Source organism: Podarcis melisellensis (genome assembly GCF_964234715.1).
Source record: "Podarcis melisellensis genome assembly, chromosome: 1".
Taxonomy (NCBI): domain Eukaryota; kingdom Metazoa; phylum Chordata; class Lepidosauria; order Squamata; family Lacertidae; genus Podarcis; species Podarcis melisellensis.
This window is the reverse complement of record NC_138528.1, coordinates 108,489,295-108,611,324: the sequence shown is the minus strand read 5'-3', so window position 1 is coordinate 108,611,324 and position 122,030 is coordinate 108,489,295. Positions and strand designations below refer to the sequence as shown.

The 122,030-nt window shown below is 42.5% G+C and overlaps 1 protein-coding gene across 1 annotated transcript; it reads right to left on the bottom strand.

The window, feature by feature from the left end:
- Nucleotides 1–13,998: 13,998 nt before the first annotated feature.
- On the bottom strand, nt 13,999–91,253 carry XIRP2 (xin actin binding repeat containing 2). The gene is made up of 9 exons (XM_081923127.1): nt 91,122–91,253; nt 67,643–67,794; nt 55,338–55,463; nt 34,292–34,405; nt 32,462–32,534; nt 30,637–30,761; nt 19,816–29,263; nt 16,123–16,256; nt 13,999–14,137 (listed from the first exon to the last, which is right to left on the bottom strand). The coding sequence occupies exons 2-8, from the start codon at nt 67,697–67,699 to the stop codon at nt 16,162–16,164; spliced, it is 10,038 nt and encodes a 3,345-aa protein (XP_081779253.1). The 5' UTR covers nt 67,700–67,794; nt 91,122–91,253; the 3' UTR covers nt 13,999–14,137; nt 16,123–16,161.
- Between the last annotated feature and the right edge of the window lie 30,777 nt (nt 91,254–122,030).

The following is a 122,030-nucleotide window of genomic DNA, read 5'->3' as shown; positions in this document are numbered from 1 at the left end:
ATGGGTATTGGAGTCCCAAATACCTGAAGGGCACCAGGTTGCAGAAGGCTGCTTTAGATGAAATGAAGTAGTGATGGATTTTCTCTCTTTTGGGTGTAGGAAGAGTTTTGTCACCCAACTTCACAAAATTTCTAGGATTCAACAGCTAGGATTTATGCAAAGGGCATAAAATCATAGAATCACAGAACTGCAGGATTGGAAGGGTCCCGAAGGACTGCCTTGCAGTGAAGATGAGAAAGTTGCTATTTCCTACTAAGGACTTTCACACGCACACTTTCCTCTCAATCCTCCTTCCTCTCCCCTCCCCACCTTCTTGGCTAGTCTCTAGGGATCTTATCCGCCAAGGTCATCTAGCATTCATGGATCCAAGAAAAGCAAAATTCCTAGCTAGGAGAACTTTACTGTCGCCACTAAAATTTCCTGGGTCATTTTATGATGCTAATATACGTATGTGTGCTGTGGGCCATAAAGCTGGCTATGTTTCACAGAAAACACAAATACTACCAAGACAGTACAAGAGCCATCCACTGCCTTTTCGTGGCCACACATCCCAATGAAAATAAGGACACCTCAGGCAGACATTTACAGTTATGATCTATGTTCCATTTTTTATAGTTGTCAGGATGTACCTCGTTGATCATGCAAACAGCACCAATTCAGGTTGTTCCAAGCTGGCCCGGGTGCTAAGCCAACTATGTTAATGAAGCTGCAAAGGGCCTTCTCTCTCTCCCCTCCAGACATTTACAAGCCCCATAAAGCCTAGCACTAGAAATGCAAAAGTCTCTTAAGGACACATCAACTCACATCCTTTGATTAGTGCAGAAGAAAACATGTCCACTCTTGGGGCCCTGTGATACACAAGTGGGTGCTCTGCCCCCTGCTAATAGTGTGGCTAGTTTTAGAAGCAGGCATTCTAACTGTTCCTTTAACAGCCGTCTGATTTGCAGCAATTAGCAGGTGACCTGGTTTAGCTTCATAGCCTGAAAAGTCCAAGCTGCTGCTATCAAGCTGCTGTTAAAACAACAGGGATCAAGACAGGCCGTTTCTTTTTCCTTGGCTGGCTGGCAACCTTAAGTGCCGATACGGATAGAGAGATCTAGACTGTGCTGTCCCAACAGCTATGGATTGTGGAATTGTTTATATTTTAGGGACATAGGGAGAAACATAGAAAACAATCTTATATTGAGTCAGATGATTGGCACACCCTTCAGCCTTTCTCCTATGAAAATAGTAACGCTAAAGGGACCCCCCTGACCGTTAGGTCCAGTAGCAGGCGACTCTGGGGTTGCAGCGCTCGTCTAGCATTATTGGCCGAGGGAGCCGGCGTACAACTTCTGGGTCATGTGGCCAGCATGACTAAACCGCTTCTGGCGAACCAGAGCAGCGCACAGAAATGCTGTTTATCTTCCCACCAGAGCGGTACCTATTTATTTACTTGCACTGTGTGCTTTCAAACTGCTAGGTTGGCAGGAGCAGGGACCGAGCAATGGGAGCTCACCCCACCATGGGGATTTGAACCGCCGACCTTCTGATTGGCAAACCCTAGGCTCTGTGGTTTAACCCACAGCGCCACCTGCGTCCCTATGAAAATAGAGACGTCCTATTCTGTAACAACATCTCTACTATTTATAGCCCACCCATCTGACTGGGTTGTCCCAGCCTCTCTGGGCAGCTTTCAACATATATAATAACAACATGAAACATTATATATTTAAAAACTTCCCTATACAGTGGTACCTCGGGTTACAAACACTTCGGGTTACAGACTCTGCTAACCCGGAAGCAGTACCTCAGGTTAAGAACTTTACCTCAGGATGAGAACAGAAATTGTGTGGCAGCGGCACGAGGCCCCATCAGCTAAAGTTTTACCTCAGGTAATAAACGGTTTCAGGTTAAGAACGGGCCTCTAAACAAATTAAGTTCATAACCAGAGGTACCACTGTACAGGGCTGCCTTCAGACAGCTTGGGGGTTGAATAGTTCCATACCCTCCAACATTTCTCCAATGAAAATAGGGATGTCCTAAGGAAAAGCAAGACATTCCAGGATTGAATCAGAAACTGCGATGGCTTCTGTAAACCTGTGACTGTCCCTGGAAAATAAGGACACTTGAAGGGTCTGCATTGGTCCATCTAGCTAAGCGCTGGGGAATCCTTGGCCCTTCAGATGTTGCCGAACCACAGCTCCCATCAGCCCCAGCAAGCAAGGGCAATGGCCAGGGATGGTGGGAGTTGTCGTTCAGCAACATTTGGAGGGCCACAGATTCCCCACCCATGATATGGCTCACTATTAGCCACACTGGCCTGATTCACACTGCGCAGTCAGCCAAACTAAGGTTGGCATGAGCTTAACCACAGTTTGGACAACACAGTAAACCGAACTTTGGCTTATCTCAGTATGGTGCAGCAACAAAAAGCACTGGGAAGGAGCAAAGTGACTGCAAGCTCCTCTCCAGAAGTTCACGCCCTTGCACAGTCTTCACTTAGCACATAGCGCAAGTGACTGGTAGTGACTTTTCAGGTTACCAGGCAGCAGTCTCACCCAGCAGGAGTCTCCCCCAGCCCAATCCAGAGATGCCAAGGGTTGCACTTCGGTCCTCTGCCGGTGGAACACATGCTCTGCCATTGAGCTGTGGCCTTTCTATGCAGAAGAGGAGAGGCAGTCCTGTGCCAGATGGCACCCTACATTGCAGGGCGATGAGTGCTGTGCTAGGGCTGCAAAGTGATTAAATAATGTTTGATTCTTGCCTCTTAAAGCAGTTCCTCAACTGTTGAGAAGAAAATGGTTCAGTAAATGTCCTGAACCCTTGGCCTACCTGGTGGCAAGTGCCCAGTTCAGGGTCCAAAGGCCAAAGATTCTACCTCATCCAAGCTGGGGTCCATCAACACCGGCACTTGAGCAGACACAGCACCTCAGCTCTGCTGCTGTTTTATAGTTTGCATGCTGATTGCAGCACCTGGGCTTGGCAAGGCAAGTGACCCTCACCTGTTCCAAGTCTACTCCAGCTGAGGAATCACACACTAGTGAGCCCCACCTGGCTTGCTAGTGAGCTGGGCTGTGGGCCCTTGCCTGCCTCTGCCTCCTAGAGCAGCCCTCTCACTGCTCCCTATGCCTCAGAGCCCTCTGTGTTCGTGGAGGCTGGGATCCATGTGGCTCTGGTGATGGGTCTTGCTGCTCTGGTTCCTGTGCACTGACCCCCATCCCCTTGTCATCCTCTGACACTCCATGAGTACTTTCTACACCAACCTCTCCTTGCCCCTCCTCAGCTTGCCCCGGTGTGTCCCAGTCCCAGCTACACCCCTCACTGGGATCCTCTTCCTCTTCTCCATTGTCCTGCCAGTCCATGACACTAAACTAAAGGCTTTCATTGTAAGAATGAGAGTCTGTTAGAAATAAAAACGCCTAAAACACCAATAAGCATGTAAGAACTTACATGCCACATATTGCACAAGTGATTTTAGTCATCATCCTTCATGCTAGAATTGAATCCTTAACTATAATTATTTGAACTATAATAATCTCAAAAATAAACAAAGTTGCGACACAATGTAACTGAAGATGGTGTACCAGTGAGTGACATTTCATTGCTAACATATTTTATTTTTTAAAAATCTTGTAAGTGTGTGTGTGTGTGTGTGTGTGTGTGTGTCCCAAGAAGGTATGCTTCATATTTTCACCAACTAAAAGTAGCCCCAACTAAGGAATCAGCTGGACCAGATGCAAGTCTGCATCCTCAGTTTGTACTCACAGTTGTGAGAAGAAGAAAAAGGTCACCTGTCATTTTTCCCGTGTTGAATCTGTATTTGTTGAAGTGCCTCCATGTGGTTCTATGGCCCATCCCATGGTCACTTCCCCTCTGTCATAAATGATGACACAAACTGACACTTAAGAGGAATTTGCATGATTCTTTTCAGATGACAACTAATGAATTGTCAAACCAACACAAGGTTGGGAGAAGGGCATAGTAGGTGGTGTGATATCCCCCCCTTTCTCCTCCCTCTCTCCCCCCCTCTCCTTCCCCACAAATCCCACCTGCAAATCACCTGGGCTCCCAGTTCTCTTGCTATAGTGACAAGATGGCACTAATGACAAAACACGAGTGTTGCCTTTTATACAATGATGTGTTGTGGACCACATCCAAGCCAACATATTTAGCAAACAACAATGACAACTCCAGGGAAGAGGCGTTTTACCCTTGGAATGACCACCAGTGAAAAGTAGCCCCTTTCTGTTTTGTGGGCTGTTTTGCTTCTTTATTGCAGTCTCTAGCGTCTGCAGCAAAGAGTCATTCTGAGTTAAATATGGATCTGACAAAACTGAAAATGAAACTGTCCCAGGATGGCATTTTTACAAAAGAGTTTTAGATTTTTATCTCTCTTCCACCAGATTAACTTTTCTACTTAAGAGAGGCACTGTCTTATGAGTCAGAGCAAATGTTGAAAGGTTTAATGTAGCTTTTAGTCACAGTTCCGTAGCGAGGCCACAAAATGGCCTTTCCCCTCCTGCTCAGTCTCAGCAGAGCTGACTGGATTTTTGGCAGCCCCTGATTTCAGAGGTAGCAATTCTATAGGTTTATGTATATAAAAGAACCAGGTTTGAGCTGAAAGTCCAGTTTCAAAAACCCTCATGGCAGCCTCCACACCCCTCCCCTCTTTTGGCAGATAGTCTGAAGAAAATGTGCAAGTAGAGTCACCAGTGATATTTCACATAAAGCAAAATTCAAAGTGAATTTTGTGGCAGGGCCTGAGGTGCAGCCAAGGAATTTCAAATTCAATAAAGCTAGTGAACCTTCCCAAGGGGCTCCTGTGCCTTCCTAGGTTGACAAAGGAATTCAATTTTTAAAAAGCTTTTTAAGAACATTAGAAGAACTCTCTCTCTGTTGGATCAGACCAAAGGTCACTGTAGGTTGAGGCCACCATCTTTATTTCCACCAGATGCTTGCAGAAAACCCATGTGTAGTCTGAAGGCAACATTTCGGTTTATACCCCATCTCTGCCCATGCCGATTGTATTCAGTGATCAATAGGCTCTGGATATAGACATTTCTTATAGCCACCCATCACAGACAGGCCCATGAATCTGTGACACACCATTGATCCTCCTTTCTCTTTTAAAGGCATTTGGCAGAGCAACCCAAACCCGCTTTGCGCCAGGCTGAGGGAGGGGTTGGATTCACAGAAGTGCCCCTCTGTCCAACTCCACCAGCCTCCATTGGCCTCCCACCCACTGCTACCTGTGGATTGACTCTGGTATCGCTCTACTGAGGTGCAGCTCCACCTGCTGCCCACCAAACAAGTGGATGGAAGCAGGGCTGGCTTGAGGTACTTTGGCACCGGAGGCAAAGCACAAATGGTGCCCTTCCACCACAACCAGGGAAGATGGGCTGAGTAAAGATCAGCACCTGAAACAAGGTGGGAATAAAGATCTCTATCAGGAACCAGGGAGGTAATCAAATTAACCATACCCAGTTTTGGGGATCAAAGACCACTGCAGGGGAGAAAGGGGCTGGCTTTGAATCAGAGCCCAGGATACCCCAGAAAGTGGTCCCAGCCATTTCCTCCCTAGAGATGGAACAAGACCAGCAGTATTCTCTTTTGATTGAAAGGTTGCTGTAGAGGCAGGGGAGGGCGGATGAAGAGGTGGTAGGGTTGGCCTCCAAGGACAGCACAGCTGATGCCTTCCTTGGAGGCAGGACCTACTGCCCCTTTGGATCTTCTTGCTTCTTTGGATCCTACTGCCTGAGACCTTTGCTTCACCTTGCCTCGTGATTGGAAGTGCATTGGATCCCTACCAGCGGAAACCCCCCAGATAGGTCCCCTTGGATCCTTGGCAAGGCCCTATTGCTGTGCAGCAATCTGCTTGCCCCTCCCACCTTATTATTATTATTTATTAAATTTTGCATACTGCCCTATAGCCATAGATCTCAAGGTGCAGATGAACTGTGAAGGTGGCGGTGGTTCCATCCCTCTGGAAAATTCCACCAGGGTGGAGTAGGTTTGGGATTGCAGCCTAAGCCATTGACCATCACCACATTTCAATTATTATGCTCCATCAGTCAAGGCTGGTTCCTGTCAGGTAAGCTCAATTACATGATACTGGGAGACGAGAGAGAAGTCAAGCCAGGCTTGCCATTGCTGGTAGCAGCTCATTTCCCACCACAACTCTGTGCAATCCATTCTCTGCAGCTTGTGCAAGAGGACAGGAAGGTGGAATCCAAGCCACACAGGAAGAATGTTCATTGTCTACCTCCTACCTTTCACCTTTGCTGCAGAGCAGAAAGAGAACGAGGAGAGGTCAGAGCAGCCCTAAATTGGCCAGGTCTGCTCCCCCATGATTGGCCACCATGGCCCAGGTGACCTTGCCCCTTCTTCCTTAGGAAATTCCTGTCAGCCTCTTTCAGGAAAGTGGGTAATGGTGCAAACTCACCTCTGCTAAAAGATGCTTCCACGTTGCTAATTTGCCTGTTTGTCCTGACAGCTCCAGGGCTCCCACAGCGCAGTTCTTCCAAAGCTTCTTAGATTTGATTTCAGCATACTATTGATATTACAAAGAGCACAATCACATCCAACCCCAACACCATTTCCCCCTAAGTTTTGCAGTGGAGAGTTGCTACAGTCATTTTCTATTAGCCTGATGAGAAATACTTTCAAGAATACCACTTCCCTGATCTCTTTGACTTTAACTTTTTTATTATTATGCTAACAGCTGCGCTGCACGGACTGGTTTGGCTTTACTTTCGCATTCTCTTTCTTTCACTCAGCCTTCTTCACTGAAATTGATGGGGATTTGGGCAAGTGATCCATGTGTCTCATTTCTGGTATGGATGAGCTGCCTCATTTTTATCTCCTTCAGGGAAGATTTAGAGTACTGCTTAAAGTTTTAGACTATTGTGCAATGAATATATATATATATATATATATGCAGGTTTTGGTGTCCTCGGGTGTCTTCCCGTGTAAAAGTTGGGGTGTCTAGGCGACGTTTCGACGAGGTCTCACTCGTCATCTTCAGGCTGGTGCTTTCGGCTTCTTGTTACTGGAACAGAGCAGGATCTCAGTGTTTGAGTTCCTATAAATACTGTTGAGGGGGTGTGGTGTATAGCCTCCAATGTTCTGGGCAGAGAGGAAGTTCCCAGGCTAGTGTGCCTTTTCTTCTTTTGTTCCTTAATTACTTGAGGGATATCTTGAGTGATTTCTTGAGTGATATCCTGAGTACCACTTAGGTGGGTCATTGGGTGTGGATTAGTTGCTAAAGTCTTTGTGTCTTGACCTCTTGAACTTTGTGAAGAGTTTTTCTGAGAAGATGGCTGTACTGCACTTAGTTGTGCTCTGGCTTGGCTTCGTGTATAGGGGCGAGCTGTGGTTTTGTGGCCTGTGTCAGCCAGATCTGTGTAGGGATTGCAGGGGGGTGCAGCATCCGGAGGTGCCACCATGGTTTGGCTACTGGATGGTGTCTGTAATTTATCTGTGGAGAGGGTCTGGGTTTGGGTCTGGTGTGGTTGATTGGTGATGGCGTTCTGTGTGCCTCTGGATCTGGTGTCAGTTTTTGTGGGGAGGGCTAATTTCCAGATGTCTGGCAAGCGGGATGTGTCGTCACGCTTGTTCATGTTGTGAGGGTGTTTCTCTATCTCGATGGCTTCCATGATTATTCTCTTGTGGTGATGTTCCATGTTAAAGAGCAATTTGGAATCTGCAAAATTAATTTCGTGTCCTGTTTCTTTCATGTGTTGGAAAAGAGAGGAAGTTTTTTCTTCTTTTTTGACGGCATTCTTGTGTTCTGCGATACGTGCATTTATTCGTCTGTTTGTTTGTCCAATGTACGTGGCTGGGCAGACTTTGCAGGGTATTTCATAGACCCCTTGGTTTTCCAACTGGATTTTATCCTTGGGGTTTCTGAGGATATTGGCTATTTTTTGGTTGGTGCAAAAGGCTGTTTTGATATTGTGTTTATGGAGGATTTTGCTAATTTTATCTGTAGTGCCCTTGATATAAGGAAGGAGGGCCATGCCATTGTTTTCTTCTGTGTCTTGGTTTTTGGGGGGTGTTTCTTTTTGGATTAGCTTCGTAACCCTGTTTTGCTGGTATCCATTGGCAATTAACACATTTGAGAGATTCTGTAACTCAGTTGTCAAGTGGTCTTTGTCAGCCAGGCGTTTAGTTCTGGAGATGAGAGTCTTGGCTACGGAGTTTATTTGTGCAGGGTGGTGGTGTGATTGTGCATGTAAGTAGCGGTTGGTGTGTGTTTTTTTCCCGGTAGATAGTGTGTCCTAGGGAGCCATCAGGTTTTTTGTAGATTAGGACGTCAAGGAAGGGAAGTTGGTTGTTGGCATGGCCCTCCTTCCTTATATCAAGGGCACTACAGATAAAATTAGCAAAATCCTCCATAAACACAATATCAAAACAGCCTTTTGCACCAACCAAAAAAATAGCCAATATCCTCAGAAACCCCAAGGATAAAATCCAGTTGGAAAACCAAGGGGTCTATGAAATACCCTGCAAAGTCTGCCCAGCCACGTACATTGGACAAACAAACAGACGAATAAATGCACGTATCGCAGAACACAAGAATGCCGTCAAAAAAGAAGAAAAAACTTCCTCTCTTTTCCAACACATGAAAGAAACAGGACACGAAATTAATTTTGCAGATTCCAAATTGCTCTTTAACATGGAACATCACCACAGGAGAATAATCATGGAAGCCATCGAGATAGAGAAACACCCTCACAACATGAACAAGCGTGACGACACATCCCGCTTGCCAGACATCTGGAAATTAGCCCTCCCCACAAAAACTGACACCAGATCCAGAGGCACACAGAACGCCATCACCAATCAACCACACCAGACCCAAACCCAGACCCTCTCCACAGATAAATTACAGACACCATCCAGTAGCCAAACCATGGTGGCACCTCCGGATGCTGCACCCCCCTGCAATCCCTACACAGATCTGGCTGACACAGGCCACAAAACCACAGCTCGCCCCTATACACGAAGCCAAGCCAGAGCACAACTAAGTGCAGTACAGCCATCTTCTCAGAAAAACTCTTCACAAAGTTCAAGAGGTCAAGACACAAAGACTTTAGCAACTAATCCACACCCAATGACCCACCTAAGTGGTACTCAGGATATCACTCAAGAAATCACTCAAGATATCCCTCAAGTAATTAAGGAACAAAAGAAGAAAAGGCACACTAGCCTGGGAACTTCCTCTCTGCCCAGAACATTGGAGGCTATACACCACACCCCCTCAACAGTATTTATAGGAACTCAAACACTGAGATCCTGCTCTGTTCCAGTAACAAGAAGCCGAAAGCACCAGCCTGAAGATGACGAGTGAGACCTCGTCGAAACGTCGCCTAGACACCCCAACTTTTACACGGGAAGACACCCGAGGACACCAAAACCTGCATTCCTGTACCCGTGAAAATCTACGAAAGCAAATATATATATATATATATATATATATATATATATATATATATATATATATAGAAAATCTTTTCAGGGAGCACTTTGGGCTGGTAATCATTTGTGCAATGGAATTTATGCTTGCAAAGTCACACTCCCTGCCAATCACTTAGATGCAGGTCATAATACCACATTTGTTTCATCGGAGGCAAGGGTGAAGGATGCAACCTTTTTCTCGGAAACAAATAAAAATGATCAGCATCCAAAAGGCCATGTGAGATGGTTATGATGATGGCAAATCTCTGAGTAAATGTTCGATGAGTTGTATAATAGGAACAGTTCAAGGCAAAGTGCTCTCAAGTGGAGGGAATGTGCATCTTAAAAAAGAAACAACTACCGGTACCCACAATTTTTTATATAGTACAGCCCTGTAACATTAATTTCTTCGGTGGAGTGAGGCTGGGCTTCTTGCTCACAGTGTGAGAAGTGGGTTTCTCCACACGAAGTGCATCTCAGTCTGTTCTCCCAAGTCCCACCCTCCCTTTTTTGAAGCATCACTTAAGCTGAGTGCTTTACACAGAGCAGAATTGATAGCTCGCTGTTTTTTGCCACACCCAGCCTTGGCCAGCACTCCAGGAGCTACATGGCAGTGGGGGCCACACCACATTCTGTCACACACGTACAAAATACATACACAGATCCTGAGCTCTCCTCCTCCTCAGCTGATCTATGCAGATCAGCAGAGAAGGGTGGAAATTGCCCCCTCCCTGCTCATCAAATAATCAATCCCGGAAACTACAACTAATCCAGAATGCGGCAGCTAGAATGGTGATTGGGAGTGGCCACTGAGACCACCTAACACCAATTCTGAAAGACCTACATTGGCTCCCAGTATATTTCTGAGCACAATTCAAAGTGTTGGTGCTGACCTTTAAAGCCCTAAATGGCCTCGGCCCAATAAACATGAAGGAGCATCTCCACCACCATCGTTCAGCCCAGACACTGAGGTCCAGCTCTGAGGGCTTTCTGGAGGTTCCCTCACTGCGAGAAGTGAGGTTACAGAGAACCAGGCAGAGGGCCTTCTCGGTAGTGGCACCCGCCCTGTGGAATGCCCTCCCACCAGATGTCAAAGAGAAAAACAACTACCAGACTTTTAGAAGACATCTGAAGGCAGCCCTGTTTAGGGAAGTTTTAAATGTTTGCTGTTTCAATGTGTTTTTAATATTCTTTGGGGAGCCACCCACTCTGGAATGGGCAGGGTATAAATAAATTTATTATTATTATTATTACTACTACTACTACTACTACTACTACAATCTGATGACCAGGGAAGGGGCAACTTGCATTCCCATCTGGATGCTGGGCTGCATGGTGGGGTTGAAATCCCAACTCCCCAAACTGCATTAACAGGACAATTGACAAATTCATGGTCTACCACTGGCTCTTGTTGTGATGCTCATGCCGTCACTGAAAAAGTGTTTATGTGCATAGGAATGCTTTTGCTCATGTGTCCCACTTGTGGGCTTCTCACAGGCATCTGGTTGGCCACCTCAAATTAGATGGTCCTTTGGCCTCACCCAGCAGCATCTTTCTTCTGTTCTCATCATGTATATTACTTTAGTTTTATGAGCCAGTGTTCCCAGAGAGGAATAATTATGAACGTTAGGCTTCAGTTTGGTTTTCAGTGCTGCTGACTTTATTTAATTTATTTTTTATGTTCACCACAAAGTAATTCTCTTATGCTAAAACCATTATAGTAATTTGCTATTACCAAACTTTTTCAAAAGTGTTGGGCTTAAAAATAAACTCAAAAGCTGCATTTTGTAAAGTGCTTTTTTATTATTAGGCATTGTCAACTGCTCAGTGAAGTGCTTTCATGCAAGCTCGACTACTGTTAACCTAGAAAAATCACTGCTATTCAGTACATAAAAGTCAGTCATCAAAAGTGCTACATGTTTCTAAAACTGAATCAGAGCCTGGTTTCGTTTCCAGTCACGTTGGAATATTTCAGTGAATTAACATTGGCTCACCAGCTCACTATTTCTGTAGAAGTTCTCTGAATGCACATCAGCCCAACTCAAGCAAGCTGAAGTCCTATGGGAGAAACTTAGCTTACTGTTTTCTCATTGAGCTAAATGGGACTTTTAGTGTGCAAATCTATGCAGGTAAGCCATATTGAACTTAGTAGTACTTACTTTTAAGAAAATATGCAAGGGATCTTGCTGCATACTGCTTAACTTTGGTTGGATCATGCACCTTATTTTTGGTTTTCAGGCAACATAATGTATACTCTGGATTCAAAAATGTGAAGGCACATCATACCTCAACGACAAAAATGATATGTATAATGTGCAAATGCTGGATAAATGGATTATGGTGCATTATGATGATCTATTTCAACCAAGGACTCTGATTCAATATTTCTTTCCTTAAAAAATATGAAAAAGAAACAATGCTACTCCTATAGTTAAGAAAGCAAATGTACATACCATATCATGAAACAACAGCTCATTTACTTACAGTAATAACAGTAGGTGAAAAAATATCTTTAGAAACCTTTGTCTTCCTCTTAGAGCACACCAGGTGCATCATCTCCAAGTTTATTACAACAGATAAAGCATATATTTGAAAAAGTGCAGTAGAAGAGAATAATATTGTAGCCTGTTTTTCCAGGGATGGAGTCACACATGCACGCTCATCTCTTGAATGCAACACTAACACAATGATCTACAGCATGTGTGAAGGGACCCAGCATAAGAGCTAAAACCACAGTGAGAATTTTCATACACACAATGTCACCTCAAACTAGATACATTTCAGTTCACACCTTTAGCCAGAGCTATCAAGCATTGGGTAAACAGGAGATGCGCTTGCATGTATGAAGTAGCCCTTAATAAACATTTTTTAAAAATACAGATTATCTTTGACTGAACAGACATGACAGATATTTCTCAGCTATACATGAATTCCAGTACACCTCCAGCAAATTAAGTCTAAATCATTGGTGAAATAGAGTACAAATAAATGTTTTCTGGTGCGACCTCGTGGTTTAAGTGTTTACAAAAAGTTATGGCAGGTAGCCGGATGTGAAAGATATATTTCATAAATAATGGATATATAAACGTTTAACCACAGTTAACAAATTATGCTCGGTCAATTGGACTGCGTTTACTCATTATCATCATACTGTGCATTTCCTTTAAATTGATCTCCATCAGCTGGCTTCCTCATCTTGACATAATCTTCTTGAGAAGACAGAACAGCTCTACAGCTTGAGTCCAGTGCATCTACGCTTGTATCTTTCTGCATAATTTCCTTTGCTTGACAGATATTAATACGACCATTCATATCGTCTTTTGAATGCGGTCTGGAAACATCTTTGGTTGCGCCAAAAGAGCCCAACAGACCAATGCTGTCATTGCGGGGTAAAAAAAAAGTGTCTGCGTTACTGGATGAAATAGTATTTAACTTTTTAGCATGTCTGACTGCTTCCCTGGTGCCTAGTAACTCACTATCCAAAGGATATGCTGCATTAGCGACCTCCTTTAAAATGACGGCGCTGCTAGCGCGTGGTTTTTGACAACTGGCAATTTTATTATTATGTCGAATAAGACTATCTGAGGTAGTGGTAACTTTCCTTTTGATGCTTTCTTCAACGAGATTTAAAGCCTCAGCGGAGTAGCCCATGTCAGGGTCAGTTCTACTGAGCTGTTCTGAATTTCCTGTGTCTCTCTCTGGCCTTTCAAATGCATACTCATAGGGAGCGCTCTTTGTGTGGCTCAATTCTCCTAACAGAGAGTGCATATCACCAAGAGATACTTCCTGTCTCCCAATGTTCAGATGCGGAAAAGCGGATATACAACTGTTGTTGTTGTTGTTGTTGTTGTTGTTATTGCTGCTGTTGTAAGTGATATCCTTATTATTCGGCAATAGGATGTCCTCATCTGTGTTAGTAACTGGTATAACTTCCGCAACATCAGCCTTGCTATTTCTTCCATCCATCTCCTTTTCAGTACCCTTCATAGCCATGTTACCACATTCTTTCACATTCTTTCCACTTTCCTTCTCCTTTTCTGATTCTTCAGCTTCACTTGTTTTCCCTTGCCTAGTTTCATTTCCCCCCTTTTTGCCTACTTCGCATGTCCTTGTCATACTGGTATTTGTGGCTTCCACTCCCTGAGATGCAGGAGGAGGAAAGGGCTGGCTATTTGATTGGGAGTCAACAGTTTCACATCTCTTTTTCTCCTTGGTTTCCCAAATATAGTCATCGCCATTTGCCAGTTGATGCTGGTTTCGGTCACCCACACATGGATTTAGACAGGTCCTTACGACCTCTTGTTCAGAAATTTCTGGCGGCCATTTTGGTTTACTCACTTTAACCTCCTCCTCAATAGAAAATGATTTTTTGGGTGTTTCCATAGAAGGAGGCCATGTGACGTTTAATTTTCCCCACTCTGTGTTTTGTTTTAAATTCTCACCCAAAGTTTCACGATGCCCTCGCCGCCTTCCAGGATTTGAAATTTGATCCGTTGGTTTATCTGTCTTTGAGATGGATGGATGAACTTCTTGAGCACGAACACAGCCAGTGGGACCTTTTTGATCTTTGGGAATCCATAATTCTTTATGTTGCTTGTGTCCAAAACCTTCATCATAATTTCCTTTGGATTTGAAAAGTTGCTTAAAATGGGGTTTACAGTATATTTTTCCATGGAGAGAAGCGTAATTTCCCAAGCTGCCAAATCAAAGAGAAAGTGTTTTATGGCATCTATCTATCACAAATGCTCCAAGAATATCCAATTTCAGTTGACATTTTAAGTACCTATAAATAACAGTTTCTATAAATATGGCCCTAACTCATATCATTTTAGAAAAGAAATAATAAATGCATTTTATTTAATGTATTCTCAGAGATTATAGATTCGATGTATTCTAACAGATTATGTCTACTAGCAAGTGATATAACATTCACTTTCAATCTTGGTTTTATAACTTTGTTTTAAATGTGGAAATTGGTTTTTCAGGGCCATCTGCTATCTTCCTGTGCAAGAAGTGGCACAAACCATAGCAGTGTGCAGCACTAGATAGAAATTGTTCTTTGTGAGGCAGTGTGGAATAAGAGTAGGTTGAAGGTGCCTATTCTTTTGACAGATCAGTCTTCAACTCACTATTGGGTTGTGGCCTGATCCAAAGGAGGTTGCAACAGGAGCACCACCACCATGCAAATATATGGCCACAAGAAGAAGAAATGAGTCCTCACATGCATGCCTGGATAGCTCAGTGGGTAAGAGGGTGGTGCTGACAATGCCAAGGTTGCAAGTTTGATCCCTGCATGGGGCAGCTACGTATTCCTACATTGCAGGGGGTTGGACTAGATGATCCTCAGGGTCCAACACCACAATTCTATGGTTCTTTGTTTGGGTTAAAAGTAGGTCATGGGTCTCCAAAGGCTGAAGACACCCACTTTAGAAAAACATATTAGAAGAGACAGAGAAGATAAATCTGTGGGTTGGGCTAGTCTGGTGTGAGAGAGTGAGAGAATTTGTTAAGAGGAGTCAGTCAAACAGTTGAGATAATCCCTCAGAAGGTATTAGGAAGGTACAGGCTGGTAAAGAAACTAAAGTTGAGATACTGACAGGAATATTATCTGAGAAACCATAAAATTGTTAATGTTTGTAAAATAAACTTGTTTTTTTGGTTCACTTTCAACAACTGTCTGGAGTCAGTGTTTTACCCGAGAGTAACAGGCTGGTGGCAGCGGGGAAGCGAGCACAGTGGGGGCACAGGGATCAATAGAATGTTAAACGTCCGGGGACCCTGTGTGATCGCCACACCAAGGAACATCAGACCTTGCATCTGATAGCCACACATCTCCCTGCGTGGTATGTGAGCCGGACATTTCACACGTGACCTCCGAAGTGTGGAAAGAGGAACCACAACCCATTTGTACTTTCTCTTTGAACACTTTTCAGATATACCAAGGTGTGTTTCAGATTCATTACACAAGTATTGATTAACTGCAGCGTACTGAAATACAGCACAGCAATGCAAGTGTGGTGAGGCTGTCCAGTCACATCACTACTATTCTTGGGAGCCAAATGGGAATGGGCAACGTGGCAAGGAGAGCAGTGCAGTACACCTCTTCTCTTTTGGTTGCTCTATACTTTGCTGCTTTTTCTTGGAATCATTTTACATTTTTTTTTTAATAATCATACATAAACTGATATATTTCTTTTCTTTGTTTTTTAATTGCATGATTGTATTACTGTAAGCTGTCCTGAGGCCTTTTGTTGAAGGGCAAGTAATGAATTTTTCAACTGAATAAATATTATGAGTTCCTTGGGAAACACAGCATATTTAGTGTCCATGTGCAATATTATTTTGCAAACATAGCAAATGGAAAATAATTTCCAGGGAACAGATCCACCCAATCATTCTTGTCGCTCTGATTCTACCTACAAGACTTACATCACACTTTGCATCCAGCTCTGACAAGTTCTAAAATATGGAGAACCAATATCCCCCCCGCCCTTAGATGGAAATGTCCAAAGAGAAAGAGCTTAAGTGACCTGCCAAACGACCATTTTGGTGCTAGAGTTCGGCAGGAATTCCCGGTCTGTTGACTTTTGACCCACTCTCTTGGATATCACTCATATGAGAACAGATGCCGGCTATGACAGTATTTGTATGTCAACGTGTTAATTGTTCACTTCATCTTACCTTAATTTACTGCCACAATGGTGACACCGGAAACATGATTTATGAAAGGTCTGCTTGTCGGCAACTAGGCATTCCATTGGATAGACTCTCTTTTGACAAAGTAGGCACGTTTCCTTTCCCTGAAGTTGCAGTTTCTAGAAATAAATAAGACAGGGTCTCAGAGCTATTATTCATTTTTTCCCCGTTCAAGCTCTGCACCAAATGTTTTGCCACCACTAAGAAAGCTGAAATGCTTGACTCACATTGAATTAACACCTAAGATTCCAGTTTAAAGGGCCAAATAAAATCCATGTTGCATCGTAACCTATACATCCTTGGGAGACTAGGCTCACCTGTTTACTTGGAAGGCACAGATTGCAGTTTAATATTCCAAGAGGAAGAGTGACTCATGCTTCCTACTTTTACATTTTCACTGTCATGTGCCAAGCAGGAGCTTGCATAGCGAAGCTGCATATTTCTGCAGCCGGAGCTCGCCCACACCTTCCCACTAGGGAGGCGATGCATATGTTCCCCCTTAGCACATATTTCAGTGGAAATGCCTGTTTTTCCTCTTTCACTGCATTGGGGATTTTCTGCAGGCAGCAGATCATACATTTTTAAAGGGTTGGCTCAACAGCGTTGATCAATAGTCCAAGACATTTTGTGTTATTTACTTTGTTGAATCAGATCTGTTCTCCTTGGACAACGTGGATTATTACAGTGATGTTTATCCCTGTGTGTGTGTTTGTGTGGGGGGCTTGATGCTGTTTAGCAATGAAGTTGCTGCCAAGGTTTGCATTGCTGTGCTCTCTGCGAGGGACTGTGTTCCATCCAGGAATGGATGAAACCAGCTGATCAACTCCACAGTCCCACCACCTGCATACTGAAACTATAAACCAGGGCTGACTCACCTGTGCTCCCTGCCCCAGATGTTATTGGATTACAACTTCCATAAGCCCCAGCTAAATTTGGCCAATGTTCAGGAATGATGGGAGTTGTAGTCCAACAACATCTGGGGGAAGGGGCACAGCTTAGACATCCTTGCTAAAAAGAAGACACCAGAATAGATGACAGCAATCTGGATTTCCCCCCCTTTTTTTTTTGAATTACATTTGGCCAGAAGAAGAGAGAATGGGTCTTGGAAAGAAATTTTGTTCTTGAAATACCCTATTTAGGTTGAGCTAATCTTTTGAATTATGGTACTGGAGGAGACTCTTGAGAGTCCCATGGACTGCAAGAAGAGAACAAACCTATCCATTCTTAAGGAAATCAGCCCTGAGTGCTCACTGGAAGGACACATCGTGAAGCTGAGGCTCCAATACTTTGGCCACCTCATGGGAAGAGAAGACTCCCTGGAAAAGACCATGATGTTGGGAAAGATGGAGGGCACAAGGAGAAGGGAACAACAGAGGACGAGATGGTTGGACAGTGTTCTCGAAGCTACCAGCATGAGTTTGACCAAACTGCGGGAGGCAGTGGAAGACAGGAGTGCCTGGCGTGTTCTGGTCCATGGGGTCACTAAGAGTCGGACATGACTAAACGACTAAACAACAACAATCTTTTACATGTGCTCCTCTATGCTTAAATGTATTGACACTGTGGGGGGTTTTTTTGCATTTAGACCATTCATACAGTTCTTGGGTTGCTGATTTAACTATTTTTAGCATTATTTAATTGGGAGAGAGAGAGAGAGAGAGAGAGAGAGAGAGAGAGAGAGAGAGAGAGAAATGCCCCCAACTCTGCCAGAAAAGGTTTAGGTAAGGCAATGGTCCCATGACTCTGATTTTCCCTGGGACCAGATTATTCTGATTCGGATTGCTCTGTTATTATATTTTTGACATTGATGTATTTACTGACATGTTGTACATATTATTGCTATGAAGCACTTTGAGCTCAACTTTGCTGTTGGAAAAGTGGCATGCAAGTAAATCAGATGAAATCCCTCACAGATGAAGCCCATCACCACTTTTATTATAGCAATTAAAATGGATTAATATGGTATCAATATCATCACCCTTTGTTTTTAGGCTCTTAGCTGTGATATAACGACCTGAAATGTTTTTATTGCTGTTATTATGACTCTGATTATATTGCTTATATTTTACAAGGTTTTTAATTGTTTTAAATCTTGTACACTACTGTGGGAAAATATTTTGAATGAAGGATAATAATTACTTTAAATAAATAAATATCCAAGGAGGCCAAATAGTTGTTGGGGAGGGGAGAGAAAGGGGCAGAAAAGTCCCTTTCTATGAGCTTCTTTTTGTTTCCTATTCATGGGTTCCAAGCCCATATGTTTCACGTTTATATTGGAACAGAGTGTTTGGAAATCCCAAAATCCTATGGATGTAATCACCCTCAACAGTTCTGGTAGTGCAAGCATTTCTGGCTATGCAATTAAACTTCCTCTCCCTCTTTTCTTCCTTTCCAACCCCATGAACCACTTAGAGCTGTTCCAGATGGTTGTGGAGAAACCCACGGCATATTTCGGGGATGTGCAGGCAGAGAAGAGGGAGAGGAGGTTCTGTGGTGCAGCCAAAAGTGTTTCCACAAGTGGAACTATTTACCTGGATAACATCTAGTGATTATATCCATAACTTAATCGCTCCTTTTCACAATGGTTTTTTACTGCTCTTAGTGTCTTCAGTCTCTCCTTCACTATAACATGTATTTGCAATAGTATGAACGAAGTGTTTTCACCAAATCAGTGGAATATTATTGTGCTTCCTTTCCCTGCTCCATCAATTTGTGCCCATCCCTTGGCACAAACATCACTGACAATGTCTTCCTATGGGAGAATCATTTTTGACAATAATACCACACTCCACAGAGTAGAACTGCAAATAAATGCAACATTTTATGATGTCTTCTTTCTCTCTGTCTGGCATTCTGAGGTTTCAGCCCTAAACACACTTCTATAATTGGATCATTACCACGGAGCACATTGTAAGGGTTGGGCTATAAATCTCTTTAAAGGCCTGCACATATAAAACAAAATGAAGTTGCATTAAGGCAGGGGTAGCTAACCTGCCACTTTCCGAATGTTGATGGACTACAATATCCATCATCCCTGACCGTTGGTCATGCTGGCTAGGGATGATGGGAGTTGTAGTCCAACAACATCAGGTGGCTGGAGATAAGACACCCCTGCATTATGGGCATACTATTCTAGGAAAAAGTCAAGCACTAGCCACTTTTTTTTAATAAAAAAGAATGATGGCTGCAAAAGATCACATTAATTTTATACGTCATGTAGATCCAAAGACCTTCATTCAATTAAGTGCAAAAAAACAAAACAACCCACACATGTTAGCATACTTTTAAAACTGAAGGAATCAACAAAAGTATCTTAAAACAAATGTCATAGTATGTTAATTATTTTGTTCTAATTTTAGTGCTCAGGAGAATGTCATTCCCAGAAATCAAATTTAACATTTGCCTTTTTCAACCTAAATCTAGGTTAGTCCCACACTTGGCACATATATCAAAGCACATGCCTTTGTAAAGGAAAGGGTAGGAAGAAGAAAGATTTCTGAGACACAGAGAGAGTTGGGGTAAGTGGGAGGGGAAAACACCAGCAAAGAATTGTTAGTTGGAGTTATGTAACTTCACTCTTCCAATAGACACATTAATTGCACTCCATGTTTCATTGCCATGGCGCCATACTCTTCCCAAGCTGTTAATACCTGCTTCACACGCTGCATGCTTATTTACCACTGATAAACTCTGCCTCCTCGTGGAAGCTACTTCTCACTTCTGCTTCAGCAGCATCAGACACCGTGTAGCCGAGGCTTTTGAAGACTCTCTCGCTTTCTTGCCAAGTCTTCTGAAAATTCCTTAGCAGCTCTTCTGGTGAATCAGCAGCAGAAATATCCAAGATATGCCCTGAGATGACGTCTTCATAGGTTGGCGGTGCACGCTTGAAGCCAAATCCTGACTGCATCCCATCTGCACTTCGTGATGTGGAGGTGGCAGTTCTCGATTCCATGACGGTGTTCTCAAACGTATCCATGCCGGAGGAGCATTCAGTGTGGAACTTTGCGTCAAAGCACACCCTGGGTTCCAAGGGATGCTCTTTAATGGCACATTGCTTTTGCTTGCAAAGTGCATTTTCCTTGGGTTCTCTTTGCCACTTGCCTGGGTACTTTTGGAAGCTATCTAATCTCTTCTCACTCTCTTGGGAAGTTTGGCTCAATTCCTCCTTCCTAACCCTGTGCCTTTCTTCTTTTATTTTACCACTGATTACACCATTCTCAACATACTTTTTCTTTGTTTTCACCTCAGCCACTGGCATATCATGAAGTGTTCCTAACACTACATGTATTTTATCCTCACTCTCCTTGCCCAATCTTTCAGATGCAGACGGTTCCTTCCTTATGGGAATAATCAATTCAGGGACTTCGGCCTTCTGCGCAAGACCTTGGGGACCAGTCTTGGAAACCTCAATATTTTGAGTCCTGCAGACAGAGTCCATATTTTGTCCACGTGGCTCTAAGCCTTCTGGAATGTTTCCTCCCTTTTTGGAGATGTGAGTCTTGTTTGTTTTGGATTCTTCATGAGCTTTTTTCACTGTACCAGCAGTTATTTGGGATTCATTTACGGACGACATTTTTGAAGTTAAAACATCAGATTGCCGTGCCTCAATCTTGATTTGTCGGCGGAGTGTTGCCGGAGATTTCACTATCTCTGACCTCTTTTCCACAATAGGAACTGGGGTTACTGATCGGTTTTGCGTTGCTCCTTGAGCGAGTTTTACTGTGGTGTCTTTAAGCTTGGCCAGCTGCTCAGAACGGCTTCTTGGAGGAGAGGGGGAGAGGCAGGCAGCTGGCCGCTGCACCTTAGACGTTGGTGTAGTAGACCTGGGAGGTGGTGATGGTGGAACCGGGGTACTTTCCCTTTGAACAGGAGACAAGACCTCCCTGAGAGGAGATTCAATGCATCTAGATTCAATTGTAATGTAAGTAGGTGAAGGTGCTCTCATTCTTAGGGTTGAGGGTGAAGAAGTTCTGGTTTCCGAAAACCTGTGTTCACTAACTTGCTGTTTCACCTCCCGATGTGCCCTTGTGTCTTTGATCATCTCTTTAGTCTCCTGTGATTCTTTCCTGCTTGAACCAATGCTTACTTTAGCTATCTTTTGCAATGATCCCCCAACTTTAGGAAACTCTTTTCTCAGTTTTTGGGGTTTTGTGGAATTCATGGCTGTCTGGATGGCCTCCTCAAAGGATTCAAGCATTTTGTTGGCTTGATCTTTAATCAGCGATAACTCTTCTTTCATCTTCTCAACATCATTCCCTTGTGTGAAGTAAGCTAGGTTTTGCTTCCTGTCTTGTTCTACCAACCACTCTGGAATGACATTTAAGAATGCCTGTAATGTTTTGAGCCCATTTTTATTCGGCTCAGTTTCAAACTCCTTCACTCTGGACAACACCTGCTGTACCTCCTCACGTTTCCTCAAAAACTCTAATATATCGACTGGGCTCTTCTCGTTACTCTGCAGTGATCCTCCTGGTGAAATGGATGATAATGTCTTTTTCTGTGCCAGTTCTTGTTTCACCTCTGTTGCCTTTAAAAGGCCTTTTTTCTGCTGTGTGGACTTTCCCTGGGCATATTCCTTTCCTTGTAGGCTGCTAGTTTTCTGGGACAGTTTTTTATTTTGGGCATTTGTTTCTGAAACAAATGTTTTCTCTTTCTGTGAGATAGATGTCTGTGACTCCTGATGCATATCAATTATCTTTTGCTTGACCATTTTCTCTGATTTATTGCTAACCTCGTCTTGTTTTCTTTGGATTATTACTTTCTCTTCCTTGGGGCAAGCGATGACTTGCTTCTGCTTTCTTTCCACAGCCAAGGAGACTCTTTCTTGCTTCATTTCTTCTGTCCCTGTTTCTTTCCTTTGAACTAATATTTGCTTCACTTCACTTGAATCTTTCTCTCTTCCGTCCTGCTTGCCTTCTGTATATTTCAGGAGTCCTTTCCCCACGTGCATCTTCTCATCAACATTCACCTGGTTATTTGTCTTTGTGGTGCTTTGATTTTTTCTGATAGAATTGCTTACATTGTCTTTCTGTTTCTCTTGAACTTCTTGCTTCACAGCATTCTGGAAGCTAGTTCCCTCTTGCTTTTTATGCATCTCAGACTCCTTGTGGGTTTCATATGAACTTTGTTCTAAGGTGGGAAGCTTGACGGTTCTTACATTGAAAGTAGGGGAGACCAGTTTGCTTTTGGGCATGTGCAAATGCTCCACAGTTTTCTGTTGCTCTCCTGCATGCATAGGATGTTCTTCATGGGTCTGTACCTTCTGAGAAGACACACAGTGCTTTGTTAGGTTTTCTGACTCACGCGTTGATGTTTTTTGAGTGTGTTCCTCTGCTGAGATCCTAACAATGGTTTGAGACTGTTCTGCAGCCAATACCGTTGACATAGACTGCAGTTTATTGCTTTGTGACACCACAACTTGCGCCTTTCCCTGACATTCAGGCTGAGTGGGCCGATCTGGAGCTGAGGGCAAAAGGCCTGGCAGAGGGGTTTGATCCTGTTTGTCTGGTTTTAGTACTGGCAGACAATGTTCTGGCTCTGTCTGAACTGAACTTCCCGAAGCTTCACTGTTTCTTCTCATAACCACTTTGCAAACATCTTGGGTTTGCTTCTGCTCCATCTGTTCCCTTTGCTGCCTGTATTTTTCTTCTGCGATCATTAAAGGGGTTTTGAATTTTCGCACATAAGGCTTAGGACTTGCTTGTGTCACATCTGCTGGCAGGGAAGGAGATTTGACAAGCGGGAATGGACTTGTTTTCTTTAATGGCGAGGACTCCAGCTTGATCACTTCCATAACTGATGCCGGCCTTCTAACCTCTTCAGCTCTTTCTTCTCTCTTTTCACAGCTAACAACATTCCTCGTTGTTGTGCTCTCCATGTTTTCTTCCATTATTTTTGTGGTACTGTTTTCTAGGTGCCTCTGGACAATGCTTGGGTGAACTTTGTGAGATGTTTTCGGCTGGGGTGCTTCTGACTCTTTCGTAAGTTCTGTTGGAGGATGTTTCTTGGTGTGTGGGGCCTTGCCAGGCTTAACACTGGCATGAAGCTGAGTCGACTGCTGCAAAGTGTTGTCTAGATGTTTGAGGAAATGTTCTTTCCTTTGCTTTGCCTGATGAACAGCAAAGGGCTGAGGAACAGGAGATGAAGCCAAAGCTACCAATTCATGCTCATCTTCGATAGGGGGCGGAGGTGGAGGAGGAAAATGTTCATATTCAGCTTTAGCCTGTCCTATGGGGGGCGGAGGGGAAGGAAAGCTTTGTCTGTCAGAAGCCATCAGGAAATGAGTCAGAGGAGGAGGAGGAGGCAGAGGAAGATCTGCTTCAGATGAAGTCACTGATATTGGGGGCGAAGGGGGAGGAGGAGGCGGAGGCGGAGAATCAATTTCTGTCCTGTCTGTGCCTTTGGGGTTTTTGTTTGGATTCAGTGGATTTTTCACCACACCTCTGAAGTCCGATGCCACAGCTTCAACTTTAGCTTTTCCTTGAAACTTCACTGTGGATTTTTCATTTTGCTGGATAATGTCTTGTTTCCTCTCGGCTTCTTTAAATTGGCTGTGCATTTCCTGGGTGACTCTGACTTTTTTATTGGTTTTAATATTCTGCTCTGATGCCATGGAAACCTCCGCTTGGGTCGCCTTAACATTCTTTTTCTTCTCTTGGCAAACTGCCTTTGAATACTGAGATTGTTTTCTATCTTGCTGCGCCCCTTGCGCTTCAACATGACCAGTTGCTTTGGAAATCACGCCAGTTGACATGTTGACCAGCTGCTCCGCACCCCTGCGATGAGAGCTGTGCTCACGGGCCGACAATTTTGATTTTTCTTTCCTCTCCTCCTGAACGCTCATGTCAAAATATTCTTCATCTTTACATTCCTGGAACACATTCTGCTTCTTTCCAGTCATTACTTGCTTTGCAGACGGTACAATGCCGGGTGAACTGCCTTTCCTCAGCGTCCCACCTCCCTCTGACTTCTCTGTTCTTTCGCTTTTCTGAATAGTGCTAGGAAGAGCAGGTTGATCAATCACATATTGATCTGTATGACTTTTTGCTTCCCTTTTCACAATGTTCTGGACTCTGACCTTATTCGTGGACTTATCCACTTTCTCGGTGACCTTGTGCTGGGAATTAGATAAGCACTTCACATTTTTCTTATCTGACTCATGTGCCTTGCTGCTCCATTTCTGAACAGAATGGATTGCGCTGGTGCCTCCAGTGAGAACGCTTGTCTCCCCAGACTTCATTCCTTCATGAAGTTCCCGGTGACATTCTTCAATATTATTTTGTGAACTTTCAGTTACATTAACTTGCTTCTTGACTAATTGCTGAGGTGGCTCATGCAGTTGCTCGGTGAGCCTCTTCATCTCTCGGCCGGTGCCTGTTTGCTGCAGCTTTGTTTTAGTTTCTGCAGAAGTTTCAAGAAAGCTCGCTACCTCCACCTGAACATCCCTCCTGACCATTTCCTCTTTGCTGACGCTCTTGAAAGACTGTTGTGCTGCTTTTAAAGACCTCAGTGTGGATTCAAGGTCACCTCGAACAACCTCTTCTCTCAATACCTGGCTTTTTGTGTTTCTTGCTTTCTCCAGAGATTCAATCGCTTGCTTAATATCTCCAGGGATGACATCAGGCTTTTCTGTTTCCTTCAGCTGAGAAGCTGATTCTTTAAGGGACTTCAGAATTGCAAGGATGTCAGCTTTTATAATTTCTTCCTTCTCTGTAACAGTTGTCTGATTTATGGCCTGGCTGAGGGAATTTAAAGCTGCCTTCAAATCACCCCTTATGATTTCTTCTTTGCATACATGATAAGATGTATTTTGTGGCTCTGTTGTAAAGATTTTAACTGCATTGCACACATCTCCAGGGATTATGTCAGTTTCCTCAACTGTCCGCTGAATTTGAGACTTCTTTTTCTTAAGCAACAGTTTTGTAGCTTCAACATCACCACCGATGATTTCCTCCTCCTCCTCTTCTTGATTATGTCTTGCAAATGTTTCGTTTTCCCCTGTCTGGAGTAGTCTCAAATAATCTAGTGCCCCAGCTTCTATGCATGTTGTAAAAAACTGAACATTTCCCCTTTCTGAATCATCTATTTTAGGTCTTTCTGATATTTCATAATTCATTGCAGAAGAGAGAAGGCTATGAATTGTACGCTTCACATCGCCACATATCACTTCTTCTTGCTCGATTTTATCACTATCCTTTTTGTGAAAGAGAGAATAGACTGTCATGTTAATATCACCTCTCTCATTTTCCTGAATTAAAATTCCACGTTTTACAGAGCTGTCCTTACTAAACAGGTTTTTTATGGCTTGCTGTATATCACCTCTCACTACCTCTTCCTTTTCAATGTGAACATCTGTTGATCTATTCAGCAATTGCTCTTTTGCTAAATTCACATTTCCCTTTTCATCTTCATTGACTTTAGTTTCCCTTTCAATGGGGCCTGGTTTGGACAGCAGGTTCAACATGATGTTGGCTAAATCTCCTCTGATTATCTCTTCTTTTTGTATTTCAGGAGCCTCCTGATTCATAAGTTTATATTTTGTCATTCGGACATCGCCAATTTCATCTGCTTCCAAGATGATCCCATGGGATTCTACGACTTTGTGAGAATAAAGTTCCTTTAAAGTTTCTTTCACGCTTTTCCCTATGATTTCTTCCTTTTCAACTCTGCTTTCATTGAATTCATGGAAAGGAGTTGTTTCAAACAGCCACGTCGTAGTCTTTACATCTGCCTGTGGAATTTCTTCTTTATCTATTTTTGTATCGTTTTCGTCAGTTTCCTTAATGGAGTCCAGAGGCTGGTTTTCAAAAAGCCACACTGCATGCTGAACATCACCTTCTTGCACATCCTCCTTTGTTACTGTCTTGACATCTTTATACTCTGACCCCTCTCCTCTAATCTCATCCATGGTGTGTGTTTCAAATAACCAAGTAGACGTTTTGACATTGCCTTGCTGTATTTCGCTGACACTCACTGTTCTTACATACATGCCTCCTTGGCTTTCTTCAGACTCAAATAATTTCTTGTTGGCCTTCACGTTGCCACCCTGCACAGTGTCGACTGTGGGTACAATGAATTTTTCCTCATCTGAAATGGTGTCCAGCGGCTGTGTTTCAAATCGGTATCTGACCGAACTAACATCTCCTTTCTGAATATCTTCCTGGGTGACAGATTTTATAACATACACATTATCTGATTTGTTTATCGATCCTAAAGGCTTTGTTTCAAACAACCACCGCGTCCCACGTACATCCCCATGAATTACTTCTTCCTTCTTCACGGTAGTCACCTCATGATAATACCCTTCTTTGTCTTGAATTGCGTAAAGTGGCTGGGTCTCAAAGAGCATTCTGTAGCTTTTCACATCCCCTTTGGCTATTTCTTCTTCACTTATGGTTTTCTTGGTGCGGACATCTACAGAAGATTCATCTTTAATCTGGTCCAAAGAAAACGTCTCAAAGATGAAACATCCTTTCCTCACATTTCCACCTTGTATGTCTGTAACAGTTTTAACTGAGGTCCTGTCTCCCTGGTGGTCTGTTATTTCGTCAATTGACTGGTTCTCAAAAAGCCAACAGCAACGCAAAACATCCCCTTTCTGTATATCTTCACTTTGGATGGTTTTAATTTTGTTCACAACTTCCTCTGAGCTGACATTTATTGAGTCTAACGATTGATTCTCAAATTTATACCGCATGGTGGAGACATCTCCAGGCTGGATGTCAATTTCCACCACCCGCTTAAGTTCTTTCTCTTCTTCTCCTTGGATATTTTCTAGGTTTTCAGTCTCAAAAAGGAAACAAGCTGTGCGGACATCACTTCCCTGAATGTCCTCCTGCTCCACAGTGTGAAGTTTTATGGCTGTTTCTGCTTCTTCCCTTATTGCATCGAGAGGCTGAGTTTCAAAGAGCCAGGTACAGGTCTTGACATCTCCTCTGCGGATTTCTTCACTGTCTGTCGTGACCTTCTCTTTGTCATATAGAGATTCCATTGGCTGGGTTTCAAATAACCACCTGCATGTTTTAACATTCCCCTTCACAATTTCAGTTGTCTCAGTCTGTTCTGTGCTTTCTTCATCTTCCACGTTGCTAAAGTATTTAATGGAGTCAAGGGGCTGAGTTTCAAACAGCCACTTGGCTGTTTTCACATCACCTGACTGTACTTCTTGTGAGGAGATCCCTTTGATGATCTCAATTTTTTCAATACTCTCATCAAACTGGTCAATGGGCCTTGTCTCAAAGAGCCACCTGCAGTTCCTGACATCCCCTCTCACGACCTCCTCTTGTCGAATTGTTTTAACTTCATGATATTTGCCATGCCTATCTTGGATGGCATATAATGGAGTTGTTTCAAAAAGACCTTTGTTTAATTTTACAGCACCTCTTGTTACACCTTCCACATGGATTTTACATGAGTCGTCGTGTTTTCTGAAACGGCACATCTCAAATGCACGTTTGCAGCTGCTCACATCCCCCTTGTCAATTTCTTCCAGTCTCACAGTTCTTATGACTTCTTTCTTTTCCTCTCTAATCTGTTCAAGGGGCTTAGTCTCAAAAATCCATTTCTGATGCCTCACATCCCCTTTTTCTTCCTCAGTGGCAGCCATTTTCTGAAGCTTTCCAACATCTGGGCTGTCTTTCAGCATATCCATTGGCAGTGTTTCAAACAAGTGTTTTGTGGTATTTACGTCACCTCCGATTATTTCTTCTGTGGGTAGAGGATTTTCATCTTCACTTTCCTTTAGAGTGTCAAGAGGCTGAGTCTCAAAAAGCCAGCATTTTCTGCAGACATCAGTGCCTAGGATGACTTCTTTTTCCACCACAGTTTCTTCAGTCTCCTCCTTAATGGCATCTAAAGGCTGGGTTTCAAAGAGCCATTTTGCCCTGCCTACTTCACCTTTGACACCCTCCTCCATGGAGATTCCACGGACAACTTTGATTTCCAAGGAATCTTTGTTGATCATGTCCAAAGGCTGCGTTTCAAACATCCAGCGCACTGTCCTGACATCTCCTCTCTCAAGGTCTTCTCTGTGGACAGTTTTTATCTCTAGCATTTGGCCCAAATTGTTTCTAATAACATACATCGGTAGAGTTTCAAAATGCCTTATACTTCTCTTCACACCGCCTTTAATCTCCTGTAATTCAGATCGGAGCTGCAGCAGCTTAGCTTCATCCACTGAATAAAGTTGTCCAATGCTATCCAGATGTTGTGTTTCAAACATATACCTCACCGTTTTCACATCTCCGCCAGTGATCTCCTCATCAGAGGTTTCATTGGATTCCTGGTCTTTCTCATGGTGAATTTTATTCATTGAGTCCAGTGGCTGAGTTTCAAACATCCACGCGGCCGTGCGGACATCGCCTCGAGCCAATTCAGGAATTCTGTCTGCGCTTTCAGTGTTGTCTGAAGAATGTCCACCCAGTGCATCAATGGGTTGGTTTTCAAACATCCAGGTGGTATACTTAACATCCCCACCTGCAATGATTTCTTGACTGGCAATGCTTTTAACATTGTCCGGGTCAGGAGATTCATCTTTGATGGAATCCAGAGGCTGATTCTCAAAGATCCACCTCATAGATTGGACCTCTCCCTTGAGGATTTCATCCCACTCCAGATATTCCCTTTCTGGGCTCATGCACTTCTGAGGGCTGCTCTCTGTGTTTTCAAAGACATACCTCGCCTGGCGTACATCTCTTGCAGCTGAGCTGCTTATTTCAGTGTCACTAGACACGATATCAGAAATATCATTGTAGTAATCTTTTTCCAAATTCTTTCTCAATTCTGGGTGGATGTGTTTGTACAAACGCTTTAATTCATAAAGGTTTCTTTGCTTGGAATACAGATCTTTGGGAAGGGGCTGCTTCGATGGAGAGGGAGAGGATTCAGGGGACTGGGAAAGCTCTGTCATTTCAGGTGGAGCCTGTAGTAAGTCTGGAGAAGGTGGAGGAGGAAACTCCTCTGTACTTGCATACTTGGAAGAGCAGCTATAAGCTGCAGCTGAGGCAGCAGATGTGGACTCGGTTTCCCTCGCCATATATATTCCTTGCTGTCTATTTGCAGAAGCCACTTCAGCAGAAGAGGAAAAGGCTGCAGAAGGCCAGGCCATTTCTTGATACTCATTTTCAATCTTTAGGGGACAAAATTAGTTGTTTCTTTTAAAAAACCGTTTCCTTGAATTCATTCTATATAGTTCACTCAGCCCTACCAAGTGCTAAGCAGCAGGAGCTCAAATTTCTAATCTACCTGAGAACAAAACTAATGTCCAACAGTATGATTCAACATATTGGAGAAGGGCCATTGCTCAGTAGTAGAGCATCTGCTTTTCAGGCAGAAAGGTCCAAATTTCAATTCCTGGCGTCTGTAGGCAGGGCTGTGAGAGTCCCCAGCCTGTTATGCTTGAGAGCTGCTACCAGTTGGTGTAGACAATAATAGGCTAGATGTGCCTACCTGGTAGAAGGCAGCCTCCTACATTCTATGAATGAGAACTGGTGCAATTTATCCATAGCCTCCGTTAGTTCAACAAGGTAGTTTGTTCCGATATTATTTATCTGCACTATAGTATATACACATTCTGAGATAATCTTGATCTTGCCTGCTTTTATCTCATATTAACAGATGCAGCAGTCATAGGCCTATGCCTTCCTGTAAGAATTGTAAATAGACAGAACACAGAGCAAGGAGCCAGATAGTTTATAATCGTAAAATATCATTTATCTACACTATAGTGTGTGTGCCTTCTTCTAAGAATTGGAAATGGAATACAGAACATGCAGCCAGAGAAAAAGAATTTAACAGCACACAAAGGGTATTTTGAAAAGGAAAGCTGTACCTTATAGGTGGGTGTTGATCAAAAAATATGCTTAAGGATGTTAGAGAATTCCAGATTATTTCTGTAAAATTTAGACTAAACACTTGCAAGATCTTCCTGGATATCTCCCAAACAGACCAAAATATAATTTAATATACAAACAGCACTGTCCTGTGAGTCACTGTACATCGGTTCATGGGATCACTCTTAAGGAGCCCAATGTTGTTATGACGCTCTAACAGGTACATGGGAAGATAAGGGGGGAGGGTCACAACCCCAGCTCTGCTAATGGCTGCCATGCTCACAGCATCCTAACATCTTTTTCAGTCCAAGAAAAGCCAGTGTAATCAAATCCCACTACTTCATTGCAGCAAGGACTTGGCAGGAAGAACAGTGAGCACACTCTGTCTTGCTAGCAAGTGATCAGAAGACACTCTAGCAGGACTCACTGTTTGCCCTGCCACAGTTTTAATTTGCCCCCAAACAATTGGAGCATAACCCCCCCCTTGCCACACACATCCCTTGTTTACGGACTTAAGATTTGCACTGGAAATATCACTTAAACGAATGCAACATGGCTATTCTGAATTTAAAGGCACTGCAACTCAGAAAATAATGTTAACTATATGCAAAAATTGATAACAATTCAGGATTGTTCGGATGGAGATAATCCCATTTTTGGCACCACCGACCTTGATCTGCTTTGCAGGCGTTCCACTCTCTCGGCCAGAATGGAACTGGGCTGTTTTTTCAAAGTGCTGCTTTAAGGATTGTGTAGAAATCTTTGGGATCTCCTCATCTGTAGCTGCATTGACCACTGTGATACAGAAAGAAAATGAAAAGAAAAATGAAAACTTGAATCTATATTGGCTGTATGAAAATTCATCAGCATTTTTCTGTGTGTTTCTCTCCACAGGCACATTTTTGTATGTGATCCCCCCTCCAAAATATTGCATTTTTATATCATATATTCACAAATGTATGCATTTTTATGAACAACTCCCCGTAACGTATGCATTTCATCCCCCCCCCCAAGTGCAAATTTCAAAGGACGGTTTGCATTTTGGTTTGCATATTATTCGGGATGTGTGAGTTACACCCTTGTGCAAATTAATTGAAACAAACAATGAATTAAGTAGTTTATTGTACAAAACTCACATACAAAACTAGCGGATATGACCTCTGCTATTTTTAAGCAGCATTTGAACATGGTTTGGCATGGAGTCTACTAGTTTCTAACAGTCACTGTTGATTTTCGGATCCCTGTACCACACCTGAATCATCGCCTGAATTAGCTTCTCTATAGTTGTACAGTCTACAGAATGGAGGCAACTTTTGCATATAGCCCACAAATTCCCAATGGGATTTACGTCTGAGGAATTCCCTGGCCAATCAAGTACCTGTATTTGCTGCTCTGTCATGAATTTCTTCACCACTTTCGATGTGTGACAGGGGCTAGGTCCTGCTGCAATATCCCAGTACCACCAGGATACCTCTTTTTCAGCTCTGGAATAACTCTCTTTCATAGAATCTCAATATATTGTGGTGAGCACATCATTTCTATTATTGGCTTCCGGCTTCCGGCACCATAATGATCAACTGACTTTTCGTGTTTGTTTTGAGTACAGGATTACAAGTAAGATAGAAAACATGCTTTGTTTCAATTTATTTGCACAAGGGTGTAGATAGTGTTGCAAACTGGAGCAAATATCTCCTCCATCCCTACTTCAGGAATCCCCAAAGGCTTGAGCATTCCCAGTGGCGTGATTGGTTGGAAGATGCTACCAAAAACCACCAGGTTGGATTTGATGGGCCTCTGGGTCAAAGTCTAGCCTGGAGACTCTATGGTTCTTATTCTGCAATATTTCTCTTGCATTGATAGCAGAGAACCTTTCATAGATAGAAAGACCTAGCCATGAGCTGGAAGCACAATGAACCAGAGTTTATTTGCTGAGTGACATAGCAGCACCTCTTTCACATGTCAGACCAGAGCTGATTGAACACTGCAATAACAGGGACTGCGAGCCTTTATTAATTTCTGCCTAGGTGATCAGTCCAAGGGTAATTATATCCTTTGATATTCATGACATTTAAATATCTGCTAGGGGAATTGTTACAATAATAATAGAGAAAGAAAAATTGTTTGCCTAAGCCCAGGGCACTTGTGAAAAACACTCAAGCATATATTAGGTAATTTTAAGCACACCGCCATTCATATCAGTGGGATGTATGAATGTGCTTAAGAGGAGATGCAAAGGCTTCTGGGCTGGAGTGAGTGTAAATAACCTTAATTATATTCTAATCTTTATGGCCACAATCCATCCAAAGTTAAGTCCCACTGATTTTGATGAATGATATTTAAGTAGGTGCTTAGTTCTCCAGTCAAAATTAATGGCACTCCCAGGACTTAATTGTGGATGGATTTTGTCTTTCATCCATATGCATACAACAGAATTTGCTGTGTGAAAGGGTAGCTATCACTTCTTGCCTCCCAGTATATTCTCGGATTTCTCTTACCTGTTTCCTCAATGCTTTGAGTGACGTTAGAAGCTCTCTTAGCCTCAGACAAAGCTTGTTCACGATGAGAAACCTGCAAACACAAATACACACCACAAAATAATTAAATAAACCAAATCTCAATGTGAAAATCAGTATTTTAATTTGATCTATTGTATGATTTATGCAACTCTAGGCGGAGGAGGAACAAGTGATTCAAGGAGGGAACGGTGTGAGTCCTTCCTCCACCAGAACTGATGCTCTGTAGTTATCTGTGAGACAGAAAATCAGCAGTTAAAATTTCACCTCTGCCAAAAATTCACAAGGTAGGCAAGTTGCCATCTCTTCGTTTCTTGCAATGCATTTATTTATGTATTTTATTGATGTATATACCACTATTTATAAATATGTAAGAGCAATACTTGACAGTGCTTGAATTGGGGGGTCAGAGAGGGTCCAGCCCCCCTTATTTTAGGGGTCAGTCCTCCTACACGGCTGCATCATTTGGCTAAGCTTAGTATGTTAGGGGATGAGAGATTTCTTTAAGATCCCTCCTGCCACCTCCCCATCCCCATAATTTAAGCCCAGTATTTGGAAATGTCATCATCATCATCATCATCTTAAAGCATTCTGTGATAATACTGGGACAATAATTTAGCCTACTTTACAGGGCAGTTTTAAGGATAGCTGAGACAAAGTATGTGAAGCGCTTTGAGGACTGAATAACTTCTATTTGAATGCAGAGAACATCAAATGCACAACATCAGTGACTGAATTTGGATACATGCAGGTACAGTGCACACCACCTCTCCCCCCATCTTGCCACTGTTTGCCCACCCCCCCTTGCTTCCCTCACACTTTTGTTGCCACTGCCTCCATTGCTGCAAATGCTTCCCAGACTTGGGGAACAAGGCACAAGGCTCTGTTAGGATCCTGACTACCTGCTGCCTCATTCCCTAAGCCCAGGAAACACTTGCCCAGCTTTGGGAAGGATGCAGCAGTGTGCCGGGATCCTGACGGAGCCTGACAGACCCTCACACCCTCATCCTGCAAGCTGGACAAGCACGTCCTGGGCTCAGGGAACGAGGCCCTGCCAGCATCCTGGAGCCTGAAATGAGAGGGCTCTTGGACCCTGTCAGAGCCTTCCTGCCTCCATCCCAAAGCAGAGCAAGTGCTTCCTGCACTTAGGGAATGAGGCAAGAGTCTCTTCCAGGATCCTGGAGCCCTGCTGCCTCCTTCCCTGAGCATGTGCAGAGTGCCTCCCCACCTTTGCCCACTTGGTTGTCCCTCCTCCACCCATTTCTAGGCGGCGAGTACCAGCACCTTATTTTCTAGAGAGTGAAAAGCACTGGGTACAGCAATACAAACTTACACGTCGGTACAGACATCTGGACCAGCAGTTCTTTAATTTCTAAAGTGTCTATCTGGTAGGTATAGCATATTGCATACAATGTTCACTTGTTCCAGTTTAGCATGGGGCAACCCAAAGAGGAGAGACCAAAGAAGAAAGTGGAAATGGGTTTGAGGTGGAACGGGTGTGGTTAACAGGAAGGTGTCAAAGAAGGAAAGCTGCGGTGAAAGGAGGAAAGGATCCACTGCTCTTCTGTCGCCCAAGGGCCCACACAAACCTGAAGCCTGCCCTGCCAAGTGGCAACATTTTTGCACAAATACTTTTATCAGTGGTACTTCAATTATTTCCTGAGATGGGTAATGGGGACGGGTAATGAGTACAGGTGCAAATCGTCCCATATAAAACTCCTCCTTGCCACCAAAGCAAGGACGGGTGCCATAAGCACCAGAGGGCAAAAGTGGCACAGGCAAAATGGTATCTCATTGCATTGATACAGTTACCTTTTCTGATTGAAAGGATTCCCGCTGAGTTGCCTTTGACGCCACCTCGTTCACTCTGGTTTCTGTGCTGCTGCTGCTGCTTGACATTGTGGCTTGGCTTCGACTCGTCACCTTCTGAAGATGAACAGAAAATATTTCTACGTTGGCAAGTTTATGGTACACTTAAATAAACACTTTCTTATTTTCTTTTCTTTTCCTTTTATTTCTTGTACATGGGCCTTTCCTCATACAGAGCCCACAGGAACTAACACCAGCATTAAAAACACACACAAGTAAAGCCACAATTGGCAATGCAACAGCATGTGGCAATCAGCGAAACAGGTTGACCAAGAGGACCACTCCCGCGATGCTCTGAAGACCTGCAAAAATAAATGGTTCTTAAGCTGGCGCATGAATCAATACATAATGCGGGTGAGAACCAGATCTGTACTGGGAGGGAGTTCCATAAATAGAACTGCCTCCATAATCATAAATGATTCTACGGTATATAAGAGGAAGGAGCCAGTTATTTAGTAATAGGGCATAACTCATAATATAATTGGCAAGGATAAGATAAGGAAAAAAATACTGGGATGGCTTTTGCCGTAACACACATTGTGGTTTCATTACTATAGTGCATCCAGGAGATTTCCTTTGCTAGGCTCTGTGGCATAAGATATGTATTAAAAGTAGTAGTACAGGACACAGTGACCTGGGTTTTAATGGAAGCTCTGTTGATTTAATCGTCAAATTCCTATTTACAAGCAAGTACGTGACTGGAATATATAGGAGAAAGTTCCCCAACTTGAAGATGATGTGAAGGTCTTGTTCGGAGGATGTAAATATGTGGAGCAAGAAGTCCCAGCAGTTGGAACAGAGGAATATTTCTAGTGTTGCTAGAAATTGTTGCAGCTTAAATCCCTGATTACAAACCACAGCAACTCTTAATCTTTGCCTTCAATACAAGCTGTGCATTATGGCTCCTCAGCTCCTGAGATTTCAACCCTATTCGAGCTAAACAAGGACTCCCCCCTCCACCTTTCTACCACAGTGGGGCAAGCTGCCACAAAGAAGAAGGTTGTCCTCCATCTTCTGTCCTGCGCCTCAGGGAAGAACACCTCTGTCATCTCCTACTTGCTCCCTGGTATTTGGGATGCTGTTACTACAGTGCTCCAGACATTGGGGGACGGAGAGTGGAAAGAGACACCTCTTTCTTCCACCACCAGTGCCAAAGAAGAGGAAGGTGAGAAAGAGCACTGTGGTGTTTGTATGAATTTCTTTGGGTTGCTAGCCTCAGCCTGAGTCAAGCCTGGAGAGTTCACTCCTCACTGCTTGTTTCTCCAAGGGGCAAATGAGGGAGGAGCTAATTCACATGCCGGAAACTGTAAAGTAATGAGGTCTCCAGCAAACAGCATAATGGTGGGAAGCAGCATCTGCAGTGTGCGGCAATTATTATGACAATGTAGCTAGTTTTTTCAGCATGATGGCCATATACAAGCCCAAGTTAAATTCCCATGGATCTCAAGGGGAGCATTAGTAGAAGTCAATAGGAATTAATAAGGGCTCAAATTTGGCTGGGCCATGCACAAGAGGGCTTCCATTGCATTCCCTAAACAATGGCTTAATTGGCCATTCCTGGGGTTACTCAGCTGGTATTTCAAGAGACTCTTAATCTCAGGGGTGTGAGTTTGAATCCCATATTGAGGAAAAGATTCCTGCATTGCAGGGGGTTGGACTAAATGGCCTTCATGCTCCCTTCCAACTCTACAAGTCGATGATTCTATGATCCTCCTTGGATCCATGTTATCATGGATGTTCATGCCAAATTTGAAAATTAGATGCCTGGCTCTACAGATCTGTAGGACCTGGAGCACATGGAAATAGTCAGAGACACACAAATGGTTCTGGGTGTGACGGACTGTTCAGCTCATGTTCCCAAAGCCCTTGGGCAGAGACAATGGGCGTGGGGGTGATTTTCAAAGGAAATAATCTATTTCCTTGTTAGATAATTCATAAGGTAAAGGTAAAGGGACCCCTGAACATTAGGTCCAGTCGTGACTGACTCTGGGGTTGTGGCGCTCATCTCGCTTTATTGGCCAAGGGAGCCGGCGTACTGCTTCCGGGTCGTGGCCAGCATAACTAAGCCGCTTCTGGTGAACCAGAGCAGTGCACAGAAATGCCGTTTACCTTCCTGCTGGAGCGGTACCTATTTATCTACTTGCACTTTGACATGCTTTCCAACTGCTAGGTTGGCAGGAGCAGGGACCGAGCAACGGGAGCTCACCCTGTCATGGTGATTCGAACCGCCGACCTGATCAGCAAGCCCTAAGCTCTGTGGTTTAACCCACAGCGCCACCTGCATTCATAAATATTTCCTGATGTCCAAAGGGACAGAGAGCATGTGAATTGCAGAATGTAAAGGTTTGAACTTTCCAGCTGTTGCTTGTAACAGCTATTATGTTAAGCGGAGGCAACCATGAGGCTGGCCACAGGCAGAACATATGGTTCAAAGTAGGTGGGAAGGAATGGTAGGGAAAATGGGCAAGATTATTTAGATGGGCCATTCCCCCCCCCCATAAATGTAATTGTGGAAATGCTGTTGTAAAGTGATTTTCACATAAAAATAGTGTGCGGTTGAAAGCAAATGCGGGTCAGGTAGAGGAATCAATGCATGTCCCACAGGTAAGAATAAATGTTAAGAAGTGTTCAGGATTGATTTTTTTTTTTTTTTACATACAGAATTCTCTGGAATAGATCACAACCTGAAAGGAAGCAGAAGTCAAGGAGTCTAGATGCCATCATCCACTGGCATCTCTCTCATTTTGAGATGAACCTTAAAACTACATTATATTAAGCATTTTCCTAATTATGGTTCCATTAGGTATATAACTGACAGTTCAAAGACAACTAACAATGGTTAGTAAGTGTATGAGGGCTTGCTTTGTATTTATAGTTGAATCTTTCCTACAGCGCCAATGGGATTGTTATGTAGCTAAGTGGCTTGAGAGCTACAGGCATTCCATTTACAATTTGCCTCATCTTTCTTCCTTGCCGAGACTGAGTGATGGGCACAGCACACAATTGGCAGGGAACACAACTGGTTCTTTTCTACACGGTTCACCTACAGCTGTTGTTATCACAGTCTGTGTGCTTTTTATGTCCAGTGCCAAAAATAAAGGCTCCTCTCTTAAGTTATAACTCCAAGTAACTTCATAGGGTAAAAGAAATGGGATGAGTTGCCAGTCTGGACCAGGCACTCTTGAAGGAGATGAGGTTTCTGGATCCATGAAATCCGGGTCCATGCCTGGTTTTGGTACTTGGTCATCCTGCAGGATAACCTCTGTGGGGATCAAGGATAGAGCATGAGACTCTTAATTCATGGTAGTGGGTATTTGGGTGAAATATTTCTGCATTGCAGGGGCCGTTGTGGTTCCTTCTAACTTTACAATTTTCTGATTCAATTATTCTAAGACGGGGGAGTGTCACCCTGTTGATTCCCCTTGTCCTCACAGCAATGCCTGTTACTTTGAACCATGGTATTAATTTGGAAAGGCTGTCCAAGTTGGGTGAGGGTGGTGGTTCCACTCATCTAAAATGTAGTACTGGGGGGAATTTTCTGCTTCAGGGTTCTATCTTATCCACTTTTCTGTTCACCGTCTACAAAAGACCACTGAATGTTCTTTTAATATATTACTAATTGAATACTTTACAGATTAGAAATTGAACCTGTTCACACACACACACACACGAGAGAGAGAGAAATTCTTCTTCATCCGGATATAAGAAGGTCCAATTTCAGGTCTGCCAACCACGTCCCTGTCTATTAAATGAAAGTTATGTGTACAACATTTTAGAGTCTTCTCATGACACAGATGCCGATAAGCAAACTCTGCATTAAAGATACTAATTTTTTGTAAGACAACACCACAGGACATGTTGGACTACACAGCATGGGAAAATAACAGGTTCTCACACATTCTCACCCATTTGACAATGAACTATATTAGTAATCAGCATTGTTTAGTTTGTGTATCCATCACTTGCAGTGACACCCTATTCATGTCTACCCCAGGGAAAATGGGTGCGTGACTGCAAGCCTCACCTACTATGCTCATCCTTTTATCTACCAGTCTTGGTCTGCTTTTGTGCAGCCCTGGCTAAAAGCTGTCAATCCCCTTCAAGCAAATCCCAAAATAGAGTGGATGAGCCCTACACGTTAGTGACCAATATTATTTGTAATCACATTCTTCGGAGAGATGTGCAGCCAGAGGTCTCTAAAGGGAATGATGATCATATTCTTCAGCAGTGACTCAGGTGCACTACCCTGGTTTTACTAGCAGTAATCCATTTTCCTGAGCTTTCTGTGCTTTTTATGATGAGCCAAACTTCATATCAGTTGATGCTCTTTGTTATGGCACAATGTCCTCTGGTCTATAAGAATTCAGCTTTATCCCTTTCCATAGAGAAGGCTGCCTGCTCTTTGTCTGAGAGTGTTTGTATCTGACAGCCAGGTTTATGCCGTATTGACGGATTGGCCTCCTTATCCTTCAAAATCAATTTAGTAGCTGCGACTGAGATGATTTTTGGCCCCTTCAAGAACAGAAGAGGTTCTTTCCAATTTCACACAGTGCAGTGGTGAACTTCTGTAGCTAAATTGCATGCTACACCCCGCCACACGCACACAAAGATACCAGGCTCTGAAACAAAGATCCTGGTGTTTAGTAGTGGTCTGCATGCCTAGACGCATTGTGAAGATAGTGAGAGAACAGTCCCCAATCTTCTTCAAATGATATGATCAGCACTGTCAAAATGGACAGCATCGGCCATGCAAAATGGGCAGCATCAGCCATCCACTATAACATGGATCCCAATGCACGCTGCAGGAACCCTATATCAATCCTTGGTACCAGATGTAAGGAAGTTTGTTTTAAAAACAAACAAGTTTAAGTTCAAGATGTCTGCAAAGGAGCTAATTCTGGCTCACAGCTGTCCCTTTGCAAAACAAAGCTGCTGTGCCAAAGTATAAAACATACTTAAGAAGTCTAAGAAAACATCTAAACACACACACATATGTGTGTGAATTTTGTTTCATTTATTTCCCCCAACAATTAGGATCTTTAAACTAAAAGGCCCAAAGTGTCAATGAACTTGAAGATGAACAAGAAATCATTCAAAGTTCTGCTCCAAAAATGAACTTAATTCATGTTCAGCTCACTTGGCAATTATGGGAACTATTTTCAGATACAGTTCAGAAATTTTTGAACTAATTCAGTGAATTTCATTGAACCAAACTAGGTCATCCCAAGGCCTGATAAGAATTTGGCAAAAGGAACTGCAGGCATGACCCTCATTTGCACATGTGGATCCTTATCCCTTAGGGCTTCAGCCCTGCACAAACAAACTAGGAGTATGCTCCATTTAATACATTGGGACTTACATTTGAGCAAACATATGCACAGGACTGAGGTTCCCCGATGCTGGGTGGTGGCATTCCATGCCAAGGAGTTTAATATTTGATGCTACAATTCTATGCAATTCTCTTTGCAATATTAAGTTGTGCATGTATTAAGTATACAGTGGTACCTCGGGTTACAGATGCTTCAGGATACAGACGCTTCAGGTTACAGACTCTGCTAACCCATAAATAGTACCTCAAGTCAAAAACTTTGCTTCAGGATGAGAACAGAAATCGTGTGGCAGTAGCGGGAGGCCCCATTAGCTAAAGTGGTGCTTCAGGTTAAGAACACTTTCATGTTAAGAACGGACCTCCAGAACGAATTAAGTTCTTAACCTGAGATACCACTGTATTTGTTTCTAAAGAGCAAGAGACATATACCAGGCAGATGATTTTTGGAGAGCAGATTACGCTTGCTTTGGTTTTCAGAACACTGGCTGCTGGTCCTATCAATGGCTGTTGCTTAAATGTCATTCAAAACTATTTCATTGTGTTCAGTAGCATTGTGTGAAGGAGACAGGAGGGGGCTTCCTAGCAGTATTTACAACCAGAGTTTGAAAGCACTTCACCACATGCTGCTTTTTTCTTTTTTTAAACTTTTACTTTTACTTAGAATTGAACACCACCCTGGTGGGAAAGTCAAATGAAAGAGCTCCATCTATGTGGCTCCTGCTAATGCATGGCTTTTTAGATCTATTTGAGTGTGCTGGTTGTGTGGGGAAGCTACACAAAAGCAGGGTGGAATTACTAAGCACTGTGTTGTGATGCCCATTATTCTCTATGAAATTTGAAATGTGTAGACTGCTCTATGCTCCCTATATGAGTTAGAACCTAAGTTTTGCAGAACAAAACTGTCCTTGCTGTAACTCCGCCCCCCCCCCCGGTCCTTTACCTAACTTATTATCTGACTTTGAACTTTGGGTTCCATTGTTTCCCTGTTCTTGTGGTACTTTTCAATATCCACCCCAATAACTCTGATGAATCAGATGCTCGATGTCATCTTGCGCTTTCTGGTTTGTATCCCCATCCCTCAATTTTTCTACCTCTTTGGCTCACTCACTGATCATGTTTTGGATTTGATAACAGTTTTTTTTATATTTCCATTTTCTGATGGTCACCTTCTTTTTTCTCATTCTTCTTTGTGCAAACATCTTACTAGATCAACAAATTACCTTCAGAATCTGGATTTTGATGCCTTCACCCCTGTTAGGTCCTTCGGTCGATATCTCCTGTTTATTTATTCCCTGCATCTTCTTCCAGTTGTCCTCTTTCCCTATGTAACTGCTCTTCTATATTGTTCCTGTCATCCTTCTCCTACTTTGCCTTTAGTTCCTCATTGTAGTAACTTCAGTAATGAACTTGGGTTGCTTTATAAGTTATGGGGCAAGACAAAACACATTTCTTATCCCTGGCATAAATTAATGTACATCTCTTTTCTTCTTCCACCTGCTCAACCTTAGTATTTGCCAAAACAAATTGCTTCTTTTCCTTCTTCTCCTTGCTTTTTAATTGCTAATTTTGTGCTCTACCTTTTTACATCCCCTCCCCACGTCTCACATCTCGGATTTTTGCTTAGTTCCCCTGCCCACCATAATAAATCAGCAGCTCCTGACTTTTCTATTTCTCAAAACAAAAAAAATCCTTCCAGTAGCACCTTAAAGACCAACTAAGTTAGTTCTTGGTATGAGCTTTCGTGTGCATGCACACTTCTTCAGATACGAAGTATGCACACGAAAGCTCATACCAAGAACTAACTTAGTTGGTCTCTAAGGTGCTACTGGAAGGATTTTTTTTTGTTTTGACTATGGCAGACCAACACGGCTACCTATCTGTAACTTTTCTATTTCTGTAACTTACATCTCCTGGTCCTTTATAGAACTCTTATTTCTAAACCTTCTCAACCAAATGGGTCATAGCTCATTGGCAGTGGACCTGCAGTGCATGGAGAAGGTCCCACATTCAATCCTGGGCATCTCCAGGGCTGGAAAAGACGCCTAGTCAGTATAGACAATACTGAGCTGGACAGATCATCTAAAGAAATAGCAGTGGAAGAAGGAAAGCAATGAGCAGAAGAAATAAAGGAAGATGCTTTGCTACAAGGCAAATTCCTATGCCTCCCCCCTATGCCTCATAATTTTCTTTCTCTACTATTTCTTCTGGTTTCGTCCTCACCCAAACCTACATCCAGTCCTTTTTCATCCCATTTCTTCTTCTTCTCATTAAACATATTGCTTTAGTTAATTTTGCTTTCTTTCTCTAACTAATCCCTCCTTGATTTCTGGTTAGTTTTCTTTGACCTTTAATTCTAATTTTAACACAGAAGTGTCAACAATGGTTGATTCTTCTTCACTTGCTATTGGCTAGTTTTTCATCTTGCTTTTCGGTGGCATCCAGTGTTAGTCAAACTTAGAGCAGACCCATTAAATCAGTGGTTGTCTGCTGAATTCTGCCTACTCTGAGAATCACTAACATTGGATATCTCCCTTTGTTTCTTAATTACTTGAACAAATCTTATTTGAATTTTATCAAATACTCTTTTTGAGTCTTATCAATCAGATCTTCATGCTAACAGAACAGAAACAATGTTCTTTTCCTTAGCTAATTTATCTGAATGCCCCTTATATGCTGATCTCTTCCTGATCTCTCCTCTGCATTAAATATTATTAGCAATTCTCTTCTTCCTTCTGTTTTCAATATTGTTAATCATACTCTTCTTTCTTCCTTGCATGAGTTTAGTTTCATGGTTCTCCTCATATTTTTTTTTAACAATGCTTGTGTTTCTATTATTTGAAATCCCTAAAGGTTCTGATTCAGGCCGTTTGATTCTTGTTGTTTACCTTCATTAGAGTTTTAGATTCTCTCATTTGGTCTTTTCATATTGATCAGCATGTTCAGGATGATATCTAGCTACTCTTTTCTATTTCTGATCTGTCTTCTTCTTTTGCCAATCTTTCGTCATGTCTTCTTGCTGCTTCCACATGGCAGCCTGCTCATTCTTTGAAGTTAAATCTTCAAACAGAAAATAGAATATCTTATTTTTCCTGTCTCTTCTCTTCCCGTTCTTTTTGCTTCTTTGATTTATGGCTGATGTTATCAGTTGTCCTTCTCTTCCAACCAGAGATCTCAGAACCTTTTCCTTCTTTTTTCTTCACAGACTTTATTTTCAGCTAAGCTCTGTCATTTTCGGTTGTCAAAGCCAGCTAAAATTCATTCATTTCTTTTTGTTTATTCTGTCCATCCTTTGAATCATTCTCTTATTTTCTGACACTTGGATTATTGCAGTGCTCTTTTGGTTGGTCTTCTGAATTACCCTCTTGTTGCTTTCATTTTGTCACCTGCCTTATTTTTCCTCACACAAATATGATCATGTTTCTCTGCCTTTGATTCCTCTTCAGTGGTTACCTTTTCCTTTTCACATTCAATTTATGATTCTGCAACTTGCCACAAAATGTATTCAATCTCGGACTTCCTGTTATGCAATGAACCCAGCAAGTCGCCCTCTCGGGTGCTCTGATGCCTGGGAGGGGTCCCCATGGAGATTAATGGGTAAGGGGCATGTCTCCCTTATCCTTTTGAGGGTAGCAAAAGGGCACAACCTGTTGTCGTCCATTAATGCATTTTTGGTAACAACTGGACTGACTGTCTGTAAAGCACTTGGAAGAGAATAAACTGTTGAGTTGGATGTAATGGAACTGAGGATTGGCAGGATGGACTGCAGGAAGATTAATTAGTTTAGGGAGGAGGATGGAGAGGAGATATGGATTTTGTTGAGATTACATCAGCCCACCCTCTTGAAGCTTGAAGTTGGAAAGAAGAACAGTGAAAGGGACGGGATGGACCACAGTGTATACCAACTTGACGGCTTCTGAGACTTTCAGACAGAAAAGAAGAGATGTGGATTGTGTTTATTTATTAATGAGCTGGTTGTATGTAAAACTGAGGATTAAATTTGGCAAAATCTGAAGGGTGGGTGATGCTAGGAGATTGGCAGTATTAAAGGGGGGGGTGTTTATTACATATTTTTACAAAAGAATTATAGGGGTTTCGTTTTCACCCTCTGCACGCCGCACCAGTGAGGCTGAGTTGTTGATTACTGGGGCCAGACGTCAGACAGCAATGTTCAAGACTATGTTAGGGAGGAATGTGTGTATGTTGACTGGGAGGAAACAAGATCTGTTTTTCTCAGGTAAAATGTTACTCAAGAGGTGTCAGGAGGAAATGTTTGAAAGTTTGCCCTTTAGTTGGACTTTGCTTTCAGTTCTGCTAGAAGCAAGTACTAACCATTATTCAGCCACTCGTTTTATGTGAAGAACTGCACATAGCTCAAAAGCTTGCACAACTAATATATAATACCTTTGTAATACAATGGTATCAGTGCTCAAATTACAGACAGCAGAAGAGAATCAGAGTTGAATAAAGAGGAGTCAGCCACACCTGGGGCTGCTGTACCACTCACTGGGGAATTGGACCAGGTTCACTGTGTGCTCCTACAGAAGCTTGGGCTGATGATTTGGAAGCCATGGAAACTGAGGCTGGTGGTCTGGAGTCTGCAGAGCTTAGGTCCTTTAGGGATGCTATTAGCCCCAAGACAGATAGAGGAATCAGACCTGCCCAGCAATGCAAGGAAAACATCAGAAGGAAGGTCACAGAAAGAGTAAGTACTTGTCTTCAGGACAGAGTGCTGGCCAGAACCACAGGTGTCAGGCCAAGGTGGTGGAGCCTGGGGAAGACTGAATGAAGACTGAACGAAGAGATGTATTAGGTCTCAGTTCATCTCCAGACTTCCTCAGAGCAAGTTGCTCACTTGGTGCTGCAACCACAGAACTGCCTTGCTGCCTTGGCCTCATGGGTACCCAATTAGTATGGTCAGAACCACCTTCCACTTGGACACTCAGGGTGGGGTGAGTTAAAGCCAAGTCAGTGTCTTGGATCCAAAATGTTCCTCCTAGTAGAATATCCACAGCAAATAATTTGAATGAACGCTTACAGAGGAAATCATTCAAGGAGGATCCTGTCAGTGCTCAGAAAAGAGCAAGCCTTCTTCCTTCGGCCTCCCAGATCTTACAATGTCATGGAACTGATATGTTTTCCTGATTCATTGCTAGCTTTCAAAAATGAAGATTTAACTTGTTTTCAACTGTTTATTGCCAAATGTTCCTTCTAGAACAAAGATCTTTTATAGTAAGACTGTACTGTACACACACACAAAACAAACATAGCTGTCTGAAAGGAGAGGCAAACAGCTATTGACCTGAAAGCTGCACTATGAAAGAAAATTCACGGTAAAATCAGGTAATTTCTGCCCATTTGACTCTAATGCACAACAATAACATTAGCAGATTTTTTTTCTAAGGAACATGGGCTCAACAATCATTATTATTTCTAACTGAGGTGATGCATGCTTCAAGTCCAATGTTTAAAATGCATCTTGATCAAGCTTCTGTTGCTCTCTTTGGTACACCGCATTGAATATTGACCCAAGATACCAAAGTTAAATAAGGACAGGATGCCAGCCTGGATTTCCTTGTTACCATTAGCTACGTGAATCCTGGCTTGCAATAGGGCAACACAGCAGACCTGATCTTTATATTTGCTCGGGTGGCTTAAAACAGCTTTCAAACTGGGAATGCATCACATTGATTAAAAGGAATTGAATAATTTCCTGTGACAGGCTATGGATTCCCTTAAGAGTTGTCAGAAATCTGTGGACAGAAAACCCATGCAGTTTCAGAAGGGGAAGTGAATGCATAACTTGATTAGATGAGATTTTTTGCTGGAGGCTACTCTCCCTGCCTGTCTCCCATATACCTCAAGGGATATGACTACCATATGCATTTCGATCTACACTTATTTTTAGCATTAGGTTTACTTTAAGTAAGTGAAATGCACTAAGCATAGGTAAGTACCAGTTGAGATTGCGCCCATGAGAGTGTAGTACATTACTGACAAATCATGTTAAATCAAATGGCGAACACCTTTTTTTAATTTCTTTTTTTACTAGGGGTGTGTATTATTTATGATCCTACAGAAGAGAAAGCTCCATTGGATATAAATACAGCACCATCAATGAAAGCAGCAGAAGAAATAGAGTTGAGCTCCTAAAGGATTAGGTAAAGGTAAAGGGACCCCTGACCATTAGGTCCAGTCGTAACCGACTCTGGGGTTGCGGCACTCATCTTGCTTTATTGGCCAAGGGAGCCTGCGTACAGCTTCCGGGTCATGTGGCCAGCATGACTAAGCCGCTTTTGGAGAACCAGAGCACAGAAACGCCATTTACCTTCCCTCCGGAGTGGTACCTATTTATCTACTTGCACTTTGACGTGCTTTCGAACTGCTAGGTTGGCAGGAGCAGGGACTGAGCAATGGGAGCTCACCCCGTTGCGATTATTCGAACTGCCAACCTTCTGATCGGCAAGCCCTAGGCTCTGTGGTTTAACCCACAGCACCACCCACGTCCCATCCACAGGCCAGGAAACTCTGAGTAAATATGCAGAGGACCAAGCTCTTGTTTTTATCCAGACAGTCCCACTTTCTGCTCTGCCCTATTCTATTAAGACCAAAAAGATAATCTCTGTTCTCTCTGTGAGTGTCTTTTGTGCCCGGAATTCCTTTTCAGCCCCAAAGACTATGGTGGTTGTTTGTTTGTTTGTTTTTAGCCTTGCAGTACATATTACTGCTAATAGGATTTATTTGTGTAAAGCCTGCATACATAGAAGACAAAAAGATGCCTAGAAGTCTGTGCTTGTTTTGGTTTTTGGTTTTTTTTACAAACCTGTAGTAGGTAAGCTGATTTCTTCTTCATGATGCATTTGAAAATCAAATTAAGAGTGGCGTAATTCATGGGACATTATTAATTGGGCAAAAGCTTCTTTTCAGTCTCAAGAAGTTGAAAGTTTAGTATTATACTAAACTTCTACCTCAGGGATCTCCAACTGGTCAACCGCGATTGATAGGTCGCCGGGTGATAGTGGTAGATCGTGGTTGATCGAGGGTTCACTTTCCTCTGTGGGGCAAAAAGGGCATCCACCCCCGCCCCCTTGCTCGTCCCTTCATTCGTGCAAGATTGCAAAAAAGGAAGATGGAGTTATTGCTGCCGTGTTTACTACTCGATAAGCATTTCATGGCGTGTCCCCCCCAAAAAAGGAGCAGAAGTAAGGCATCCCCCCAAAAAAGCTCAGCATCTTTGGCCTGCCTCCTAGCTCAACAACTTTGGGTTCCCTCCCAAATGGGTAGATCACTGCTAGATTTTTTTATCCGGGAGTAGATCGCAGTCTCTTGGGAGTTGGACGTCCCTGTTCTACTGCATGCACATCATATCTCCTGCTGTATACCAGTCCCCCCAAAAAAAAACCTTGGGTCCTTGGCCGAAGTATTGGGAAATTTTAGAACAGGAAGGAGATAAGTTGAAATTACAGAGTTTTGAAAAGCTAAAGAGCAAGGTGTGTGATTGGCTCCATTATTATCAAATAATGGAGGTTTACAATTTGGATAAAAAAATTGGTTTTCAGATGGAAAAATCAAAACTGGAAACACAGTTATTAGATTCCAAAAGTAAAAACTCGTCAAAAATGTATAACTTGCTGCTGAAATGGAATACTCAAGATGAGATGGTGAAATCAGCTATGATTAAGTGGGCTCAGGATGTTGGACATAATATTATGGCGGCTGACTGGGAACAGTTATGGACTACTGGTATTAAATTTATGGCATGCAATGCTTTAAGAGAGAACATTATGAAAATGGTTTATAGATGGTACATGACACCAGTCAAGCTAGCAAAAATTTACCACTTGTCTGATAATAAATGTTGGAAATGTAAAGAGGCTGAAGGAACATTCTTTCACCTTTGGTGGACATGCCCAAAGATCAAGGCCTTTTGGGAAATGATCTATAATGAAATTAAAAGGGTATTTAAGTATACCTTTCTGAAAAAACCAGAGGCCTTTCTCTTGGGCATGGTCGGCCAATTGGTGCCAAAGAAGTATAGAACTTTTTTCATGTATGCTACGACAGCAGCAAGAATACTTATTGCAACACATTGGAAGACACCAGATTTACCCACCCGGGAAGATTGGCAGATGAAGATGATTGACTACATGGAAATGGCAGAAATGACCAGCAGAATTCGAGACCAGGGAGAAGAGAAGGTGGAAGAAGATTGGAAGAAATTCAAAGACTATTTACAGAAATATGGCAAAATTAAAGAAGTTTAGAAAGAGACTGGTATTAAACAATTTGACTTTTGCATAAGCTGTGTTTAGACTATGTGTAATATATTATTATGAAAAAGCAGGTAACGTTAAATCAGAAGGATTTGCTGAAACAACAAATTAAAATAGAATGCAAAAAGGGAGGCGAGAGGAAGTCAAAGGAACAAGTTAATGAAAGGACATTTTGGAAAGTACAATTTTATGTGCTGTTTTCTCCCCCCCTTTTTTCTTATACGTTTGATTGTGCATCTTTTTTACTTGTCTTGTAATTTTTCTTTTTTGTATTTGTGTAGTGTGTAGTGGTTTTTGGTTGTTATTGTTATTGTTGAGCTTAATGTTAAAATTTCAATAAATATAATTAAAAAAACAACAACAAAAAACCTTGGGTCCCCCCAGCTGTTTTTGAACTACAATACCCATCATCCCTGACCCTGCTAGCTAGTAATGATGGGAGTTGTAGTCCAAAAACAGCCAGAGACCCAAGTCTAAGAAACACTGCTGTAACTACTACACAAAGAAGATGGTCTTTTCACTTTATTGTGAGGAACCTGCCAGGTTCTCTCCCACTTCCCATCTCCACTCAAATCTAGTCCTTGGGTGAAGTATTTGGCCCAGTCATTTTCATACATTTTGAGGAGAATGTCCTCTGATGATTGGATTAATCTTTGGGGAATGGACAAATTGTTAAGAATTTTCATCGTTGACTTCAAATTCAAGGTGCTCTCAGTTTGTTCATTTCTTTTTTAAAACAACAGAAATGGCTTTCCACAGTGTGGCTGCTCAGGCTCCATTCTCAGAACAGACTGCTCTTTGGGAATAATGCTACATCATGACATGTACAATATAGATATTTCTCATACACATCACTTGACTGGAGAAGTTATCTTCGGAGAAGTGCAAATTTTGAGTTGGCTGTGTTTTGATTTGCATATTGTTAAGTGTGAATTAAGCAAGTTTGCCTTTAAATGAAAACTGGATCAAATCCCCCCCCCCCATTCCCAGTTAAAAAGTAACATGGAAAGTAATTATTAACTACATGGAAGGGAACAGCTACTTCTGACCAGCCTGGAGAGATCAGGGAACTGCTAACATGGCATAAAGCACCTGAAGATAAAGCCCAGTATCAATAAAAACACTTTTAACACACTCTAAAAGGCTTTATTTACGCTTGTTTTGGTTGACCTCTATAACTCACTCCTGGTTTTCTGCTGAGCCATGTTAAACTTGCACCAATGAAATGTACGGTGCCACAGAGAGCTGTCAGAGCTGTCATTGTATCACCATAGCTGGCAGGATTTCTGGCTGTAGATATGAGATGGTCTGAGGAAATTGCATATGCAAACCTATTAAATATAGGCCTTTTGTGTTTCACACCTTTAATTATTTTGGCTTTTTTCTCCCTCAAGTTTCACCTAAATTTGCTTTCCTGTAATGGAGGGTTAGCTAACATGGTGCCCTCCATCTGTTGTTGTACTCCTGCTCCCTGTAGTACCAGCCAGCTTGGTTAATAGTCAGGAATGATGGTAGTTGAAGTCCAGCAATATCTGGGGAGCACCACATCGCCCACTTAAAACACAGAATTTCTATGTGGTGCACGTAAAATATTTAAACAAAATAACCCTCTAGAATAAGGACACTTAAAATCTATCCTAGAAACAGAAAACTACCTTTAATGCCTGCCAAAATAGGAAAGTCTTTTTCAAGCACCTGAAGTTTACCAGAGAGGGTGCCTACCTAATCTCAACTGGAAGGGGGTTCTATAGGATTTTGCCCCAAATACTGAATGCACAGCTTCTGGTAGTTACAAGCCATGTATCTGAACCATGGGGGAGAGGGGGGGGCTAACTGAGATTCCTTTCAAAGATCACAGTGGTTGGGCAGAGATATAAGGCATCAGGAGGTGCTGAAGGTATCTTGCACCCAAGGGCCTTGTACATTAAGACAAGAACCCTGAACCTGGTGCAGTATAATATGGTATAATAAGTACCAGTGTTATGTGCTGACATGTTCCCATCAACAATCTAGTCGCAGCACTGGGCACCAGACAAAGCAGAAGGGTAGCCCCATATGGAGCACATTGCGATGATCAAGCGTTGAGAGTGAATGCTCATTAAATAGCCAACTTTGCCTAATACTCCTGCAAGCAAATCATGATGAAGGGTCATCTGGAAGCTGCACTAATGACATATCCAGGTTGTCACATTATCAAGACATGTGTTTCCCTGCACCTGTACTGCAACAATGGCTGCCTGCTGGTGGAGAGAGAGAAAATGCAGAATGTGTTGATGTCATAACATGGACTCTTCCAGAAGAGCTTGCAACACCAGCCCTGCCTCATACACAACCTGTATTCCCATATTGTCAATGGCTAATTTTAAAATTAGACAGCATCTTAAAAACCAGAGACATCGCCTTGCCAACAAAGGTCCGTATAGTTAAAGCTATGGTTTTCCCAGTAGTGATGTATGGAAGTGAGAGCGGGACCATAAAGAAGGCTGATCGCCGAAGAATTGATGCTTTTGAATTATGGTGCTGGAGGAGACTCTTGAGAGTCCCATGGACTGCAAGAAGATCAAACCTATCTATTCTGAAGGAAATCAGCCCTGAGTACTCACTGGAAGGACAGATTGTGAAGCTGAGGCTCCAATACTTTGGCCACCTCATGAGAAGAGAAGACTCCCTGGAAAAGACCCTGATGTTGGGAAAGATGGAGGGCACAAGGAGAAGGGGACGACAGAGGACGAGATGGCTGGACAGTGTTCTCGAAACTACCAGCATGGGTTTGATCAAGCTGCTGGAGGCAGTGGAAGACAGGAGTGCCTGGCGTGCTCTGGTCCATGGGGTCACGCAGAGTCAGACACGACTAAACGACTAAACAACAACAAATTTAAAATCCACAGGGTGATACCCAGTTGTCAGTGCATGAGTGGAATGGACTTCCCCTTCCCCTCCTCCCCTCTGGAGCTCTAACCAAGGAACACCCCAAGAGGAAGAGGAAGTCCTGTTGTACAAGCAGTACCCCCCCTCATACAACATTGGGTTTCACCCACAGTTTAAAAGCAAAGCAGCCTAGATGCAAAATGGATTTGTTTACAGTACAACCACATACACAGAGAGAAACTCTCTCACATACATTTATTACATTATGGTATACTCAGTCCCTGGTCTATACACGCCAGCTCCTAGGGACTGAGGCTGTTTTGGCCCCCCTGATTTTTTTAAGAGGGCCAGACTCCCTCAATGTTCAGAGGGCATTTGGCTCTATCCCATGGCTCCTTGTGACAACATTAGGATGTCGCATCAGGCCCCTCAATCAACTTGAGAAGCTGGTGCCTCTGCCCAGTCCTAGTCAAGATTTCAGGCTACTCTGAGTAATTTCAGGCTGCTTCATCCTAATGGACTTCTCTGGGAAGAAGAACCAAGAACCTTAACCTTTATTTGAAACCATGCACACAAACCCAGGCATGGACAAACACGATATGACATTTCTCTAGGGATGAAACATTTCCTACTACAGATGGTGTGAAAGGATTTAATCGCAATTCTCCATGTGAAAACCCATGATTTCATTGACATGTACCTCCAGCATTAGACTCAAAACATTTTCTGGTGGTGCTTTTAATTCTTTATGTATTCACAACTGGAGAAAAATCCTGCCTTCGGATACAGAGTTCTCATTTTATGTAAATCAAATCTGCTCACGTTGATACCCAAAGGCAGCTAGCTGTCTCACTGTGGACTGTAAAAGCTGGATGACATAATTGACAGTGACCTTGTGTATGAATGACCTTGATTTAAAGCACCTCGAGACCATGGAATTTTATTTATTGGTTCAGCAGAGTTTTAGACTAACATCATTTCGTTGTTTCATAGATGAGCGCTGAGCATTAGAGTAAATGTGGCTGTTTATCAAGCCGTTACTATTTCTCAAAATGAACAGCACATAGATAGTGCAATGAGTTTCATTATACCATCCCTTACATATTCCAAAAATCATTAACTTGGCTACAACAGTTTTTTTCCATGATATATGATAATGAAGTAATAAAATACATAAACCTCTTATCTAAACCAACATTTGGAAGCTGCGTTTATATGGCTTTGTGTAGCATCTGGGTTCCTCTGTGCCATTTTTGATCTATTTAGAGACGCTGATTAAATTTAACACAAAGAAAACAGCAAACTCTTTCCCAAAGAGAACAGCTTAGCACAGCTCCAAGAAAAATATATGCAAAACACTCACAGATAGTTTATAATGAATTATAACCCCAAAGACGTGGTTTACATTTTCATATATTTGGGGGCCATAGAGAAGAGGTGTGTTTGGATCACTGTTCTACAATATGAGTTTTGACTGGCACTTCATTCATTTGTTTGTTTTACCTTCAGATACAGTAACCGCCACAGGGACGTGGGTGGCGCTGTGGTCTAAACCACTGAGCCTCTTGGGCTTGCCGATTCAGAAGGTCAGCAGTTCGAGTCCCTGCGATGGGGTGAGCTCACATTGGCTGTCCTAGCAGTTCAAAAGCATACCAGTGCAAGTAGATAAATCAGTCCCGCTGTGGCAGGAAGGTAAATGGCATTTCCATGCACTCTGGCTTCTGTTGTGCCAGAAGTGGTTTAGTCATGCTAGTCACATGACTTGGAAAGCTGTCTGTGGACAAACACCGACTCACTTGGCCTGAAAGTTAGATGAGCGCCACAACCTTATACAGTGGTACCTCGGGTTAAGTACTTAATTCATTCTGGAGGTCCGTACTTAACCTGAAACTGTTCTTAACCTGAAGCACCACTTTAGCTAATGGGGCCTCCCGCTGCTGCCACTGCGCCACTGGAGAACGATTTCTGTTCTCATCCTGAAGCAAAGTTTTTAACCTGAAGCACTATTTCTGGGTTAGCGTAGTATGTAACCTGAAGCGTATGTAACCCGAGGTACCACTATAGTCACCTTTGACTGGACTTAACCATCCAGGGGGCCTTTACCTTTACCTTACAGTAACCTTGTAAAACAGAACATTGAAAATTACCAATATTCATGCGCATCCCTGAAAATGGCCAAACAGGGAAGCAGTTCATATTACTTTTTTTGTTTAAAGCCAAGTGAACATTCCCATGGCGCATCCTCTTTCAGATGGCAATGCAGGGCCGGCGCTATCATTAGGCAGAGTGAAGGGGCTGCCTCAGGCAGTTGATTTTGAGTGTCATTAGAGAGCAACAAACTGTTAATTGTTTAATGTATGTTTATTGCATTTTTGCTCCCAGAGAAAGGGACTTGTGGGATTTTCTTTGAAAACAACTAGGCCAGCTTGGGTTCCTTATGTGCATAGGGATAGGTTTGGGGAAGCATCATTTGCTGTTCTGTTGTTCAGTCAACAAAATGCCAAGGGCCAACCCTCTTGCAAGTTGGAGAATTTCACAGTCATCAAACTTTAATGCAAGCTCTGTAATGTTTGCTTATTCGCCAACGATACGAGTATGCAGAGTTTTATGCAAGTACTAGCAATATTTAAGGATACGTTGTAAATCAATCAATCAATCAATCAATCAGTCAGTCAGTCAGTCAGTCACAAACTTCATGACAATGCTGTCAAACCCAGACCATTATAATAATGGTACTCTGTTCACTGACATTGTTTTGGAGTTACCATCCAATCTGATATGCTGAAATGTATATTCCCTTGAAGTGATGATGGTAGCCATTAACAATAATTGTTATATTTCTTATCCTGTCTCTATGCCTATATAACTCTCTGTTATATTAGTTTTTGTTGTGAAGTGTCCTGAGACCTACAGGTATAGGACGGCATACAAAATAAATAAGTAATAAAATAAAATAAAATAAAATATTTCGTGCTTTTATCTTGTATTTTTATGCTGAGAGCTGCTCTGAGATCTACAAATGAAGGGTGGAATACAAATTTATTAAATACTAAATAATAGTAGGAGGGACACATTACTCTGTCCCAGCTCCTGCCCACCTAGCAGTTCGAAAGCGCGTCAAAGTGCAAGTGGATAAATAGGTACCGCTCTGGCAGGAAGATAAATGATGTTTCCGTGTGCTGCTCTGGTTCGCCAGAAGCAGCTTAGTCATGCTGGCCACATGACCCGGAAGCTGTCAGCGGACAAACACCGGCTCCCTCAGTTAGTAAAGAGAGATGAGCGTGCAACCCCAGAGTTGTCCACAACTGGACCAAACGGTCAGGGGTGCCTTTACCTTTAAATAATAGCAGTAGTGGTAGGCAATAAATATGTAGGCAGATTATTTTTAAAAGTAAGAACGATTATCTCAGCTTCCCTCAGAGGTACCTGAGGAAATCCTATCAACGGATGGCTCAGTAATCTGCACAAACAATGTTGGGTAGAAATCTGTATCCTGAGGCAAAAAGTATCATCAACAAGCAGAAAAATTACGTATACAATCCTGGCTGGTGGATCCTGCATTATCAATTTTGGTTTGAGTCACACTTCACAGTCCCACCAAGTAACTGTAAGGTCAAGAGACACGATTACAGTGCTTGATGGCTTAAAATAAAGCCATCCAGACATGTAGCACTTTTCAATATCAATCCTCACCCCCAAGAAAAAAGCCCAGTTAGGACCAACAACACAATGGAGGATTGAGGATTGAGTAAACGTTTAAAACAGAAAACAGTGAAGCAAATTACAGTGTTCAGCTGCATGCACAAGTCTCATTAAATTAAAAAAAAGAAAGAAAGAAGAAAGGGACATGTCAAAATTAATGTGATGCTGCTACAAGACAGATGAATTACAATGTGCCTGGTGGGGGTGGGGTGGGTATATGATGGGATATTTGATGATGGGCAATAAATAACCGTAGCCGTACTGTCAATAACAATATCCGTTACACAAGCAACGCCAGCAACACTGTCAGGAAGATCGAAAGCACTTACGTTGTTTTTCGTAAACCACCAGATTTGGCCGAGATCATATAAGTTTAACAAAATATGAACTGCAACAGACCAAGTTTGGGTTATGGCAACATGATGAAAAGATGCAGTGAGCCCTGTTCTTAGTGATGACAGTCTTTAGGTGGAATCTATACACATATAAAAAAAGTTCTAAGAATGCTTTTTCCAAAAAGCGTTTTTTAAAAATACATTGAATTTTCCATAAGCTCGCCATCGCCATCTAGTGTCACATTGTGTATTGCACTTAAAACACACTTAAAACGTTTTATTTGCAGCTGTATAGCTGAGCCCTGTGAACATGAATGGGCTATCACACATTTAAAACAAAGACAAAAAACCGCCCATAAAAGTCATCTGTAAGCATACACCCTGATTTATATGAAGGTGGCTTACAAGGTCAATACTTATTACTATTGATTAAAACTAGGACTACCCTCCACACAACCACCATTACTAATTCTACTACTTCTTACCTGTACAGATTTCTGCTGGTATTGGTACTGAGCACTCTGCAATGTGGCAGTTTCTGCTTTTTCAAATTGGTTCTTCACGCTTGCCAAGCCTCCAGGTATCCTACAAGCCTCTGTTTCTTCGAGAGCCTGGTGGAACAAACAAGGGTGGTATAGTGCTTAGAGCGTTGGATTAGGATGCATGAGAGGAGGAGTTCATATCCTCACCCAGCCATGAAGCTTGCCGGGTGCATTGAACCAGTCGCTGTCTCTCAACCATCATCTTACTTAACCATAGTTGCTCTTCTGCCTGTTCTTCCAAATGACGCTTCTGCATTTTGTAGGATTGTGTGGGTTTTTTTAATTAAAAAGTCAGTTTTTTAAAAAAAGGAGTTTTAAAATATTAGAAGTGCACAAAGTGTAAGATGCGAATTATTATGCAATGGTGATGTTGTTGGTTTTTTTAATGCAGAAAATGTCTTTTGACACTTGTTCCTTGTATCCCGAACAGCAGCTCATTCACATACATTTCTTAATAAGCCATGCCAAAGTTAGAAAGCAAACCTATTAGGAGGCTGTCATCAAAATCCTTAAAATATGAATGGGCTGTACATTATGAAGATTCCTACTTAGAGAAGCTTGCTGCAGTATTATTACTGTACCTCATTGATTTAAAAGATTAAAGCCATACTAACAATAAGCAGATTTCAGAATCCCCTAATCCAGAGCTTCTTCAATGCCATTAACTACTTTACACTGTCAGGTGTTCAGAGACAACGAAGAGATTCTGCCGTTACACAGCTACAAATTAATCTCTTTTCAAAACCAACATGCAAAGTCTCAGAGGCCCCTTCCATAATGCAGATGGATTAGCACAATAATGCACGCTGCACTCTGTGTTTGGAAAGAACTGCGTTTCAGACACTGACCCAGAGAGAGCCACAAAGTAAGTTAGAAAAGCCGAGGCTCAATGACAACTTGGAAACTGGGATTCCAGCGAGACTTTTAAAACACTGGCGGATCCACAATGCATCTGGAAGCCACTGGCTCCTGACAACCACAATGATGACTAATCACCACCACTTAGGATCTGCCCATTACCTATCTATCTTCCTTTGTTTTCCTCTGTGCTAATAGGATCCTTGTGTTTTGAATACCATGTAAGAGGAGGAAGCAGGAAGCAGGAAGGGAGTGTGAACCAGCAGGTAATTTTAGGACGGGGTGGGAAGGGGTGGGAAACTGTGAACCCCAACTCCCACCAACCACAGTCACCATGGCCAATGGTCAGGAAAAAACAAGAGCTGTGGTTCAAAACCATTTAGGGAGCCACAGCTTCCCCATCTCTGCTTTAGGGTAATAACCCTGATCCCAAGCTCTGCCTGGAGATTGGGTCATGCACGTGCATGTTTGGCCTGGGGCAAGCAATATACATCATGCACAAATGCACATGACACACTGACAATGACTGCTCTTACTAAAGAAAAGCAGCCTGTTTGAATCTAGAACAGTGTTTCCCAAACTTGTGCAGCCAGCTATTTTTGGGGACTACAGTTCCCATCATCCCTGACCACTGGTCCTGCTAGCTAGGGGCGATGGGATTTGTAGTCCAACAATAGCTGGAAACACTGATCTAGAAGCCTCAGGTGACCAGGAGGTGCCTCATCTTTTCTCCATTTTTCTACTGGCCATTTCCCCTTTCTTCCAAACTATCCTCAAGATCCACATGTGTATACCAGATGTGAAGGGGGAAGGCAGATCTTGAGTAAGAAGATGGCCCATTGGAAATGGTAAAGGACCCTCCCCCTACTCACGGCTTCTCTGATAAAATTTGCTGCAGCTGCATTGCGTGCATTTCTGTATAACATGTTGTTTGCCCCTAAGTATAGAGATCCCATTTGTTTCTTATACATCACAGTGTTGTTCTCTAATATCCAAGTGTGAGTGGGTGAAGCATATATTTCATTCTTTGGGTGCCAGCTTGACAAATCTGCACATTTGCTTCCAGCATTCTTATATATTAAAGCTGTGAAAAACAGATGAGCACACACTTTGCAAATCTCCATTGCGCACTTTGTTTTCCAGGAATGCAAGGGGATATATTGCCAGAGTGCGTTGTGCAAGTTTGTGGGATTAAAAAAAAAAAACACAACAACACCCAAACAAACATGTTTTGAACAGGTATGAATTCACTCAGAGACTTCATAACTCCAAGGCTAAGAAACTGCTTCCCAAAATAGCTTCAAAAACATATTGATTTTTAAAAAACAAAAAAACACATGCTACTTTGCCACTAACCTAGAAGAAGAAGAAGAAGAAGAAGAAGAAGAAGAAGAAGAAGAAGAAGAAGAAGAGAAGAAGAAGAAGTAGTAGTAGAAGTGGTGGCGGTGGCAATGGGATACTTTTTAAATAGTATATTTGCCCACTGATATCAGGACCATCTCTACCATTAGGTAGAGTGAAGAAGCTGCCTTAGGAAGCAGAAACTTGGGTGGGGGCAGGCAGCAGCAGTGAAGTGTTGGAAGAAACAGTTGAATATGCGACACAACGTGCCTTGAACCTTCAAGCCAGCCTGCCCTCCTCTGGTGTGGTGAAGGGAAAATTAAACTACCAGTCCAGTTGGTTTCAGTACGTGGAATGGAGAGGGGCACCATCTTGATCTTCACCTTTATTCACAACGATTTACATGTCACAAGGAGTTGAAATCCTAGGTAATGTTGTTACAAAAAAGAATCTCAGTCATCTCCCCCACAACAAGAAGGGGAAGTTGCTCCCTCCCATCTGGATCTCACCTTTTGCAGATTATTATGGAAGCACAAAAAGACATGCTTTTCTCTGTATCAGGGCTGGAAACGGCATGGGAAGAATAATGAAGCCACCGAAGGGCCAAGAACATCACATTCAAGGGAAGCGAGTGGCAAGGAGACCATGGCAAAGAGATATGAAGAAGGGTATAATGTCAAAAATTAAAGAACTGAAAATAAAAATCCTAGCAAGGCGTCCTTCCCCTCCAAAACAAATCAAGCAAAAATTCTGTGTCATGTTCTATCTAAGCTAGTGGTACAAGTAACTTTCGTTATTGTGGTTTGCAGGGCATTAGGGCCACCCAAAGACAGATGGGAAGCAGCAACAGCGTGGCAGGGGGATTGGACACCACTGCTTTGTGATAAATTACCTTGCTGATCGGACCTCATTAGAATATAGCACTCTGCCTGTTTAACTGAACACTTTGTTGCAAACTAGGAGATGGTGGAAGCAGTCACCTTGGGAAAGGCTACCTCTAGCAAAAAGAGTCACGTCTTGTCTATTGAAAGAGAAGTGAACTCTAATAAACCAGGTATGGTGTTTTTAAAATGTCTTTTTAAACCACCAAAAGTCTATAAAAACACTCTCCTGATAAGGAACTGGCAACTTCCTCCACCAGTTGGGTGGGAAACCGTTCTCAGTTTAGTGCGCAGAGCTTTCCATTAAGATTTTCCACATTAACAAGTGGCATGGAAGTTCTTGTCCTGCACAGTTTGCATGATTTTGTTAAAAATCAAACCCTGTTTGTGACCTTGTGTGTCAACCCCAGACACACACTTGGGGGCTGTGCTGCTCCTTCTTCCACACACACCTCTGTTGCCTTGCACAAAATTCACATGAACCTTATTTTCCCAACAAAGACGGCTCCCTCTTGGTTCCTGCCGTATGGGAAGCATTTTGGACTATATCAAGGGGAAGTTGAGGTGTCACACCTTACATTTAGATTTGGGGTCCTCTGTTTTGAAATGGCAATTTCACACCAGGGCACTAAATAGCCAAAGCTGCCAGGATCTGACATATTTCTTAACAATAACAACAACCCCCAAACACTATAGCAACTAGCAAGTCAGTGGGGAATGTAATTTTCTTGAAATGTCCAAGTCATTTTGGGTAGCTAGTACATATATCTGAGGAGCAACTAGGCATGTCCTAACAAAACAGCACCGGTTTCCAAAGGATGCAAAAGACATGAAGTTACGTTTGAAGATCTATGTTTTGGCAGAGCAAATGTGAACAGTCAGTTATATTAGCAAGCGGCCATTTCATGCATGCCTAGCGCAAGCCAGTGAATTTTCAATGATTTGTGGTGGGCAATTTTAGTCTGACACTCTTTAAGCTCTCCAATGAATGTTACTTATATAAAAGGCCACTAGCAAATATCTACTGTCTGTTCAGACATCATGTTTGGGAGAAAGTAGCTCTAATTTCAGTGTTAGGTTTAGCTATGTATTGAGTCCTTAAATGGCACAAAACATTCAGTAGTCAGTAAATTTACAATGCAAAGGTGTGTAGAGTTCTTAATACAGTTCTTGGATTTGGAGAGAGATTACAGGTTTCTCTATTTTAATTATGGAAGCAGTGTATCTCTTTCTCTCTCCAGCACAAAAACAAACAAGCAAAATCTCCTTGCAACACACATTTTCTCTGACCAAAAGTGAAATGCCAATCAACCAAGCACCTCTAATGCAACAGTTGTCATATGATAGGTAGAAAAGGTAATAATAATAATAATGTTCAATGGCCCTTTGTTGGATGATTGTTTGAGGTGTTAGAAGGCAATGAGAAGCAATTGTAGGATGGTTGATTACAGTAATTTCACTATTTCTGAACAAATGAAAAACACAAGTAACATTTGAATACTGCATTGTGTGAAGGCACTCAGTGTGTGTGTGTGTGTGTGTGTGTGTGTGTGTGTGTATGAATATGAAAGAGAGAATACGTTTTGAATAATTAAATGTATGAGGCCTGTTCTTCAGATAGGAAGGAGAGTAGCTCAGTGGTAGAGCATTTGCACTGCATGCAGAAATTTCCAGGTTCAATCCTTAACATCTCTACAGGTAGGTAAGGCTGGAAATGCTCACTGCTCTGAAATCCCAGAAAGCTGCTGCCGGTCAGTGTGGACAATACTGAGCTAGATGGAACAAAGGTTTATCTCAGCATAAGGCCACTTCCTGTATTCCTCTGTGAGAGGCAGGAATTGGCAACCCCTCCCAGTGGCAAGTCCTGTTCCTGTGGCTCCTGTGTACTGGACTGTGTGCATGCTTAGGGCAGAGTAGAGGCATCACTACAGAGTTTGCAAATGGCCCATAGTACTCTGCACAACGCACAAAAGTACACTTCATTCACCGGCCTCCTCAGCTACATATTGCAGTGCAATGCAAAAGGAGCAAGCCATTTCCAGCTGTGCAGGTCTAAAGAACTGCAAGGAATTTGCTACTGCTGCTTCATCATGCCCAATGGACACCTGTTGGTCATACATTACTATCAAGGATGGGGAGCATGTGGCCCATGGGATGTTGTTCAATTCCAATTCCTAGGCACCAGTTCCTAGGGGCCTGCTCCCTCCCCCCACCCACCATTTGTTCACAATGATCAGGGAGTGGAGAAGACCAAGTGCCGAGCCAAGCGTGGCGTGGCTTCAGTGGCTGGCTCTTCCTCCTCCTGCCGCAGAGGGGAAAGAGGGAGGAAGCAGTCCCTGGTTGGTGGCAGTGACAGGAGGAGGAAGAGGCGGTCAAACCGTGGAGCCCAGCAAGGTGTGGCATAACTTCAGCGGCTCATGGTTCCTTCTCCTGCTGCTGCTGCTGCATAACAGAAAGACGGGGGAAGCAGCCCCTGGCTGGTGGTGGCAACAGCAGGAGGAGAAGGCCAAACACAAGACAGGAGGAGCTGATGGCCATTGAAGCCACACTGCCACTGTGTTTGGCTCTGCCCCTTAGCTCCTCCTGGCATCCTGATGTCACGTATGTGTCATCAGCCCCCCCCCCCCAATCTTCTGTGCAGGTTGGTGCTTCTGACAGCCAGCATGGCCCATGCTCAGGGATGATAGGACTTGGAATCCACCAAAATCTGGAGGTCCACATGTTCCCCTGCTGTAGAGTCTGGGGACCAATAATAATAATAATTTATTATTTATACCCCGCCCATCTGGCTGGGTTTCCCCAGCCACTTTGGACAGCTTCCAACAAAACACTAAAATACAATAACCTATTAAACATTAAAAGCTTCTCTAAACAGGGCTGCCTTCAGATGTCTTCTAAAAGTTTAGTAGTTATTTTTCTCTTTGACATCTGGTGGGAGGGCGTTCCACAGGGTGAGCACCACTACCGAGAAGGCCCTCTGCCTGGTTTCCTGTAACTTGGCTTTTCACAGTGAGGGAAGCTCCAGAAGGCCCTCGGTGCTGGACCTCAGTGTCCGGGCTGAACGATGGGGGTGGAGACGCTCCTTCAGGTATACTGGACCGAAGCCGTTTAGGGCTTTAAAGATTAGCACCAACACTATGAATTGTGCTCCCACCGACTAAACAGCAAGAAGTAGATTAGGCAATACCTTTAAAGTCTCCACATTACCTGGGTACTTCCTTTGAGGCACTTAGTGATGCAAAGCTCTAAGTATTATGCGTGGAACTTTTATTTTGATACTTGTATTCTGGCACTATTAAATGGGGCTGTCAAAAGAAGATTTGTAGTTCCTTAATTGCTTGACTTTTAAACAACCAACCGATTTTCATATTAAATTTGCATATTACCCAAACTGCCGTATGGGCGTGTTTTTAATATATCAAAGAAGACAGATTTTGTTTGCGAAAATTTAAGTGATCACTCACTGTTAGCAAGGAACGGGACCTTTAATATTTTATTGCTCATTCCTCCTTACCCAGAAACACACCGAAAGCAAAATAGCCTCAAAAATAAGTATTGTGCCATGAACTTACAGCCTCATGAATTAAAATTTGCCCCATCTCTGTTTCAAGTTACCCTCTATGTATAAAGCAACTATAACAGTGCATTCCAGCGCATGCCTACTCAATATTAAGTCCTTCTGAGTTCAATGGGACTTGTTCCCTGCTAAGTGTGTGTAGCAGGGATGGAGAGCTTCTCACCAGGCCTCCTCATTTGGCCCAGAAACCATGCCCATCTGCCCCAAATCTGATGTCATATGTGACATCAGGTGTGGAACAGGAACAGATGCAGCTGAATTGGCAACTGTTGGGGCCAAGATATGTAGAAAGCAGGAATGATGTCTCTGTGCATCGGAAGTTCAATCCTGCATGGTTCAGGTGCGTGAGAGAGTTCCCTTGAATTTTTCCTTTCGCTGTTTCTTTAGTGGCAGCATTGAGACCCTCCAACTCATCCCTCCCTTATTTGCTCTAGGAAGGGAGAAGTTGGAAAGCCTCTCTGGGTGGAGAGGTGGTGGGCAACAGGGCTGCCAGCTGTAGCTGCCAGTTTCAGGTTGTTGCCCCCTCCCCACAAAGCATGGGGTCTAAGAGAGGTGACCTTTCCCCACCACAACAGGGGTGTCCCTAACTGTGAGCATAGCTGCATCTTGTGCATTGACAAGTTTTCACATTCAAGTCAGCTGGAATGGATATACCCAAAATGGCCTCAGCCCTGTATACCAGAAGAAACGTCTCCACCCCCATCCTTCTGCCCGGACACTGAGATCCAGCACTGAGGGCCTTCTGGTGGCCCCCTCAATGTGAGAAGTGAAGCCACAGGGAACCAGGCAGAGGACCTGCTCGGTAGTGGCACCCACCCTGTGGAACGCCCTCCCATCAGATGTCAAGGAGATGAGTAACTATATCACCTTTAGAAGGCATCTGAAGGCAGTTCCGTATAGGGAAGCTTTCTATGTGCAATTATTTATTATGTTTTTATGTGTGTTGGAAGCCACCCAGAGAGGCTGAAGCAACCCAGTCAGATGGGTAGGGTATGAATAATAAAATTATTATTAGTAGTAGTAGTGGTATTATGCAACATGGAGGATATGGACAAAACAAGGGCATCTGTAACACTCTGGTAATGGTGTATTACCCTATGTAAAGCAGCCAATTTTATAGAAGCATGGATATGACTGCAGGCATCAAGCCTTCTGCTGGTTCCATATTTCCTGGGATTAGAGAATCCATCTTCATTACAATTCACTAATTATTTCAATGATCTTTTAACATTCCTGTTGCTTTTCTTACAACAGGAAGCAGCTGTGGCTGCACTGCAGTCATTTCAAGCAACAACTACTACTACAACAATACTAAGCTGCCGCCACCATGGGAATCTGCAGATATTCCTACTCCTTTAACTGGTTTATCAAGTGACAAGAGTGTAAACAGATCTCATTTCTCTGTTGACTAAGCCAATTCGAACAGATTTTATGCCTTCAGCAGCAGGAAGAAGAGAAATTGGCCAGCAGTATGATGTACACAGTACAAATTTTTATCTGTCATACCTTATATTTAACCCTAGGTAATTTTAAAGATGCTACATAGCAGTCGTAAAGTACCATTAATGCTGGAATGTAGCTAAATAAATTCTAATCAGAGTAAACCCACTGAAACCAATGACCAAAATCAGTCCCATCCATTGACTCCAATTAGTTTGCTCTAAATATGAGCAGTACCATACAATTCATTGGGTGGTAAGCAATGCTAGTCCTACTCAGAGTAGACCCACTGAATTTAATACACATTACTAACTTAGGTTCATTAATTTCAGTGGGTCTGCTCTGAGCAGGACTTGGTTGAATGCAACCCATTGGGCCAAATTCAACTAACTGGTCCCATTACGGCCAGCCCATACAAGGACTTCCGCCCTCTTCCCTCCCCACTGAATTGGCTCGTGTGTGTGTGTGTGTGTGTGTGTAAGTAAGTAGAACTGCTTACATATGGAAGAGAGGAGAGATTGTTCCACTGAGCAAGCAGGAATGCATGTGCTGACAACATCTGTGGCAGTGTGACATTGAATCCATATTGTACAGGGTGAGTCTTTTAAAAGAGCCCACGTGGAACAGGTGTACTCTGTATCCATGGGGCCTCTTTTAAAGGACTCACCCTGTATATTAGCTTAGGTTATGTATGCATGTATTATATTCTGCATTTATATTCCACTTTTTTCTCAAAGGAGTTCAAGCTGGCATGCATGGTTCTTCTCCTCATTTCATCTCCACAACAACCCTGTGAGGTAGGTTAGGCTGAAAGGCAGTGACTGGCCCAAGGTCACCCAGTGAGCTTCATGGCTGAGTGGGGATTGGAGGCATGGTCTCTAAGCACTACACCACACTGGCTCTGGGTTATGCTTTTCCCATTTTTCTAGGTTTATGTTACCATAGCTTTTGTACTTATTTTGCATTCAGATATAGAATCACAGAATTGTAGAATTAGAAGGGATCACAAGGGTAAGGTAAAGGTAAAGGTACCCCTGCCCGTACGGGCCAGTCGTGACCGACTCTGGGGTTGCGTGCTCATCTCGCTTAAGAGGTCGGGAGCCAGCGCTGTCTGCAGACACTTCCGGGTCACGTGGCCAGCGTGAAGAAGCTGCTCTGGCGAGCCAGCACCAGCGCAGCACACGGAAACGCCGTTTACCTTCCCGCTAGAAAGCGGTACCTATTTATCTACTTGCACTTAGGGGTGCTTTTGAACTGCTAGGTTGGCAGGAGCTGGACCGAAAGACGGAAGCTCACCCTGCCGCAGGGATACGAACCGCCGACCATATGATCGGCAAGTCCTAGGTTTTACCCACAGTGCCACCCGCGTCCCTCATCACAAGGGTAATCTAGTCCAAATGCCTGCAATGCAGGAATCTTTCGCCCAATGTGGGGCTCACACCCACAGCCCTGAGATTAAGAGTCTTATGCTCTACCATATAGATACAGACACGGCTTTTTTCCAGTTGGAACTCACCATAACTTAGTTCTAGCACCTCTCAGATGGGCGCCGTTGTTATTATAAGAGAACAAAGGAGGCATTCATGCTGAGTTCGGACACCTCTTCTTCTAGAAAAATAGCACTGGATACATATATACATACACTTACCAACCTACTTCTATACAAAGCAATTGTTTTTCATGTTAACTGTCACCCATCCTAAGTCTTAATGTTATAGTGAGAGAAGTGGTGTGTGGGTATATACGATAAGTGTGGCTGCAAATTTCTGGATCCCACAGAAAAGGGGCTGCAATATGCCCCCTCCGTCCAAACTGTTACTGGAGGCTGAAGCCTCTAGGGTTAGGGTTGGGAGGCAATTTTCAGCTCCATCTGAAAGACGTCTACAAGTGCAGAGCTTCATTTATCTTCACACTAGTGAATAGCAGACATTCACTTACATGGGGAGAGTAAAGGGCTTTTTAATGTTCCATTCGGCGTTACATAAAAAAAGTTGGACTCCTTTCTGAAGGTTAAAAATCCATCATATACACTGCTATGGATTTACTTCACAGACACTTTTAAAAGATGTCTTTAATTTGGGATGGTTCCCTTTGCATCATGAAACGAGATTATTCTGATATGATATCTGATTGACTTTTGTTTCCTTGACTTTAGGATTTGCCAAACATCGCAAAAGCAAACAGGAGCCCAGGCTCATTTTATTATGCCTTGGACGTGAATTCTCATATGCAGCTAAGCAAAGATTAATCCGTGAGCAGAAGCTTCCATTGGGAGAGCTGACGTCAGCACTTCTGAGCAGAAAGCAGGCACCCAAGTGGGAGCACAGCAGCGCTCCCTCTGACCCACGTTATTATCTTTGCAGTGAGCAATTTATTTTCCTGAGCTCTCCAGGAATTAGTTACACCTTCAGAACAAACCCCAAGAGTTTAGCTTCTAATCATTTTTGTTATCCCTCAGTAGGGCCCACAATCAGACACTTTCCTTGGACTTCCAGTTGAGGACAGGGTTAGTTCTTACCACCTTTCAAATATGACTACCAGGTCCCCAACTCCAAAAGAAGTGCATCCACTATACAGTGGTACCTCGGGTTACATACGCTTCAGGTTACAGACTCCACTAACCCAAAAATAGTACCTTGGGTTAAGAACTTTGCTTCAGGATGAGAACAGAAATCACGTGGTGGCAGCAGCTGGAGACCCCATTAGCTAAAGTGGTGCTTCAGGTTAAGAACAGTTTCAGGTTAAGAACGGGCCTCTGGAACGTGTGAAGTACTTAACCCGAGGTACCACTGTACATTATTTGGAAGAACTGTGGAGCTAAGTAATGGGCCTCTTAATCCCAGGATATTTTGTCAGTACTGTTGTACCTTGGAAGTCGAGCGCCTTGCTAGTCAAACGTTTTGGCTCCCAAATGTCACAAACATTATGGTTTGACTGTTCCAGTTTGTGAACTATTTTTGGAAGCCGGACATCCGACGGGGCTTCCGCAGTTTCCAATTGGCTGCAGGAAGCCGTGCTTTGGTTTCTGAACATTTTGGAAGTCGAATACGACTGTATAACAAGCACAGTCTGTAATGGCATGTGTGCTAGGGAGGAGCTACAGAGCCAACTCCCCAACACCAACATCGCTGATGTTTACCAGGATAGAAGTGGGTCAGGGCAAGGCGATGGTGATGTGAGGTTGGGACCATACGAGTACATTGGCAGGACCACCACTGCTCACCACCAGCCTGTCCCAGCCCAACCCCATCAAGGTAAGCAGCAGCTAATTATAGAACTCTTTTGGATTTTTGTGTGTATGTGTGGGGAAAGGAAAATGAATTAATTTGAGACATTTGGGTCTGAAGATTGGGGAAATATTGCTGAAGAGAAAGTAGAACAAGTTGGATGTCATCCTAGAGTGAGTTTTTTGAATAATTTCTTTTATGTAACTGACAGGTAGAAAACCAGAAGTCCTTTTCATTTCTTCTTCTTCTTCTTCTTCTTCTTCTTCTTCTTCTTCTTCTTCTTCTTCTTCTTCTTCTCTTTCTTCTTCTTTCCTTTTCTTCTTTTATCATTTTTTCTTTCTTTTTGTTTTGTTTTCCTTTGATGTCCTCTCCTCTGTTCCAAGGATTACACATGAAGGTGATGGATGGATTGGTGAAGGACATTGACTGAGTGAGAGGCAGGGAAGGGAAGACCTGCCAGAGTGAGCGAAAGGAAAGTTCCCCGGTGAGAGTTTGGAGGAGGGTCCACCACTTTCTGTGTGAGACAAGGGTTAAGATCCACCTTTGAGAGAGGACTCTGTGTTTCCTTCCTGTTTTTATTTAGATTAGTTTCTTTCATCTTACTCTATTATGAAAAAACTTTAATAAAATCTTACAGGGTTAGGGGAGTAAGCAGGGGCAATGCCTCCACATGTGCTGGTACTGGAACAAGCTATGACAAATGGTCACGTTGCTCTGCTTACCTGTTTGACTATTGGTTGTGTGAACAGCCTATGGTGGACCAGACAGGGAAAATTGTGCCTTATTATCACGTGACTCGTGAAAGAAAGGCAGGATGGAACATTATCACTTGACAAATATTTGCTTTGAAGGGATGGTATGAAGGCAAAGAACACTGGCGCACTATCGAACTAAAGGCTTAGGAGGGAAAGGTGGCTCACTTACATTCGCAGAGGAATTGCTGATCTCTACTTTGGACACAGCTGCTTGATACAAAGCCATCCTCTCCTTCAGTGAGACCACCTCCTGGGGCTCCTTGTTGCTCTGGCTAGTCCCTCCTGGCTGTCCACTGGCTGATTTCTTACCACCTACGGAACCTAAAACAGAACAAAACGAGACAAGAACACAAGGGTATGAAGAAAATGATTATTTCTGTGTGAAGTAAGGAGGAAGTGGAATGGTTTATATTTATTTATTAAAGCCTGCATTTATATACCCTTTCCATAAACAAAAGTCACACGGGAGCTAGTTTGGATTGGATTGCAGCATAAAAGAGTAACATCCGCAACAAATGATTAAAAGCCCCTAAAACACAATTAATGAGCCATTTTAAAATCATTTTGTTTGTACCAGAGATAAGCAAAACTGCTACTTTCTTTGTTTTTCCCTTAGAGAATTATACAAACGGCCACTGTGCTGCATCTATGCAATATTTCTATAGTGTGTAGATGCAGCTGTTTATTATATTTAGTACAATGAGCTGATTACCTGATATCAGATTGTTTTACCAGTTGTGACCTGTCACTGGCTTTGTTGTTTGTTTTGTTTGTTTACTTATGATATGCTTACCGGGCTGCTTTCCTATGATGTAAGCCGGCCTTACTATGGAAATATGGGTTATAAATGATTTAAATACGTGTTTTTAATGCTGCATGTGGCAGCTATGAATGAACAGGAGGCACCTATTGGTTTTCATTGTGCTGGGAAACTTTCCTTGGATTCTCAAGGGTGTTCCAACACCTACTGAATGGGAAAGCAGGATAGCGGTAACACCAGTTCCAGAAACTGGTTAAGGTTAGAAGGCTTCTTGCTAGAAAAGAGGGAAAATCTAGATAATCAGAGGTTGCAGCAAAGGGAGAAACAAGACCTTCTGGGAGTTGTAACGCTGTGAACCCCTCCATCATAGGCTCAGGTTGTATATATGTGTAAATAAACCATATATCATAAAGACACCACAGTCTCCACTGTGCCTCATTTCCAAACAAAATACAAACCCTGGGGAGCACCTGGGAATCTTGCTCTGCTCAGCTATAGGGGTGGTGTGCAACTATACAATAATGGACTGGATGACCCTTGGGGTCTCTTCCAATTCTACAATTCTATAATTCTATGAATGTGATCTCCACAATTCAGTCTTTTACTATTAATTATTTTGCCTGCAGGACTGTGATAAATCCTTCGCAATAATTAATTATTTTGACCTCCCTTGAAGTACTGCAAAATGAAGTCACTGTGCAGGGGCTGACAACTCCCAAGCCCACAGGTTGCCCCCTTAGTTCTGTAAAACTTTTTGTGAAAACGCAAAACATAAATTACTTCCTCTATTAGCCTCACAACCAGGTCAGTAATTTTCCTTCCAACCGGCAATTAATGAAATTATTCCTGTCAAATATGTGCATTTTCTTGTCATAATATGCTTTTTTATTTGCAGCTTAATGAGCTTAATAACCATTTTATTGAGCTCTTAGCTGGGCTACAATATAACCTTTTCAGCAGAGGGGAACAGGAAACCCAGCGTTTGTAAATTTGACCAAAAAAATATTCCTATGTATTACACCTATGCTTGTTGATTTCAACCATACATTCACACTTTTCCAAGCGTGCGACTGAAATGAGCAAAATCACAAAAGACTATGGAGCCAAACACCATTTAGGATCAATTTATGCACTTAATGTTCCAGAAAGAACAGCCCCATTTTCATGCCCCTTCCATTCGACTCTGTAAGCAAAATCCAGCATGTATCTACTCAGAAATAAACCCCACTGAATTCAATGGAACTTGCTCTCAGAGCATCGGATTGCAGCCTATGAGGCTTGCAGGTGAGGTCATCGTGATTTGTTACCAACACTACTTTGCTTTAAAAGTCCTTACATTTTTATTGGTGTTTGTTCCTTCCGCTTTGATCACAGTAGGGGATGTGAGGCTGGGAAATAGTTACTGGCTCTCCATGCACAGCTGATGAGATTCATGAGTTTGCTAGGATTTTCAGCCTCTCGGTCATTTTCAGCCTCACTTTCTAACCCTGTCCTTTTGAAAGTTTTATTTCTTAGAACACAACTTTACACCAATAACTCCAGAGACATGGTGGTGCTTCATACAGGATGGCATGAGTTGAGACACCAGTGAGCAAGGAGGAAGGAAATCTTGGTCTCACTACCACACAAATGCTGAAAATCCAAATATGTATGAGAAGCCAGTCACACAGACGTTAGAGCAGCATTTCTCGAACTTGGGTCTCCAGCTGTTGTTGGACTACAACTCCCATCACCCCTAGCTAGCAGGACTGGTGGTTAGGAATGATTGGAGTTGTAGCCTAACAGCAGCTGAAGACCCAAGTCTGAGCAACACTGTGTTAGAGTATGCAGAAGGGTCAAGCTTTTTTAAAAGGTTGCAATAAGGCATTAAACCAAGATCTGCAAAGCTTGACTTTGGGTATATACAGGTTCCCACAGTAAGAATGACATGAACTCCCTCTCCCACTGGCAGTGACAACCTATAGGACTAGTATTAGTACTATAGTACTCAAAGCATTTCTTGTTTTCTTGTCATTTAGTTATGCCCATTGTAGAATGTAAACTTGGTTTCATATGAGCTGTTCTATTTCCGTCTGGAAAGAGTATCCTGAAAACCTTTCAGGTTGCTCACTCACAGAGAATAGGCAATTGCATTCAAGAACAAGTAGTGCTATTTTGTTCTTTCTTATTCTCACTTCCACTTGTTATATTCAAATAGCAAGTAATGGTTGGAATTGGGAAAGGATTTCAGAGAAGCAGCTCTTCCAAGGACTACTGGCCCTGAGCACTATCCATCACCTCCAGCATCAAAGCAGAAGAGTGGGAAACAAGATATTATTATTATTATTGCATTGATTTTGTATGCTGCCCTATACCCATAGATCTTGGCACTTCACAACATAAAATTACAATATACAACATATTATGCCAATAAAGACCAATAAGGTAAAGGTAAAGGTAAAGGTAAAGGTAAAGGACCCCTGGATGGTTAAGTCCAGTCAAAGGAGACTATAAGGTTGTGGTGCTCATCTTGCTTTCAGGCTGAGGGAGCAGGCATTAGTGCACAGACAGCTTTCTGGGTCATATGACCAACATGACTAAGCCGCTTCAGGCGCAACGGAACACCGTGACGGAAACCAGAGCGCATGGAAATTCCGTTTACCTTCCTGCCACAGTGGTACCTATTTATCAACTTGCACTGGTGTGCTTTTGAACTGCTAGGTTGGCAGGAGCTGGAAGAGAGCAACGGGAGCTCACCTCGTCATGGGGATTCGAACCACTTACCTTCCGATCAACAAGCCCAAGTGGCTCAGTGGTTTAGACCACAGCGCCACCCGCGTCCAATAACAATATAAAACACAAAATACAGAATAAAAACAGAATCCAGCAGGGCATTCTTTATGTTCTTAAGATACAAATAGATTCCCTGCCCCACCCCACCCCTTCTGGTCAAAAGTGTCATAAGACAAAATCTTGTAAGTTTACGCGAAAGGTGTGACCATGTGCCATGAGCAGTGAATTCCTTTTCGAACTCTTGGGCTGTGTGTGGCACGTCCTCTATAATGCCTTTGTTACTATTACCAGAATACTAATTTAGTTTAGTAGTTAGAATCTGCAATATTTTTCATTGGTTCTTAAAATAGCTTATTGATATTTCTGGGCTGATTCTTCTTCTTTTTTTTATGAACAAGGGACAGAACAAAGCAATAGAGGCTAAAGCCAGACAATAGTTTCTTTCTTAGAGAGTTGGAGGTGATACAGTTAGCATTGCTCCCTGTGGTTTCCTATAAACTTGTTTCTTTTTATCCTGCTACCAGCTGTGGTGTGCCTGGATGGCAGAAGCTGCAGACAAACCTACAGCTGGAGAAAAATACACCTCTCTGCTGTTGCTGTTTTAAACGCACCTATCTAGAAATACTGGTTTAAAGAGCAGCAGATTAATGCTTGTGATGACTCAATGGGAAAGTTGCATGAGGCTGTTAACATGAAGTTTTGATTATACATATCTTTGATATGGCTGCTATCATAAGAGGAATATACCGGTAATTAGCCCTATGTCTGAATTGAAACCCAGTGGACTCGGTTACACTTTTTATTATAATGCAAGAAGATTCCTGCTGGATCAGACCAAAAGCCCATTGAATCTAACACTCAAAATTGCTAAACCTATGTCAGTAGGAAGTCGACAAGAGACTCATGTGTGTAACAGCAGAATGAAGTGTCATTACCATCTCTGGGATCCCATAGCTAATTCTCACCTGGTCTCCCCACTGGCCCAAATAGGCCTAATTTAGCCAGCTAGCCCTGATGATCATCTAATGTTTATTTGAAGGATTTCCCCCCCTAAATTGATTTTTGAATTCTGTATTGTTATTCACGTTTTATATTGTATTTTATGCTGTTTTTTGTTGCATCAATTAAGTGTTTTAAATTTGTTGTTAGCCACCCTGAGCCCGGTTTTCTGAACCGGGAAGGGCGGGGTATAAATAAAAATTTATTATTATTATTAAAGAGCGGGGCTATGGGTGGCTCACCCATCTTGGGTTCAGGTCCTGCCCACTGCTAACCTGCCAGCAGAACCCCCCCCTCCAAGGAAATGCAGGAATATTGACAGAATAAATGTTCCTCAACCCTGCTTTTATGTAGTGAGGATTACATGATGGACTACAGCAGTGCAAAGTAGTCCCTAAAGTGTACCCTAAAATATATTTGTCATTCTGCTGTGTGGTAGAACCCAGAAAGAAAGGAGGGCAAGGACTTCATTTGCTGAAGGCTTAGAGAGCAGAGCTGCAAGGTCAAATTCCCCTTTACTTAGGAAATCAGATTTTCTAAGTATCCCAAAGTCCTTCATTCTGCTACAGTTGAAACACAGCTGGTACAGAGCAGTAAACCTTCCTTGTGATAAAGGGCTATCATTTCTCCAGTGAAAATAGGGGTGTCCTGTTTAATAAGAAAAATAATAATAAATAATAATAATTTTATATTCATACCCTGCCCATCTGACTGGGATGCCTCGGCCATTCTGGGCAGCTTCCAACATATAATAAAACATTAAACATTTTAAAACTTCCCTATACAGGGCTGCTTTCAGATGTCTTCTAAAGGATGTATAGTTACTTATCTTCTTGGCTGGGGGGCTGGGGGAGGTCACATAACTCACCCTCCAACATTTCTCCAATGAAAATAGGAATGTCCTAAGGAAAAACAGGACTTTCTCAGATCAAATGAGAAACTGGTACAGCTTCTGTAAATCCAGGATTGTCGCTGGAAAATAGGAGCACTTGGAAGACTGTGCTTAGAAACCAGAGCAGCAAGGTCAATTTCCCCTTGGTTGGTTAATACTATAAAATAGCTGCTGTTCATGCTGTGGGTACAACACTGTGCTCTTAAAGCACATTCAGAGCACAACCCCCCAAAAAATAATAATTCCAGGAAATGTAGTTTGTTAAAGGATGCTGGGAATTGTAGCTCTGTGAGGGGTAAACTTACAGTGTCCAGAATTCTTTGAGGGAAAGAATATGGTCCGAATGTGCATTTAAGGCATTGTGTGTTAGCCACATCGGAGTGCAGTAGTACTCAGAAATACACCAGCAGGTGGAGTCTTCCCCTATAGTTACTGGAGGAATATGCTGTTCTGATGGCCCGTAAAACATTACACATGTAGCAATTTCCTTTTGGCAAAGTCATGCTGATTGTTAATAAACAGCAGCCATCTGCATAGCTCTTCCCCTTTTTTCTGTATTAGGTCTAAGGAGAAGAGAATGTACTAAAAAGATAATAATTGTAAGCCCACCAAAAAACACTTCCTTCGAAAATTACTGGAAGAGCATTTGCTCCAGTTGACTGGAGAGGGATCCACTGCTGTATATTAAACAAAAATAACATCCATTTTTAATCCTTGCTCCTGTCTTCCAGGCTGCTAGCTGTGGCTAGCCACAGCGGTGATCACATTATAGCTCCACCACCCATCCCCAGTCTGTCCCCTGTTTCTGAAGGCCTTTTCAGCTACTGTTTTTAGAAGGTAACAGATGAAAGGAGCACAATTTGGTAAAAACAAAACAAAACAGGAACATTTAAGTGGTGTGGGAATGTGATTTTCATTAAGAGCCCCTCTACATTATCTGTTCTAACTTAAGCACTGGGTCATGGTTTTGTTTTTAAACTGCATATTCATGCAAAATAGAGATTGTCGTTAAATGCTGGCTATGTGTGTGTGTGTGTGTGTGTGTGTGTGTGAGAGAGAGAGAGAGAGAGAGAGCGCGCAAGTGGGAGAGAGAGGAATGCAAAACAGGTAGAGCAAAACTCTGCCCAAACTCTTGCTTCCTTTGACTTACTCTGTGAAACTAATATATGCTGCTTGATCCAGGAGTACAGAGAAATGTATATGCAGCCATCTCTAGCACCTCAGAAATGTCTCCATTCACAAACAAGTACCCAGCAGTCTCTTCTGTTGGCATTTTCCCTATTCCCTTGCCAGGCTAAGAGAATCATTTATAATTGAAAGGATGCCTTAAAAGCATCACCATGAATATCTTCGCTCTTGGTGTACGCAGGGATGAAGAAAATAAGTTGTGAACATCCTCTGGCTTATTAATAATCTCTCTGTAGAGAATCAACCACCCATCTCCCCCAAGTTTACCTCATAAAAATTGCACCATTCCTGTGCGGGCAAGCTTTACGCTGCTTGGAAACTTTGATTTGGCAGCACACAAACTTCTGCGAACAGGATGTTTTCCTCTAGAAAATGGGAAGTGTTCAGCCAGCAATTCTGTATTGATTGAAATGCTGCCTTGCTATCAATTCCCACATGGACATACTGTGCTAACCTTTGAGCATCTTGGTGGGGCGAAGGGTTAGTACAGGCAATAATGTACAGCTCTCAGGCCGAACACACTGTGTCCTGAATGCAGCCTCTTGTTACAATCTTGGGATTCCTCCACTTTCATTGATGTGTCGGCAAGCAAAGGCATGCAATAAAATAGTTCCATATGTGCAAAGATTTCCACCTGCACAACAGAACTCTCCTTCCCCTTCCTCTTCCCGTGTGCCCGCCCCAAACCCTCCCCAAATCTGGTCCAGACGGTTGAGGGAACCACAGAACAGACAGGAGGAGCACAGAAAAAGGAGAGGGAGAAGTTTCATTGCGCAACCAAATATCCTTGAGTTAACTGAACAACTTTGTTTGATAGCACCCAGAGTGTTTGAAACGTTCAGCAATTAGCTGAATTGCTGCAATATTCAGAAGCAAATATTGCTGGTTTTTATATTTTTGAAAGGGAAACAGCCATGATGTCCTAGTAACCTTTGGTGAACCTGAAAGCTCTTTTGCATACATCATGATCTAATTTAATTAGTGCAGGGAGAAAGCCCATTGAGCATAATGGACCTTTTTTCTTACTAGACATTTATAGGATTGCACTGATAGTTTGCATAAGACTTCATGTGTGCCATCTTAAGACTGCAAGAAGACTCATTCTCTCCTCCACCACTTTTAAAAAAGTTTTATTTTATATTTGCTTAATGTCCAGCTGGATGAAGAATTGTGGGTACAAAAGCTTGTTCACTACACTCTGTCCTTGTCATAGGTCCTAAGGAAAGTATTATACCACTGTTACTTTTCTGATTCCCCCCCCCCCCACTCCTTACACACACAATGGACTAACACAGCTATCTGTATTTTTTTTGCATTGATTATGATTACCACCATATATTTGCATGATTTTCTGGGACTATATTATGACATTAAATATATGGGGCCCTCCAAGTGTCCCTATTTTCCAGGGAGAGTCCCAGATTTACAGAAGCCATCCTGGTTTCTGACTTGATCCTAGAACATCCCACATTTCCTTAGGACATCCATATTTTCATCAGATAAATGCTGGCAGGTATGGTTATACAACCCTTGAGGCCAAGGAGATAAGTAACTATATAATCTTTAGAAGACAATTGCAGTCCAGTATAGGGAAGATTTTTTTTAAAAAAAATAATTAATGTTTTATTAGGTTTATGTATATGTTGGAAGCTGCCAAGAATGGCTAGGGGAACCCTTTTAGATGGGCGGGGCTATAAATAAAATTATTATTATTATGGAATAGGATGTCCCTATTTTTATCAGAGAAATGTTGAAAAGTATGAAGTAACAAGAGGATTTTGTACATTTCAACAAATTTATAAAGTGCTTATAAGTGATTAGACCATGATTATTTCTCTTGCCAACAACACACAGTCCTTCCTGTTTCATCTGCAGGTGTTGTCCGAATTCTTTCTCCCAAGCAAATGGATCTTTCACTTCCTTCATAGAAGCTGCGCAATCAGCATTCCAACCACTTTCTGGAAATGGCCAGGAAATAAGAGTGGAGCCACCGAAGTACAGTGCCCCCAGTCCCCACATTCCTGGGGTACTCTGGAAAGATACCAAGGATCAAAAGCTACTGAAAGATTGAGGGGAAACAAGTAGGGTCACACTCTCCCCATCTTTCTCCTGATAAATGTCACCAACAAGGCTGACAAAGGCAGTTTCAGTATTATGACCAGGTCTGAGGCCTGACTGGAATGGACCCAAGTAATCAGCTTCCTCCAAGCATGTCTGAAGCTGGTCCACTACCACCTTCTCAAGCATTTTGCCCCCAAAGGGGATATTTGACAATTGGCTTTAGTTGCTTAAGACTTCTGGATCCAGGGAGACCTTAAGGAAGGGGGCACACCACAGTCTCCTTCTCGAGGAAAGCATTCATCACACCCTGGACCCACCCTGTCAACCTCCTACAGCTAGTCCTAAGAAGCCAAGATGGGCAAAAGTGGTTGTCTAAACCTCTTCAAACAACTTGTCCATATCCTCAGACTACAATAATCATTCAGACTACAATAATCATGACACTTTAAAACCACAAAAAATATTTAAGTGTAGTATTTTGGAGAGGTTAGAAGAAAAGAAAACTGCTAATCAGCAAAGCGCCTTAGCCCATGTGAAAGTTGCTGGAACAAGCCTAGATTATTCCATTAGTTTAGGAATGGGGTGAGTGGGAAGGTTCTTATAACAATCTATCAGGAGGTTAATTTAATTCCTATGTTGTAGATGTTCACAACGGTCTGTCGCTTTTGTTCTAAATTTCAAAATGCATTTAATCTGATGCGTCTGACATCATGTAATTTAATTTTAAAGAACTCCTCCTGAGATATATACCAGCATCTGGTCATTTCCCAGTAGCTCAACAGGCATTTACTGTTAAGGGCATTGTAGTTGCTAAAAGAACTATTTTAGAACACTTGGAATCTGCTTCCTCTCCAATCAATATGCAGTATGCACAATTAGCAATTTCATTTACGAATGGAATAAAGGCATACAAAGGGAGAAGGAAACTCGAGACTGTTTTGGACGTGGGCCTTCCTGCCCAAATTATGCTGACCAAATCAATGGGCTATTGGATTTCAAAAAAAGAGAGACTTGGATGCTTATTTTAGCTATGCTGTAATACATTTCTTTTCACATACTGAAATTACCTAATAAAAATAAAAAGAACCTGGTCTCATTTTACATGCCATTGCAGAACACATATAAGTGAAATAATGGGGGAAACCCGTTGGAAGAATACATCAGTGTGCAACATAAAAAAAACACCCCACGAACTCTAACTAATAAAGGCGTTTGAAGGGTGCTATGATTCATCTTTAATATGTAAATTGTGATTATGTTTTTTCCGGCATTTGTTTTCTATGCCTCATAATTGCACACACATATTAAATAATGTTGCCATACCGTTCTCCGCTTAATGAGGGGTATTTATTATTATAAATGGAACCAATGAAAATTGGATGTGTTGGATGCAAAGCAAGGATTAGAATGGATTTTGCCTCCCATCAAGTCAGTCTCTCAGCCTTATAATAACTACATCTGAATTACTCAGCTATAACTTCCAGAAAGATATGATGTCATAATCAATATAGACCGATCCATAACGAGGGCTTTGCTAGTGCAACAGGGGCACTCTCCTGCCTTAATAATTTCCTGCCTTAAGTGCTCTCATAGCAGCTTCCTTTTCTTTTCCCCCTTCATAAATTAAGCCTAGAGAAGTAACAGAATCTGACAGAAGAACTGCTGGGAAAGGGTTTATAGAGGTGGGTGCACTCAAATTGCACATAAAGTGGGGCATACTGAAATATTCAGCCTCATGGGTAACCCAACCTATAAGGTATGCGAGAGCCTAGAAGTGTACAGTTTAATTCAAAGGGAAGGAGAGGGGGAGCAAGAGAGCGAGACAGAGGAGTAAAAAGCAGAGACCGTGTGTCTTATTTCTTGCCATTGAAATGTCACTGCTCTCTTTCTGACAGCCGTGCAGTTCTCAAAATCTGCCTGACTCACACTGAAATTATTTCCCAGTGCCACAATGCTTTTTTAAGTATCAAAATCACCTTTTTTAAAAGTTGATGAATGCAAACCTGACATTCTGCACAAATGTCCCTGCAAGGACACCTGAGACTACTTGCCAGGCTATCATGTTTATCAGCTGAGACCAAACCGTTTGAGGGAGGTGGGGGCACATTTGTCAATTCTTGGGGCAGAGCTGACAACTGACATCTTAGATGGAACCCGATTTTTGTTTTCTGACAGAGGAACAGCTTTTGTCCTTTTAAGAACCCCAAGGAAGTTGGAAGGTGCAAAGTGCAGTTTCTGATGTCACATCGTGATGGCGGGTGGTGGAGATGGGAAGGCCCTTGCTCCTGCTAAATGCTTACCCAGGCATAGGCAAACTTCGGTCCTCCACATGTTTTGGAACTACAATTCCCAGCATCCCTAGCTAACAGGACCAGTGGTCAGGGGTGATGGGGATTGTAGTCTCAAAACATCTGGAGCGCTGGAGTTTGCCTATGCCTGTGCTTACCTGTTTCAGATAACTTAAAGAGACAGAAACTATGTTAGACTGTGGCCACATCTTTGAGGTTCATGAGAGCTTCACTGCCAACATCCATCCCATGAGAACAAACCAAACTCCCTCATTATATCTGCAGATGAGACCCATTTGCAATGGTCTTTGCATGGCAATGCAACAGTTGTTTCAAATGGCAGGGCTTTATGGCTGCTTTTCCATTCTGAACAGGCTGCCCTTGACAAGCATGTTCAAGGAAAGATAAGGATTAGGAAGGAGTTGATTGGTTTTTGCCCTCACAAAAATTACCTTTCCTGTTCAGGGAAATCTATATTCTCCCTCTTCATGATGGCAGATAAACCTGAGAGCAGCTAAGGTTACCTCTTGCCCCTGCCCTCCTTTATTCTTCCCAGTTTCCCTTTTCTTTTAATTATATAGTCTTTGCCCTAGTCAACGAGCAGTTTTAAATGTGCAATCTTTCTAAGTGTGATAAATGCACAAGTGAACAAATGCATGCGGATTATTCTGTCTGGAAGAGGTACAGCTGACCTGCACTTAAAACAACTTTGGGAGCCAACTTCAAGAGCAAAGTTCTCGTGCTCCATATATACTGCTGCAACTAAATTCTCCATTACCTAAACAGGTTTTATTTAAGGAAGGGGGCTCATGGATATACGCTGCAACAATGAACTACGGTTAACCTAAACCAGGCATACGCAAACTCGGCCCTCCAGGTGTTTTGAGACTACAATTCCCATCATCCCTGACCACTGGTCCTGTTAGCTAGGGATGATGGGAGTTGTAGTCCCAAAACATCTAGAGGGCCGAGTTTGCCTATGCCTGACCTAAACTATTGAGAGTAATCACATGCACATTTGTGTTGCATACCTCCCAACATTCCTCAGATGAAAATAGGGACATTTCTCACTCCCCACAACTGACCCTCCTCGGCCCCCCATTTTTGGCCCATCTGCTGCCACAGAGCGTTTCCACCACCGCAACACAAATCGAACACAGCACACACACCCTCCACTGTCCAAGGAAAAACCCCTTGTGCTTTGCTCCACCCCCCCTTTGCACCCAAGATGGCCTCTGCCTGCCCCTCAGAGCCAGTATGTCACATTGGGTTGGGCATTGATGGTAGCAGCCTCTCCTTCTCTTCACCCGTTCTCCACTATAAGCTGCCCAACGGTGGAGGCCAACAGTGGCGGCCATGGAAAGGCCATGGGATGTTCCCTCACAGCTGTTATTGCCACTGCTGGCCCTGCTCGAGATAAGCAGTAGCTCATCCTTCTCCCCGGGTTCGGTGGCAGCAGTGCTGACAGGGAAATTAGAAGAGTTTGGATTTGATATCCCGCCTTTCACTCCCTTTAAGGAGTCTCAAAGCGGCTAACAATCTCCTTTCCCTTCCTCCCCCACAACAAACACTCTGTGAGGTGAGTGGGGCTGAGAGACTTCAAAGAAGTGTGACTGGCCCAAGGTCACCCAGCAGCTGCATGTGGAGGAGCGGAGACGCGAACCCGGTTCCCCAGATTACGAGACTAGCATTCTTAACCACTACACCACACTGGCTCTATTAGGGACATTCCAGGATCAAATCAGGAGCCAGGATGGCTTTTGGTAATTCCAGGACCGTCCCTGGAAAATAGGGACACTTGGAGGGTATGTTGCTGTGTTTTGATAGCAGTTTGTATCATATAAGGTGTGCTCTGCTTCACCTCTTTAAAGCCAGAGCAGAAAACATGTGCCGGGAATATCACTTAAGTAATTATCTTTGCAGCACTTATAAGGCATGAAAGAATGGGAATTAAACTCCCCTGGCAGATTAAAAATAGAAGGCTGCTTTGAACCTCTGAACCTCCTATAACACAATCAAACTTACTGCCAAAAATCCTCCGAAAGGTGCCACATGAGCAAGTGAAGATTAAAACTACAAAACTGTTTGTATGGAAAGCAAAACACGTACCTATTGGGCTTTGCGCCAATTCCGTTCCCTGCCAGAAGTTGAATGTTTCCATTATTGTAGCACATTGAAAGGCAATATTTATTTGTGTCTGAAAACTTTACCCCACCCCACTAAACATAAAGATTTCTTTTTGACGGTGGCCAAATCGCAACAGACTTTACATTTGCTCATGTGGTTGTGAGATTAGAAAACTCAGCCTTGGACACAGTGGCCTTAGTCTGCTATCTGCCCATGGAAGTTGGTGGAAAATAACACTGAGCAAATGAATCTTGGCAGGGAGTGCATATTCTCTCACCGAGTTTTCACCTTCACCTCCATAATTTAATTATGTACATAATGCATAGCGATAAGGGAAGAAATGAGTTCACGGTTAAAGGTGAACCTCCCTAATTTGCACCTTCCAAAAATAAAATAAAATACATAAACCAAAACACTACCGTCCTTTGAAACTCATGAATTTTGCAAGGCACTTCTCCAGTCGAGTAATGTTACACAAATGCACATGCTGAGGCAAAGTGTGCATAAAATGCATATGTTAGCAACCCCAGCATAACAAAAATGCATTATATTAAGGAAATTGCTTTGCAAAAATGTGTATAATAGGCAAAAATGCATACAAGCACGGGTACATTCATTCCAAAATCCTGGCTGGATCTACACACACCAAAAAAGCATTGTAAACCTCAAAGTGGGAAATCATGTTGGTGGAAGACGGACCTCCACAGCACCATCTGGTGTCACAGTGTTGTAACACGTATAAAACACTTTTTCTTTACTAATGTAGCTGAGTTTTTCACAATTAATTTTCATGAGGGCTTAAAATAAAAAGAGGAAACTGATGCAGAAACACCAGTTTTTAAAGAGTGGAAAAACGGGGAACTGGAAGAAGCAGAAATTGACAGATTTGCCCATCCCGGGTAATAAAAAGCAAATGTTTATGCATTTATACATAGAATCATAGAGGTGGAAGAGACCCTGAGGATCATCTAGTCCAGGCATAGGCAAACCCGGCCCGCCAGATGTTTTGGGACTACAGCTGCCATCATCCCTAGCTAACAGGACCAGTGGTCAGGGATGATGGGAATTGTAGTCCCAAAACATCTGGAGGGCCGGGTTTGCCTATGCCTGGTTCAAAGCAGTCCTTGCAATGCAGTAATATGTAGTTGTCCCATCAAACCTGCATACATACATACATATACACATGCAACCAGGGAGGAGCAAGAGGCAAGGGAAATCAACAGAAAAGCCTGCTTCATGTCCTAATCACTCAAGGATTGGAAGGGGCAGAGTAGGCAGGGCTTTTTTCCAGCTGGAACTCAGTTTTGGTACCTCTAAGGTGGGCACCACTGCCATTCAATGAGGATGGTGCTCATGGTGAGTTCCGTCACCTCTTTTTCTAGAAAATAGCACTGAGAGTAGGCCTTCTGTGGGATCTGGAAACCTGATTGTGCATGCTTCCAGGTCCAATAGAAGTCTATGCATGCTGGCCTCCTCAGCCCAGAAAGCCATGCTCAATATGTGGGCATTGGGAAATGGGAGCTGCACATTGCTGGGGACTGGCTGGTGCCATAGTCCAGTGCTTCTCTTTCCAGTGCCAGACCCTCCATCCCATAATAAACACATGACAGGAACTAGAGACAGTGTTATGTACTGAGTTGAATAGGAACCAAAATGCAGCAGTCTGATTGGTCCTAGAACAATAGGATTCAGAATGCAGCAGTCTGATTGGTCCGCAGGAGCCACCCAATCCGCTCCAGGTGGAAATGAATCTGCAACCTGATTGGCCTACAGGAGAATCCCGGAATTAGCCAATCACATGGGGCCCATTGTGTAAATAATGTATATAAAGAAGAGAGTTTGGGGAAACTTCCATTCCTCGCTACTATGAGCTGAATAAAGAGCATGAAATCCACACGTGACTCTGAGTATATTTCAGAGAGGAGAGACAATGTAAAGGGAGTAAGGTAAAAAGCACTCTGCATGTGAGCAAACTTAAGGAATGGTGTAGGGTAGGTGACCTTTGTGTAAGTTATTGTGTGTTTGGTGGGGGGACTGTTTCCATCAGTTTATTCACGTGAGAGGGACCTGTGTGTACCTGTAGCCCCTTTCCAGGACCAGGCCTTAGCCTTTCTGATTTTGCTCTCTCTTGTACATGCCCAGGTTTGCTTGTGTATCCTCAAAAAGTATCATGGGGCAAAAGTATCATGTAGCAGGCAAACAAAAATACAAAATTCCCTGATGATTAAATTCAGGCGCCCTCTTCATCATCAGTTAAGCTTCTCTTCAAGCACAACCTTTCTATTTAAAACTAGGATCCCCGTGAGGTCCCACACATTTAAATATGCAACCAACAATTTTAGAGCACAACTCACAGGCAGACAGAATGTGAGGAAGGCTCTCAGTATGGTGGCATTCGATGCGCAACTAGCACAGCAATCTCCCAAAATAAACCGCTTTAGGATCAGTTTTATGACAGGTCAGATTATCAGCTCAAACCAAACGTTTGTCTTTTTAAAAACCCTTTTAAGTAAAACTGACACATCTCAATTTGGGACAGACAAGGCAATTACAACTTTCTTGGACAAATCCAGTAAGCCGAGGGAGATATTTCAAAGACGCTCTGTGGAAAATGATACGCATCCAAGGTGGGGTGGGGGGATGTGAGAGAAGGACTCATATAACACGGATGCTGAACAGCTTATAGCACATACCCAGGGTGAAAAAATAAATCACTTCTTTTATTTTCAGCTTTCATTATTCATCAGGTCATATTCCTTTCCCCCTTTAACACAACTATTTTTAAAACTTGTGGAAAACAAAACAAAGAATGGATATGGGGCGATCTATTCCATCTGCCTGGATGAGCAGGGAACTAAATGAATACCATAGGACACCTGGTGTTTCCATACCATATTCAACGCTAACATTTCTAACTTCCCCCAATTATATATCAGGTTGTTATGACCCCAGATGACCCTAAAGCCACAGTATCTTGTAAACTTTAGCAACTTTAGCTCTTTGGACAGAGATAGCCTGTCACACTCTGGTAACAACTAGCCTACCTAGACTTAAAAAAATAATAATAATTCTGTACATTTTTAAAAACCATTGGTTTTATTTTTTTGTTTTTATTGAAATCCTTCATGGATATTTTATAGCATTTTATGCAAACTACTTAGAGACTTTTTAATGGAATGACATTTTGCTAAATCAATCAATCATTCAATCTACAAGTGGGCCAAAGGTTTGCAAAAACAAACTTTTCCAATGTGTGTGAGCATGACTGTATGCGTGTGCAAAAGATTTTGAACCTTTGAATTTGGAGGCAATTTCAAGGGTGGGGACTAAATTTTTCAGATAGCTGGGTGTATGTTGACTACAGCCGTGAGCAAAGGCGGCTCCCCCAACAACACATCTGTGAAGATGAAGATGATGAATATGTAAACCACTTCTGAACTTCACTCAGTTACAGTTATGGTTATAGCTATGGTTGTTGCTTTCCTACTTTGATTGATTTGTGTACCTTGTTGACTTTTTGCAGTTGTATTTTTGAAAATCAATAAACATATAGTAAAACTAATGTACACACCTGGAATAATGTCATTGCAGGTGGCATCCAAAGTACATTTTTCAGCCGTTGTATTTTTAATGAGGAAAAGGAGATAGCCGCCATCTTTGCTTTTATCACATGTATCTAAAGTATTCAAGGTATTACCGAAAGTGCATAAAAGCCCTTAAAACACCCTAGGAGCCAGTTACCTGAAGGATCACCTTGTCTCTTATACACTGGCCAGATTGCTGTGATCACCTGGAGAAGTCCTCTGTCTCACACTTATTTTATGCTCTCTTGTTTTCCATGCAAGCCAAGGCTCTCAGCAAACTGGCACCAGCAATTTGGAACACTCTTCCTATTAAATTCCAGCAGGCGCTGCTAATTCTGATATTTCATCACCTACTGAAAAACATTTTTGTTTCTCCAAGCATTTTTAGGGAATTAATTTGATTCAGTGCTAGTCATTTGTTCTGTGTTTTATAGCTTTATGGTGTTTTAATGATTTTATCGTACACTGCCTTTTTTTTTAATGCTTTGCTGGCCTTTAAATATCCCCCACACCACCACCCCAACTGAAGACCTGTCTTCCCAATTCACCACCGCCAAATGGCATAGTAAAATTGGGAATGAGTACTTTGTTGCGGCCTTAAACTAACATCCCTGTTGGGGGCCACTAGGGGGCACATCAGAAGATGGCTGACAATAACATCTCTCCGACCCACACAAGGTAATTTGGAGGCTGTGATGGGAGTAAATAGCCTCCCTACCCACCCCCCAGGATTGTGGGGTGGGACTGCCCTTGCCTGCTGTGCCCTATACCACCCCCGAATTTGTGGGGATGGGGGCACTAGGCACAATGCCCTCCTGTGGGATTTCGGCGCTCCTGGACACCGTCTCTGATCAGCGCCACTACCTGCAAGAACTTCAAAAGAAACAATTTGGATGAAGCGAATGCACATATTTCAAGGAAGAAGGGGGTGTAAAGACTGCTAACAGAAGAGATCTCTGATAAAACAAGAAGAGTCGAAGGAGCAAGTATAAATCACGAGAAGATACGCCAAGACTTGGTATGGCAAAGGGACTGATGGGGGAGGGGGGAAACCTTACTTTCTTTCTTATATGTGATTAAACAAGAACCCCCTCCCAAGTCAGAAATGTCGTTTTAAGGACTTAAGCTGTGGATTTAAGGCTGTGTGGAGATAAACTTTCGAACCAAAGCATGTTTTCAGAAGAGCGTGGAATGTATAAGGGCTTTGGAATGACGCAGTTAAAAGTGCCGTCGCCATATTGGGAAGTTCTGTCGGAGGACTTAAGTCTGAGAGGAGAAATAGAGAAATAGAGCTGTTTTTATATTGTGGGTAAAACTCCTCAGTGGGACTTAAGAACGACAGTTCTGTAATTAATGATGGAAAGAGCACTATTATCTATGAAGGCGATGATATATGGAAACCATCTCGATTCTAGGATTGGAAGAACGGAAAAATTCACACAGGATTATTATTGGTGTTTATCGGCTTAAGGAGACTATCAGAAGAGATCATAAAGAAAAAAGAGAAAATATATGAACAAGAAGTGATGTGGAAACAGCAAGATAAGACTGGATAGAATTATGAACTTTTTTTGGACTGATTTGGACATTAACGCAGTAGCAAGAAGATGATCAGAATCCCGCTTCGGATCTTGAAATATGGGTCCCCCCAACAAAATTTAAAATTCGGCTTTGTAATTCGGAATTTATGTGATGTGATTTGATTTGATTTGATTGGCCGGTTAATAAAAATTATTTTAAAAAAAACAAACTAACATCCCTGTTAGAGTGCTGCAAAGTGTTGTATGCAAGGCTGCCTTTGAAGAATATCTGGAAACTTCAATTAGGTCAAAATACAGCCAGTTTTTGGGATAATAATGCAATATGTGTAAGGTTGGTGCGGTTTCTCTACTTAGGTTTTGAAAACCTTTGTTTGTGACATTTATTTATGTCTTGAATATGGTTTTTATTTTTTTGTGGTATTTACTATTTTTTTTTAATAAAAAGAAATACAAAATACAAATGCAGTCACTAGACAATTGACTTCAACAGTCTGGAAAGAAAATATATTGGTGTTTTAAAACCAACTAACTGGCTCCTGGTCTGTTTTATAGCACAATTCAAATCATAACAATTAGAGCTCTCTACAGATTGGCATCTGAATATCTAAAGCACTGACTTCTTGTCACATGAATTGGCCCATGTCAAGAGACATGAAGACATCATGGAGAGAGTGGTCAGATGAGCAGCAGGTGTGGGAGGAGATTGGGGAGTTGGAGGAGCCTGATGCAGAGGAAAGCCCCAGAAGAATGCTGGGAGGGCCCTTATGGCTTGGGAAGCAGAGAATTGGATTTGGGGACAGGGCTAAGCAGAAGAGTGACCCACCTCTGGGCCATCAGATACCATTAGCATAACATAAGTGTGGTGGCCTTGGTGTTTGCCCGTGGCTTTCAGGGAAGAGGCATCTAAGGGTAGATCTGGATTCAAGTTGTCCCATTGCCTCTATCTCCATCTCCAAGGATGCAGAGATGACAGCACCAGCAGGAACAGACAGTGCAAACTTTTTGTACTCATAAGGATGCCTACTTGCTTGCCTGGTGCTGAGACTATGGGTCATGTCAAGTGTTGAAACAACTAATACTAATAATAATACAGTCATACCTCCTGTTACGTTTGCTTCAGGTTGCGCATTTTCAGGTTGCGTCCTGCTGCGACCCGGAAGTACCAGAAAGGGTTACTTCCGGGTTTTGCCGCTCACGCATGTGCAGACACACAAAATGACATCACACGCATGCGCAGAAGCGGCAAATTGCAACCATGCATGTGAAGATGCGGGTTGCGTTCTTTTCAGGTTGCGAACGGGCCTCCGGAATGGATCCCATTTGCAACCAAAGGTACCACTGTAGTAATAATTTTTTATTTGTACCCCGCCCTCCCTAGCAAGAGCTGGGCTCAGAGTGGCTAACATCATATAAATAATGCAATATGCATAGAAACAAGCAATCAATCGATTAAAATGCATCCTAAAATTAATTCAAATAAATTAAAATTAAAGTTAAAACTGAACTGATGACAATCCGCAGGTTAAAACTGAAAGTGGTTAATACTCGCCAGGACCAGCTGTTTCCACTGATATTATAATGACCTGTGAGTGGTAAGTTTACACCTAGCCATATATTGTAGAGCTCTGCCATGCCTTAAGAATGTGTAGCCTGCAGCCAAGCCTTTGTTGGGACAGTGTACTGATTTTTGCAACAGAGCCTCTCATCACAAACTGATAGTTTGCAGAGGGCTTTAAAAATTAGTCAGAGAGCTGCATACAGGCCCAGAACCACACATTGCCCACCTCTGATGTATGGGTTGAGATGATCATGGCTGCAACCCTTTGACCCTGCAGTTATTGTGCATTCTCACAGCTCACTGCAGAAAAGCAATGGCAGGTTTTCCAATTCACAGGTCCCCACCACCCCCATTAAGCACTAAAGCAAGGTTTGTATCTAATGTAGCACTGAGTAACCATCCTGCCAGTGTAAGGATTTGTGTTTGTGCAGCAGGATGTCCACTGTCCTCTGCTTGCACATGCCCCATTTGCTCTGGAAGGTTAGGGGAACACCTAGAACAGATTTAGGTAGTGCCCAGAGGGAGGAAGAGGGAAAGTCCTGTTTCAAAAGTGTAAATCCTTGGAGTTTCTCAGCACTACATTGGAAACTGTTTTCCTGTTTGTCCCTTTCCTGGATCTATTCAAAATAGTCAGGAACTACTTGTTCGTCTAATTTTAGCATCCTCCAAAGTACACATACCTTTTCATCCCTGGCTAATTTGACATTAAGTGTTTAAGTGATAAGGAGGGAAGAAAACAACATAACTTGTTTGAATGTCAGACATCGAATGATGCCAAGGCACTGCTTGATTAAACCGAAAGCTGCAGATAGACTCGCAGCCCAAAATAATCTGCCCCAGGATGAACTTGAATCTGTATCTTCAGTGCAATCCTGAGGCAGCAGTCTTGAAGTTGGTTAGGACCTCAGCTGGCCTTAGAAGTTCAGAAGTAAAGATGAACCTCAGATATAAGATGGATGGTCAACAATGCTAAATTTTGGGGGGCTGGAGATGGTGGCGGCAAAGAGATAAGCGCCTACTAGACAATGTGGGAACATAACTTGAAAGATATTGGGAGAGTAAGAAGAACCTAAATGAGAGGTATGGGAAAGAACTATTAGAAAAAGAAGTGGGCAACTTAATGTTAGAAGCTTGTGGTAGGTGTGGCCTGCACATATTCATTCATGTGCACATAGTCTCTCTCTCTCTCTCTCTCTCTCTCTCTCTCTCTCTCTCTCACACACACACACACACACACACACACACCCTCACACACACTTAAAAATGGGGAGAGTGCAATCCTCACTCTCCCATACCCTCCAATAAGGACATCTGTAATTATTATTCCATAACAACAGCAACAACAATATTTATACCCTGCCCATCTGACTGGGTTGCCCCAGTCACTATGAGCAGCTTCCAGCATACATCAAAAACATAATAAAACATTAAGCATTTAAAAAAACTTTCCTATACAGGGCTGCTTACTTCGCTCCTTGGCTCGTGGGTCACATAACTCTATACCCTCCAACATTTGTCCGATGAAAATAAGGACATTCTAAGGAAAAGCAGGAAATTTCAGGATCAAATCAGATACCAGGATGGCTTCTATAAATCCAGGGCTGTCCCTGGAAAACAGGGACACCTTGAGGGTCCAATCTCAAAAGCTCTCCTTGCTGAAACAGAGAAGGCTGGACCACTCCCTACTTCAGCAGGGAGAGAAAGCACTTTCAAAATGCTGGTAGTGCTGGTGCAAGGAGTTATCTGCACTGCCGAAGGTTATTCTGCTGCAACCAATACTTTACCTTCCTGTTTATTTCCATCATCCTGGTTTGAAAAATTCAATTTCAGGCCAGAATATCAGTGCAAAATATCAACAAGTAGAAAAGTTGTTAGATCAGTTGTCTTGAGCTATGCTCATGGTGAAAAAGAAGGTCTAATTGCACAGTTGCACGGCCATTTTTCTGCAGTCATTGCACGTTGGCTGTGCCATTTTGGGCTGAGCTGGCTGTGTGTGTGAGCATACTAACGCCATATGCTGAAGTCGGCGTAGATATGATTTTGGAATGAAAAACAGATAATTCTTTTGGGAAGTTGTGTTGAATGCTAGGTTCAACAAGCAATAACTTCAGGTTTAATTAAACTTTGAAGTCCAAGTGGAATGCTCTTGGGGGTTAGGAAAAAGCAACCCAATGCCTATTAATACCACAAACATTTCAGTCAGAATCCCTAGATCTTCACCAACAGTGCTAATTGTAAAGCACTAAGCTGTTGGTTTATATTAGCGATAGAGGGACATGCCTCTTTATTTTCAGCATGTCTATTTTTATAAAGATTGCATCTTGGTAATGGTCCTTAAATACATGCTGGAGTAATGGGGTAGGCTGCGTGAGGATTGCTTCTGAATACCTTGTGAACCTATTAGCCAGCATGGCACAATTAGGGGCGGTGATCTCACTGAAGGAACAAGTCATGTGTAATCTAATACCCTATCGTATTAGCTCACCATTGAAATAAATAATTAGGAGGCAAAAGAACCAAAAACAAAGCACCTACCTAGCATGAAATACTTGGGAGTATTACTAGCCAATCTTTCCAACAAGAGTTCATACCAGCGCAATAATTACTGTCGTGACAATGTAACCAGAAACAAATTAACACTAGCCATATATGACATTTGAAAAGTTATTGTACTCAGTGCTGTATAAAACTTCTGCTAGTTTCAGTGCTAGTTTCTAAGATCTGTTCAAAACTTTTCAGACATCATACACACTATTCAAAAGCAAGCAAAAAAGATAAACTGTTCAAACGATCTGTATTTCTTATTCTTAATTACTAGTTTTGCTTCTAGGCCCTCCTCTGTGTTCTTGCCTTAAGTTGTTGAATGCATGAAGTGAGGTCCACTCACACAACGAGACCCGCCCCATCTCACCCACCTGCATACCCCCACAACCCTTAAATCTGCTCCGGGCGTTGGGGACACCCCAAGAACAGGCTCAGGGGAGGACAAGGGGAGGGCCTCATTTCCCACCACACTGAATTCCTCTTGCATTGAATTCCACCCGGTGATTTTAAACAACCATGGCAATTTCAGTTCTCACTTCAATCCGACATTTGCACAGTGTCATAAATGCTACCTTTAGATGGTGTGCTATCTCTTTACAACAAAACCTTTGTGCCCTCCAGATGTTTTGGACGTCCCCTCCTGTCAGCCCCAGACAGCAAAGGTCAGAGAATTGTGCTTCAAAACCAGTGGAATGCATCGGGTTCAGGAAGGCTGTGTTAAATATTATGATGTACTTGAGCTGCTATGAAAATGACGATTGCTGTTTTAATTTAAAAATGCTGATGCACTCAGGAATTAGAGAGAGAGATTTTCATGCAGCAGGTGCTATTAACTTCAATGGGGTTTGTTCAGATCAAACCAAGGTTTACGTCCAACGAAGTGGAATTGGGAGTGGAATCTTGCAGTTTGGGGTTTGATCTCCAGCTGCAATCATTATGACTAGGTGCTGAAAATGTATCCATGTGGTGTATAGCCAATATATCAGAGTGTGTGTGATGTTTGCGTGCACAAACCTGACCAGTCCACAGCAGCTCAACTAGAAGTCCACACAAACTAACAAAGCAAAGCCAGTGAGTGCCACAGGTTGAGAGAGTGGTGTGAGATTCCAAGTATTGGCCATTTTGCTGTTGTTGTTGATTCTAAAATAACATTTAAATGCCGCTCATGTGTTCTTGCTCCCTCTCAGCCCTGTATCAATAAATGCCATGCTGTATCTATAATCTCCACATAAAACCCATGTCTTGAGAGGGAAGCAGTTTCTGTTCACCGCTCACACAGGAATGCCTTGCTCCCAACTCACACGAACACAGAGAATAATGACCAACCCACTTACCTTTCCTAATCTTCAGAACTCTGTGAGAGAACCGCAGCCTCTTTGTCACTGAAAAATCTTTATAGTCCTCTCCACACAGGCTTGGTTTTGCTTGGTTTTCTTTGCGAGACAAAGTTCCCAGTCCCCTGAATACAGAGTCTAGTGGAGACCAGCTCCACTGAAACACGCACCTCTTCCTTCTCTCAAGTGAGTGGATTGAGACAGCTGGTTTTATTTTAGCCCTGCATGCAGAACATGGCACTTGGCACCTATTTTTAGGGGCTGAGGCCTGATGAGCCAGTGCCTGAGTCGACTACTAGCTCTTGGAACCTGTTAGTAAAGGCCATCTTAGAGTGTCCTTTTGTCATATCTCTATGCATGGCATAAGCACTTGTTCAGTCAATCAAAGTTTCACTTACCTAACCCTCTAGTCATTCCTCCTTAAGTTTTTTCCCCCCTATATAAAACAAGAACTCCAATTATCCTACCAAAATAGGAACAACCCCACAATGCTTTGGATTAACATTTCTACCCCTTTCCCCTTAATTTATGCATACCAAGTTATTTTGTGAGGGAATTTTTTTTATTATTTTAAACTCCTATTCTACCAAACAATATATATGCTTTGGATTAGCATTTATTTAATGGAGGTTATACAGCAGGTTATTTTGTGTGGGAAATGTTTCCTTTAAACCAAGAAGTCCATATTTTTTAGGAAGTAGCACATTAAACTCTGGGGATGTGCATGAAAAAAAGCACTGGGAGAAGAGGTAGGCAGCCAGGTGAGAGCTGCGAGAGTCTGCCTTTCTATGTGTGGATAAATGATATGATATGCATGACATAAATGTGACAGGGAAAAAGAGAATGAAAAGTCTTTTTTGTTATTCTTTTTCTATATGTTTTCTATTTTGTATTTTCTTATGAGTTTGAATTTTCATGTTTAATATGTTAAAAAAAACCTTTCAATAAAATTGATATTATTATTTTAAAATGAAATTGGCCCTGACTGGAACAGGTTTTTTTTTTTTTTTTAACCTGAGCCAAAACTCAGTCCCACAACTTGCTCAAAGTGCCAAGTTCAAAGTGAAGTAGCCATGAGTGCATTTTTTTCCTGGTCACCTCTGCATCACGACTCTCTATTCCCAAGTCTGTGAGGTTGATAATAGATTCACCAGTGAAACTCTGCTTACTGTGAAATATGAATTGAATTTGGAGGAAGGGTCATCAGTCAAAACATCTGAGGAATGTTGATAGGGTTTTGAGAAAAGGAGTGAAGCTCCTCACAGGAATTCCACACATCCCAAAGCTGTCGTCCCAAGTTTTGCCTGTACTGTATTGTTGGGAGCTCCCTGATCAGGTGAGACATTTGTGGAATTTGGAGGGAAAACCATTTGTGTAAGTCTAGCCAAATGTCAGAATCCGGGTGGTGGTGGCAGCTGCGTGCATAGAAGATACAAGTTAGAAAATGCAGCTTCTAGACAGGACCATGCATTAGTACATTTCTTTTAAGCACTGAGGATATCATGGAAAGTTTAGAGGCAAACCAGTCAGAAAGTTAAACAAAAAACTTTATTGTCTCTCTCTAGCAAGAATAGAGGTGACACAGGGAATGCCTGACTCCAGCAAATGCAACTAAATCAAGTGCCACCTAGTGAGTTGACTGTATAATTACCCCTAACCACAAAGAGGGCAGCAGCCACACTTTCCAATTCTATTGTGAAGCTAATTTTATACACAAGGAAGAATGAGTGCCGCGTATTAAAATAAAACAATGGCGTGGATCCCAGGCCAGTAAATGCTTTCACTATTTTCACACAGGATGGTGACAAAGTATGCCTTTATTTGGATCCCTAAATTATCTATCACCTTTTTGTCATGTATTAGCATGATCAAGGAACATAATCAAGGGCAGGTCTAAACAACTATAGGGTGATGATTATCAGTTCTCGAATTAGCACCCCCGCCCCCATGTATAGAGGGATCCTTTATAAAATTTAGAATTCTTGACTACCTAACTCTGCCTAAAAAGGCCTATTGCACTGATTGATCTTGTTCTGCACACACAACAATTCCACCCTCAATATTTATTTTACCCCCCCCCCAAAAAGTTACATACTCTGGTATATTTCCAGGATGATATATAATCATCCTATATTCAATTTAAAGTCAATTTTTCAATAGTTCTGCACTCAAATTGTGAGTCACATCTTCGAATAAGTGAAGGAAGGTTCATTAAGGATACGAACAGCTAATAGGAATAAGAGACCTCTTACCAAACCTCTCACTACCCACCTTTAGTTTTCCTGACATCTTATTCCATAAACTATTGAACAATAGAAGAATCATAAAATTGTAGTGTTGGAAGGGACCTTAAGGGTCATCTAGTCCAACTCCCTGCAATGCAAAAACCTCAACTCTCAGGCCCCCATCCAACTTGAAACCATACTGTATCCTGATTAGCTCTGCAAATGTGCTAGTAGTTTTACTGCTGCACCACTAGGAATGACATGGATGTCATGGAGCCAAGACACACCTGCTTATTTATGTATGACATCTGTCTGCTGCCCCATAACTTAGAGTTCCCTGAGCGGCTTACAATACAGTGGTGCCTCGCAAGACGAAAAGAATCCGTTCTGCGAGTCTCTTCGTCTACCGGTTTTTTCGTCTTGCGAAGCAAGCCCATTGATGGATTAGCGGATTAGCGCTATTAGCTGCTTTTAGCGGCTTATCGGCTTAGCGGATAAGCAGCTTAGCGGCTTAGAAAAAGGGGGGAAGGGGAAAAAACCCGCAGGAACTCGCAAGACATTTTCGTCTTGCGAAGCAAGCCCATAGGAAATTCATTTTGCGAAGCACCTCCAAAACGGAAAACTCTTTCGTCTAGCGAGTTTTCCATCTTGCGAGGCATTCATCTTGCGGGGCACCACTGTACTTAAAAGAAGAAAGAAAGAAATACAATGCGATCATACAAAGGGGTAGAGCTCTCCTTCTCAGCCATTATCTTATAGATCATCTTTGGGCTCTACCACCTCTCTTGGGGAGCTTTTGTACATCCTTGGCTTGTTTTGAAGTGAATGCCTTCACACCCATCTTACTTTTCATTGGAGCTGCTTCCTACCAGCACTGCCTCTCTGTTAATCAATTCATAAACACAGAGGTGGGGACCCTTTCTCAGCTCAAGGGCCACATTACAGCTTGGATAGCTCAGTTGGTTAGAGTGTAGCGCTGGTAACGCCAAGGTTGCAGGTTCGATCCCTGTATAAGACAGCTGCATATTCCTGTACTGCAGGCGTTTGGACTAGATGATCCTCAGAGTCACTTCCAACTCTACAATTCAATGATTCTACTATTCCTTTCTGAGAGCAACATACCAAGGGTGGGTGGGAGCAGAGGCAGAAGTGGGAGGAGAATGAAATGTGGATTTTACCTTTGTACAGTAGTCTAGCTTCTCCACACCCCACTCTATCCTCCCTCCATGCATGATCAGAGCTCAAGGCCAGGTGAAAATACTCAAGGAGGTTGCAAAGCCAGTCTGGGTGAGCAGTGTGGCTCAGGAGGGTGTGTGACCTAAGGACCAGTCAGGGAATCCTGGTTCCCTGTTTGGCCCCCAGATCTGAGGATCCCTGATGTCACACTTTGGGAAGTCTCAGCTGTTTGTCTCTCCCTCCACCCCACTTTTTCGGTAGGAAGCTTAACAAACTTCAGTTTTGTTCCCCAATTAGTAAGCATGCATCAAAACCGTATGAACGGTAGCTAAGATTCATCAAGTAAGTTAGAGGTATGATCCAGCTGCCATCAAGCATGCAGATTGCTTCTCAGCTTTGCCTCCACTAGATATTTGGTTGAGTCAATTAAAGCAATTAAAGCCTGAAGTAATTAAGGACAGCGATCCATGCTGATTGATCACATGGCGCCTGATGGCAGCGTTTTCACACATTTATGGAAGGAGTCTGCAATTATCCTGCGAGGAACACAGACCCTGTGACCTCAGAGTGGGGGGGAAGTAGCCTGGTTTTCACTGTTTTTCTCTTTTTTACTCAATAAGTTGTATGTTGACAGATGCACCCAGGATGGTAGGAACAGGCCCAAATGGCGAAAAAGAAAAGAAGGGGGAAAGATGATAAATCTGTTAAACGTGGGACTTAAATCCCAGAGAGATAAAATAAGACAGAAAATACACAACACACATACTCTCTCATACAACTAAAATGTCTGGCAAGAGGGTTTAAAATAATAATAAATAAGAATTCTAATCTTGTTTACCAATGTGACAAGGACTGATGTGTGTACCGACATCAGCTCTCCAAATGCTTGTCAGATTTAAGGAAATACGTGTTTCTATCTGTCGCTGAAATAAATTCCCTGGAACAAGGGCATAGAATCCAAGTCCTCTAGCACACAATCTGGGATAAATGAGCAATCACTCTGGGCACGACATTGTTATAAAGCCAACAAAAGTGCAAGGTGAACTCCGTCGATGACTATTCACATTTTTCAAATTATGTTAATCCAACAGCAGCTAGCTACTGGTACTTACTGCTGTGGTTTATCAATTACAGTTTCCATGCTCTAAACAAGTATAATTTCAAGGTTGATGGAAGCCACACTCCCACATAACTGAGGGCGTGAGGTTTTTTTTTCCAAAAAGGAAAAGGCTTAACCTTCACTTCCTCTCAACAAGCTAACAACATCCATCTCTACTAGATGAAAATGTTCAGGTTCTATTTCAACTTCGTTTCCCAGACTTCAATACATTATCTTCCTCAGCCGTCATTCTGGTTAGCAGCAAACGAGATTAGCCGGGGAGGTGTGCAATTAACAGTTTGCTGACAGTATTTAAATTGTCTAAATTACAGGGCAATCCTATGATCCTTGGTATGCTGGGAAGTCGCTATGCCAGGGCTGCCACAGACATAATGTCACAACCCGATAGCAAACCAATATCAAGGTCAACAGCAAAATAGCTGCAGAAACGAAAGCTAATGTGCCAATGCCAACACCCCCTCAAGCGTTCCTGGAAGCTCTGCTGCCAACCCTCAATCATGCCACTGACGCTCTCTAATTGTGCATAGAAAGTACCGGTCGGTGCACGGCAGCTGGACATTCTCATTATGCACACATGGCCTCCGCACAATGCACAAGCAACCATCAGGAATGAGAGGACAGCAGTGCACACCCTCTGCACAAACAGTCATGATGCTCCAGGAATGAGGCCTGCATGGAGAATGTCAGAGTACAAAGGTTCGAGCCCTGCTGCAACAAACATGGTTCCGCACAAGCAGTGTCTCTGACACTGCATAAAGCACATCTGTATTGTAGCCTCTGTGCATGGAAGTCAGCATCATGCAAGAAAGAGGTGAGAGCTACATATGCAAGGAAGGATGGGAATTGCAGCAGCACTGGGAGCTGCTCAGTGGGAAAGGACAATGCAATGGGAAAATAAGAGCCATCATTTTAACTCCCACCTAGAGTTGACGCTAGAGAGGGAGGCGGGTGGCGCTGTGGGTTAAACTACAGAGCATAGGGCTTTCCAATCAGAAGGTTGGCGGCTTGAATCCCCACGACGGGGTGAGCTCCCATTGTTTGGTCCCAGCTCCTGCCCACCTAGCAGTTCGAAAGCACATCAAAGTGCAAGTAGATAAATAGGTACCGCTCTGGCGGGAAGGTAAACGGTGTTTCCATGCACTGCTCTGGTTTGCCAGAAGCGGCTTAGTCATGCTGGCCACATGACCTGGAAGCTGTAAGCCAGCTCCCTCGGCCAGTAAAACGAGATGAGCACCACAACCCCAGAGTCGTCCGTGACTGGACCTAATGGTCAGGGGTCCCTTTAGAGTTGAGGGAGAAATTTGATTCAGTTCCCATCTTTAGGTGAACCTACCTAATGCACATTTTCCCAAATGCATGCATGCACGCACCAAAATACATCTATTCTTCGAAATAAGAAATTGTCTGAATTTTGCAATGGAGTTCTCCAGCTCAGTGATGCATTCAAAAATGCATATACTAGGGTAATGTGTGTATGGAAAAGCAGCTATTAGTGAAAAATAGCATAGAGAAATGTGTTATGTAAGAGCAAATTGCCTTGCAAACATGTGTTTACAAAAGATGGGCATACAAATTTATGTGTATATTAAGAGAAATTTCACGAGGACTTTTTTTTTAAAAGCAAACTGATGGGGAAATGTGGAGAGCTGAACTTTAAAATGGTAAAAGCAGGAACTGAAAGGAACTGAAATGGACAGCTCTTCCCATCCCTAATCCCACCCCAGGGAGATGTGAGTGAAGCTTTCACAAGGTACAAACCTACCTTCCTGGAGGTCCTGCTGGGACTATTATATCCTACTCAGAGTAACTGCAAGGAAAAACTTGTGAGTCTAAGAGCTGAAAATCATCCAAAAACCTAAGGCACCGAATTCCTTCAGTTAACAGTTGCAAGAGCTCATCTAACCGCTGAACAAAGAACTTTTAAACTCTGTTCTGTCTTCTGGAGTTTTATGTCAAATTGATGTGCTCCCATCCTTTTACCTCACTTTTTAAAAGATTATCTCTCTCTCTCTCTCCCCATCCCCACCTTTCTCCCTTTCCTCTGAACAGTGTTTCCCAACCTTGTGCCTCCAGGTGTTTTTGAACTACAACTCCCATCATCCCTGACTAGCAAGACCAGTGGCAAGGGATGATGGGAATTGTAGTCCAAAAAACAGCTGGAGGCACAAGGTTGGGAAACACTGCTCTAAGAATCTATTCTCTTTTTTAGGGTTATGAATGCAGTAGGGTATGCAAGTGAATTTGAAGTAATATGCTTCTACCCCACTGACTAAACAGATGTCTCCTTGTTCAACCTAAGCTTTTGGTCTGGATGCGAATTCCTGGACTTTTGAACTTCTTTTCATTCATTCTCAGGGTGGTACCCACATAAAAGATCCCTCTTGCACACAAGTTTTTTAAAGGGTTATATGTGAATCTCATGCATGTGCCAGCTCCTAGAGAGACGTGGAACAGTTGACAGTGCAGACTCAACTACCCTCCTTCCTGTATGTGTCCAATCATGAAGACATCTGGAAGGGGACTGCCTGTGAAGTGCTGGGGATGCCAAGACACTGCTGAAATAGTCACCAGTTTTATTGTGTGACAGCATCAGTTTACAGAGTGAATTCTGACAGCATCGCAGAGGAATGGGGATGGCAGTCTTTGTGCACTCACAGTGTCTTCTTTGAACGTTGCCTGGTAGGCAGAGGAGCAACTGGCATAGCTTTCCTCACCATTGCATCTCCTTACTGGGTAGAATTGCACCCGCCTCACTGCTGTCAGCCATGAACTCTGAAAAAGGCACAGTACCCTTGGCATAAGGACACAAAAGATGGGATCCCCATGGATGAGCAGCTGGATTTCCAGAGATGTTTATTCTGGAGGCCTTTCAAGTGGTCTGCCTGGCACTGGGCTCAGAGGGGAATACCCAACCTCTGTGCTCAGTTGTCTGTGGGAAGGCAAGGGAAACATAGGGGCATGGATGAATAATGAGTTTCAGTCACAACAGCTGGGTCTAGTGACTAGGCACTCTTTAGGGATTGGTGAGTGAGTAGAAGTGAGAAGGAGAGCTATAACCTTCCACTCTGTTGCTTCAGCCTCTCGGCCATTGGCAGTCCCTCTGATGTCATCGTCTTGTTGGGAAGACAGTGTAATCATCACAAGAGCACTCACTCATCCTCCGAAGGGAGCCACACTGACATTGTCTGTAGTTTCTATTTGGCCATTCTGCCAGCTCATGTATCATAGAGCGCTGGCATGAATCTTCACCATTTCAAAGACCTGTAGATTCTGTTCGCACTACCTACAAACTCTAAATAGAGGATACTTTTCCATTACAAGCATTAACAACTAAATCATCAAAGGGACCATATATGGAATTAAAAAGGGCAGGTGGAGGCAACAGATCATTTACAAAGTGAAGAATCAGCACCTCAGATTGCTTAAATACACTTCTCATGAGTTGTGAGAGTGTTCCCTCTGACCCATTCTCAACTTGAGACTTTGGCCTAGAGGCCCTGGCATCCCACGTAAGTGTCATCCTCATCTGTAATTATCCCCAAAGCTGAGCTTTATTTCTTTCAGTGTGCATCACTGACAGAATTCCTAACAGAATCTGAATCCGCCTCTGTCTTGTGCAAAGCCAATAAACAGAGTAGGACCACAGAGAGAGTTCTTAATGCAGAAAAGTACATTCTAGAGAACTTTTGTTACAAGGAACAAGGAGAAGAGTTTGGATGGTGGTATTGGTGGGGAGGCTTAACTTGGAATGCAAGCTGCATTTACCAGGCTGACTTTGAAACAAACGGAAACATCTGATCAAACTTGATTCAGAAAGTGCTGGAAGATAATAAACACGAAATTTCATTTTTACTCAGTGACATTTCAGACTAGAAACACACTTGGAAGGAATTCTTCTGATCATTCCATCAAGCGTTTCTGCTGGCCAAGCAGAACAATTTCCCTCTCCTCCACAATGGTCAGGGGTTTCCTCTGATGTTCCAGGGTGCATTCAGAGGAGGTGCAGGGGTACATGGGGAAAGGAGAGGGAAAAAATATTTCAATCTTCTTTCACCACATCATGTAGCTTAAGAACATATGAAAAGTCTTGCTGGAGGAGACCAAAGGCTTGATCTCGCCCAGCATCCTTTTCTCACAGTGACCTACCAGGGAATCCCACGAGCAGGACATAAGGGCAATATGTATGTGTGTGTGTGTGTCTGTGTGTAATGTTTGCTGCCCTTTCTCTGCCTTTTTCCAGCTCTATAATATTCAGCATCAGCATCATTGACAACAGGCTGCAAACCAAAGGGAGGAGGCCTAAAGGCATTTATAATTTTGTGTAGGAAAGGAGGAAATGCACTTACTCTTCACCTTGTACTTTTATTAGAGGCCAACTTTAACACCTGAAGCACCTGACTAACTAATTCACATGCGTTGTCCAAGAGACAAGAAATTGAAAACCAGAAAGAAGACAATCCGTTGCAGCTACTGAGGGCACTTCTTGTACCAAGAGCATATGTTTTATGAACTGGGGAGTCTCCAATACGTATCTCAATTCTGCTTATAAGCCCACATGGTGGCATTTCAAAAACCACCATATCCTTGCTTTCTAAACACATTCCCCACCCACACTTCCTTGCTTGTATATGAACCAAATAATGCTAGCCTATTTTATTGCTGTTATCAGTTTCAGGGATGGAGAGTCTGTGAACCAACAATGCTCCCCAAAATAATGGGTTGTACCCTTCTGTTTGGAGTAGTAAATGTCCCTAAGTTAGTTTTTAACCTATCAGTTTCAATGTGTTTGCTCTGAGAATGATTGCTGCATATAACCCAATGTATTCAGGTACCCTTGGGGAGTCGGTTCTTCATGAATTCTTGTACAACACAACATGGTCTGCTCCTCTTGATGCAAGGATCTGTACTTCAGTATCAAACATTCTGCAATTCTCCAATGGCTGCAATGCAGCTCTCAGCAGTTTTTTAACATGTCAAAATATTTAAACATGAGAGAATATATGCATTTAAATGCCATTTAAAATATACATTAAAATATGAATTTTGAACACTTTTCTTTCTTTTATAAAAGGCCAACTAATGCAGAAACGGAACAGAATAGAATTACGGGTCGAGATATGCAAAAGTGATACAGACCAGAAGTAGACAGATCTGCCTCCGCCAAGTGCATATGAAGTGCCATGTATATGAAGTGTCCTACTTATATGAAGTGAGCATGTAGGGAAAGTGCAGTATCATTAAGTATTGTTCTTACATCATTAGCGAGAATTTGTTCCAACAAGCCTTGTTAATATAATCATCTGGCAGCCTGCTGCATTAGGAATATCATTGCCTAGTGGGAATTTGATTTGGGCGATTCTGCTTTTCCTATTGACAGAATGGGGAACAGAGAGGCTCTCAATTGCTTTTATTGCAAGACTCACCTTCAGAGTTTCATTTTAATTATATGTTTCCTTTTGTACCGGTGATGTGGAAGGAATCACACCAACGTGCCCTTCACTGAATTCTTAGTGGTCAAAAAACAATGTTTTTCTCTGCCTTCCCCTCCTGTATGATTTCAAGTGGGGTTTTAACCTCAGAGCTACACCATCTGCCAGAGAACAAATACTGACTTTTTGTTCTCTTTGGGAGTTCCATTGACCCCATTTCCCAAGTGCCTCACATTTCAAAATTCTGGATTAGGAAAGCAGAAAAAAGGGAAAGATGGAAAGAAAAAGAAAGAAAAGTCTGTACTCTGAAGTAAGAATTAAATTACTGAGAGACAAACAAAAAACAAACCCTGAATGTTTCTTCTTAGCTTTGGCAGGTCAAAACAGAATTTATATGAAACCAAATTAATGGGTGTTTGATTTGCTGCAACTAAAGAAGACAGTTTGGAAGGGGGAGGCAGAATCAGCCCCATGGCACAATGGCCATCTAATAACTCTCTCAGAAACACAGATGAGTAATACAAATGTCAAAATATCCTTAATCATGTGATTTAAGTGTCCAGTTTGGTATGTCACTGAATGACAAATGGATTGTTATCAAGTTGCATTTCATCGTTCATGCTACATCATATGAAATCATTTGGCTAAAAATGTGCCTGCTTATTACCCCTTAGTCGTTGACAGCCTAAGTGTTATAAATATGAAAGAGGCTGTGTTAGAGCCATTCAGCCCACTGATTTATGAGTCTGACTTGCGGAAAGCATGACAAAAATCTCTTTTTAAGGAGCACATTTCTGAGAAAAGTATGTTTTCCCTAAATGGAAATTCTGCTCCTATATCCATGGATCCTGCTGCTCTGGTTAATGCGCAAACAAAGTAAAGTTCACGCACGTCTCTGACAGGATCTTGCTCATTCCTTATTCATGTCACCTTGCTTCCGAAAGGTTTGCTTGGCAGAGGCCAAAAGATAGCGCTTCTCTCAAGGATGAGAGATCAAGGTTGATGTGGAGATTTCACTGGCGTGCATAAATAAGAGCAAATCAAACAGACATCATCGTATTTTCTTGTCATTCTTATTTACAGCACTTAACGTCTTAAATAAGAGGCACTGAAAGCACATGCTTGCAGAAGAGGCCCACATCCCCTAACCTGAGGCCTCTAAGAGCGGGCTGCTTCCACAGTCACATTACCTGGCTGTAGGGTATGACACATTGCACTTACTCAAGAAAACATTGTCCTTTAAGGTAAAGGTAAAGGGACCCCTGACCGTTAGGTCCAGTCGTGACCAACTCTGGGGTTGCAGTGCTCATCTTGCTTTATTGGCTGAGGGAGCCAGTGTACAGCTTCTGGGTCATGTGGCCAGCATGACTAAGCCGCTTCTGGCGAACCAGAGCAGCACACAGAAACGCCGTTGACCTTCCTGCTGGAGCGGTACCTATTTATCTACTTGCACTTTGACGTGCTTTCGAACTGCTAGGTTGGCAGGAGCAGTGACCGAGCAACGGGAACTCACCCTGTCGCGGGGATTCAAACCGCCGACCTTCTGATTGGCAAGTCCTAGGCTCTGTGGTTCATCCCACAGCGCCACCTGCGAACTGCACTTGCTCAGGAAAACACTGTCCTTTAGCTACCAATTGAACAGTGAGTCCTGACACCAGGCTCACCAGTTTCAGCCCAACATTGTGGGTGCCCTGCACATGCGGGTGATGTCATGCACAACGCTTGTGACGTCACACGGTTGGAGGAGGTCCTGAAAACTGGTTTGGGGTCAGGGTCAGGAGACCCACCAGAACAGCACCTGGGGGAGGAGAGAGGAGATAATTCTATCTGGAAAAACTTTTGCTCAATGTTGAATTCCTCCCCTAGTATTTCAAGGTAAGATAGCATCTGTAGACGGACGGAGATGGTGCTCACAGAGTTGGGCCGTATATTTACACTCCACCTCCTCATAAAATGTTCAAGGCAACATAGAAGTAATTAAAAGCCCACAATCGATACTGAAATGCCTGAATAAAAATCCCACAAGGCTGCAGCGCTTAAATCTCATTTAAAATTAACGGGACATAAGCTAGTTTTGACTGGAGGCCATACTTAAGTGTGGGCAGCATGGCATGGGAGTTGCTTGCCTAGCTTTCTAAAGCAAATGGCAAATACAAGGGCCTGACTTTGATCGAGACACTGGTGTGAAGGGAGGGGGGTTAAACACACACACACACACACACACTTCTAATGAGGATATATAAAATGGCCTTGTGGGGAAATGGGGAGGACCAATTATGCCTGCAGGCTGTAGGTTCTCACCTCTCCTCCAACCCACTGAATTCCACGGAGCTTACCAGTCAAGTTAAACATTAAATAATCCCATTTAAGTCTATGGGAGTTACAAAGCATTTATTATTATTATTATTATTATTATTATTATTATTATTAACCAAATTATTTAATTCATCAAGAGGCTCTTAATCTCACGAGGCATTTAAATGTCAGAGCAAGCTGGTCAGTAAATCACACAGTTCAAAGCTTGAGTTAACTCGATTAGAGAAGCATGAACTTCAGACTTAGCTGAGTTTCAGGCCTAATGTGCACAGCAACTCATGCCCTGTAGGCCCTACTCCATTAGGCTTGCCATATCTTGAAGAAGAAAAAAAAGAGGAGAGTCCGAGCTGCTGCCAGTCCGAGCCAGGGAAAGAGGTGTGTGGGGCTGCTGTCATGCCCGGGCACCTCTTTTGCCGGCTCGGGCTGGCAGCGGCCACAATGTGCAGAGCAGCCTGAACCGCCCAAACACGAGCCGCCTGAGCCCAAAAAACTTGGACATTTCCTTTAAAACAGAAAAATCTGCCCAATGGGCATGTTAGCCCCCCCAAAAGAGGACATGTCCGGGTTTCCCCAGATGTATGGCAACCGTATAACTCCATGAAATCAGTTGGCGGGACTAAAAGACCCTGCCTCCCCACAGCCATCTAGATAGTCTCCTCTACGGGGCTTCTTGCCAGCAATAGGAGACTGTGCCTGCATGCAGCTTGTCTTTGCTCCTCCCATTTCATCTCTCTCCTGGATCTGGGAGTCAGGGGCGAGGGAAGGTTGTCGTAGCAGGATGGGGAGACACCAATGGGAGATGAGTCACTAGCCGGATTCATCTCTGCCTCTTGATCTCCCTTCTTCCCACTGTGACCAACTAGTCCATGACATCAAACTTCTCTGTTCTTAACATCTGGTTTCCAAACAAACTTTAGTTTGGATGTGAAATATGGTATCTGGATATATATGCAACATTAATATTAAAGAAACATTGGGATGCTTCTCCACAATGATAATTTTTGACAAACACATTGCCGGTTTCAAAATACACAATGCAAAATTCCAGCATTGACTCTTCTCTTCATAAATTCCAAACAGCATCTATTCAGTACCTCACGTAAACTTGCATTGTATTTTGTTCTTAAATTACATTGAAATTTGTGGCAATCTGCAGTTTTGAGCATTAACATTTAAATGCCACTTCCAAAAAGTTAATAAATCAAAATTACACCCAACGAAAGCTTTACTAAAACGTGGCACCATTCTGTCCTGTTCTATCATAAAAACATTAAATATATTTTAAGGTAATCATCTGAACAAGAATAGATGGAAAGCTTTTTCTTTCCTCCTTTTTATTGAATGCAGCTTTCATTATACAGTCATGGTTTTAGAGAGGTATTTTGAATATATATATATATATATATGCTTATGCCCTGTGCTTGAAGAAATTAACATGGTGTTCTATTTGAAGCTGGGAAACTATCTTACAAAAAAAGAACAATCAAAGTTATTCTTTTTGCTTGCCCTTTTTTAATCTCAAAAGCACCTTCCCCCAAACATTTTACTACTGAAACCTGCCTTTCAAAATTACAAGAGTGTCAAATAAATTTGTGCTTTACAGCATCGAATGTTGTTTACTTCAGAAGCCTACCCATATATTATCATTATAATTTTGCTTTGAATCTGTATCTTGCGGGGTGGGGTGGGGCGGGTGTTGTTGTTGTTGTTGCTGCTGCTGCAGAAGAAGAATTCCCCCCTCCCCCGCTTGATGTTTTGCTGTCTAACTTGTTCTATACAAAGTATGAAAGCAAGAAATCAGATCAAAAAGTGTTATGCTAACCTTCAGCGGTGTTGTTCTGCGCATTTACTGGTGGCATCTTGTCAAAAAGTGGTTTGCCACCTTCTGCCTCTGGATCTTTCCCTGGAATGACAGAATGGCTCCCAGGCTGGATTTTAAATGCTGGTGATCGCAAACTTCTCTCGGTTTCTACTTCCTGTTAGAAGACATTAAGGGAATGTGTATTAAAAGCTATCAGTAGGAAACAGATGTGGCTGTCTGAGGGAGGAGGATGTGAAAAGGTGAGGGAAAGAGCAGTGGGGTTCCATTACATGATTGATGTTTTCCAAAATGCTTCAGGGTAAATCTCTAGCATTGCAGAGGGTTACAAATGTTCATTTGCTGTCAGTTTACATTTCAACACATCGAGAAGCTAGGCAACCACTGCAGCTTCTTCACATTTGGCGTTTCTTTGCACATTTTTCAACACCACCACATTTCCGGAAGGAAATACTGTATGTAACAACAACAACAATGGATCTGAGTGCATTTTTATTTTATTTTTTACAAATCCAAAAGGGTGTTTCAATGGGTTTGATGCAACATGTCCCTGCTCATTTATAGGGTATGTTGCAAGTTTGATGCATTTCTGCTGAGTTTTAATTGGCTGCTATCCCTGGGATCTTCCAAACAGATTTCACTCATCATCACAGCCATAGGGAGCCAAGTTCCCAGGGGCAGAGGAAGGGGGTATGGTGGGGGCGGGACACTCCGGGTGTCACCACTGTGGGGGGTGACAAAATGCCAGATGGCACTCTGGCGTTCGTACGGAGCCCCCGGTCGTCTCAAGGACTATTGACCCGTACACCACTAATCCGCTGCCACCAACCAGGTCCTGGTAAAATCACTTCAGACTCAGTCAGCTTCTCAATTAATAAAGAAGAATGTATTTCAGACACAAACAAACTTTTACGGCATTCCAAACGTTGTTGCTCTTTACTTTCTTAGTCTTATTTTCCTCTCTCTGTCTCTTCTACCTCCCACACGCAAGAACCCACTGCCTTAACTGTCTCTCTATTACCAACTCCATTTCCCAACCAGCCAACCCACTAAATCCAACCAACTACCCACCAACAATTCCCAACGAACTCCTCCACAAACTCCTCCGAGAACTGGTTTTATAGTCCCACTGACTCCACCCCCCGGGTCCTGACTGGGCAACCTGTTTAACTATCTCACCTCCAGCACTCTCTCTTATGTTAACGTCACAGGCAATCACCGTGGGGCCTGCAGCACGCCTGAGCCATGAGTCTCTCCTGGGAGTGACACGGTGGCTTGGGCGCCCGCAGGCTCCGTGCTGTCCCAAACGGTCCGCCTGCCACCTCCCCCCCCCCCCAGTTGTAGAGCGGCTGAGTGGGAGGAGGCAGGCAGACTCCTTGGAGGCCCTGCAAAGCATCCTGCCCCATCCTGAGGTCGACTGTCCCCGCCCCTGGGTGCAGGGCACATGTGACATCCCAGGCGCCCAATTGGCTTGCTCCGCTGCTGCATGTTCCTTCCACCCATCTCATTCAGTAATCATGATCACACACAGAATTGTAGCAGCAAATGTCTGCAGTTAAGTAACCCTTAAAATAAATAAATTGCAATTTCACTAGAATGGACAATCTGAAGCTCTGCTTGTTCTCTTGCCTGGCTTGCTGTTTAGGATACGACAGGAAAGCATATTTGGCTCTTTGGGAATAAACACTTTAGACAAATCCTTGATTTTAATAAGAATACTAAGGTGATTACAGCTGCAAAATTGATGAGATGTTGCAAAGGACTAATTTGTAAAAGATTCCTGTGGACTGAAAATATTGTGGACATCTCCAAAGCAACTACAAGCAAGTCGCTTTTGATACCTTTTGCTGTTTTACATGCCGAAATCAAAGCAGCATGAGAATGAAATGTAACAGAGCATAACTTTGTTTTTGTTTTTTTTAAAAAAAATTTATTGCTTTTTTCCAAGGTCAAATACATCGTCAATGATCCAACAAAAGCGGTTTTACAGAAGAAAAAAAGAAAGATTATTAGACAAGAAAAAAAATCATACTTTACAAACAATTTTTCATGATCCACTGGGCTTCCCCACATCCTCCATCCCCTGCATCTTTTTCAATAAAGAAAGTTAACAGCAAATTAATACCTTGTTTCCTGTGTTTTTATACTTTCATCAATTGTGTTTTGGATTTAGGGTAAATATTATTGGTTCACATTTCCAACAGTCCTAAGGATAAAAACCTTACCCTAGACTTTAGTCATTTCACAATCATAACTTAAATTCCAGCAAAATCCAAGTTTGATATCTGAAGCTTGTTATCTAAAGACTTAACAAATTCTCAACATTCATATAACTTATAATGTCTTTGTAAATAGTCCTTAAATTTTTTCCAGTCCTCTTCCACTGCCTCTTCTCCCAGGTCTCGGATTCTGCCAGTCATTTCGGCCAGTTCCATATAGTCCATCAGTTGCGTATGCCACTCTTCCAGCGTGGGTAGCTCCTGTGCCTTCCAATATTTAGCTAAGAGAATTCTTGCTGCTGTAGTTGCATATAAAAAGAAAGTTCTATCCTTCTTTGTCACTCTCTGGCCCACAATGCCCAGGAGGAAGGCCTCTGGTTTCTTGTGAAAGGTATACTTAAATACCTTTTTCAGCTCATTATAAACCATTTCCCAGAATGCCTTCACCCTCGGGCATGTCCACCAGAGGTGAAAGAATGTTCCTTCAGAGCATAACTTTGAAAGCACATTTATTGCAGTGACTTTTCTATTAGTTATTTCATAAGGCAAAGTTGTTAATCAAAAGTGTATTTATTCTCTGTATGCTGGTAAAAAAGCAAAAAACAAACAACAAATCTGCTGACTTTCTTTTTTCTAAATAATCTTATCTTGTACCGGTTATGAGTATCCAGTAAATACTGAATAATAATAATAATAATACTGATGCAATAAAGCGAGCATCTACCTGAAATCAAGATATCTTGGCTTGCCAGAGCTGCAATAAAGAAGAGAAAAATATGCAGGCATATATAGCCTCTAGAGAAACAAGGAAAGTTTAGGAAAAGGAATTATTTATCATGTATATGACAAATTGCAAGTGATCATGGAACATACCCATGCACACACATATTCATTCATTCATACATACATACATACACACACTCATTCATATTACATTTATATCCCACATTTCCCCCAAGGATTTCAATGTGACATGCACACACTTCTCCCCCTCTCCTTTTTATCCTCACAGAAATCTCAAGAAGATAGATTAGGCTCAGAGATAATAACTGGCTCAAGAACACCCAGTGAGTTTTATGGCTGCACAGGAATTTGAATCCTGGTCTCCCAGGTCCTAGACCACCATTCTAACCACTGCACCACACTGGCTCTCATAAAAGCGCAATTACAAGGGTTAGAGGAAACTGAGAAAAGAGTGGGGTTGGCCACAAGCAATAAGATTCCCTATTGTCATCTATCATATACATACAGTCATGTTCCTGTGGTATTCTGAAGTGTTCGGTATTCTGCAAATGTCTTGAATTTTACAAAGCCCTATTGACCTCTGTACCAATCCTTCCATACATGAACATCTATGTCTGCAATGAAAATAATGGTGTCCAAACCCCGTTTGGTTCACCAAACCCCGACCAAACTTGCCAAAATGTATAAAAACAGATCAACTCATGCATTGGAGATGTAAAAAAGAGAAAGGGTCCTATCTACACATGTGGTGGAATTGCATAGAAATCCGTGAATTTTGGAATAATATATTCGAGGAAGTAAAAAAACTACTTAAACTTACTTTTTTTAAAAGACCGGAAATCATCCTCCTAAGCCTGCTGCCAAAGGAACTTGGAAAATCAAAAAGACCATTGACCATATATGGGATAACAGCTGCCAGAATATTAGTGGCAAGAAACTGGAAGCGTCAATCAATACCCTGTATAGTGGATTGGCAGAATCTAATGGTAGAATACCTGCAGCTAGCAAAGATGACAGGAAGAGTTAGAGATCAGACAAAACAGAGTCTATAAGGAATGGAGAATACTTAAAAAAAAATGGTGTAAACAGAAATCTCCTGGCAGAATTAGACTGACCCTTGAAATTCATAAAAGGTAACTGAGGTATAATGAAAAATCACAAGAAACAGGTAACTGTGCGGTATAATGTACATAACAGATAAAGTACAGTGAGACTACTTGGAAGTCTTTTTAAATGTTGGCGGCACTTTTTATTTCTAATTGGGTGAATAATCATTGTATTAACAAAATAATGTTGAGGAATTTCATAATTGTGTATGTTTTTTCTCTTCTTTTTTCCTTGATTTCTATACACTTGTCCTTATCTTGCATTTTTTTTCTTTCTTTCTTATGCTGTAAGCTTGTAATGGCAAGTACTGTATGGATATATTCATTATAACTCAATAAAGTTTGACGAAATGGGGGGAGAAGACTGGTATTTAATGGTCCTACTCAGAATATATTTATAGTTTTATCTGGGGGTGGGGTTGTTTTAAAATGTTATATGTTAATTCGAATTTTTGTATTTGTATTTTTGGACTGGGGGATTGTTTAGGGGCTTTTGTAGAGGGAGTGTATTTTTAAATGAGTGTACAGTGCTACCTCGGATTACATTCGCTTCAGGTTACATACGCTTCAGGTTATAGACTCAGCAAACCCAGAAATAGTACCTCAGGTTAAGAACTTTCCTTCAGGATGAGAACAGAAATTGCGTGGCGGCAGCGGGAGGCCCCATTAGCTAAAGTGGTGCTTCAGGTTAAGAACAGCTTCAGGTTAAGAACGGACCTCTGGAACGAATTAAGTACGTAACCGGAGGTACGACTGTATATACATTAGTATTGTTAATTGTTTTACTTATTTTTACACTGTATTTTTATTATTTTCTTTGAGCAATTGTTGAGAACGTATTGTTTACAATGAAAAAAGTGGATGGGTGGGGCGGGGCGCAAAATGAACATGAAATCGGTGCCATTTTAAATGTACTAAGTATCATTTTGACTGACAGTGGCAGAACCAGAAAAGTACACAGTACTTTTTTCCAAAGCCAAGTTCCTGAAAGTACACTAACCGTTTCAATGCACTTTCTCAAATTCTTGTCCAGTATTTTTTATCAAACCAAACAAGTCCTCACGATCTGTGTTTTGCCGTGACTTTTATGCAACCAAAGATATTCTCGAGGCATCCTTAAAAATAACAGAAGTGTACTTAAAATGCTGAATGCAACATATTTCGCTATAGCTGGAATCATGTAGGAAATCCAAAGGGGGAAAGAGAAAGGAGAGCTCTTCAATATACAGGCATATATACAAGTTGCAAATCATCTTGCTTAATGCTGGGTGATGTAGGCTGAAATAAAATTTTGGTGTTTTGCATGTGGTCTGAAAAACAGGGGAGAAGGGGGCCGGCAGAACTCTTGGCGGGCAGGCTGGAACAGGCTGGTTCCTCTGTTTGTAGACCTAAGCCTGCTGCTTCAAAGAAAGGACCAAAGAATCATCTTGAGATGTGAATGTTCTGAACCTTTCCTCCATGGTAGACTCAGGGTGTATACGTGTGTAAATGAACCATATACCATAAAGACACTGCAGTCTAAAGGAAACACGAACACAGGATGAGCACCAAGACCCCTGGAATTTCACACCACTCACAACCTAAGTTGAAATGCTACAGCTAGTCTTTACCATCCCCTGATGAAAGGAGAGGCTCAAGTTCCTCAGCTATCAGGTCCAGAGTAAGTGTCTTGTTAATCGCTTATCACCTCGCTTTGTACTACATGATGGCTCTTCTCCCCAGGTGATTCCTGGCCAGGAAGCTGATTCAGCCTGCATTTTAACACTCTTAATTCAGCTCTTCTTAATTCTCAAAGCGCTAATCAAACCCTAGAACCCAGGAATTTAGAGGGGGTCAGGATACCCACAACCCAAGGGAGTTAGATTCACGTTGTTACGGGTTTGTGGGTGCCCTATCTAATTCACACTTTCTAGAGCAATACATGAGCCTAAACATAACTAGCATTCAATATTTGTGATGCAATTTAAAAACAACAGCATATATTTTGGAAAGAGTACACAAAAATACATATATTAGGGAAAATGACATACAAATTTGCATTATTTTAAGGGAAATTGCTTGCAAAAATGAGTGCATAAATACAAAAAACTGCATATGAATTTTCATGTGGACAAAAAAAGAAGTTTGTAAACCGATGCAGAAATGGAGCAGACTAAACTACAAATTGGAAAAGGGAGAAACTTGACCCATATCTGGATCCTGAACAAATTCAGGGACCTTGCACAATGTTTAATTATGGTTTTTAAATATGGTGGAGGAGAATGAGAAATGGGTTAATCTACCTCCTGCACAGGCTTATTCCAAATTGGGAGGGATGTCAGTGGCTGCATTTTTCCATTAAAAAAAAAAAGGGAGGAAATCACAGATCTCCCGTATTATCCAGTTTGGCTTGCAGGAATTTCATCCTTATGGTGAAGTATTAAACAAAAGGAAATAGAACTCATCTGCTCTGCTATTGAGAGAAGCAGTTGAGTCGTGAAATGCAAAGAACCAGCAAAGGTATTTTTCATTCTGATTTATCCATAAACCATTCTGTAGTAATTTCTGGGGGCTTCTGGGCTGATCCTCAGAGATGAAGGGTGCTCATATGTTTTCTATATTACCATAGATGCTCTGGCTGTTATGCATTGTGTGCTTTAAAGTCAACCTGCCCCAACTCAGAAGAGATAGTGAGCTAATGCACACAGAGGCATTCCCCCAGAGTCCAGAATGCTTCGACATACTCAAGGTCGCGCTCTGGGAAATGAAACAAAAAAACACAAAAGCATAATCTGGATAATGAGGCATGAAATTAGTAAGAATCAGTAAAAGGGAAATGCAACATGCTTTATGCTTTGGCTCATATTTGTCCCTTCTTCTTTATTTTTTTTTACTCCAGCAGGAATATTTTTTGTTTGGTCTGAGATGTTTGGGAGCAGGTGAGCTAAAAGAATGAAGGCTGGCATCAGATGAATTAATGGAGTTCCAGAGTAATATGGATGGCTGCATCTCAGAGCAGCCTTGACCCACCTGGTTCCCCCCAGATGTTTTGGACACCATCTGTCAGCTTGCTCTGCCTTAGTCTCAGTGTTGCCCTTGCAGAATTGAGCAGGGAGGAAGCCTGTCATTTGCTCTGGGTCCACCTCCCTGCTTTCTGCCCCACCAGTCACAATGGGCATCAGCCAACACTGTTGTAGTGAAAGAAAAATGATTTGAGAAGTGACCAGTATGGTAAAGGCATAGCCATGGATCCACCTTCCTGATCTTGGAATCGTAGACTCCCTGACAGTGCTGGGGAAAAGAAGGACAGCAATGAGGTCAAGTCCGTGTGGATAATAATAATAATTTATTATTTATACCCCGCCCATCTAGCTGGGTTTCCCCAGCCACTCTGGGCGGCTTCCAACAAAATATTAAAATACAATAGTCCGTCCAACATTAAAGGAGTCAATCTGGCACTCTTATGAGTGCATTAGTGCAGTCCTAACTTCATCACTTCATTGGAGATGTGGGAGGCGCTGTGGGTTAAACCACAGAGCCTAGGACTTGCTGATCAGAAGGTCAGCAGTTCGAATCCCCGCAATGGGGTGAGCTCGCGTTGCTCAGTCCCTGCTCCTGCCAACCTAGCAGTTCGAAACCACATCAAAGTGCAAGTAGATAAATAGGTTCCGCTCCAGCAGGAAGGTAAACGGCGTTTCCGTGCGCTGCTCTGGTTCGCCAGAAGCAGCTTAGTCATGCTGGCAACATGACCTGGAAGCTGTATGGCGGTTCCCTCGGCCAATAAAGCGAAATGAGCGCCGCAACCCCAGAGTCGGTCATGACTGGACCTAATGGTCAGAGGACCCTTTACCTTTTAACTTCATCACGACACTGCCCCACCCCAGCGCCGACCCCGCATGGAGTAGTGATGTCAATGTTGAAAAAGCAGCTCTGTCTCTGCCCTACCACTAGAAATAATAATAATAATAATAATAATAATAATAATAATAATAATAATAATAATAATACTTTATTATTTATACCCCGCCCATCTGGCTGGACCTCCCCAGCTACTCTGGGCGGCTTCCATAGAAACCAAAAATACAGTAAAATATCACACGTTAAAAACTTCCCTGAACAGGGCTGCCTTAAGATGTCTTCTGAATGTCAGGTAGTTGTTTATCGCTTTGACATCTGCTGGAAGGGCGTTCCACAGGGCGGGCGCCACTATCGAGAAGGCCCTCTGCCTGGTTCCCTGTAGCTTTGCTTCTTGCAATGAGGGAACCGCCAGAAGGCCCTCGGCGCTGGATCTCAGCGTCCGGGCAGAATGATGGGGGTGGAGACGCTCCTTCAGGTATACTGGACCGAGGCCGTTTGAAGCGATAGAAGCAATAGGTACTTTGGTTTTCAAATTGTTTGATTTTGCTAGTGTTCCATAAATATATTAAAAGCTTTAGGTTGCAACCCTGCAACCCAAGAGAAAACTCATTCTCACTTGATTATTAGCAAGATTCAGCACTTAACAGTATTTTCAAAAATGCAGTATATATTCTCTTTGTTTGGAAAAAGCAAATGTTAAAATGTTGGTAGCATGAAAAGCCCCAGAGGAACCCATCTGAAAGTTGGCAGGGTTAATCCCCTCTGAAGGGGCTATCCTGTCTCCAGAGGTCATGCTCCTATGTGAAAAAACAAGGACCATGTGGCCATTTTGATTTTGCAATTCAAGCCAATGTGATTTCCATATACTTGTATTTCCCCGTCACAGTCCGGTTTCAGATCTGGGGCAGGGACAAACATTGGATTGGGGGAGTCTGTACAGACATCATTCATATATATATGATAGCTCAGTCGGTATAGCATGAGACTATTAATCTCAGGCTCATGTGTTCAAGCCACAAGTTGGGCAAAAGATTCCTGCATTGCAGGAGGCTGGACTATATTACCCTCATGGTCCCTTCCACCTCTGCAACTCTATGGTTCTATGAGAATATCATTTTTTACACACAAAACTGCTTCAACAAGTTTGTATTGTTGAAATTGTTTTGTTCCATCTTTGTGTGGTGAGTGGGAGAGACAATTTATTCATCCCTCTATGAAGAGTCACTTTTGAAGGCTGGAATGAATGTTAAGTGCATCTTTACAAGGTCAGATCAAAGGCTGTTATTAAAAGGCCATCATGTCTCCGAAAGTGGCAATTTCTGGATCCTTTAGAACAAGTGCTTAACAACACAGGACGCTCTTGCAGCACACACTCACCCCTCTGCTCTTATCCTTCTGATGTTTTGTGGCATACTGAGGAAAACCGATTTGAGCATCCCTATCTCCCATGAATATGTCTTGCCTCTTTATGAGCCCAGTTACATTCAGTGAGGGACTTTGGGGCTTAAATCTGGGTGTGGAAGTAACACGCAATGCCTTGGATTGTGTTACTCCAACTCTCTCAGCCCCCCAGAAGTAACCCACCTCTGTATTAGGATTACTCAGCAATACGCTTCATATCCACAAAGCCACTCTAGTATTTACTTTTCCAAATTCCAAAGCTGAGTTTTTGGCATTCTCAGCCATCTTCCTGAGCTAAGACCTGATGGAGAGAAGGAAGTCTTCACATCTGACAGTAACTTTTTGCTTTTTTCTACATGGAATGCTTACAGAAATCCACCTGCCTTGCTGAATTTTTCCCAGGGAAGTAGAAATTCCACATTGCTGGAAATGTTTGTGGGAGTGGAACTTGCAACATTGTAATCTGGGTCCCTGTTTTGTTCCAGAGCTGTATTTCCAAAATGCTTGCATTAATCACAACCTTAAAAAGCAAAAGTGGTTATTTTAAACACACTTTTGTTGCTGCATATTAGATTTCTGCATTGCTTTAGCCTTCCAGGATAATTTTTCAAAAAATGTTTTTTGGCCGAAGGAATGATTTTGGAAGGTACTTTGTTGTAGCATATGATCACAGATAGTGGGTTTTTTTGTAGCCTAAAAGGGAAAAAAATTATTTGTTTTTTGGATTTTCTATGTTAGACAGGTTAATTTCTGTGCTCCTGCAGAAAACCAATAAAAAATTAAAACCTTGCCACAGTATCAGTGTTGTACTTTGAGGCAGCCTCACATTATTTATGCATGTGTGATACTAGAGAAATAAGTTTCAAAGATCAACTGTAAAAACAAACAAAACAAACAAAAGAATGACCCATAACATATTGCCCAATAACTCCATCAACTCTTGTTAAGTCCTTGCGGCATAACACAGTGTGGGGGGACTCAGCATTCATAGAGAGGAATATGGGGTTGGATCATGCTTAATCCTGATCTATATGTGTTCAGTCTACTGCCTCTACATATTGTGTGTACACAGGCACAGTATTATGTACATAGGATCTGAAAAAAAGCAGTGTCTGCAATTACAGCTGGTATATGCACAAGGTTTGCTGAGAAAGTAAGCCAGGGATGGGAACATGTGTTACATTACGTTGGGCAACAGAGTGCTTTAATTGCACAAACCTAAAGCTTTGGAAACATGATTGAAATACTTCCACAAAATACTGACAGAGGTACCCTGTCACAGCGAATGGGAAACCTGTGATCCTCCTGAGAGTCACAGATTCCCCAGGCTCCATGCTTACCAACGCTAGTCAGGAATCATTATGCTTTTTATTATCAATAAAGAGGGGGGAAACCACTTTCAGTATATTGATTTTATATCCCTGGAGATAACATATTCCAAGGAAGTTTCTTTTTAGCAGGAACTGCTCTGATCTCCCGCTCCCCTTTTATTAATAATTTCTGTATGAAATTTATTTACATAGAAAAAGGTCCAAAACAACAACACACAAACCCCACAGAATCTATTTCCCACACAGAACAAAGCAATACCAGACTAGACGGATAAATCGTTTGACTTGGTCAGCGACAACACAGTTCTTTTCTTTGCAGGGACATTTAAAGCCATTTCTCCCTGTGAGTGTCCCTCCCAATAAACAACTCTGCGGGGAAGAAAATGTATTTTGAAGGGTACATTTTCATTGGGCAAAACATCGTTGAAAAGAAGTATGGTGTGCAAACTGCCATCCTTCTTTTAAACAGAGCATCCTCAATAAGGAAAACGTTTAGGGGTACTCTTTTTCCTACACATATTGAAATACTGCCCCTGAAAGATCCACAAAATGTTTAGGGGTATGCGTCCCCCTGCTTTCCCGCCAGAAAAAAAGCACTGCTATTAGGCATTGTGAGTCATCTGCCTCTAGTGGCAGGCGCTGGGTGGTAGTGATGGCAATGATAGGAACCCTTCCTGCCATTCCTCTCTGGGCCAAGCTGCAGTCTGCCACAGAGCCTGTCCTGTATCCCCAAAACTACTCTGCTTTGACTGTCCTCGACTGTCTGCAAAGATACTCTCCACTTTGAGAATGCAACATCATTCCCAAATGAACTAGAGAGCAGCAGGTCCAATTCACTGCCTCTCGCGATGGACGTTTTTAGACAAATTCCTGGAGGGTGGGGCTCTTGATGTTTTTGACTTATAAAGCCTTAAACGGCTCCAGACAGAAAAGTTGTTGAGCTTTCGGGGGGGGGGGGTGAGGAAAGAAATGTCGTTTTTGAGCTATTTTTATGGAAAATTGGCAAAAACAGCACTGCCGAGGTGGGCTGCCATACGTCTGGATAGTCAACTTTCTTTTTAACCGATTTTTGCCCGGACCTTTTGCCGAATGACATATGGCAACCCTAAATAATAAAAATAGTAGCCATGATGGCTCTGCCTCCATAGTTGAAATAGGGCACTGCTCTGTTCCAGCCAGCCTCCTCTCATGTTCTTATGTTTAAATGAGTTAGACACCAAACTGGTATTTCGTTCCAAGTCCTTGTTTTCTGCTGTAAAGAAGTTTTGAATAAGGAGCGTGAGGATTATCTGTATTCCTTCTGAATGGATTTCATGTTAAGCTCTTGTGTAGTTCTGTGCCCATGAAAAGCTGCCTTCTTTAAATAGAGGCAGTCATTTAATCTAAGAAAGATTCAGTCAAAAGTCCCTATTAAGCCGAGGCTCTTTGCTGGGTAGATATTCCCCTATTTTAAATGTTAAATGCCTGCTGCTTGCTGCTGCTTCTTAAAATAAACTTACAGATGTTCTGTTTCTCTCCCCCCACACTCCAATCACTTACATATTTTTATTTTATTTTTAAAAGCTACTTTTAATCTTTTGATATGACTTTGCCATTCTATTCAGTGTCGTATGGGGAATTTTTGAAAAAATGAAGTATCCAAATGCCATATGTCAGAAATATGTAGTCATTATATTCAGAATATGTCAGAGATAAAGTCTCCCCATTTCACTTGCTTCCTCAACACAGTAGTTCCACTTCATTTAGATAGTGGGCTTTCTGCTTGTTATCTAACCCTGTGCTGATCTAGAGGTCAGTAAGCTAGAACACATGAGGCTTAAAATAGAGGGAAATGCTTTATCAAATTGCAGTTATCTTTTTTCTTACGCACAGTTTGGGAAGAGGAGAGGCGCAGGTGACAGAATATTGACCAGTTTGTAAGCATCCATCCCAGTGTTGGGGGTGTGTGTGTCTTAATTGCTTCTATTAAAGATATGTACAAACATACTCAAGCCCCATTTATTTTGATGTAAATATTACATGTAATATTCATCAGTAATCCTATTAATAAAAGTATGGGGTAAAATAATCAAACCCCTATATAGTTTAGCTGGGTTCTTTTTATAGTTATAAGCCACAATACAGAGAACTTCAAAAACTTTTCCAGCATCCCATACAGGGCTGTGGACCCCCATTTCCTATGTTGCATCTTGAGATTCCGTGATGGATGAAATTAATATTGGCACAACCTATTTGGTGTTTCACAACTTTCTGACTAGTTGCAGGACCTTAGCCAGACCTAGCAGAGTAAATGCAGAATCCACGGAAGCAATTGGCGACTTGGCTGCAGACAGGATAGATGAAGCAGGAACCAGGAACTTGTAGTTAGGTGTTTATTATATACAGTGGACTATTTACAGGAACAGAACATAGATCTTTAGCTAGTTCTCTCATACATGACCCACAACTCCCACACTGACACACAGAACTCCTGAACTAACACATTCCAGTTAGTAGGCCATTAATTATCACTCCGTTGAGAGAGCTTGACCAATCAGGGAGCTATCTCCATGTCTCTGTTATCACCAGGCAGACTTACTCCTTCGCATGACCTTTTGGCTGTCTGCCAAACCTTAATTGACTGTGTGAGTAGCTGCACGTAAACAGTTTCCCAACAATTAAGTTAGTCATGTCCATTCATTTCAATGGGTGAGTATGACTAGCATTGAATAAATGTTCGAAGTGTGGATGTCCTACTTCTAGCACCTTGACACAAGTGTACCTGAGAGCCAGGTTGGTGCAATCTCATCCCCCCAACACTACTTGTAGACTGTACAATTTAAGGTGAGTTTGATTGGACCATAGGGTTGCCATATTTCAAAAAGTGAAAATCCAGACACAAATTAGTTGAGAAAAATCTCAAAAAAGGAGAGGTTTTAAAGCTATTTTAAAGGAAATTCACTCCCCCAAAAAACCAACAATTCCAATATGGGCTGCCATATGCTTACATTTTCCTAGACATTTTAACCATTTAAAAATCCTTCCAGGACACCATTTTTGAAGGACAAATCCTGGCTATGTTCAGGAAATTCTGAACATATGGTAGCCCTGTTGGACTATAAAGCCATCCTAATTTGAAAATAACCCTCTGGACAGCTCTTAGAATAGGTCTACAATATCCAAAGGAAAGTGAAACATCTATTAGTTCGGCAAAATAATCTCTCTCCTTTTTTTTACAATCACATTATACTGTTTATTAGCATCGGCACTCTTCATTTTATATTTAATGAGCTTGCCACTACCTTAAGATTGTTGTTGTTGTTGTTCATTCTTTGTCTTTCTTTAGACAGTAAAGGTAAAGGTAAAGGGTCCCCTGACCATTAGGTCCAGTCGTGGCTGACTCTGGGGTTGCAGCGCTCATCTCGCTTTATTGGCTGGGTCATGTGGCCAGCATGACTAAGGTGCTTCTGGCAAACCAGAGCAGCACACGGAAATGCCATTTACCTTCCTGCTGGAGTGGTACCTATTTATCTACTTGCACTTTGACGTGGTTTTGAACTGCTAGGTTGGCAGGAGCAGGGACCGAGCAGGAGGAGCTCACCCCGTTACGGGGATTCGAACCACCAACCTTCTGATCGGCAAGTCCTGGCTCTGTGGTTTAACCCACAGCGCCACCCATGTCCCTTTCTTTAGACAGTAGTACCAGACAAAGCAAAATAATTTCGGTTGCAATCTTAAAGAGAATTATACTGGAAAGAAAATGCCAATGAACTCAGTGGCGCTAACTTCTGAGTTAGTAAACATCCCTATAGTTTTACTGCTAGAATGGCAGACACATATTTTGCTCAACTAAAACATTTGTGGATGATAGGAGGAAAGTCGGAGCTCAGTAAGAAAGCATCCTCGTACAGATGGGCCCAGGTTCAATCCCCAGCCAATGGTATGATTCGGTATAAGGCAGCTTCATAAGCTCCTGTATCTTCTGTGTGCGAGAGAGAGGGGAGGGAATTTTGCTCCATGGCCATTAGTCAGGCTGACTTCAGCACCTCATCAGACTGCCGAGTTAGAGAAGGTGTTAAGAGTAATACGAGCTTCACATGACCGCAGAACAAATGGATCATTCGCCCACTCGCCTTCCCACAATTATGTACCACAAAACAAGAACTGAATGCAAATGTGTATTACTGTTGGTTTATAGGAATAATAAAATAATAATAATAATAATAATAATAATAATAATAATAATAATAATAGTAATAATTAGACCTTCACTTACAAAAGTAGCATGATAAAAATCTGCTCCCAATGTGGTTCACATTTGTTAATTAAAATATGATGGAAATTTATCCTGCTGCCATTTAGCTCACACTGAGCTGGGAATCCTGTGGAGCATCTGCTGGAATGCTAAGGGCATTATTAAGATTGACGACAAGCTCCACAAATTGTCTGTTACAGGGGAGCGCTAATAATACCTGCTGCATCGAAAGGGGGGAAAGCAAAGTATTGAGAAAGAGAGAAACTCCAGCGTACTTTCAGCCAATTCTCTGCAATGCACCACTTTACTGTGCTCCGATGTCCCAAAAAAGCATTTTCTTTCCCCCTAAAAAAGAAAAGAAAATGTAGCTTTCTAAAACTTGTTCCCCATCTTTTCCATCTCTGTCTCCCAGGCATACCTGCCCTTTCAGTCATTGTAAATGAGTCAATATGTAGATTGGCAATTTAAGGACATTGAAAAGCTGATGAGTGCTGGAAGCAGTGATCTGAGGGGCCTCTGAAAATTACACATTGAATTAGCCTGCGGTCACATTAAAGCAAGATGAATGATAAAGGGCTAGCTTTGTAGGGGAAATGGTGCACTCGAGCCCAAATTCTGCTGCTAATTGCACATTAAAGTTCTGCAAAGCCATGCTGGCTGGGACTAATGGGAGCTGTGGTCCAAAACATCTGGAAAGAACCAGGTTGGCAAAGGTTGCATTTGCCAACAAAACTCCATAGTTTAACTACACAAGCATCTCTAGGCCTTGATGGTACCTTTTCTAATCTGTGCTATACAATCTAGCTGTGTTCCCATTATTGCGGTTTTGAATGATCCTGGTCATTTCAAAGGAATATATAATTATTATTATTATTATTATTATTATTATTATTATTTATTATTATTTATACCTCGCCCATCTGGCTGGGTTTCCCCAGCCACTCTGGGTGGCTTCCAACAAAATATTAAAATACAATGGTCTGTTAAACATTAAAAGCTTCCCTAAACAGGGCTGCCTTCAGATGTCTTCTAGAAGTCTGGTAGTTGTTCTTCTCTTTGACATCTGGTGGGAGGGCGTTCCACAGGGCGGGTTCCACTATCAAGAAGGCCCTCTGCCTGGTTCCATGTAACTTGGCTTCTCACAGTGAGGGAACTGCCAGAAGGCCCTTAGTGCTGGACCTCAGTGTCCTGGCAGAATGATGGGGGTGGAGACTTTTGTTCCTTTTGACTTTCTTTTTCAACTTTTCCTACCAACTTTCCTCAATAATGTCTACGTTGGACTTACTTGGCAATAATAATAATAATAGCCTGGCTTCCAACTGAATATTAAAAACAATACAGCATCAGACATTAAAAACGTCCCTAAAGCGGGCTGCCTTCAATTGTCTTTTAAAAGTAAAATAATTGTTTATTGCCTTGACATCTGCTGGGAGATTGCCACTTACGTTTGTGTTGAAGTTACTACCACTGTGCTCACTGTTTACAACTCACTCAACAATATTTACATCTCACACCAGGTTCTGGGTGCCACTTAAGAGTTGCCTCCTCTCTGGCCAGTTCCCTAACCAGCTATATATAGAAACTTTGCCTCTTTGTTGTGAGCAGGACACACATTTACCCAGTCTGAAGTCACCCATTGCTACAACACTTCCTCCTTTGTCTCCTTCATTCCGTTCTCCGACTCACAATTGCCAGAGGCATTTGGGTCAGGGGAATAATTGTTGCTGTTGTTTAGTCGTTTAGTCATGTCCGACTCTTCGTGACCCCATGGACCAGAGCACGCCAGGCACTTCTGTCTTCCACTGCCTCCCGCAGTTTGGTCAGACTCATGTTTGTAGCTTCGAAGACTCTATCCAACCATCTCGTCCTCTGTCGTCCCCTTCTCCTTGTGCCCTCAATCTTTCCCAACATCAGGGGCTTTTCCAGGGAGTCTTCTCTTCTCATGAGGTGGC

Coding starts and splice junctions, on each gene's coding strand:
- XIRP2 (XM_081923127.1), bottom strand. CDS start 67,699: ATGGCTTTGTATCAAGCAGCTGTGTCCAAAGTAGAGATCAGCAATTCC. Junction 32,535..34,291: donor AATCCTTTCAATCAGAAAAG/GTAACTGTATCA, acceptor TTGTGTTTGCAG/GTTTCTCATCGTGAACAAGC. Junction 16,257..19,815: donor GGAGGCAGAGTTTATCAGTG/GTAAATAAGCAT, acceptor ATTTATTTCTAG/AAACTGCAACTTCAGGGAAA.